The sequence below is a fragment of the Lethenteron reissneri genome, chromosome 9, assembly GCF_015708825.2.
Source record: "Lethenteron reissneri isolate LAM-NWPU_2019-01 chromosome 9, ASM1570882v1, whole genome shotgun sequence".
NCBI classification, from domain to species: domain Eukaryota; kingdom Metazoa; phylum Chordata; class Hyperoartia; order Petromyzontiformes; family Petromyzontidae; genus Lethenteron; species Lethenteron reissneri.
The window spans coordinates 6,412,046-6,529,905 of record NC_083787.1 but is presented as its reverse complement, the minus strand read 5'-3'; the positions used below and the strand labels follow the sequence as shown (position 1 = coordinate 6,529,905).

At 46.7% G+C, this 117,860-nt stretch overlaps 4 protein-coding genes across 9 annotated transcripts; 2 read left to right on the top strand and 2 right to left on the bottom strand.

Moving 5' to 3' along the window:
* Positions 1-7,877: 7,877 nt before the first annotated feature.
* On the bottom strand, positions 7,878-25,802 carry LOC133340498 (protein bunched, class 2/F/G isoform-like). 2 transcript variants are annotated; one of them, XM_061548796.1, is made up of 9 exons: positions 25,644-25,802; positions 22,971-23,038; positions 21,095-21,112; positions 19,735-20,739; positions 19,580-19,635; positions 19,046-19,160; positions 17,805-18,004; positions 16,735-17,214; positions 7,878-13,975 (listed from the first exon to the last, which is right to left on the bottom strand). In XM_061548796.1, exons 2-9 carry the CDS (start codon positions 23,003-23,005, stop codon positions 12,984-12,986), a joined length of 2,901 nt encoding a protein of 966 aa, XP_061404780.1. In that variant the 5' UTR covers positions 23,006-23,038; positions 25,644-25,802; the 3' UTR covers positions 7,878-12,983. The 2 variants fall into 2 exon arrangements, with proteins under 2 accessions (XP_061404780.1, XP_061404781.1); XM_061548797.1 differs by having other exon boundaries at positions 22,971-23,020.
* Positions 25,803-26,028: 226 nt separating this feature from the next.
* On the top strand, positions 26,029-44,860 carry LOC133340497 (homocysteine-responsive endoplasmic reticulum-resident ubiquitin-like domain member 2 protein). Of its 5 annotated transcripts, none has more exons than XM_061548793.1 (9): positions 26,029-26,292; positions 35,679-35,828; positions 37,071-37,148; positions 37,985-38,074; positions 39,976-40,133; positions 40,291-40,398; positions 41,291-41,746; positions 42,321-42,423; positions 42,968-44,860. In XM_061548793.1, exons 2-9 carry the CDS (start codon positions 35,685-35,687, stop codon positions 43,130-43,132), a joined length of 1,302 nt encoding a protein of 433 aa, XP_061404777.1. In that variant the 5' UTR covers positions 26,029-26,292; positions 35,679-35,684; the 3' UTR covers positions 43,133-44,860. The 5 variants fall into 5 exon arrangements, with proteins under 5 accessions (XP_061404777.1, XP_061404774.1, XP_061404775.1 ...); XM_061548790.1 differs by lacking the exon at positions 26,029-26,292 and adding an exon at positions 31,211-31,345; XM_061548791.1 differs by lacking the exon at positions 26,029-26,292 and adding an exon at positions 31,867-31,996.
* Positions 44,861-47,606: 2,746 nt separating this feature from the next.
* LOC133340494 (cholesteryl ester transfer protein-like) lies at positions 47,607-72,950 on the top strand. Its single transcript, XM_061548788.1, has 17 exons — positions 47,607-47,872; positions 51,041-51,155; positions 53,932-54,063; positions 54,932-55,008; positions 55,796-55,883; positions 56,985-57,048; positions 57,768-57,828; positions 58,676-58,767; positions 60,875-61,057; positions 62,447-62,500; positions 63,718-63,885; positions 64,970-65,037; positions 66,981-67,023; positions 68,234-68,303; positions 69,231-69,316; positions 69,852-69,973; positions 71,981-72,950. The coding sequence occupies exons 1-16, from the start codon at positions 47,725-47,727 to the stop codon at positions 69,930-69,932; spliced, it is 1,530 nt and encodes a 509-aa protein (XP_061404772.1). The 5' UTR covers positions 47,607-47,724; the 3' UTR covers positions 69,933-69,973; positions 71,981-72,950.
* A 113-nt stretch (positions 72,951-73,063) lies between these two features.
* LOC133340496 (T-box transcription factor TBX20-like) lies at positions 73,064-111,110 on the bottom strand. Its single transcript, XM_061548789.1, is given in 11 exon segments — positions 73,064-79,657; positions 80,705-80,865; positions 86,597-86,673; positions 87,493-87,651; positions 91,165-91,273; positions 91,847-92,011; positions 92,767-93,073; positions 108,436-108,591; positions 110,809-110,841; positions 110,844-110,928; positions 110,930-111,110. Coding segments are annotated over 11 exon segments (1,689 nt in total). The 5' UTR covers positions 110,954-111,110; the 3' UTR covers positions 73,064-79,244.
* Between the last annotated feature and the right edge of the window lie 6,750 nt (positions 111,111-117,860).

Here is a 117,860-nt window from a genome sequence, read left to right as displayed (position 1 = left end):
TGAATCCCTGCAGTCACGAAAGCTTTAAATCGAAATTTAATGCATGGTCAGTTCATCACTGGGTCAATTCTTTTTTGTTTGTTCAGATAACTGCTGTTTATTCCACTTAAAATGGACTAAGCAACGTGGTTTAAAAGTTACCACACTCGACGATTGCTGTATTCTAATCGCCTTATTTCCTCAGAAAGGACGAAAAAATATTCCCATAAGTTGAGTCATTTCTCACACTTCTAAACGCACACGCAGCGGCAGACGCAGGTTTGACAATGCTGGTTTATTTTTTTTCTCAAGGCGGTGTAACAATACAGGGTGCTTCAACATTGTTTTTAACACTTATATGGGACTATCGTTTTTCATGAAAAAATCAAGGATAATACACTCTAACATGATAACAAATGTATGTCAATGGCTTCAAAAAGTCAAAGAGTCTTCACTTTCACTATGGGAACCTCATTTGCCAGTAAAAATATAATTGGTTTTTAACCCTTCTATCTGGCAACAAAACTGACACCTTTTTACAAGGAGTCATGTTTGCATAGACCGCAATACCTGCAGTCATAATACAAACAAAAGAACATAACTCTGATAATGTGCACTGTCCTTGAAGTTGATTGGTCCACACCCGAGACAGTTTTCCTTAGAGCCTAGTCTCACATGGGTTGGACCAGATGACGCCATCATTGTCAACACAACGCCTGGAATCTTCTCCAGGTGGTCTCCAGAGCCCGTATGCGCATTTCTTGTGGAATTGTTGCAAATTAACCGAAGTAATAACATGTCTTAGACGCGACCTGTATCTCGACTCAATGCCCCATTTTCCCGAAGCTTTCCTTGATCTTTCCGCTTTCCCTCCAGCCAATCATCGTCCCACTTTCTCTAACGGATCCAAAACGACCTCCCCGTCAATCGTCCCGCGTTTCCCACCCTCTCCACTTTGTACTTCGACCTTCAATGTCCCTGCCTCTAACCAAACCCCTTTCGGGCCCGTTAACTTACCAATCCAGAGGGGCTTGTTTTTAAATCCTTTGGTTCTTTCGGTAAAGTCACGTAGAAGGGAAGTAATAAAATAATAAAAATAATAAAACATAATAAAATAATATAATATAATAAAATAATAATTATAAAATAATTATTATTTTATTATGTTTTATTTTTATTATTTTATTACTTCCCTTCTACGTGACTTTACCGAAAGAACCAAGAAGACCTTTATATTAAGTTCACTTGCTTGCTTGCTTAGGACCGTGCAAATCTTTTGGTCGTTTTTTAACCCACTTCCCGTGATCCAATCGAGCTGACATTTTCCACACAGACTCGTTGTGCGTGACAATTAATGTTCGTGAAATTTTTTTTCCAAAATGTTACACTTTTTTGAACAAAAATATTATATTTAATTACCAATTGCTTAATGCTGCCATGCAATCATCTGACCCATAGGTGGCAGCCATCTCAAGCCAGAGAACGAGAGGACTCTAGCCGCCACGCAAATAATGTACGTGTTAAAATGTATTTATAGTGAAAAACTTTGTTTTTACGGGTTATACTTGTTACTTCCCGATTATCCGTGTCACCCGATGTCCACCGCGTCAGGTGAGTATCGTTGGTAGTGATACAATCTCTACAAATGTAAGTGGGCTTGGACAGGCCGCACAGATGTACTTCTGCGGCCGTCTGGAATGCTCTTCCTTTAGATATTCGGAAGCCACTGGGGCTATGCGCTTCTCCATCTAGATTGAAAACTCATTTCTTTAGAACTGCTTTTTGTGTTTAGTTTGTTGTCCTTCCCCCGCACCTCCAGTCATCACGGTCGGTTACGTACGGTGCGAAAGAAGTTCAACATATTATTGGAGTGGTAGCGAAAGGGTACAACACCAAAGAGGATGACCACTGTGGTGATATAGCAATGAGATCAACTCATACGATAACATCAGCTCGTGTGTAGAAACTCGATGGGGGTGTAGAATCACGGGACCACGAGGGATGATGACGAATTGGGGAGGCCTTTTCCAGCAATAAATAGACGCCGGTTGATGATGACACAGAGGTATTTGTACCCGATGCAGCTTCCATTTGAGAATTGTGCTGTCCAAAATAGTCAGAAATGAAACCTAGGTCGCCAGATATTTTTCATTAAAATATATATATTAAATGGCAGTTATTATTTAGTCAGAAAAGCCAGGCAAAGCCACTTTGCATTGAAACACGGGTTCACTTCCAGCTCGCCGTTCGGGATAACACTCAAGAGCTCCACACAGATAGATCATCTCCATGCACTATGCACATGCGAGTACATGTTCGAGCCTTGTGAACGTCTCGAGTCTCTGCAAACCGCAATGGGTGAATGGAGGAAGTGGTACAATAACACAAATGCGAAGATCGTCCCTTTACAACAGGCGTCAACGCGCTTCTGTTATTGCCAACTACAATGGAATGAGCTATTACTCCAATGTAAAGGACCGTATGGAGTAGTGGTTCAGACTGGTGTTGCGGATCGCAGGATAGCAGTTGGTGGTGTGTCGAGCGGTGTTCTTCATTGCAAGGCCCACGGGCCTCCGACAGCCCCTGGTGGCCTTGAGTGCGGCCCGGGACGTGCGGCCCCCGATAATACACCAAAAGTGAAATCGACCTCCCATCATCATTGTGCTGTCCAACCGCCAATGGTTTCAAATGTGTGGCGGCCCTCACACTGATGACGTCTTATCGACGAAAGTGCCCCTCCCCCCCCCCCCCCTGTGAAAATTAGTGAAGAATATCGGTGTAGAGAGAATATATCACGCGAATTTTTTCAAGAAATATATCAACGGGCAGGTTTTGCAACCGGTCGTCAGGGATTTAAATGTCCATTGATGTGGGTTTGCTCAATTAAAAGTTGTGTTGGCTGGGACGGTTGACATGCCAAATGAGATTGAGATAATGGAGGAGCCTGCACTTGGCTTCGTTCCGTCACCACAGGATCCAGAGGCGTGTGGATAAACAGTTGAGCCAGGAACAAAAGACAGCAGATATTTTGCTGGAGAAGGCAGTCATGTTTTGACAAATAAACCGGGACAGGACCGATCTAACGAATTTTAAGATTGTGCTGAAGGACGTCACTCCTGTAAAACAGATACCCAATCCCGTTACATTAGCAGTAAAATAGCTGATTGAAAATGAATGCAATGCTCTGAGAAAGATGGGAGTGATTGAACACCAAGTTGCTCAGCCATGCCACCGCCCCCCACTTTGACCAATCATCTACTTCATTTACTCAGAAAGTTTCGATCTCAAAGCGTTTTTCAGTAGGGTCCAAAAATTGTTGTAAATTGTGTATTTTTGTTTCAGATTGACTTCACACTTGAGTGTTTTTAAAAAAATGTAATTTTATTTTTATTAATTTTAATTTCATTTTTTACCTACGTGACTTTACCGAAAAAACTAAGAGTATGAATCCTTGCAGTCACGAAAGCTTCAAATCTAGAATTATTTTTTTCAAGTTAATACGTAGTGGATGATGCATTCCCGGGCACAATGTGGATGTAATGGAAACTACGAATGTTTTAAGAGCATACATGATTTGGGCACTTGAGGAAAACAGATCCGCAATACATCCAAAACTAAATAATTAAACAATAAATGTGGCAGCCCTCTGTAGAAAAATACACACGGCCTTCTGGGAATGCATCATTTCAGCAGCATCGGTTCAACACAACCACAATTTGGACGTTTTTTTGACATGGGGGGAGGAAAATGCGAGGTATATCGTTCGCTTTTTTGTTATATTCCCACATGGCGCTCATGATAATACTGTATTCTCTATTTTGTGGTTTTGCGTTGAACTAGGGCTATTTTGTGGTTTTGCGTTGAACTAGGACCCATATCAGAGTCCTTGCCTCTAAACATCTGGTCCATTCAAGCCTGCCTCTTCTGATGAGACACCGATAATCAAAGCCAGTGCATTTTTCTTGTGTTGAACCAATGAGGCTGAAATTATGAACTTCCAGAAGGCCGTGTGGCTGATGGAATATGAAAATACTTATTTTGTGTGTAGATTATTTCTTACTCCACGACGCGAATGATGTTATACCAAGGAAGGAATACGGACACTCTGCTTGGCATTGAAAATGATCCTGTCCACATATGACGAAAATGATCAAAGCCGAACTGTTAAATATAAAAAAAACATTCCTGCTAGAGAGTTCTTAAATTAATGCTGTTATCGCACAATGATTATTTGCTAAAAAGGATGCTGTAGAAGTGTGGTCTGATGGGGTAAAGTTTTGAGTGTATAATCGTATCCACTCGCTTCCGAATAAGCTTTTAGTTAAAATAAGTGCTGCCAGTAAAATTAAAGTGTTTGAAACACTTTAAATATATAATATAAAACACTTAAGAAACATATAATTCCGTAAACTATCCCACGTATATTTAACATTTCTTGATTTGATGTCAATTGCATTTGACTGAGACCCCCCCCCCCCCCCCCCGTCACAAGCGGAGTCATTTCTCTTGATTCTCTTAGAAACACAGCGCATGGTGTTCAAAACAAAAGCTGTGCTGTGCAAACCAAAGCTGACTTATCACCTACCCACCGTCAATGCTTATGGCTTTATGGTTCTAAATTCAACAGCAGTGCTCTCGCGTGCACTTATTGGCAATTTGCGTGCTGGTGCATTTGGGCCCCCACTCCAAAGTGCCCTCTCAGAGAGGGGACAACCACGCATTGCTGATGTGGTTCTGCGTGTGTGTGTGTGAGCCCAGGGTTGGGTGTGTTGGGAATCGACGCGGATGAACCCCCCACCCTCCCCCTATTTGCATTTGTATCCAAGCCGCGTACGTCCTTAAATGTAGTCGCCAAACGGTCTCAAGGAGCCACCCTCACAGCTGATTAGGATTCAACAAGCGGCACCTGATCCGAGACGCCACAGGCTACTCAAGCCACGCGCGTATGTTTTTTTTCTTCGAAAGATAAAGCATGCGTAATTGTTGCTGGCTTGAATGTGAACGCACACAATGACGGTTGAGTATAAATACTGCGTAGAGGGAATGGTATTACAAAAAAGGGATGTTTCAGCCGACTGACATCCATCAAAAAAGATGTATTATTTGGACTGAACCCTGCATATATTGGAGTGAGTGGTGTTTTAATAAAGTAATATCTATGCTAATGGTGAGGTGCTTGTGTGGTTTAGAGAGCGAGTGCAGGCAGTTTGGGTAGATATGTTAAGTGTAATTAATCTTCTGTCGCGTGAATGCGGACACGTTACAGATAGACAAGTAAAAGTGACGTTTATTAAAACCACGTGCATAATCGCCGAGAGGCCATATCTATGGGACTTTTTTGCCAGCCTCAAAATGGGAAAAAATAGATATTCTTGGTTCTTTCGGTAAAGTCACATAGAGGGGAAAAAATACGAGATTTTACCGAAAGAACCAAGAATATTAATCGGGAAAATGTCAAAACTGGGTGGTTTTTAACTTTTGCCGACAAAACTGGATCCCAAATGTCAAAACTGGGTGCACCCTGGGTGGCCAAAAAATTGAGTTTTGGACACTCAGGGTGCACCCAGTTTAGACATTTGTCAAATACACTTGGGATCCAGTTTTGTCGGCAAAAGTTAAAAACCACCCAGTTTTGACATTTTCCCGTGTCGGCACTACATTCGTGCCCTCATGGCGTTTGGGCGGATGCCCGAGCTCTACGACGCATGTGCGGTGTGTTACCAAGTCTCTGCCATCAACACGACATGGACCTCGGTTGCCGGTATCGAGCTGCCCATTGCCGAGGAGCTGCAACGCGACAACACCATGATGCCACCTCCTCGCCAGAAGAAGGCTGGCCGCCCGAAGAAGCGTCGGATTCGCAACGTGGCGAAGGTGGCCCATTGGGCCTCACGCGGTGCTCCTTCTGTCGCGCCAAGGGCCACAACAAGCGCTCTTGCCCGTCGAAGTAGTTATATATATGTAACAAACATGTTTTGTTCTAAGTGTGCAGCACCATACTTCTCGACGCAAACACTATCTACCGTTGTTCTACTGTAGTAGGTGTAGCATGCAAGCTGGCACACTGTACCAGTATACAAATGGCAAGTTCGTGTATGTTCGCGAGCTGAAAGTGTTACTGTAGTTGCAAGCTGGCACACTGTGCCAGTATACATATGGCAAGTAAGTGTTACTGTAGTAGCGAGCTGGCACACTGTGCCAGTATACAAACGGCAAGTAAGCGAGCTGGCACACTGTGCCAGTATGCAAACGGGAAGTTTGTGGTGCAAGGTATGGAACATGAGCCACAAGAAACATCATTTGGAACGCTCTAAATCTGTGGCGACATATGGATGAATAACGCAAGGACCTAAACGTGTACAAAATTATACATTAAATCGTACACCTTCTTCACCCAGTTTTGACATTTGTCCACATTGAACATCACCCAGTTTTGTCGTATCAAAAAGCACCACCCTGTTTTGCCTGTCGTTTTCCAAGACCACCCAGTTTTGACATTTGGGATCCAGTTTTGTCGGCTAAAGTTAAAAACCACCCAGTTTTGACATTTTCCCAATATTAATCCCCTGCAGTCACGAAAGATTTAAATTTTTAACAAAAATAGACGTTTACCCTTTCTGGCAATAATAGTGTTAAAACACCAGATACCGATTTCAAGTAATCACTTCTGCATTAGCCACATATACTTGTGGCCGAAAGGCCGATTAGACTAAACATTTTTTTTGCAGGAACATACCCGAGTCATGCTCGTATATGAAAAACAAATAGTAACGTATCAATGTGACATCTTTGTATTTTCACGTATGAGTACAAGTCATCCGATATCTATTTAATGTTTATATGTGTTGTCATTGTTCAACGAGTATAAAAAAGCCGACTTGCGCTCCGGGGAATATATTTAACACGTTTGCACAACATTGTTAACTTCTTATGAGTTGTTTTTATCTTAACTTTCCTTTTAACTGTTGAGCACTTTATGTGATTTGCTAGTCGTTTTGACGACCCGGTAAGTGTTGCAAATGAAACTATCCTTGTCTCTTTCAGTTCTCACCTTGTAAAACAATGATTCAGAATCTGTATTTAGATTGGAGAAATCCGATGAACTATGAAAATTTTGTTTTCACGGATGTGAAGTATAGGCGGGTCAGCAAATATCTGTTGTCTCATGGATCATAAAAAATGTTTGAATAAAATGGAAGGCTGAAAAGGGCATGTACATGCCCGGGCCAGAGAAACACGTGCATTGGATACACAAATCAGACATCGTATTGCCCTAAAGCAGGCTTGTGCAGGGCATGTCGCTGGCAGGGATGGCTGGTGGTCGACACCGACAGCCGAAGGATGACACCAGAGAGAATGTCCACCGCGGAGACGGAGCGATGAATCAGCTTGCATGCAGTTGCTATGCTTCAGAAGATTGTGACGGATTAAGAAAGGCTTCGTCCAGGAGACCAATGATCACAGCTGATGACGAACAATTTGAAAACAAATGACTGCAACATTGGAAAGTTTAGTTGGAAATTAACCTTCTGCCACCAAGGATGTGTGCTGCAATTCCGACTTCCTGAAACTTTCTTATTTGGGCCTATTAAACTCTGAAACATGTTTTTAATATAACCATCACCAGTTGTGCCAATGATTGCCCCCCACCGATCATTACGGTTACAAATGCGAATAAAGTTCACGGAAACACAATAGCAAACCGACGACTTTCGTGTGCAGAAACTTTAATTGAAGGCTACACTTGTTTGATAGGTGCTCGGGAAATTGCTTCGATTCTCCAGTTGTAAATTAGTTGATGTTTTATAAACTTTTGGTGCAGGAGGGGGGGGAGAAAACGTAAATGTATCTTGACGAGCTAAGTAGTTCCTGCAACCAAAGCAGCAAATGTCCAGATGATGACTCCACGTGGCTTGTTTAGTCAAACATGTACAGAAGACGAGGGGGGAAAAAGCAAAGACAACCTAAAAACGTTGCCCATCGCGGTGGGGATTACGTTCGTGAAAAGTTGCAATCGGCAAATGCGTGATCCACAAACTCGTAGAGGTAAAATGTGGTTTGGTTCACGGTTTGTAATACAATCCGCCTCCTTTTGTTTTGTTAACCTACGTTAACCCAAACATGAAACAGGAAGTATGTTGAATATAAAGTATGATTAATATGTTAGTATTCTTGGTTCTTTCGGTAAAGTCACGTAGAAGGGAAATAATACAAATATAAAACAATAAAAATTCTCACGTTTCGACTGCAACACAAGCAATCATCATCAGGTGTGAAACTCTTGGGCTACATACAAATTTTCTTGCTGTGGATTTCACACCTGATGATGATTGCTTATGTTGCAGTCGAAACATCGTGAGAATTGTTGTTATATATTTTTTTTTATTTCCCTTCTACGTGACTACAGAAAAAAACAATAATATGAATCCCTTCAGTCACGAAAGCTTTAAATCAAAATATATTTTAGTGTTCAATATACGTTGTACAGTATATTGTTTAAATAAAATGTATACAGTACTCTAAGAAAACCACCGCAACGGTGGCTGTGTTAGTGAGACATTTAGCCTGTTAAAAAACGAGAGCCACCGCCACATCGAGGGAAAGGAGCCACGGTGGCTGTTACATTGACATGCTTTTCTCTCACAATACAATGGCCACCTCCACAGCTTCGGTGGTGCCAGATTTTCTTACATTGACATGCTAATCTTACATTAACAAATTGACATGCTAATCCCTCACAATACAATGGCCACCTCCACAGCTTCGTAGTCGTGTAGGTATATCAGCTCTCCGATCTTACATTTACACGCAAATTCCATCTCTAGCCCCGCCCACTTACCCTTGGGCTACACCCATCTCAAACCGAAATAACACCTGAAGACGGAGGCTTGTGTTGCCTCCGAAACGTCGTGGTTTATATTTTACTTTTATTAATTTAAAATGTTTACCTACGTGACTTTACCGAAAAAACCTAAGAATATGAATCCTTGCAGTCACGAAAGCTTCAAATCTAGAACGAAATAACATCCTGCTTTAGCAGCTCTCCCGCTAGTTTTTTTCCTGCCTCATCAGCCTCTCCCGCTACATTTTTTCACCTGATGACGATTGCTTTATTGCGATCTAAACGTCGTGATATTTTTTATTATTTTTCTATCTACGTGGCTTTACCGAAAGACAAAGAATATAACTCAAACGACGTTTACTTACTCTGGGAGACAAGATGCTGCGTGTATTAATCCACGTATGCACCATCGCGAGCAGGGCAGTTAAAGAGTACGGTACTTGACGATGTACACAGGAATCTCGCGGCCAGCCGTAGATGGTCAAGAAACAGAGGGCACGATGAGCGCACTATGCGTTAATAAATATTCCGCTTGTGGTTAAATGCGCGGTGGGAAAAGTTTCCGTGTCGTTTCAACTGTGCACTGTCAGAACAAAGGTTGTTCCACCACTGTAGATATGAATATGGAAAACAAAAAGTGCAATCTTAATAAAAAAAACATGTCAAATGGGTATGTATGCAGAAAATATGCCGACCGGTGAACTACTGTATTTCGTCAGAATAGTTGGTTTAGAATTCTAATTCTAATGAAAATGTATAGTCATGTTTTCTATTGGAGGACCTTCACACCAGTCTCAAGAGTGATGTAAAGTCACACTTTGGATGAAACCATCCAAAGTTGCTCTATTTGACCTATGGATAAAAACACCTTTTGGAGTTCCATGTCCTTCACCTTGTTTTAACTCAGCATTGATCCATATTGTGAATTGCCAAAACACTCCATTCAATTACAATTGACTCCACAGATGTTTTTTCTAAACAATCCTTTTTAAAAAATCGTAATTTGGCACCTGCATATGTTGTAGAGTACTTGGATCAAAATAAAGAACCACGACCAATGTTGTGTTGCACCTTGTGAAGTCTTCCATCTTTCTTTAAAAGCTCTGAACTTATGCCAACCTCTATGTAAGCAGCACGATACGATATTGAAGGGGTGGGCCAGTGGCACCACAGTACTTCAATGCACTCCGGTGACCCAAGTTCGAATCCGAATGCCCAATTCAGTTCACTCCAGAAGCAATATTTCAACTGATCATGCCCCACCCTCTTCACACACCCACTTAACATCGTGGCAAAGTTTGGCCAAATGTCAAGTAACCCCCATGATTACGTGGCATGCTTTAGCCTTCATCTAGCAGTGGATTGAGGCTGACATTTTAAGAAACGATTCTGTATTATTACAGAACAAGTGTTGTAATAAGCACGAATCGTAAAACTATTCAGGAATTAAAATTATGTTCACATCACTGGCGGAGCCAATGGGGGGGGGGGGGGGTGGCACGTTCCCACCCAATGATCCCATCGAAATCCCTAATTTCGATCGGATCATTGAGGTTTATTAGTAATAAATCGGCATTTTGCGACCCCCACTGCCACTGGTGTAGCATATTATTACTTGCACGGGACTCTATGAGATGATAGGACAATAGTCAGTGTCCATAATTGGCAATAAGTAACGGTAAAACAGTTATAAGTAACTCAGAATTGTGCACAGTTGCTTATACAGTATCCCACTTCCCTGAAGGCATTCACCTTCAGCGAGCGCGATGCCGATCACACGCGGTTCGAAATCGACCCTCAATCGATGGCTGCGCCATCGCCGCACACGCGTCGGATAAAAAGCATGGGACAAGTCCTAACTATAATTTTTCATTGGAGGGATTGCCCCCCCATACCTGAAAATCTTGGCTCCGCCATTGGATCACATTACATGCACTGAATTGCACATTCAATGCATAGACATGTTCTATTTTTCAATGTATGCAAATTATTTGCTAGTAATTAACGTAGTGTACAATTCACCACGCAGGTCTCAATGTGTAACCTCCATAAATACACTTAAGTGTTGAATATATGTAATAAACCAGTCGTATACGTTACGAGAGAGAAAAAAAATCGCTGTTGAATACCAAAAATACTCAAAAATTAAGAGTATAAAACGGGGTACATATATGGGTGAACTGTAATCTAAATTGTTGGATTTGACAAAAATATGAAATTACTGGAAACCCCCAAAACATTTTCAATCTAGCTTTTTATCAGTTCCATGGACAAGCAGCACACCAGTTCCATGTGGCTTTTAGAGAGAAGCATTTTTTTTTTATGCGATGGGTAACATGCCCGTGGAATATAGAAAAACGTAATCAGCTCCTCATGTAGTCTGGGCATACGGGGTGCATAGTGGAGGACAGAGATTTTGGGACAACGGCATGCACGATCTTATAGGTAAGATTACCTTAAAATTAAAGTCGGTTAAGACGAGAACAAATTTATTTCCCACGTGATCAAATCTACAATTAGTCGTGTGGAACAATTAATACATATCATGGGAGAACATACTAATTTAGACAGCAAAAGTTTACAAATAAATCGTCAATTTGAATAACGCAAAAAGACTGCGACGACTCAATGATTTATGAGCCTATTAAGCAACGTACACAATGCTCTTCAGCGAATTGAACTTCAATTTCATTTAGACAAAACTACACCAACATTTTTAAAATCAACATTCAATTGATCAATATTAAACCAGTTTAAATCCAAGATAATTTACACAATCCAAGCATGAGGTTATAAAAAACCGTTAGAGAAATAGGATAGCATAAGGATAATATAAATTAGGATATATGACCAAGCACTGTAATAAAATCTGCTATAAGGACTCATGAAAACATACTTTTTGCATTGGGATTTTTTTATCTGGACATAATTTGTAAGGAAGAATACGTCAATGAATACAGTAGCAAATTAATAAAAAAATAACATCAATACATCGAGGGCCTGATGATGAATATTTTTGAGTAAAAGCCTCCTGTCCCTCCAGTTATTGGCCGGAGCACTTGTTCAAGATCCAACCTCGTTTACACAATGGAAATGAGTGTATAACGAAAACATTAAAAAAGGAAAACTTGAGATAACCTAAACTACTGCATGTAAAAGTCACATGAATGAAGCAGGTTTTAACTTTGCTGCAGTACAAATGGCAGATATACATGCACACGTTTAGCACTAAAGTAAAATCACCATTGCAATTTATCTTAGTACCAAGACAACTGGAAAATGTTCACGAATGTAATGTGACGTCCATTGAATGTTTTATTTACTGTATTCTAAAGAAAAGAAATACAAATTTGAAAATAGGTTTTGCTAATTTCCCAAACAAATATTCTATCACATTTTGCAGCAGGCTACAATTGAGCATAAAAAGGGGCAAAAATACTGCCTCATTTCCAAAGTTATGGTCTTGTGAACGCATGTGAATTGCCCAATTTTCTTCCCCCTCCATTGAATTTTGCAACAGGGCAGCAGGGTTAACACATTTAAACGCCAAAGCATCGGCAAAAAAGAGACTCAGAAATCTTGGTCTCCACCACAAACCTAAGCCACAGCAAGCTCCTTCCTTACATGATGTGCCAACATTTCCAAAGACACGGAACAAAAACTATCCTTAACTATCCGTAATATATAATTATTACGTGTACCATTCTTAAATTATCAGGAAATAATTTACGAGTCGCTTGATTCAACCACACCGACACTGCCTGCACACCAGCACACCTCCAACCATTAGGATGCTCCCTGCATCAGTGGAAAACTGCCAGCCTCAATTTCTTGCAGTGCACCACAGCTCAATTGTAGACCCTGCTGCTCCGGGAACACGCTTCACTCGCTCCGTTGAAAAACATTACACCAGCTGCCTGATACACGCACTTACCATTCTCTCTCCCAGTGCCAACTCCACAGCAAGGGGTACACGATACAATGCTTTTCTCTAGGTGTTTGTGTGCAGCTTTGCGCCCATTACATGATTGTGTGTGGCCGGAGGAACAGCAAGCCTTCTACCCTACTATTCATAAAGCAATGCATCGTGTACCCCTGACCTCTCAATACACCTAAAGTAGGGTTGCCCAGACTTCTCAAAACGTGGTTCCATATTCATGCTTCAGTAGCGCTGCTGGTACTGTTCATCCCAGCGGGCCTGCTGTTGGAACTGCGGGTGCTGCTGCCGGAAGGCTGGCTGCTGCTGTCTGGCCCAACCTTTCTCCTCTCCATAGCCCTGCGAGCCCATGCCGTGGGTCGGCTGCGAGGGCATTTGTTGCTGCTGCATCAGTGGCCGCTGTTGCTGCTGTTGCTGTTGTTGTTGCGGTGGCGACCGAAACATGGGTGCTTGCGGCTCCACCAAAGCCGCCGACTGCCCCTTCTGCGACACGGCAGCCGATGCCTGCTTAACGAGCTGCGATATCGCCGGACCGCTCTGCATGAGCATGTCAAGCGCCTTGCGCACGTTGGGGTTATCCAGGTCGATAGACGACGGGTTTACAGTGGTGGGACCGACTGCCGTGCTGGTCGCTCCCCCAGAGGTGACGCGCTCCTGCTGTTGCGGAGTCACCAGTTGCTGCTGCTGCGACGGCATTCGCACGCCTTGGTCCGAGAAATCCCTGCCCATGTTGCCGTAGTTGCCGTAACCACCGACCTGACCCTGAGCTCCCTGCGCAGAGGTGGTGGCGCGCGGCTGCAGCGCATCCTCCATGGGTGCGTGGCTCAACTCGGACTGCGCACCTACCGACGGCGTTCCTGGCAGCCAGCGTGAGTTGCGTCGCAGCGGGGAGAGAGGACGAGACGCCGCCACTTGCCCCATGTTGTTCGCCTGCTGTCTGCCCGCCATGTGGCCCGATGGGGGCAAGCTCCCCTGCCTCCCCATCCCCGCCGCCATTGCACCTCCACCGCCGCCACCGTTGTTGTTACCGCTGTTAAAAGCAGCGCCGGGCGCGTCGGCCGCCGCTCTGTTACCGTACGCACCTACGGCTTTGCTTGCCATGTTGGGCAGTTGTTGGTCAAGTCTCTGGTGAGCCTGTGGTGTGTTCTGTTGAAGATGGTGCATTCCAATCCCTCCCTCAGCCAAGCGTGGCGGGGCGGCTGGCTGATTACGCATTCCTGGCACACAATTGAAATCAAAATATGTGACGTGTTAAAGAGGCTACATTGAGTATTTTTTTTCTAGAAATGTGTTCTCTTGGTAGAGGAAAGCTGCTAGATGTGAAAAGGTGTAACGCCTTACCAAGTTTAGTTTCTGTACTGCAGTAATAAAATGGTTAAATTCTAAAATCACCCTTGCTGAAGGACATAAGAAATTACAAATTGAAAAATGGGAATTATCAAAAAAAACTCTAAAATAATATTCACATACCCTGAGCCAAAATGAATGCAATGCCAGAAAAAAATTACACTGAAAAACAGACCGTATGAAAACATCTTAAATTGAGCCTCTCCAACAAATTTGCTTTCCTATTTACAAACTGAATATTAAGATTAGGGCTTTAGGCAGGTAATACAACAGCTTATGTAAACACTGCAAAAATAATTTCTTCAAGGCAGAATTCAGAATTTTAGCTGAAGGAAAAAAAAACCTAGTGAGATGGGACATCTCGCTTACTCAGGTGTCCATTTAAAATGTTGATTTTGCACAATCGTTAAATGTTGCGAATGATATTCACAGGGTCTTTAACTGCAACATTACAGCATTAGGCAAAGACTGACAATGATCTACAAGAATGACTGGGTGAAAACAATTATCAAAACTCGCAACTTCGTGTAAACCAATTGTGGTTAAGTGATGCAACAATCCATCGAGCTCCTGCATGCAAGCTCATTCCATTGCTCCATCTCGGGTTTGTGTCCTCCTTTAGCTGCCACCCAATCGTTGGCCTTGACCATAAGTCATCGCCTCTTCTCCTGTTCTCTACAACCTCACTTTTCTTAAAACTGTCTCTGTGTAGACACTTATTTGTAGAGCAACAGCAGTTTTTTAATCACTGCTTGGCCAAATATTCACCTAACACGCAGTTAATATTCCAAACCCTTGGCTTGTATTTCTAGGCAGTGATTGCAAATTTCTTTGCAGGTTCTCTAATCATTTGGTCTCATCAAAAGAACCCATACACACATCAACCAACTAGTGCTGCAATGAATCATAAATTCAATTAATCAATGACAAAAAATATATATATTTGAAGTTAATTAACTGTCTGCCATTTTAAAATGGTATTTTTAAAATGCCATTTTAAAATGGCAGATGCTAGAAAGCTGGGGCCCGAGTACCAAATGGCTTATGCAATTAAAAACATTGCGTGGGCCACTTTTTCAATTTTCTCATTCCCCGCGGCATTTACGCACAGAGATTGCGTAAATATCCACGACAATGTACATTTGATATCGAGCAACCATAAGTCTGCAAATACTCTGATAGCTGCACGGAAGGAAGAGATCAGTATTTTTACTTGTGCTTGAGCAGTTGCGTCTTCTTTGTGGCTGTTGGCATTGTTGACTTTGTTAAGTTTTGTTTTTGTGCGTTGTGCTGTATGTGGTTTGAGTGTAGAGTTCGAACTGTTGTTGTGGAGTATGGTTGTGGTGGTGGGCTTTGTGATGTATGATTGTAATTATTTCAGCAGCTGGTGTGTTTGGCTGTGTTGTGAGCACTTGTAGTGAGTGTATAGTTTTTAGTTGAGGTTGAACAGTTGTAGCTGCAACAGTTGCGCTATATGGTTGTGGTTGCTTCAGCGGTTGATGTGTATGATTGTGGTTGAGTGGTTAACATATTTTTCGATCAATGCAATACATACCAACATTTATCACTTTTCTAACATGGTTAACTATTGACGAGATAATAAACTGTAACATGAGCAACACTGCTGTGCTTACCTCTGCCACGCACGCACCTTTATTGCGCAGCTCCCGCTAAATTGTGGGTTAATTTCATGGAAACGGGACACCCGGATTACCAAGTGTCCACCTCAAATGTGAAGTTCACTCCTCTCCCAAGAAGAGAAGCGGAGCTGATGCTGCTGCTGCTGCAGCAGAAGCAGCGTCCATGGGAAGTGGTGCCAAAATCCCCGTTGCAGCCGACCGGCGGGTGGAGTGGGAGTGATGACGTGATCCATAGTGAAAGCCAACGTGCCATCCACGTCTGTAAACTTCGCTTTTCTCACTACGAACTTTTCATTGCGTACACCGATCCGCGTCCTGCTTAGATTTACGCAATGTTTCTGTGCCCAGGCCCCTGGCCTCCATAACAAGAGAAACTCACCTTTGATGTGGTAATGACGATGACTTCAAGATTTCTTGCCCTCCTCAATCTTGGTAGGCTTATTGTTTGGTTTATAGATGTAATGTTATTATACTAATAACTTACAGCCCTTTGTAAATAACTACACTGTTTCGGTGATTATAATAATCAACTTGTAAAGTGTTCAAGTTATACTTTGAGTGTAAGGTTAAGTTTTTGTTTGTTACTATATGAATGGAGTGGTGCTCTTATTCATATAGTAGTTATACATGAAAATTGAAAGTTATTCTAGAGGTGGAATTCAACTTATGAGGTATTGTTAGTCTTATTTAATTGGTTTAAACTCATCATAGTATGAGCGTATGTGCAGTGTTCATATTATATAGTGTAGTTTCATAGTACATATGCTATTCTCAATAGTTTCCTCGAGTGTTCCAGTAGTGCCGGAATTAAAGTCAAGTTTCATGGCTTCAGTCACGGTTAACCCAAAATATATTTTACAATCTTCCCGGATAATGCCTTAACAATGCCTACGAGACATCACCAATGCCTACCACTTATCTGCAGCAACCCCAAGACACAAAGCACCAGAAAGAGTGCCCCTAGAGTCCCCCGCACGCTGCCACCGTACCTCTTTCGTTGAGCGCCTTTTCACGCAGAAAGCGCACTTGCTCCGAGATGCGATCCAGCTCTTCCAGGGACATGTCCTTCCCCTCGCTCAGAGCGCTGCGTAGCGACGACAGCGAGTTGGCATGCTGCGAGTAGGCCGCTGGCGCTGCCGCCTGCTCACTCGGGTACCCGGACGTGTTGCCGCGCGCGGGACCGGGCCGGTAAGGTGAATCTGTGGGCGACGCTCGCGCTTGTAGGGGTGGGGCCAGGGTGTCCGGAGCTGGTGGGGCGCGCGCGGGGGCCTGTGTCGAAAAGCTGGTTCGGAATTCCGGCACTTCCGAGAAACGGTTCGGCCGCTGCTGGCGCCGCAAGACGCTGTCGGCGCGCTCGGCTGCTTGTCTGGCGATCTCACTCCGCCGCCGCTCGCGTAGGTTGCCCATGTAAGACTCAAACTCGCGACCCACGAGCTCCATGGCCATGGGCAGAGGCGTGTCGTGGTGCTCTGGTGGAAAACGCGATGTTTATGGCGCCACATCAAAGCTACCTGGATAAAGTCAAACACTACAAACGCCACCTTCAGTGGCATCAAAACAGAGATTTTTTTTTTCTGTAAGCCCAACATAGGTTTATTCAATCTTTGTTTCCATTTATTTGAAAGGAACACAAAGGGGAAAACGATATTGCATTGCAAAAAAATACTGTCACACATTGCACCTATGGATGTATGCAAAATTATATTTTGCCAATCGATAATTACGTATAATTTGAAATTAAAACACGAACAATGCACGTGGAACAAAAAATTCAACTTCCCTATTGGGTGAAAAACATTTTCCATCATGGCTGGTGACACCAAACGCAAGTTAACATTTTGCTGTGAAAAAAAAATTAGGTTTGCACAACTTTTACAAGACCAGCGTTCATCATCAGGCCTACAGAAAGCCTTCACCAATTTCAACGATTCTCCCATGGCGGCGTGTGATTCCCTTCGCACTTTTTCCGACTTTATGGAGCAGCAAGCTAGCCGGCCACATCCACAAATGAAGCTTGCCTTTCGGTTGCCACGATGCATAAGGGGGTCGGAGGGCTTACGTTGCTTGTTCCCCTGAAGGACGTGGACGGAGCAACAGTTGTGCGTCACGTGTTGGGGCATCACGGCGATGGCGAAGGCGGAGCCTCCATTCCTTACATCGTTCAGGGCCTGGCCCAGGAGGTTCTGCGAGCTCAGCATGATGAGATCCACAGTGAGGCCCATATTCCGAGCTTGCCTTCCTATATTCTCTGCATAGTCCCTGCAACACCACAGGACCAATAAGTCAGGAATGGAGCAATAAAAATTGTGTCACATACTTAAATGAGTATTTGGTAGCAGTCATCGTCATAGGCAGTTTCTGAGTCAGTCTCTCTTCCGAACATCCACCACCGAATTCCCAAAAACTGATACTAATTTTACAGAACGCAGATGTCGTATGGGCTGAGTCTCTTTCTGACTGGGCTATCAGTTCGCAAACGTTTGATTGCAATGCGAGCAGACTTTACAAGATGCCCTCCCATCTAAATAAGAAAAAGGTATAACAAATTCATGACAATATAGATTTGAGGAGGCTCTAAGGGTTAACGTATGTGTTTATATCAAATCACCAACAATGATGTTACAGTGGGCCTTAATTCCAAACTCTCACCAAAAATGTACCTTCAATTATAGTAAGTTTTCCAATTTCAGCTGAGTTGATAATTAGAAGGAAGCATCCATCGTTAAAGTTTGGTTTTGCAATTCTGCAAAATATGATTTCTACTGACAAGTGGTTGACTACGTCAGATACTCAAAGTTCCGACCTGGACTGAGATCAAGCCAGTAAGAGGAGAATGGTGCACGGAGATGATAATTTTTAGTAATTCAAAATTCGCGATTTTTTTCAGTGTTGAAACTCCAGTCAAATAATGGTACTTAATTATTTTCCAGCAGGAATAGCTAATCCATTGCTATTTTCATATATAAACGTTCAAAAGTATCAACCATGACTTGAGTTATACTTCGTTTACGTGTGTAATTCATTTTCAGTTACGGAATGTAAAATTCTACATTTCCGGATGACAATTCCTCCAGCCTAAAGTCTCCACCTAGTGTCAATACAGCATCACTGTAAGAATATCCGTTTCCCATTACATGGGAATTGTAGCCAAATATGACGTAATCACTTACTTAATGGCAGGGTAAATAAAATCTTGATTTAAAGCTTTTGTGACTGCAGGGATTGATATTCTTTTTTCCCTTCTGCAGTCAGTATGGAGCAGATGCTAGTGGCAGATCCACACGAAATGTCACCACTCACTTTTGCTGCCGCGAAGCCACAATGACAACACAGTCCACAGGTCTCTCACTGTCGTACTGTTTTTGAATTTCATCATAGAACTTTAGGTAGAGCTCTTCACGCTTGATTTCATCTCCTGACCAAAATATAGTTAAAAGCATTTAGCGCAAGACAACTGTACATAGTTAGAATATTACAATTTTCCTCAAATTTCTAATGCTGTCTGAAGCAAGCTGCAATAATAAAAAAAAATCCTTCATCACATTTGATTACATATCTAATGCACCCTAAATGTTAATAACTGTAACATACTTGATAAATGTCATCTTAATAAGTGACAAGTTAGAACTGCAGAGTTTGTAGGGCAGAATTATAGATGGCACCAGCAAATAAAACATTAAAAACTGAACCTACTAAGTTTGTGTGTGCACGAGAAAAAAGCTAAGCACATTACATAATGCACTGTAGTCCCTTCATCTATATATATATTTTTTGAAAACTTTTTGAATAGAATTTATATCTAGATCACACACATGAAATAATAAGCTGACAGACCTGATGAAGGCATGTCTCTGGCTGGTCGCTGGTCTTCATCATCGTATGATGGCCCTCTATAAAATTAAATAAAAAAAACACCATTACACCATTTCTCACAATCCAAAACATAGCTCAAAATACCAATCGTGCTCTGTAATGAATACTCCAGTTACCTGAAAGGCGGCTCGTTCTGGTCCTCTTCACCCCACAGCGAAGTGTTGGGTCCGTTATTTCCATAGCCACCCCTGCCAGGCATGCCTCCCCTGCCGGACATGCCCCCCCTGCCGGACATGCCCCCCCGACCGGGCATGCCCCCTCTTTCGTGCATGCCCCCTCTTTCGTGCATGCCCCCTCTTTCGTGCATGCCCCCTCTTTCGTGCATGCCCCCTCTTTCGTGCATGCCCCCTCTTTCGTGCATGCCCCCTCTTTCGTGCATGCCCCCTCTTTCGTGCATGCCCCCTCTTTCGTGCATGCCCCCTCTTTCGTGCATGTCCCCTCTTTCGTGCATGCCCCCTCTTTCTCGCATGCCCCCTCTTCCGTAATTGTCCCGTCTTTCGTGCATGCCTCCTCTATCAATCATACCTCCTCTGCCAGCCATGCCCTCCCTATCGAACATGCTGCCTCTACCACCCATGCCCTCCCTATCGTACATGCCGTCTCTTCCACCCATGCCCTCCCTATCGTGCATGCCCCCTCGGTCGTGCATGCCCCCTCGGTCGTGCATGCCCCCTCTGTCGTGCATGCCCCCCCTGTCGTGCATGCCCCCTCGGTCGTGCATGCCCCCTCGGTCGTGCATGCCCCCCATGCCACCCCTATTGGGCATCCCCCCTCTGCAAGGCATTCCACCCCGGCCAGGCATGCTGCCCATCAGTGGTTTGCTGTTCATTATGTAATGGGGACCGCCATGGAACACAGGCCGCTCATTCCGCGAGGCCATCCTGTCCCGGGATGGGAAAAGCCGTGGCACCCTCCTGTCATCCCTCTCCCGCGAGGTCCTCCGCTCACGTGACCCCTCCTTTGAACGCCTGCGGTCGTCACGACGCTCCCGGCTGGCACGCTTTTCTCTGCCACTCCTTGCTGATGAGTCGCGGTGGCCATCGCGAGACGAGGGTGACCGGGACTTATCACGGGTCGAGCGGTGCCTCGAGTCTTGGCCCGATGACCGCTCAGGAGACCGCCTGAGGAGAAAGCTTCCATGCATTACCGTGCGTGCAGACGCCACCTGAAAATAAGACTTGCAAACATTGGCCTAACTTTTGCAAAACACAGGTGCTGAGCTACTGGAATTAATACATACCTGAGCATAAAGGCAAATTATTTATTTTAATGAGAAATAAGACATGCAAGGATAACTATAAAACCATTATATATTTTTAGGGACATTCTATAAAAAATTGCCATCTTTTTTAACGGTGCATGTTTTTGACATTGACTTAACTCAGGTGCTCAAAAATGCATTTAACAATCAAACAATGGTCACTAGATATATCATTCAGCTTGCTATAAAAAAACAGCAAAAAAACAAATACTGACCTCTTTGAATCATCATTTCTGTAGAAATAACAATTATAACAATGTTAAATAATATAAAAACAATTAAACATGAATCTTACCATCAGCCAAGGGAGGTGTATTCACAACACTCAATAGTAAAATTACCAAAGTGTGCATCTCACTCTTAAAATGGTGTGAAATTATGAGAATTTCCATTAAAACCTAATGGATATACACAAATGTCATCAAAACAAGTGGTGTATGAAGTGATACATATATACTGAACTATTAAACACACTTGATGCAAAAACTATTTAATGAGTGGTTTATACACAGCACTTCAAATTAAAATGGGCATTTTCAGTTAATCTTGAATGTCTTTTCTAAGGCTATCCAAAAGGGTGTCCTTCTGAAATAATATACCCAGACAATTCCACTGCAGATTTTATGCATCCGTGTAAAAATGTATTAAAGTCTGAAGTGTAATTATGTGCTCCATTAAGTAAACTGTATGTCAGAGGGGCAGAAAGGCCACTTGTGATTTGCCGACACGAATGAAGATGCTTTGTGACTCGAACACAATCAATAACTGTCTTGCAACTACACATGCAAATTTCATGTGAAAATAGTTTAACATCAGCAATGCCAGAAAGCTGTTTTAAAGATTAAAAACATTTTACAAAGATGGCTAAACCACGGATTTTTGCTTGTGATTCAATGTTTACAAAATTTAGTTTAAATGTTGAACATTGTAAATAAAATTTGACTTAAAGCTTTCGTGACTGCAGGGATTCATATATTCTTGGTTCTTTCGGTAAAATCACGTAGAAGGGAAATAATAAAATAATATAAATATAAAACAATAAAAAATTATCACGACGTTTCGACTGCAACACAAGCAATCATCAATAGTCAACGTTTTTGGGTTTAGATCGCGTTATTTATAAATGTGTCGTAACCCTCCACCACCCGACACGGCCAATCAGTAAAAAAAAGTGTCACGTTGACAAGACAAATAGTTCACTGCTTTAGCCCACCGGTGTGTTGAAGCGTGAAACAACAACATTTACAAATTTTGAGTACGACGTTTCGCTGGTAATTGCATCCAGCATCATCGGGCAATTCGCCAGAATGGTCGCGAAAGCCTACGTGTTAAAATCATCATCAGGTGTGAAATCCACAGCTATTTATATTATTTTATTATTTCCCTTCTACGTGACTTTACCGAAAGAACCAAGAATATTGTAAATAAACTAAATGTATGCCAAATTCAGATTCTTTGGGTCTTTCGGTACAGTCACATAGATAGGTTCAAAGTCACGTAGATAGGTTCAAAGAAACTATCTACGTGACTTTACCAAAAGACCCAAAGAATATGAATTCCTGCAGTCACGAAAGCTTTAAGTCAAGATTCATGCCAAATTAAATTTCATATCTTTAGGAACCTGCATAAAAATATCACATTGATAAATGGTGAGGCTCTTCTGTAGAATAATTATGTAACTTTCAGAGAAACCACTTACACATATATGAATAAGATTCTTGACAGCAAGCAACAACAAAAAAATATTAGAACAAGTTTTTCAGCAAAAAAATGAATAACATCATTTAGTAAAATTTCCAAATCACTATAGAAAGTGTGACAAGCTCCAAAGTGAAATGTGTTTCCATTGTTTGACAATATGGTAGCTAAAATTGTTAGAATGGTTTTAGTTACATGAATGTATACTTGAGGACAACACAAAAAGGCTTTCATAATTAAAAGTGAATCTCGACAAGTTATGACAGGCAAACAAGTGGTTAAATATGTACAGATGGCATAGAAACAAAAATACTTTTCAACCCTTTAAAACACATGCGTGCACACCATTCGTAGAAATGTTGGTGTTTGGGGCTGAGGACTGATTTCTTTTACCTTTTGTCACTTTTTGGTGGACTGACTTTAGGCATTGGTCTCTTTCGACTCTGAAACCACACAAATCTCTGCAATAAAATAGTGATGACAGATATTAAATAAGACTGCATGTCAACACAACAGGTAAAAAACTGAAAAAAGCAAAGTCAAATGTGGTGCAGTGGTCATAAATCACAAATACTAAGCCTGTATGATTTAAGAATTGAATGTTATAACGTGGGATGAATGCTTGTCTTAATTGGCTTACCAATGATGTTGCATGCATAACAAATTCTAAATATGTACTGTAATTTAACAAAATATATGCACTCGTTGGATTATAAATGATGGAACCTTCAGCGAAATCCATGTAATTTGGCATCAAAAATTGTCTTGAAATGAACCATCTGCACGTAACCATACCCCGCCAGTGTTTGGTAATGCAGGGTGGACATTACTCATGAAATTATCAGAGGCACTAATGAATACTTTTTTTTATGTCCTGCAACGCATTATGTACAAGAAGATACAGTGCAGTATAGCTTCTTTTTTGCTAAATATATTTTAACCATGACAATCTCTCCAAGCTTTTGTGTCAGCTGAAAAGTGGAAACAGCAAAGTATAATGTCCATAGTGCACCACACTTTGTAAAAGCACTGAATATTGCTACGTTTCACATTTTAAGAAATGACATGAAGGTATGTGGAGTGTTACCATAGTAATGGAACATAGCTGCGCATTAGCCAAAGCGATATACGGCACTCACAACTCATTTAAAAGAGGGAAAATTCTTACCAGACTCAATTCGGCAACCTCAGTCAACATTTGCAAATCATACACACAGGGTAACATTTAGAAGGTAATTAGCTGTTATTTTAGTTCATAAGTAACGGAATAATTCAATGGTTTGGCTTATACGAAACTGAAAAGCACCTTTCTTGGGTGTACAAAAGTTCGTCTGAGTCGGCTTTACATGGCATTATGAGGCGTTATAATAATCGCTTATATTTCCGTTTAATTAACCCTAATTGGTTCCAAGTCCACTTAGCGACCGATGTTGGAGTTGAGTCAAGTTCAACAGCAGTTTCCCCGACCACCATATAATAAAACGTAGCAGTGAGATGTACACAATACTAAGGTAACGTTCGTATTGCGTTTTAGCAAATCGGGGAACAACACGTGACAGCATTAAAGTGCAGTACTGCACAATTACTTTAGCTGCACCACTGCCGACACCTACTAAGGGCCATCCATTTAGTACATCCGCAAAAATCTGTCAAAACTTTAACCCCCTCCCTGCACGCATGCGTACTTTTTAACCCACCAACCCCGAATCCTATAGAACGGCCGATATTTAAACCACACAAAAACGATCAATTATTAATAGTTCTAACGTGTTTAAGCAGATAGTCCACCGCCGGACTATCTAACTCATTTGAAAGCCAATGTAGACAAATTATTATCGAGGACTTCAACCCCCCTCCCCCGTTTCCTATGCGTACGTAGATTGCCAATAGACCCCCCCCCCCCCATACGCAAGCGGTACGCATTTGGGTTAACCCCCCTCCATGCGTCCGTACTAAATGCATGGCCCCCTACCCCCTAGTCGCTCAGTTGCTGAGGATCTGACGAGATCGGAGTTGCTTTCCGACTGATTTGGTCATTGTCCGCCTTCAAGTGCCCAAGCAACAACGTTCGACAACGCAATGTCTGGAAATCGCAATTGCCCGCTGATCAAATGACTGTTGTCCTTTGGAGATGTCTTGACCGTGCATTGGTCACACACGGGATGGCTGTAACGTGCATGATGAGGAGATTTCTCTAATTTAATTATTTTTCGTTTAGAATGGGCATTTATAACGACCTTTATTATTGTATGACATGCACAAGCCCAACCTGCGTTGCCTGAATTTGCGAATGGAGTTTGTATGCGACGGATGTTTTGACGCTTCTAAGTATGTACGCAGTACTGTCAAAGCTTTAATTCTCTTATGTTTTTTCGGTAAAGTCACGTAGTAAAAAAAATATATAAATAATAGTATATTATTATTTATATTATTATTTTTAACCCAAATAGAAATATTTCTATTATACATGTTTTACCCTAATTGAAATATATATTATTTCTATTATTTTTAAATCCTAATTAAAATATATATTATTACTTATATTATATATTTTTACCTACGTGACTTCACCGAAAAAACCTAGAGTATGAATCCTTGCAGTCACGAAAGCTTCAAATCTAGAAAGCTTTCATTGTCCACTACCGTCTTTACTCAACCTATAAAACAATGCACTGCTGCACACGTTATTCCAACTGGACGAGTAGCCCAACAAAGCCCTTCCAAATACAATTTTACAAGTTACAATCAATCCAATGCTCAAAATCCGTACGTAGCAAGGTAAAAACCCTCTGAACGTGGCGTCAACGAACCGAAACCGCATCTGTGCATCGCAACAGTAGGTTATTACACATTTCCACCCGATACACCTCCTTGCATATTGATCATTGCGTGCGATTCAAACCCTTCTCGCTGCCAAAGGAAAGTTTATGTTTGCAACATTTATCGCGAAGAAGCGAGAAGACGCGAGGCGATGCGACAGGGACAGGCTGCAACGTCCGCACGAAGGCCGCGCTCGCCACCTCGGGGGGCGTTCCGATTAGCCCGCGCAGTTTGCTTTCTGCTCACCTTGATTGTCAACCGGGTCCCAACACCGTCCTCGCACAATGACAACGCGATCGCTGCACTTTTAAATTGAAATGGAATTGTTTTATTTCCACCTCAAAGGCGCTGCCGAGGCCAACGCGGTCAAGCGCTAAGATGGCGGGGGGGGTGGAGGATGTAAGAAGGGCGGGAAACCGCGGGGTTCACTTCCGGAGCGGAGTCGATTCGACTTTAGAATCGATGCATTCGATTCATTAACTCAGCCGTACTTACACTGCGGAATCGATTATACTGCGCGGGTTAAATCGGTACGGTCGATTATTTAGCCCTCGCGTTCTTCAACAGGCGGAGTCGATTCGAATTCGCGGTCCGAATCGATGAATTCGATGAATTCACTCTGCCGTACTTCCGCAACGGAGTCGATTCGACTTCGCCCTCGGTTTGATCGAATAATTAACGCTAGCGTATAGTTAGTTAATTAACATTTAACGTTTTTATTGATAATCCCGTTGGCGCAACACACTCGTCAATAACAATGCCTTAAACCAGTGGATCTTCTTAGCCTGGAGTGCACGCACCCCCTGAGTGTGCGAGATGCCCTTTCCGGGGGTGCGAGGCATGGCCAGATTTGTTTAGAAGTTAAATCATCTAAATACTAATTAAGCGCGGACACGTAAGTACAACTCACTTTGTTTCATCAAACCCTATGTATTAACATTGTACTCTTTTTAAAACGATTGAGAACCAAAGGAGTGCAATGCTGCAGTAAAGGTTTAGAACTACTGCCTTAAAAGAAAAAAAAAACGGCGACGTTCCAGGCAATAGCCCTTCATCATGTAGCAATATTTTTCGATTTAAAGCTTTCGTGACTGCAGGGATTCATCTTCTTGGTTCTTTCGGTAAAGTCATCACGTAGAAGGGAAGTAATAAAATAATAAAAATAAACCAACAAAATAATTCTCACGACGTTTCGGCCACAACCCAAGCAGCCGTCCTCAGGTGAAAAACAGGTCTTCAAGAACAGGATCTTCAAGACCTGTTCTTCACCTGAGGACGGCTGCTTGCATTGTGGCCGAAACGTCGTGAGAATTTTATTATGTTTTGTTATTTTATTACTTCCCTTCTACGTGACTTTATCGACAGAACCAAGAACATGTAGCAATAATTGCACGTTATAATATATCATATACGTATTCTATACAGTATTATGCTTTTCTTAAGTTTTGCTGGCTGGCTGGCGCGCGGACACGTGTGCGGTGGTGACGTCACCCGCACCCCCACAGCGTTGAGCCGGGTTCGTGCGTGCTGGAGGAATCCGATGAGCTTTAAAGCTTTATTTCACAGTCGTCCAGTCGGGGTGGGTCAGATCGTTACAACAACAATACAAAAACACGATATGAGTACAAAGTATAGAACACGTAAACAAGTCACTTTAAATATATATGAATAAAACTAAACGTTTGTTTTTATCTTACCAGGTAAATCCAACTGAGGTATTGGCTTATTTTTCAGAAGCTACCTTCTGACGAGCCAGGGTTATGGCACGTTGACACCCATGGGAAGCGAGTTTCACAACATTTGTGTGATTTTCACTTGCCCAAAGGCAATCATGATCTCTGTAACCTTCAACATCGTCATCAGTCAACGTTAAAAAAAATACATATAACTGGTATAGATCAGAAGTATTCCAATGGGGAAAATTAACTCTATATCATCATCATGGGACCTCCATATCACTCAGCTTTAATTTAAGAAAATCATTACAAGACTACACGTACCAACAACTCCACCTACTGCGAAAACTTTGCAGGACCCTTTTGGAAGAGTTATGACTTGAGTCTTTCCTGGTTCAGCAAGCAGAATGCCACATGTCATGCAAAGCATGCTGGAAGGACCACGTTTTTACTCACAATAGCACATGTTACTGTTTGATGTGTTTTCATCATTTACAGAAAGTGTTAGAATTGGGTCAATTTATTTCAAAGCACGCTGCTCACGATACACAGAAGCTATCATTCACTCACTATCACCACTCCTCCGGGCATGCTCCAATAATTGCCAGCAGATGGCATCCTCGGCCAGATAATTTTCACGCATTTGTAACCACGAATTCTGCGAGATTTGTCGCGTTAAGAAGCCTGGGACCCAAATCCATAATCCTGTACAAAGCCGTTGAGCCGACTACCAGCCACCAACCCAGTATAATGAAGATACACGAAGCAATGTTTTACTAGTCAGTTCGGTCTCGTCAGATCTTAGAAGCTAAGCAGCGTTGAAGCAGGATAATACTTGAATGGGAGACTGGCTCGGAAAACCAGGTGGTTGTTGGCTTGGGCTACAAGGTGGCTCGGAAATGGCAGGACAGTATACAATGAATATTACAATCTGTACAAACCTTTGAGTATTATCCCATCGATATGCCAGAGTTTCTCCGGGTTATCTGGGTTCATCTCACTCCAAACACTCATAAATGAATTGGCCATATACTGTATCTAAATGAAGGACCCTCAGGGTTTTCCGGGTAAAGTGCATTATTAGTGTGCGCAAACATAAATTAACCCACTGACGGATGAAAGCCTCCCTAAGATATTCTTAGTTTTTTTCGGTAAATTCACGTCGGTAAAACATCAAAATTTATGGAAATAAATTAAAATAAAACAAAAAATCACGACGTTTCGGAGGCAACACAAGTCTCCGTCATCAGGTGGGACCGTCACAGCCGAATTAGCTGCATCAAGTGAGGCAATGATTCAAGATGTAATCCCTTATAAGCAAGTTGAAGGGGGGAGGAGAGGGGGGGGGGGAGCTCATCAGAATGTTAGTACAACTCATCGGGAGGGGGAGGGGGGGCCAAAAAATTGAACGAAGGCTTGGACGCGGTTGCTGCTGCACACGCCAACACAATGGACAGAGGGGGAGGGGAGGTCTGATACACATGATAGACAAAAGAACGAAATTGCCCATGTTTATACCAATGCTGGCTGAACAATGAAGAGGGTACTGTTAAAAAACAATACATTGCCATATATCACGGTCCTCCGGTGTAACTTATGAAGCGTGGTTATTGTACACTAATCACTTTTAGAACACATGAAATTCTGCCATTCAGAGGCGGAGACTGACTCGGGTTGCCGCAATACCTAACAAATGTGGTCGACGATCATATCGTTCGTTTTACAACAATATCGTTGCAAACAGTTCTCGTTGAAACCTTCTGCAGCCAGACCACCAAGATTGTACGGCTTGCCAAAGATACATAAAGAAGATACACCTCTTCGTCCCATTGTCTCTACTATCAACTCCCCCACTTACAAACTGGCTCGTTTTTTGTCCGAAATCCTACGGCCTTTCACTGGAAAAACCACCTCTGCAGTACTAAACTCTACTGACCTGGTATCGACAATCAAGGGGATTGCCCTGTCCCCAGACGACCTGCTTGTCAGTTTTGATGTGGTTTCCTTGTTCACCAAGGTACCTGTGCCTGACACCATCGCAATCATTGAAGACTTGGTTCATCAAGGACTGAATGCTGGGGTACCCCCCCTGGTGAGACACTGCTTAACCAATACATACTTCACCTGGAATGGAACCTTCTACAAGCAAATTGAGGGCACCCCAATGGGCTCCCCCCTATCTCCGGTTGTAGCCAACATCTTCATGGAGAAATTTGAGACGGACGCCATCCAGACTGCCACTCTACGCCCGACCTTATGGAAGAGGTACGTAGACGACACTTTTGTCATCTGGCCACATGGCCGGCCTGCTCTAGACCAATTTCTCGACCACATCAATTCCATACACCCAGCCATCAGATTCACCATGGAAGTCGAAAATGATGGCAAGCTACCCTTTTTGGATGTCCTAATCAAAAGGAGACTTGATGGTTCAATGAGCCACTCTGTCTACAGGAAAGCCACCCACACGGATGCTTATCTAAAACCGGATTCCCACCACCATCCATCTCAGAAGAATTCCCTCATCAAGACTCTATATCATAGAGCCCAATGCATCTCCGACCATGAACACATTTCCAGTGAACTCAAACACGTACGCCAAGCTCTTAAGGCAAATGGTTACTCCGACTATACAATCCGCAAAGCCATCACTCCAACCATCAAGAAGGATCCTGTTGAGGAGCCTTTCAAGACCATCACCTTACCCTACATTGCTGGGGTCACAAAAAAGATCTCCAAAATCCTGATTAAACACAAGATCCAGGTCCGATTCAACACAGTACATAAAATCCGTGATCTGGTACCGTCTGTAAAAGATGTGGTTCCAGACATACAGTACCCTGGCGTCTACAAACTAAGTTGCCTCTGTGGTAGCAGTTACATTGGGGAAACCAAACGACATGTCTCGGACCGCATCCGTGAACATAAAGCTGACCTGAAACACGGTAGGACTAACACCTCAGCCGTGGCAGATCACTGTTACAACTCAGTGGGCTCACATGATATTGACTTCTCCAAGACAGAGGTTCTCTGCAAGCCATCTGGCTATCATGAGAGATTCGTTCATGAGGCGATCCACATATACAAACACAGAGACAACTTTAACCGAGAAGATGGATTCTGGCTCAGCAATCATTGGAAGGACGTAATAAACCATTTCGATACACATTAGGGTGTGTAGAATAATACATAGTGTGATATTAAATGTATAAGATATAGGTTGGTTTACAGCAATACAGTATATAATTTAATGTTGGGTTTATCTATGGCAGTATATAGTACGGTATATGCTCGTGTGATGTAAGAGAATAAGGTTTAGATGGAAGCATATTATAGAATTTTTACGAGGTAAAATTGTAATGTATTACTTGCTGTTAGTAACTCAGCTTATTATAGAGTATAGTAAGTATACTGATGGTGCGATGCAGTTTATACTTTAGTTTTTTATGTAGTTTATACTTTAGTTTTCTACGTGGTTGTTGAGTAACTGCAGCTACATATCATTAACATTCCTTTCCTTTGTTACTGCTAATCCCTGCACCCCCCTTGGTTGCTGCTGATCCTGCATAATGCATGGGCATAATATGACTTTGACACCCCCCCGCCCAACGCCTACGCATTTTCCATGAATATGCTAAATCCCTCTTCACATGCACATTCTTTTTGTTAAGGCGCTCTTCAACCCCCAATGCAGCTTATATATAAGCTCCTAGTTTGGTAGTGTCTCATTCTTCACCTGAAGACGGCTGCTTGCGTTGTAGCCGAAACGTCGTGAGAATTGTTTTATTATGTTTTATTTTTTTTATTATTTTATTACTTCCCTTCTACGTGACTTTACCGAAAGAAACAAGAAGATGAATTCCATTATTCTAAAACATTTCGATTCAACGATTTAAAAGAAAATGCTTATTGCTTGCAGCAAATCACCCGTTAAAAGAAATGCGCAATTCGATTGCAACAACGTACGCGGCGATAATCGCATATCGTTAAAGTCACGACGGCGTCGTGCAACGCGCCACGTGACCGCGCTGTAAAAGACGTCACCCGCCCCTTGTAAACAAAGATCACGTGGGGGGGGGGGGGCAAGCGGTGTGACGTCACGTGGGGGGGCAAGCGGTGTGACGTCACGTGGGGGGGGGGCTTGCGGTGTGACGTCACCGCCCGGGCACCATCTTGCGCGGCTAGGCCGTATCGGAGTCGGAGGCGTCGCGCGCGATGGAATTACCCGCCTAGCTCCCACCTCTAACCCTCCACTCGCGTCTTCCTCTCGCAGTAAGAGCGCCTTTCGTTTCGTCCACCCTTCACGGCTCGCTCGCGTCGGTTTTAACGCCCGCCTCGAACATCTCCCGCCAGAGTTTCGTAACGGCGGCGGGCTGCGGCCTAGTCAGTTGAGCGCGATTCGATTTGATACAGCGCATAGGGAGGGGGTGGGGGCAAGGGGCGTCGCGATTGGCGGAGAGTCGCGATTGGCGGAGAGTCGCGTCGCGATTGGTCGAGCTCGGGGTTGGCCGACCAATGGGTGACGGGGCGCCGGCCGAACCGCTCTGGGAAATGCATTTGGGTGGATCTTGTGGCACCTTTCCTGAGTGAGTGAGGACGACGCGAGGAAGAGAGAGAGAGGCCGTTTTAGGGGACATTGGGAGAGAGATGGGTTGAGGGGACATGCAGTCAGGGCCTCGTGTGTGGCATCTGTCCTGAGTGAGTAAAGACGACGCGAGGAAGAGAGAGAGAGGCCGTTTTAGGGGGCATTGGGGGAGAGATGGGTTGAGAAGACATGCAGTCAGGGGTTCAGTGTGTGGCATCTGTCCTGAGTGAGTAAAGACGACGCGAGGAAGAGAGAGAGAGGCCGTTTTAGGGGACATTGGGAGAGAGATGGGTTGAGGGGACATGCAGTCAGGGCCTCGTGTGTGGCATCTGTCCTGAGTGAGTAAAGACGACGCGAGGAAGAGAGAGAGAGGCCGTTTTAGGGGGCATTGGGGGAGAGATGGGTTGAGAAGACATGCAGTCAGGGGTTCAGTGTGTGGCATCTGTCCTGAGTGAGTAAAGACGACGCGAGGAAGGGAGAGAGGCCGTTTTAGGGGACATTTGGGAGAGAGATGGGTTGAGGGGACATGCAGTCAGGGCCTCGTATGTGGCATCTGTCCTGAGTGAGTAAAGACGACGCGAGGAAGAGAGAGAGGCCGTTTTAGGGGACATTTGGGAGAGAGATGGGTTGAGGGGACATGCAGTCAGGGCCTCGTATGTGGCATCTGTCCTGAGTGAGTAAAGACGACGCGAGGAAGAGAGAGAGAGGCCGTTTTAGGGGACATTGGGAGAGAGATGGGTTGAGGGGGCATGCAATTGGGGGTTCGTGTGTGGCATCTGTCCTGAGTGAAAACGACGCGAGGAAGAGGGAGAGAGGCCTTTTTTGGGCCCATTGTGAGAGAGAGAGAGAAAGGTGGCGAGGGGAAATTAAATCGTGGCACTAAACGGCGTTTCACTCGGTTGAAACTGCCGGTGAGGCGGGGGCCCGCAGCGTTGTGGGTGTGGACCGTTGTCGGAAATCCGCGTTGTTGTTGTTGTTGTTTGCTTTACGTGGTTTGCCGGGCCGTGCGATTGTTGTTGTTAATGTGCAGGTCGTGACTACGCGCTGCCCGGTAGGAACTTTGTCGGCTCATGAGCGAGCGCCCCACCCTGTGTGTCTATATCCGCTGTTGTTAAACAGAGAACGAAATACGTGACCCCCTCCCCCCCCACCCTCTTACCTAAACCCCAGCGTCTAGTGCAGACGGGTAACACACCACTCCGGACATCCCCGGGGCTGTCTTCCCACGTTACTTCAATTTTCGTTCATGTTAAAAAAACAAAGCAATACTTTTTGAGTAACGCGAACGCACTTCCGTTGTGACCCACTTAAGGTCGTGGTGCAAGGTGCGCTCATCCAGTACAGGGATGTCCACCACAAGGGAACACAACAGGTGTCGTGGGTCTGGCAAAGATACGGTTCGGGAGTCGTTAAGTTCACAGGATGCGTGGTGCCAGTTGCTAGTTTGCTACATTTGCGTTATAGGAATAGCTAGTACTAGTAGTAGTGGCTGATTGGAAATGTCTTCGTGTCGAACTATTTGGCCTTCTGGTGAGAGTTAGGAGTAGAACTACGAGTGACTGGCTAGTTCGGGTTCATGTGAGTTGGGCTTGCTTGTGTTTGGTGGGCTGGTGAACTCTGCCTTGAAACTGCTGGCTCTTCTATTGTTAAGCTCTACAGTGCGATTTTTCTACAAAACGATACTGCAAGCCACAGCATATTTTGTTACCTGCTGGGAATTTCCCGTAGGCCTTACCAAACATGAATTGTCTGGAATGTAGTTTGGGTATTGTCATAGGATACTTCTACTGTCCTGTGATAATGTGTTGTAACGTCTGAATGAGCCGATTCAGTCTATCACTCCTCAGATATAGAATACATTAGTGCCATTTTGCATACAGTCTAAAGCTTTGGAGAAGCTGGCCTTCTCATCTGAATGTGGAATTTGCATCGTTCGTTCACGGCACCCACTGAATATGGACACCCCCCCTCCCATGCTTGAGCATAAATATTCTCTTCAACTAATAAATATCAGTGTGTACTGTAATGTACCGTGCAATGTGCGAGTGGCTTGCACCCAACTCAAACAACAACTCCTTGGCTTCCACAGACTCATCAGTTTGTTTAGTGCTGTTGTATGAGCACTTACATTTGGAATGTGAGTTCAGATGTCTATCGGGAGGTGCAACTAAGCCCATCATATCTTGAAATGAAAACCACTTAACAAGTTGACAGTGGCCATCCGATATTGAGACTAGCCTCTGCCAAAGAAATGTGGAATTTCCACTGTCAAGCTCAGGGCACCACCCCATAGCAAGCATTGCTCCTTTGAGTTGGGGGGGGCTTGTTGATTTGACTTTTTGTTCCTGGCTATTTTTGCCCGTAAGACTAACAGCGTGTACAAAAGTTAAACAAAACTTAAAAAGGATATTCTAGGCTGGATCATCCAAAAGTGGAAAAATATTATTATACCTTGTTTACTTTGGACTCGTATACCTGCAACATCTCTGGTCAGAGTAGTTGTGCTTTAAAGAGATGAAAAGTAGAAAATATTTTTGTCTTTTCATAATTGAATGCTCCCTTTTTATATCAGTTTTAACCCTTTAGAGGTTAATTCTGCTTAATAATAAGAGACCTTGTGTGAATTGTATTTCCTCCCGTGGTGTCAAGGGGTCCACTCTTGTGTTTTTGCTTTGCACAAGGATCCATAAATGCGAATCATGTGCTGAATGCAGGACTTAGGAGGCTAAAAACCTGCAGCAGATGTTACGCTGGCAGCTTTCCACATGTTTGAGTCAGCAAATCACACTTTTGGAAGAGTAACGCAATCCTGTCCTCCTTTTATACAAACGCAGCTGAGAGATATAACATGTGCTAACTGATCAAATACAATAATCATGATTCGGTCATGTCATAAATCAGTATTGGAGTGGCTCTCCTCCATTGGCGAGGGGATGAAAATTCCAGATTCCTTTGGTTCAAGACATTCTGTCTCTTTGGACTTTAACTTTTGACTTCCATGGTGTAGTGCTCCTTTATTCCGGAGGGATGGCGGGTTGAGTCATCCCTTGACTGAAGTGTACATTTGTAAATTAAGTAATCTATCCACAACCCTACCGGGCCAATATCCCTATTGTTGATGATTTCTACCACTAAGAACGTTTGGTAAACATTTAGCTGTGGTTAGTGTCATGCAAGCATTCTGCATTGCTTTATACATCTCTTTGGGGAATATTGCTCAACATGACATGACATGCAGGTACTGCAGGGAAGGTTAATCAGTCAACACACTGTCATGCCTCGAATCCAACATCACGGCTGGGATGCGATGATTATTTATTTTTGATAGAGCGCCCTTTGTACCAGGGCGTCGGAGCACTTAATACACGATAAATGACTTGCATCACATCTCAACTGAAACATGAAAGAGCACCCCCAGTGGCAGCTGTTCACGTGTGGCACAAGGTTATTTGGCACCTGGCTCGAAGTTGGCATTAGTCTGCCAGTCAGGAGCGACGATTGGTATCTGTAATCCCAACTGAGTAATCTGTGGTTAATTGTTAGAATTTGGACCATGATCCCAGCACACCGTTGTCTAATTTCGAATTCTGTGGGGATCTTCAATGTCCACTGTGAAGTGGACGGAGCGTGGTATTTTATGGTTAATACATATCAGGGTGGCCTGCTGGAATCAAACCGCGAACATCTGCAACAAGTGGCGAACATGCTCCCTCTGGGCCGTGTCACTATTGATAAGTTGAAGGATCCTTGTCCCAGGGCCTATCTGGCGTGTTGTTTGGTCCTGAACAGGGCCGTTGGAGTGGATTGTGCTGTCGCTCTAGAAGACCGAGAGATCGATGATCGATATTAGGTCGCCACGTTAATGGCATTCATCGTGATTTCTCACTTTACAGAGTGGTCCGTGCAAAGGCTGCCATCTTCCACTCCTGAATGTGAAATTGTAGTTGTTGCGCTGCATCTGCATCAGCCACACGAAAGAAGAACTACTGATCACACTTATGGGAATGCGTGTTTCCCCAGGCAGCCATGGAGACGTCGGCCGGCTCACTGGTGACACTGGTCATCAAGGCACCCAACCAAAAATATGATGACCAGACCCTGGAGTGTAACCTGGACTGGACTGTACACAGGCTCAAGTCCCACATCAGCGACGTGTACCCTGGCCATCCGGTACACAACACATGCCCTCGCGCATACTGTGTGCCTTATAAGTGTGGGTCTTCGGTTGATGCAGCGGCTTAAGTCGTCCCGCACCTCCGATTAGCACAGTTGGCTACGTATTGTGCAGAAAAAGTTTAAGATACTTACATACACGTCCCATTTCCAGGTTATCTGATTCAAGGTAACCCTGTGTATTAAAGTCTATCGCCAAATCACCCGGAATGTTCTCAAATTCTTGTTAGATATTGGAGGTGAAGTGTGGTGGAGCCTTTATAATGCTGGATGGCTGACCACCATGCACCATAGTTTGGCATAGGTGACTTTGGGACTGTGCTTTGTGGTGGTCAGCAGAGGGTTGTAAAGAAAAATAAATTGTTGTGCTGTGCATCTGTGCTCCCCACGATCACCATCCTGCACTGACCACCATGGTGAAGCATGGTCAAGTCACCCACAACCCATAGAACACGCGGAAGCTGTCATCCAACACTGGATTGATGAACGAGCTGTATTGGTACATGTTTGTCAAAAGTATCTGCCAACGAGTGGGGCTGTTGGTCCAGCATTTAAAATTTATATTCATAAGTTCAGAGTCCACTGAGGAAGCAAATTAGCCTGTCATATTTCCATGATTGATATATAGCCAGGCGTGATTGTAGTTTTTAGAGGCTGTCTACCACCGTGGAAATGTGAAACTTGCACTGCTGGCTCAAGTGCCTCCAATGGACATAAGTACCACTCAAAATAGACTTTTTTTTACTTTGTTGTATCCAACGTTTAGAACATATTTTTTTAGATGTTTCAATAAACAAATCTGAATATTGCATCTTTAAGCCATCATTTGCAAAGTACACGTTACATCTCTGTGCCATATTTTTGCATGATTTGTACAGTCTACACTTATAGTCTGTTGGTTTAGCCAGTGAGTTTCGCTGATTAAATCACGTGATTTTTCTTTTGTCCTTTAGTAACCCACTGTCGATTTTTACTGAAAACCCCTGTGTTGGATCATGACAGTGGCTCCCTTGATCTCGTAGAAGCTGGATTGTTTGTACCAACTTGATAGCGATGAACTGCTCGTAATTCATTACAAACTCTTTGCCGTCAGAGCAAAGGCTGACAGAGCAAATTGTTTGAACAAGCTAAAATTTCGTGTGCTTGCCGTGTCCAGTCTAGATAAACCCAGCTGCATGCCATCATACAGTATCTCTAAACATTACAGACTGACTTTTGGATGATTTCACATGTCTTCAGGGCATCAAGGATCAGCGACTCATCTACTCTGGGAAGCTGCTGTTGGATAACCTGATGCTTAAGGATGTTCTGAGGAAGGTAATGCTGGACAGGGGTTGGTATCTGTAATGTTATTTTTTTCAGTTATGTTTTCTAGTTTTAGCCTTGTTGTACTCTTGCTGGCACACAGCACGAAGCATCTGCATAATTTCATCATCCCAAACAGAACAGAAAAATTGTGAAAGCTTTTCACAATTTGCAATGACAATTGTCTGACGTATTGTTATATATAATACACTAAAAACTATTTTTATTTTAACCAGGTAAGGCCCACTGAGCTATATAGCTCTTTTTCAGGCGGGACCTGGCAACAAATAATAGCTCAACAAAGTGGCTTATCAAGTGGAAAAATCCACGCGACCACGGGGAGAACATGAAACTCCACCTATGCAGGCGTCAGGGTCGGAATCGAACCCACGACCTCCTGCATACCAGGCGAGGTAGTTAACATCTCACCACCATGGTGCCCATCTATTGAATAGATAGCCATTTAATTATGTAGTTAATATTAATGGGGTCTAACCTATTTTAGAAATGTATACAAAGTAATTTACTGTGCTTGATGAGAATAGAGATATTTTAATTATACTCGAGAGTCTTATGATACATTTTCTTGGAGAACACCTCCAGATGTCTCAAACCCCAGTCCTTCCTACAGTTTGCCAATATTCGGGTGCAGAAGGCTTAAAATTGGTTAATTTGCATTTTGATGGAGAAGATTGGTAACCCTGAAAAATAACACTGTGTTAGGTGACAAATACTGGAGATTGAGAAGAAATACTTAGCATATGAATTGTGATGAAGAAATTGATGGTTACAATGAATGCACAATCGTTTTCCAGGCCAATATTTCTCCTGTCCTCCACATGTTTTAGTATGACGAGTTCCACACGGTACATCTGGTGTGCCCTTCATCGAGCCCCCCAGCCTCACCACGGCCCTCCAACCAGCCCGGCTTTGCACAGGTGAAGCTGCTTACGTTTAATAATGAACACGTATTTTCATTTTGGACACTCGGCGCCATCTCATAACTGCATTTGCATCTGGAAGCTTGTTCCCCTGCTGTGCAGCATTGAAGCGACGGCAGCAAGGTGCAGGACACATGAGTCTTGGTGGGATGAAAATACATAATGGAGAAGTTTATTCAAGGGCAGAAGCAATGGGAATGCTTCCTGACCAAAATTCATACCTAGTTTCTAAACCTCTGGTCTATAAAAAAAAAGCCATTCGTGATATAGCTACTTGAGAGTACCCAAAGTGCAAGTGTCGTCACTGCATTGTCAAGTATACAGGTTATTATATGGATGTTTTACAATCGTACTACTATGAAAACTACATGCCTTGAGTTTCCTGGCTGGCTTGTGGCTGGCCTCCACCACCCCCACACAAACTCTATTGCTACTGGCACTGAAGAGCTGGGAGTCACAAATACAGAGAATTGAAAACGGTTAATTTAAAACGTTTCACTTTGTGCACCTATTAATGTAATTCTTTCACCAGAATATTCTTGAAATCATAGAGAATATAAAAAAACACTCTAAATACATATCATGGTACAGGATTGTGGGAACAATCTAAAATGACAGCTGTTTATTATTTCCATCGCAGAGTAACAGGTTCTCTACAAGTATATTTGAAAAGCAACAGTTGGCCGTAGAACTACTGCTGGTAACACATTATTTGCTCTGGCATTTAGACAAATTAATGGTAACTTTAATAACACTCATGTCAAAGGAGTCTTAACACTACTTTATAGCAGAGTTCGGCATTGGGATGCTGAACCAGTTAAATTTTAAGGAAGGATTCATATGTGGGAGGAAACTGGAGTACTGGTTGAAAACCTTTGCAAATGAGAGGATACAACTCGAAGCTCCAGACAGGCTCACAAACCACACGTGTATTTGTTAGTCTGTTTCTAAACAGTTGGAAATATGTAAATATATTACATCAACTCATCTCCACAATATCAACCAAACTCACATTTGCAAGTTTAGTGGGTAAAGGTTCGTTGTTTCAAATGTGCACCTGATATGGGTAGGGTTGTTTTCGTGGCCACAGTTTGTGGGTGTTGTTGAAGGGTAATGGTTTGTTTTCAAGCTATTGGGTGCCTACTGAAACCACTTGGCAAGATTTGCCCAATAGTAACCCCACGACTCTAGAAATAAAGCAGTGGGAACAGAGCCATTTCCTACGCTGTGTTTATTTAGTGTCCTGACAATTATTTAATTTCATGATGAGCTAAACCCCTTTTCCCAGTAGTAAATTTTGCCTGTTGGGGTGAATGCCCTTAAAACACAAATACTTGGATGCCAGTATTGACATTTTAAATGGATTGTTGGAGTGATGGTATTTAGAAACAACAGTGTAGTTCTGCGTGTTAGACTGACTGTAAAAAAACTTGGCCCTGGTTACTTTCCCTATTTTGAACGACTACCAAATCGTGTTGTGCCCTTTGGTTATGTAATACCGGCCACAGTTGTTTATTTAAGATAGATAAGATTTTTTCAGTTGCGGTCACAAAGCCCAGAGCTTTATTTGCACGTGTTGATGCTGAGCTAGTTTTCACATAGTCTATGGTTTGATTCCCGTACTAATCTAGGGATTTTCCAAAGCATGCCAGCTTCTGCATGGTGGACATCAAAGGTCTTGTGATGTAATTTTTGAGAGTAGGGTTGTGTGGTGTCACATAGCCAGGTTTCTAAAGTAATCAATCGCCCACAAGTGCCATAACATTGGTGTACAGTTTACTGTCATGAGGATCAACCATCCATCTCTGCTTCAGAAATAATTTCAACTGTTGAGTTTGATCAAGTGGCTGTCTGATTGTAACTGTCATCGTTGCTCATTTTTCTTGGGACTTTGGAAGCTGTCGGAGACGATACGCAGTGGAGCGGCATCGGCCTCTGTCCCCACCCGGCCGAACGTCACCACCATGCCCTCCTCCCAGAGTGTGGGTGCCGACGGGTTAAGGCAGCGACACGTGGTCATGCCATCGGCCTACCCACCTCCCGTCTACGGTGTACGGTGAGCCAGTGTTATACTCACTGCTGGGGATGCTACGTAATCCGATGGTCATTGTGCTTGCTATTTTTTTGCAGAGTGTGCTTTTCTCATATTGCTGAAGCTGTCTTTTCCAGCAACCTTTTTAACATGTACCCCGACTCCACCTTTGTGTTTGCAGGGACATGGGTCAGCCTGCCGTACCAGTGTTGCCTGCCTATCCCACATACAGCCCCCACTACATCATGTGGTTGCAGCAAATATATGCTCAGCACTACTACACGCACTAGTAAGTAACTGCTTGCTGCGATTCATTGTAAAACAAGTCTCATTATTCAAATTAATAGTTGACACTGCTCAGTAATATTGGTGGTCTTCAGAAAGCGGTCAATACCACATTTCTATGGTAGAGATAACAGAACTGTCCACATAAAGTGTTTCAATATTCATCACTCTTGAATTACACCATATTGCAAAATGCCAACTATTTGTACAAAAACAGGTAGTTATTTATCCAGAAAAGCCTCAGAGTCTCAAGACTCGTTTTCAGGAGAGTCATGCATTTATATGTTTGGCCGGTTTTATTCAGCCTATTTCATGTATGACTGTTTGGTATATAGGAGGAAATTTGGTGACTGCATTGGCATGTTTTGCCAATGCTATTCCATTCACATAAAGGCGAGATACCATTCAATGGTTCACACAGAAGGATTCACAAATCTTCTTTCTGTACTTTCATCACCTGACCAACTTGCAGTTCAACTGCTTTTGGGGAATCTTGTATATCTACTTAATCCGCCAACACTTGATTGAAAGTGCTTTATAACCGACATGAACCGCCAAACCTGGCTGCTTTATTGACAATATGTACAGCCCTTTTTATCAATACAGTACTGATTGATGTTCTCCCCATGCCGTTGGGGCTATTTGACCCTACTTCACCCTGGTCAGTGAAGTTTAGTGAAAGTGGGGTGCAAATAATCTTGGAACATAGTACAGTACAACAATAGATATTGCTGCATTGCCCTCGGCTGACAGCATGCCATCGCAGCAGCCTACAACGCCTCTTTTGCAACTACATGCAGGTCACCCTGTCAAGTACTGTCCAGGCTTAACTGTACTCGGTGTCCTAGATCTCACTATAGGGGTGTTTTCTGCCTCCGTTGTTTACCCACGTTCAGCCAAGCTGCAGTGAGCGCCGCTGCCGGAACGGCGCTCAATCCTGGCGTCATGCCGGCAGTTGGCGGTGCAACCCCCGGCCTTCCAAACCCGCTGGGCGCGGGCAGCCTCCCCAACCCGCTGGGGGCCGCGGCAGCTGCTGGCGGCGGCGGCGCAGGTGGCGTTGGTCGAGGCGGAGGGGGCGGAGGTGTGGACGGGGCGCCCGTCCCGGCCAACAGGGACATCGGCGTGGCGGCGGTGGCGGCCCGCAACGAGGGCGCCAGGCCAGCCAATCAGAATGCAGTGCTGATGAACGCGCAGGGGGGTGCCGGGCCGGAGGAGGAAGAGGAGATGAACCGCGACTGGCTCGACTGGCTGTTCACAGCGACACGCACCGCCGTGCTGCTTGGAATCTTCTACTTCTACTCGTCGCTCGGCCGGTTCCTCATGGTGTCCGGGGCGCTGCTGCTGCTCTACTTGTAAGATTTCAGGCTGCTTTTCACTCTTCAGTTTCTTCGTTCCATGTGGTGGACGGTACAGCTGTACTCGAATTGTGACGTTGGACGGGCCTCGCTGTTTTGTCATGATTTTTTCGTGCAATTGTAATGTCACGTACATTTTAGTTCGATGATGTTGATGTTACATCACTATAGCAGTATATAAATGCACCCTACTAAAAAAAGTATATTTTTTTCATTAATGAAGCCTCAGATGTATGTCAGACAGCTGAGGATGCACAGCCGAGGTGTGTATTTGCATGACAAGAGTAACTTGTTTGGTTTCACTCTTCCATTAAGCCATCGAAGGCCATAACCTGGTATTGCATGATGGCCGGATGGATTGGAGATTTTAAAGTTACTGACATTACCGCGCTCCAACTAAAGCAGCACAAGAATGTTGTTAGCGGATAATTGCAGATTAAGAAACTCGCCAGAATGCTTACCATGAGTAATGAGTTGAGTAATGCATATTGAACAAATACATATTCATAAAAACGAATGAGTGGCTGGGCGTGGTACTGAAGCGATTTCCTCTGCTCGCTGGTCCCCACAGGTACCAGACGGGCGTCTTCCCATTCCAGCGCGGTCCGGGTCAGGCACCTGATCAACTCGGTGGGGATGGTGAGGAAGACCTGGCCCAAGAGCTACAGGAAATGGTGAGTGAGAGAGCTTGGAGGTGTTGGGGAATGACGTGATGAGATAAAGCCTCCCACAGGCCAAAGGGGTTGCCGGTAGGTTTATGAATGCCTATTTTTGTGACGTTTGTGTGCTATCTCAAAAGTTGTGCGGGTCTTCTCTGGGGTCTGGATTCTGCCTACGATGCTATAAAATACATCAACGTTTATGGGCCTAATATTAAAGCAGGAACCTTATGTAAAATAATATTGAAACGCGGTGGTTACAGGGTAAACACGTCGTGATGTCGCCTTGCCAGGTTACCTACTGTTTTTGTTTACCTTTTCCAGTTCATATAAATATGTGCCTCTTTGAATAAGTATTTGTTTGCTTTACATTTCCACATGATAAGCCACTTATTTGAGCTATCATTTCTGGCCAGGTCGCTTCTGACAAAGAGCTCTAGGTCAGTGGGCCTTACCTGGTAAAATAAAAATAGTTTATAGTTTCTGATGTGTCCTCTCGGGTATATAGACCTCTGTCTCTTTGAGAACACTCTCACACCAATGTGTTGTTCGTACACAGGAGCGCCGCATGGACGAGGGGATGGACCTGGGGGACACGGAGAGCTCAGATGACGACAGTGCCTTGGAGGCAGACGAGCCCAGCTTCACCACTTCTGCCTGGACCTTTGTCACGACCTTCTTCACGTCCCTCGTGCCGGAAGGCGCAGCCGCCGTGCCCAACTGAGACTGAATGGCTGCCATTCATCCCTCCTGCTTCGTCATGAACGTTTTTTCTCAAGTGGTGGTTTTTTGGTTGTGGAAACTTCAACGCCCGCTGCATTGTTAAGCTGGCACCATCCCCTCCTGCCATTGCATCTTACTGAATCGAGCTGATTTTTTTCTTTTCTTCAAGTTGTTTGTGTTTTTTTTTATTAGCAGTGCAATTTATTCAACAAATCATCTCCTGCTGTGATGGACTGACAGCCGTTTCTGCTGCTAATGCTTGTTTTAAAAGAAACTCTGATGTTCCCAACTCGTCTGCCGAAGGGAGCTTTCAGTCTGTGATGGAGACGGGCGTGCATTCACTGGTCTTGCACCACAGTGGGAGAATGAATTTACCGGATGCCACTTCTTAAGAGTTCTGTTCACACAGATATAGCGCACTTTGGACTTTACTGGAGCACCGCTGGGTTTTTGTTGCTTTCGTGATGTTTAGATGAGGTCATTTTTTTTCTCCTCCGCCCCCCCCCCCCCCCCTGTGATCCACGAAGAAAGCGTGGGAAAATGACTCCCTCGCTGAAAGTGGTGCTATCAATAGAGGGCTGAAGAACCGTTATTTCAACAGGAACACCACAGCCCCTGTTAATGTAGTTATGTAGTTATACAGATACTTTCATATGCCAGACACCAGCAAGTGTGGTTAAAGGTTAAGGGTGACCGTTTTATTTGTAACGACATTTGTGCTGCTGCAGCATTCTGTCTTGTTCCATACATAAGAAGATCCAGCCTCTGCCAAGTTTCATCTCACGAACCCAGTTTTGCTATTGAAAGCGAGACCGGTGAATGTAAGATCGATAACGTTACATTCCCCAGAGCAACTGCACATGAGCATTATTGATTTGTGCCAACCAAAGTTGGTCTCATACCAGAATAGAACAGCCCATATAATCTAACTACAAAACTTTAAACTCTTTCACCAACACTTATTGTAGCAGTTTCTACTTGCCTTCCAACTTTGCTCTGGTGGAATCCAAATTTGTGAAAATAGTTTCTTGTCTATGGTTTAAGTATATTTGTGGGGCTTTGATGCTGGGCAGAACACACGGATTCCTGGCAAGCCTTGTTGCACATCATATAATGGTCTTTTTCCCCATACTTAACCAACCTTTGCTCAAAAACCGGGATCAAACCCAGCAGTTCTGGTCACGGGGCTCTCGTGATCTCACTGACCAATCGTACGAATCGCGCACGAGTTGTGACATCTCCTGACGTTAAAGCAAACACGGAACGAGGTCAGCCACGGCATGGCTGCTGCACAAGGACAAATGGGAGCGGTGGTTGCACACGAACGACCGATTAAAGAAGGCACTTGTAATTGTTTCCATGTATCTACAGGTTACCAGCAGCACTGTGTATGGAGCAGATGAGCAAAGGGACAGTACTGTATCAGTGACGTTTCAATGCACTCTACAATGACGGAGGACCGTTGCGCTGCAAAGAGCGAAAGGTTGCTGGGGTGGTTGTTTGGTTTTTGCGTTCAGCGAGCCATTACACAAAGGCACAAAAGAACTGAAAAAGGCAGCGACGAAAGACAAGCAAGTTCTCCGATCTTCAACAAAGGACTTATGATATTGATTATATACTGTACGCATCTTATACATGTACCCGAATATATGTGTACCATCACAATTATTTTCTTGTCTAAATAGCTTTATAATGTAAAAATGTCTTTAATTAAAACAAATACTTCCTTGCACTTTGTCGAGTAATGTCTGCGGCAGAGCTATATTTTGCAGTTATTACCGAACGCGTGAGCATTGTATCTTGTATCGGCCCAAAACACACCACTTATTTCTTAACGAGGCTGGAAAGTTCGTGTGAAGGAGCAAGCTGCTCGCTTTTGTTGGTTGTGAAGTACAGTAGTACTTTAGCAAACATTACTGGGTAAGACAACATTTTTCCCCCACGAGTGGGAATTCCCGTGGCTAACCACACCATGGCGAGGCATTTCGTTCATTGGTAACTGGGTTGAGGCAACTTGGATTTACATTGTAGCACCTGGTTCTTTGCATATGCCGACAGCGTGTCAATAAGCTACCAGTAAAGCAACCGGTACTTAAATATGATGTATGGGTGCAACTCCTGTTGGTTCATATGAGCAGCATAGACCAGGTGTGTTCAGGTAGCCGTATATGTTGCCTCGTGGTCCCAGTGACTGGAACAGTCGTTTTGTGTGTTGCTGAGCCAATTCAGGAGACACGTCGCCATGTAGCCAGTTTGAAAGTGGCCAACACGTCGGCTTTGAGCAATAAAGTTTTATTTCCAACGTATTCTTGTCAATGTCAACCGTGAATGCTTTGGTTTGTGATCCCGCTCGAGCTTGGCTGTGCCTGTCGAGGAGTACGTTATACTATTCACTCGTATTGTAACAGTTGGTCCAAATGTGCATTGGCGCTTAATATTGCTTCGGTCAGGGGTTTTTTCTCGTAAAGTTTCTGTGGGCCGCAATTGAATTGACGTGTGGTGGTGGGCCAGATTACATTATTTGTCACCTGATTAGCACGGTTGGATACCTACGGTGCAAAACGTGTTATACATACGGGACTTAATATCCGTCAATGTGACCACAAATGTGTACCTTGTATTTCCAGGTTTCTCATCTCGCATTCATCTCGTAATTCTCTCTCTCATGTTTATCTCGTATACAGCTGTCATGTTTATCTTGTTTGTCTCTGTTTTATCTCACTCGTCGGTATATTTGTCTTGTCAGCCCATATCTCGCAGTGCACCGAGTGGCTTGCAATTCTAAGGTTGCTGGTTAAAGAATCCTGCCTTTGATCATTTAATTCCAAACTCTATACTAATGTCAGCCCTGCGTTCGTCATGTAGGTCTATGACAATTCCATGTTCCAGTGCAGTTTGCGTTACTTTACATTCCCTGCACAGAGTGTTTATCGAATGTTACTGAAAATATGTAGTTATCGGCTAGTATACTTAATCCAACTTAAGTAAAAAAAAAACTAACAAGAGTGGTTGTGTTTTCGTGCACTCATTAGTAACTGGGTTGAGCAAACTTTGTTCCACTTCAAAACTCAATTCAATCGCGTGGCTGCCCGGATTCGAATCAAGAACATCGGGGGTGCAGGACTCCGTGCTGTAACCCCCACGCTTCTGGCCCTGCTTGAAATAATTGTGTTTTAAGTAGGAATTCATAACCGAGTTGAGACTGTAATGTTGCTGCACCACATGGGAACTCAGTTTAATCTTGGTTGAGTGAATATGAAAACCAGCATAGTTGTGTTGTGAACACAATCCGTTACTGTCTTTGCAAAGTGTATTTAATTAATATTCCCTGCAGGAGAGACATGTGCTTTGCACTAGCATTATTAGTAGCCCATGGCTTACATGCATTTCTGAGTAAAGCTTGTGCTCATGTCTTTTGCAATCGTATTTTTGAACTGAGCGATAACCTAGCACTTGAACCCAGAACTCAATGTGCCTCTGCTTTGTCCCTCAAATGACCCGTGGTGTTTGCTGTTTTGCCTGACAGTGACCCAATAGAAAGCATTGCCCAGTCACTCCCAATAGCCCACCCCTTTCCTTCCCCCAGTCCCCACTTGATTGTAATCGCTTTGCCACATCCACAATTGCCGTCGTATAAAATCAAATGTAACGTATCCCAACCGAATCGAACAATGGGTTGTCGCTCGTCTTCATTGGTGACTGCTAGTAGGATAAATTCCACGTTCTTCTGGTGGGGGGAGATATATCTATAGTCTATGACCATACCACTAAGGATGTAACTGATTCTGTCAGATCTCAGAAGCTAAACAATGTTGAGCGTGTTTAGTGCTTGGATGGGCAACCAGCAGTCACGAACAAGTTGCCAAGAGGGCTTGTGAGATGACGCTGTGGGCAGTGCACAAACATGAATCGGGCAATGTTTTCGCGTATTTTCCACGCTTTCGCCAACCTGCATTGACCACGTTGAAGTATAGTCAGATAACACACGACTCTCAGGCGTGGGGGAAGTCCTCATCCAGCAGTGGATTGCCAATAAGGGATGTACACGTGGGGTATAATTCATCCATATAACCACCGCCGTTGGCTTTCCGCAAATAAGTCTTCACGAAAAAACGTAATTGTATACAGCGCCATTCACACAAGCCCACGCTAAGCACTTTATATTGTTGCATTTAATCTCAAAGCGATTGCGCCCTGCACACTACCCCACAGCACTGCGCTAACAAACCGTTTTGTCATCCATGCGACCACATATTCCTCAAAATGTTGCATACGTTTTGTTCATAAATATGTAATCCCTAATTGTGGCGTACATATCGTCCGTTGGAAATGACTAAACTTTGCGTTGCTCCCATATGTAATCTTTTATTTTGGCACTCACCCCATGAGTGGTCGCAGCACGTGACGTCTAGAAATATCAATCCCATGCTTCTCCCTTGCTGTAACCTCCCCCCCCCCACACACACAACTAAAACCGCCCAGCCCTCTGGCCAGCACATACAAATCGCCCTCCAGCTCACAGCCGACTCATCTTGTCTCTTTGTCTCCCGGCTTGCTGGCTGCCGTCCCGTATCCCTCCTGCAAAAAAGCCAAATGGGTTTCTCCAGGCTCTGTGTCGTGCTCGCTGCGGTCTCCCTCTGCTGCTGCGCCGTGCCCTCGTTTGCATCATGCAAGAACGAGACGCGTCAAGACGAGTCGCCTGGCTTCGTGTTTAGAATGACGAAAGCCGCCACCAATTTCCGTGAGTTGTCTGCGTGTGCGCGCGTGTCGGGGGAGCGGTGGTGGAGCGGCGAGCGCGCTGCCCCACGAACCTGGCCACCCGAGTTTGACTCCCGCTCACGGCGCAAAAACAGGATTATCTGAGCCGGTCGTGGGCCTCCACTAGGTCGACTCGGCCTCAAACGAGTTCCTGGTGTGAAGTGTAAACATCGCCGCTAGGGAGACAAAGGCGGCCGGGCGTGGTGCTGGCCACGCCACCCACTCGTGTGGCCGTGCCGGTATTCATAGGTGCTCGCTAACAGCACTTGCCCCGACAGTTCGTTAAGGCTGTACGGGGCATCTCTGTCTTTGTAGGTGTGCGTTGTCTCACGCGCTGTGCATGTGCGGGTGTAACAACTTCGCCGCGTTCGTTAAAGGAATGTTAAGACTGGGAAAATCAAAACTCAAGTAAATTTGCGCTTTATTTTTTTGTTGTACGTGCAGAGACAAACTCTTGGCCTCAATAGATATGCAACGGCTGCACTGCGCACGAATTAGCTCTGCATGGCAAGGGTTCTGCTGTTCTCCGTTATAATGTTTGCGGTGATGTAAGCGGCAGAATTGTTCATCCGGGTTGATGAGAGTCCCGCTAAATTACAACCTTCATGAATTGAGAGAGGATGAAGTCAACAGATATCTATGAAGAGTCGCGATGGTTTCATCGAGTAAAGTTTTTAATATATATGTGCAGTTTGACACGTAGGCTTTCGCGACCAAAATCATCCACAACATGGGTTTTTTTGGGTTAGATCGCGTAAATATAAATGTGTCGTTAAACCCGCCACCACCACCCGACACAGCCAATTAATTGTAATTATTGGCAAAACGTCGGACTCGGATTGTAAATGTTGTGGATTTACTCTCCAACACACCGGTGTGCTGTACTAGTAACGAATTGGCCACGTTCTGTTAACGTGACAACCCTTACTAGTTGGCTGTGTCGGGTGGTGGCGGGTTTAACGACACATTTATATATTTACGCGATCTAATAAAAAAACTATATTATGGATATATGTACACATGTAAATAATGTTTTTTTTTTATTACAGTCTACTAATAAACAGTTAACAGCTGACTCTCAAATGGGAAGTGCATATGTAATGAGGAAACAGAATTGGACATAATCAACGTTTTTGGGTTTAGATCGCGTTATTTATAAATGTGTCGTAACCCTCCACCACCCGACACGGCCAATCAGTAAAAAAGTGTCACGTTGACAAAAGACAAATAGTTCACTGCTTTAGCCCACTGGTGTGTTGAAGCGTGAAACCACAACATTTACAACCTACGTGTTAAACTGAGAATTGGACAATTAGTATTGCGAATGTTATCAGCTGAGGGTGCATTCAATTCACTAAACCGCTTCTCTGGTTACATTTAGTCGGGGAATAAAATATGTTTGAGTGATTGATGCTGCGTTGGCAGCGGTGCACAAGCTCAACTTGGAAAAAAAAACTCTTCAAGAACACTGTATCCTGAAAAGGAAAATATGCAGGGTGCTTAAAAATGTTTTAACACTTCTGAGATTTTGCAACAATAGACTCTTTGACTTATTGAAGCTATTAACATACATTTGTTATCATATTACAGTGTATTGTCCGTTCTTTTTCCATTAAAAACGATAGTCCCATGTAAGTGTTAAAAATATTTTTGGAACAACAACAACCGCCATTTGCCACTAAGTGGCGGTGACGTCACCACGACGCTTGTGCCAGGCTATGTGCACGTTGAGGCCACGTGAAGTGTCGAAACGCCCGCTGGCACGAGGTCACGGGGCAGACCCAGATGCCAAGGGTCGACTGACTGGAAGGATGCACCACCTGTGCCCTCTACTGTGCCAAATTGTTGTGCTTTAGCCACCTGGCGCTCCGCTCGTTATTGTGAGCGTCGCTCCTCCGCCCTCCGTTGTTGTTGGAGGGCGACTGCCCAGTAGCGTCCTTCACGGGTCTCCTCCACAGAGGCCGATCTTGACACCACTGGTACCAGTCATCGGCAAGTCCACTCAGCTCCACATCCTCCTGTACCACATCACTCCGTCTCTTCTTTAGCCCGTGCCGCATCTTTCAGCCTCCCATTGTATCTGTACCAAATGGAAATTCCTCCGGTACAACTATTGAAGAATTCACGAACTACGTGGTCTAAATAGATTTTAAATAATGTGGGAGCCAGAGGACATCCCTGTCGCACCCCAAGGTGTACAGGGAGTGGCTCCGACTCCCAGCCACATAGTTTTACCCGGGCCCGCTCACCATCATGAAGGTCCTTAATGATCGTGAGCAGAGTGTCAGGGACTCCGAAAGCACGAAGAGCAACCTAGAGCCCAGGCCTACTGATGGTATCATAGGCCTTGACCAGGTCAATCAAGCAGAGATGTAGGCATTGGAATTTCCTACATTTCTGCTGTGGCAGACAGACAGAAAATATGGCATCTGTGCAGGACCGCCCTTTCCTGAAACCGCATTGGGGCACCGCAAGCCTCTCCTCAGAGTGCCTAGCAAGGTGATGTTGAATAATCCTTGCCAGGACCTTTCCCGGCACACTGAGGAGTGAGATGCCCCTGTAGTTGTTACAGTCTGTGTGGTCCCCACTTCTTGAAGAGAGAGACCACCAGGGCATCCTTCCATTACAAGATTAACATGAACGTTGGTAAGTTTTTCAATACACACCCTTTTATTTTCACTCAAAAGTAGAAAATACATTATTTTGACATCAATACAAATTTGATGGGCTGAATATAAGTAGATGTTTTCCATGCAATACGTTTAATTTTCTTCATGCATGTCATCCACTTTTATTGAGCACATCAAATTTGATTAATTCTGGGGTCAAAATAATGTATTTCCCACTTTTGAGTGCAAATGAAAGTGTGTGCATTGAAAAACTTTCTTTTTTACCCTAATATTTTTGTTTTCCTTCAAGGCCGTGTTATTGGCGAACGTGCTTGAGTGTTTATGGCACAGTTCAAGACAACCAGACAGCTTAAAACTTTTTTTTTTTGCAATCGCCTTCGGCAAACTTTCACCGTGACAGCAGCACTCTTAATAACGACGCCAGATTGGGTCATCTAATGATCGACGTTCTGCCACTCGACGATTCCCCTTATTGAGGAAAGCCCCGTCGTGGGCTCTTCTCTCTTTGCTCCTCCGCACAGTGAATGAGGAGATCATCGAGGTGATCCAAGTGGTCCTCAAGAACACCACGTTCCCCAGCGTGCAAGACAACTCTCCCATCCCCTTCATCGGCACCGTCTACTACTCCCTCACCGAGTGAGTGTGCCCGCCCTCCGGAACAACCGGCGTGGAGAGAGGCGTTTTTGTTGTTCTTCTTCTTCTTGGTTCTTTCGGTAAAGTCACGTAGAAGGGAAGTAATAAAATAATAAAAATAAAACATAATAAACTAATTCTCACGACGTTTCGGCCACAACGCAAGCAGCCGTCCTCAGGTGAAAACCAGGTCCGTCGAGGCGACAGAGTCTGAATGAAACAGCATACGACTTTACCGAAAGAACCAAGAAGATGAATCCCTGCAGTCACGAAAGCTTTAAATCGAAATTGTTGTTATTTGCATCGGTTTCATTTTTGCTTGATACCTCGCAGAGAACGCGTCCCAAATGGACAATAACAGACGGCTGGCATTTTTCGAATTAGAGACAGCTGTCATTTCCTGCCCTGCTCCCCCCCCCACCCCCGCCTCGTATGATCCATGTCTTCCTACGCTGCTCTTCGCCATCGTTCAAATCACTCTCCTTCTCGAATCACCTGTGGATTGGTTTGCCCGTGCCCAGCTCAGTCCAACGCTACTCCATTAAATATTAACCTTTGGCTTGTTCTAACCCTGCTCCTCCGCGTATGGCACCACCTCATCCCTTCCTGCGTTGCACTTCCACTCGTTGAGCTGCTGCGCAGCAACACTTCAGTTATTTTAAACTCTTTATCTGCCCTTGGCATCATCATCATCGTCCTTTATACCACATCAACCATGCAAGTACACCTTGAGTCGCCAGAGCGAAGCGATGTCTGTAAAACCACGACACAGGAAAGGGACTGAACACCAAATGCAGTCTTCCCAAGTAGTACAATATTGACTTCCCACCGGTGTTATCCAACTTTTTTTTCCCTCTGGCGACCCCCCCCCCCCATTCCCTGTGCCCCCCGCCCCCCAAGCACACCTCGCCCTGCTCTCCCCACCCAGGTTACCCAGGCCAAAATACACAGAGAGGTCACATTACCCACGCCTCCGGTCAACGCGGTGTCCGTAAGGCGTTCGTACCGTGCCGTCTTCAACCATGCTTCGTTTTGTCACCGCCACGTTGCGCCGACGTTCCCTGCGGCAAATTCGAAATTTATCCTGCACGGTATCCATGCCGCAGCCTGCGCCCCCCCCCACCTTCCCCCCTGAGTGGGTGCGACCCACGTGTTGAGAAGCTCTGCAATATACACGGCGCACGAGAGAGCAAGATTTGAAAAATAGAAATAGTGTGTTCTCATAGACAGCCACGACCAAGCAAATGAAAACGTGAACAAAAAACCAAGCGAAATTAAAAAAAAACGATTAAACCAAATAAGAAATGGCTCAAACAACAAATGAGTCCATTAGGTCTGCACATGTCAGACCACAGTCGCGACTTGCCAACCAAGCCAAGAGATTCATCTTCTTGGTTCTTTCGGTAAAGTCACGTAGAAAGGAAGTAATAAAATAATAAAAATAAAACATAATAAAATAATATTTTATGTTTAATTTTGATTATTTTATTATGTTTTATTTTTATTATTTTATTACTTCCCTTCTACGTGACTTTACCGAAAGAACCAAGAAGATGAATCCCTGCAGTCACGAAAGCTTTAAATCGAAATTCAAGCCAGGAAACCTTCACAGGAGGCAGCGGTGGAGTGCCAAAAAGTTACCACTCATTCATATCAATCGGTCCCACGTGCCCATGGGTCGGCATGACTTTCAAAGGAGGAGAAGAGCCATTTCCTTTGTTTTTGTCTTTCACCCAAATAGTTTCAAGTGCCGCATCACGCGCAGAGCTACTTGAACACACAGACACAGCAGCAGCAGGTACTACAGCAGGTTAAAAACACATTGTCACTTAAATACACAAAATAGGTGATGAAATGAATTGCTTCTAGATTTGAAGCTTTCGTGACTGCAAGGATTCATATTCTTAGGTTTTTTCGGTAAAGTCACGTAGGTAAAACATCAAAATTAATAAAAATAAAATAAAATAAAGATCACGACGTTTCGGAGGCAACACAAGTCTCCGTCATCAGGTGGGACCGTCACAGCCAGGTTAGCTGCATCAAGTGAGGCAATGATTCAAGATGTAATCCCTTATAAGCGAGTTGAGGGGGGAGGAGAAGGGGGGGGGAGCTCATCAGAATGTGGTACGTTCCATTCATTGGCTACCACATTCTGATGAGCTCCCCCCCCCCCCCTCTACGTTAACTTATACTGGTAGGAACCTCCTGGTTACACCAGCCCACAGGGGATTATTGTGTCCGTCGTGCAGGGAGGGGCTGGGTGGGGAGGGAGGGGCTGGGTGGGGAGGGTGGGGCTGGGTGGGGAAGGTAGGGTTGGGTTGGGCGGGGAGGGTGTGGAGGAGCTGGGTGGGGAGGGAGGGGCTGGGTGGGGAGGGTGGGGAGGGGCTGGGTGGGGAGGGTGGGGCTGGGTGGGGAGAGGCTGGTCACCCCGTGGTGCCCTTATAAAACTCAACGTTTAACCTACTCACGCCGGCTTGTGCCCACCCTCACAGTCGGGCATATTTGCGGAATACACCACGCCGCCGTTGACCCTGGCCATTGACCGAGCAACCCAACGTTCCTACCAGCTCCCTCCGCAGGAATGTGTTATTAAAGTTTTAAGTTTTTTGTTTTGTTTTGAACAGCTGCCCGCAATGGGGGGTTAGCCAAAGAGCCGCAAGGGGAAACCCAAAGAGCCGCCAGGTTGTTCCGGAGCCGCAGGTTGCCAACCCCTGAACGTGACCAGGGTGGGACTCTCTCCGTGCCCCCCCCCCCCCTCTCCTCTCCCTTGTGCTTGCAGTCTCCGCATCACCAACACCGCGGTGGCGCAGAGCGAGATCGTGCTGCTGGAAGGCTACGGGTTGTCGTTCTACGGCAAGGACATCGAGATCGTGGTGCAGGGGAAAGTCTCCTACGAGTACCGCTCCTGGCTGTGAGTGCATTTTGTGATCTCGCGAAATTTTTCAAGGGTTGCTCATTGGTGACATTCTAAGTGATACGCATGCCGTGTCAACCCATACGCTTTACCCGTATTCTTGTACAGGGAAATTGAGATTTCAGGTCGATACGGCGTACGGCCGTTTGAATACGGGTAAAAAAAATTGTCTATTTTTTTGTGTTTCTCCTTTGTGATGGGACTTTGTAGGATGAACGTTGAGATGTATAAGGGGCACGGGGTGACCACTAAGGTCTGAACTGGTCCGTAATAAGGTAGGGCACTGATAAGGGGTTGACAGGTATGCAGTTGTAGCTCGTCAGATACCTCCAGTCTAAATGAAGAGTCTGAATGTTTAGTTTAACTTCAGCCACACCAGGAAGGGAGGATCCTATTGAGGGTCTCGTACCTCCGATTAGCAAGGTTGGCTACGTACGGTGAGAAAGACGTTGAACACACACATTTTACAAACAACGTCTCTTTTCGATTTAAAGCTTTCGTGACTGCAGGGATTCATCTTCTTGGTTCTTTCGGTAAAGTCACGTAGAAGGAAAGTAATAAAATAATAAAAATAAAACATAATAAAATAATTCTCACGACGTTTCGGCCACAACGCAAGCAGCCGTCCTCAGGTGAAGACCAGGTCTGTCTCCCCGACAGACCAGGTCTGGACGGGTGCTTGCGTTGTGGCCGAAACGTCGTGAGAATTATTTTATTATGTTTATTTTTTATTATTTTATTACTTCCCTTCTACGTGACTTTACCTAAAGAACCAAGAAGAAGAAAACAACGTCTCTTTTTGCGAGGCAGGTATGGTTATGCCTCGACCGATAACGACGGCTGCATATGCTGTGTGTTGTTTCAGAACTTCGTACGTGTCGAACAGGACCATACTGTTCACCGTCTATACCAAAACATCGCTCAACATCACCTCCCGCATCTGTGAGTACTTGAAGGCCTGCGGTATTTCAAACAACATGCAAGAAAAAAAAACGTCTTTTCTCAGCACTCGGCCTCTGTATACAGGGTGTTTCAAAAGATGGACCCAATTTCAAAGCAGTATATTTCACGATGCCAACATGTTACAATTACAGAAAAAGTTACAAACTGTTTAATGATTTATCAAGTTTTACTAGCCATTTTATAAATGCTCTATGTGCCCTCCACCTGCTGTACAGACAACATCGAGACGATAGTTGAATTCGTCCCAAACGCCTCTCAAAGTGTCTTCTTACACTGAAGTCACCGCTGCTGTGATTCTGTTTTTGAGGTCATCCAGATTAGTCGCTAATGGTGGCACAGAAACACAGTCTTTGACGTATCCCCACAACAAAAAGTCGCAGGGTGTGATGATGTCTGGGGATCTTGGGGGCCAAGAGTGTAGCGCCAAGTCTTGGGGTCCCGTGCGACCTATCCAACGTTGAGGCAGTGTGTCTTTTGCGAATGACTGAGGCTAGGGGCTGTTTGTGCGCTGGCAGAGGCATCTAACGGTAATCACTCTATGCCCCGCCCTGTCAAGTGGTAAGAGTTTCATTCATGGGCGGGTGGTGGTGGGTTTAGTGACACGTTTATTTATTTACGCGATCTAACACTAAAACAGCTGTACTGTATTATGAAAGCTAATAATGTTACGTCAACGCTCTTTAATGCTCGCCGACTCTTGCCCGATTTGCCCGCTCATCAACGGGAATGGTTTTCACTCTTGCCCCTCACTCCCCCTCCCCCCCAGCTTCCCCCAATGGGACGTTCTTGATCGAACCGCCCTCGTGCCATCTGCACATCGACGATCTGCAGTTACGCCTCGCCAAAAACGAAAAGTGAGTGGGCTCCCCGTGGCACGCCAGAGATTCCCACCATCCGTAGCTACTACGTTGCCCTTTTCTACTTTTTGATTTTTTTTTTATTAACCCGTAAAAACAAAGTTTTTCACTATAAATCCTTTATATGCGTGGCGGCGAGAGTCCTCTCGTCCTCTGGCTTGAGATGGCTGCCATCTATGGGTCAGATGATTGCATGGCAGCATTAGGCAATTGGTAATTAAATATAATATTTTTGTCCTAAAAAGTGTAAAATTTTGGGAAAAAATGTCACGAACATTAATTGTCACGCACAACGAGTATGTGTGGAAAATGTCAGCTCGATTGGATCACGGGAAGTGGGTTAAAAAACGACCTTAAGATTTGCACGGTCGTAAGCAAGCAAGCAAGTGAACTTAATATAAAGGATTTTAAAATGTTTCCAGGTGTAAGGCCCACTGAGCAACAAGTGATAGCTCAACGAATTGGCCTAAATTTTGATTTAAAGCTTTCGCGACTGCAGGGATTGATATTCTTGGTTCTTTCGGTAAAGTCACATAGAAGGGAAATAATAAAACAATATAAATATGAAACAATAAAAATTCTCACGACGTTTCGACTGCATTTCACACCTGACGATGATTGCTTGTGTTGCAGTCGAAACGTCGTGAGAATTTTTATTGTTTTATATTTATATTATTTTATTATTTCCCTTCTACGTGACTTTAACGAAAGAACCAAGAATATGAATTGGCTTAACACGTGGAAACGTATTGCAGCCAAATACTCGAACCTCACGTTTCTACATGTGGAGGTAAAAACCGGAGGACCCGGAGAAAAGTACACGCGACTACTGGGAGAGACACGCAAACACCAAATATACAGCAGGCGTCAGGGTCTGGATCGAACCCACGACCTCATGCATACCAGGCGAGGTAGTTAACATCTCATCGCACGGCATGGGGGTGCCTTCCCCGGGGAGGTGGGTTATCAAAGGGCGGCAGGGCTACGGTGACATTACTGGATCTGGCGGTGATGCTGGGACGCTGCCGAAGTTGGTCCCCTGCCGTCTCGCCGTGGCGGGCGACGCTCACGTTGTCCGTTGTTGCCATGTCCCTGCAGCCTCGGCATCCAGTTCCTGGGAGACATGTTGACCATTCCCATCCGCCAGCTGCTCCGCATTCAGGTGATTCTTGCACTCACCTTTCATCGTCTTCATCATCATCATTGTCATCAGCGTGACCATATCATCAAAGTCATTGTCATCATCAGCATTATAATCGTCGTCGTCGTCATCATCATTGTCATTTTCATCGTCATGATGATGACAATATTGTCATCACCATGAGCATGATTATCCTGACAGTAAGTATCCTCATTGTCATCATCAGCAATATCATCAACAGTAGTGAGAGCAGAAGTGGCATTCTGATTATCATAATCGGCAACAGTGGCATTATCATTGTCATCTACAAGAAATCATATCTTATATTTATATATCACGCCTTTATCCAAGCTGCTTTACAAGCGTTATGAGTGGTACAGTGAGGGTAGATAAAGGTGATATGTGAATAGCGATGGGTATGGGGAGGTAGGTTCGTGGGTACGGGAATTACGGGGGTACCCAGGGATGGTGGGAAGGATGGGCCAGGGAGAAGAGGTGGGTGTCTTGAGAGGGGGGGGGGGGGCAGAAACTCGACAGGGAGGAGGGTGCTTGCTTAGTGTGGAGGGGAAAAAGAGTGGACATGGGATTGTGCACAAGGAGAGGGGGTGGAACGGTTAGGAGTAGGAGAGACCAGCAACACTTTTCGTGCACACGTGGTCACGCAAGTATGACATACACCGCAATGACAATCTAACTTTGTCATCCGTTTAATGTCTGTGGACATTTTTTTGTTTTACTAGGTTTGCAGTGAACTTCGAAACGTCGGCAAAGAGCTCTCTTTTCGGTTGCAAGCGCAAACAGGTAAAAAAAAGGAAATTGTTACAGTGGCAGAAAACACTACATTTGGAACTGCACAACCCTATTTGTAAACCCACTGCTGGATAAGGGCCTCCCCAGCGGTGTTTTGACCATGTACCGAGCCATAGAGTCTGTTAAGGACTTATCAAAAACAACATCTGGCCGAGTGGCGATGTGCATAGAATGTCCATGCAGGGGCCAACTCAGCCCATCATCTCTACAGGTTTAATAAAAATAATGCCACGATGAAAAGTCAATAGAGGACTTCCTATGAGAAAGAAATAACTGGTCCTTGACATGGTAATAAGTAATTTCCAGCACTGGTAATAATACCGCACCCAGTACACCACATCCGGGCACCGCGGTGGCAAGATGTTAACTACCTCGCCTAGTATGCAGGATGTCGTGGGTTCGATCCCAACACTAACGCCTGCTGTATATTTCGAGTTTGCATATTTTCCCATGGTCGCGTGGATTTTTCTCCGGGTCCTCCGGTTTTTCCCTTCACATTCAGAATCAACATGCGTTTAGAGTATTTGGCTTCTATAAATGTCCACGCGATAAGCCACTTCGTTGAGCTATCATTTTTGATAGCCAGGTTGCTTCTGAAAAAAAATGGGCCTTACCTGGTAAAAAAAAAAATTAAGTTCATAGTTTTTTTTTTACCCAGTATACATTTCACTATGCCTGTGGGCACTAATCACGTTGCCTACTCCAATCTGCCAGTGAACCTGGGCAGTATTCAAGTGAGAATTCGAGCCCTGCCCACAGCAATGAATCTGGTTTTGTGGCACGAACAAAAACTCTTCGGGGAACCGTTTGCACCACCCCCCGTTGTCTCGCGTCGCAGACAAACTGACCCTGGACGACAGGAACGAGCTGGACGTATCGCTGTTATCGTGTCCCCTCATCACGAGGGACTACATGGAGACGCGGCACAAGGTACAGGGGAGGCCGACCGCCGACCGGTGGCGTTGCCGCTGACCGCAGCGGTGACCGGCCGTTAAAGGCGCTGGCCCGAGCGGTGCCTTGCACTGCCGTTGCCAACCGTTCTAATGAGGAATTGGCTGCGTCTCTTCTGCTAGTTTCACGCGGCACTGTGGGAAGTGATTTGCGTGGATTCCATATCGTCTCGTCTCTGCTGCCCACATCGAGAATGGTGCCACCTTATCAGGGCATATTCCAACTACGGAACAAAAAGGACATCTTTCTCACCACCATCGTCCATACAACTGCCTTAACGGAAGCACAAACAACAGGCCTGTGTCCTATTCAGAGCAGATACGTAGAACACTCAGAAATGCTGTGATTAATGCTTAGGTGCTGGAAGTTTGTTCTCAATGTGGTGCCTTGAAAACACTGAGATACGTGTAGATAGTTGGCACCATTGCACATGATCTGACTGGGCTCTGCTGTGGTTGGAATGCTTGATACGTGATTGTGAAGATTGCAAATCAGCTTGTCAGCTGACTGTGTCCACTATCTCTTCAGGGGTGATAAGATGAGCACCACTTTTTGAAAAATCAACATTTGGTCAAATTGACCTTCACCATAGCAATGTGGAATTTACACCATTTATCTAGGGCTGCCCTGTTATTTGTTTTTGTTAACTTTCACTTTGTTGATGATGATGATGATGGTGAAGATGATGATAATACGAATTATTACATAACCCTTAAACAAACTGCTGGACAAAGGACTTCTTGTGGCACGCGGGTCTCGGGGGTAGTTTGACGACACTTCACTACTCTGGCCATTGCTGACGTGGTCAGGAGTGAATCGAAACCACCTCGCAACCTCTCCCTCCTCCGCCCGCTGGCATTGCAATGCGACCATCGGTTCATCCGATCTCCCACACGCAGCAGGCCCTATCTCCATCCGTTCTTCCACATGCAGCAGGCCCTATCTCCATCAGATCCTCCACATGCAGCAGGCCCTATCTCCATCAGATCCTCCACATGCAGCAGGCCCTATCTCCATCTGATCCTCCACACGCAGCAGGCCCTATCTCCATCTGATCCTCCACATGCAGCAGGCCCTATCTCCATCAGATCCTCCACATGCAGCAGGCCCTATCTCCATCCGATCCTACACACGAAGCAAGCCCTATCTCCATCCGATCCTACACACGCAGCAGACCCTATCTCCATCCGATCCTCCACACGAAGCAAGCCCTATCTCCATCTGATCTTCCACACGCAGCAGGCCCTATCTCCATCTGATCCTCCACATGCAGCAGGCCCTATCTCCATCAGATCCTCTACACGCAGCAGGCCCTATCTCCATCTGATCCTCCACATGCAGCAGGCCCTATCTCCATCTGATCCTCCACACGCAGCATGCCCTATCTCCATCCGATCCTCCACATGCAGCAGGCCCTATCTCCATCTGATCCTCCACATGCAGCAGGCCCTATCTCCATCTGATCCTCCACATGCAGCAGGCCCTATCTCCATCTGATCCTCCACACGCAGCAGGCCCTATCTCCATCCGATCCTCCACATGCAGCATGCCCTATCTCCATCCGATCCTCCACACGAAGCAGGCCCTATCTCCATCCGATCCTCCACACGCAGCAGGCCCTATCTCCATCCGATCCTCCACACGAAGCAGGCCCTATCTCCATCCGATCCTCCACACGCAGCAGGCCCTATCTCCATCCGATCCTCCACACGCAGCATGCCCTATCTCCATCCGATCCTCCACACGAAGCAGGCCCTATCTCCATCCGATCCTCCACACGAAGCAGGCCCTATCTCCATCCGATCCTCCACACGAAGCAGGCCCTATCTCCATCCGATCCTCCACACGCAGCATGCCCTATCTCCATCCGATCCTCCACACGAAGCATGCCCTATCTCCATCCGATCCTCCACACGAAGCAGGCCCTATCTCCATCCGATCCTCCACACGAAGCAGGCCCTATCTCCTTCAAATCCTCTATACGCAGCAGGCCCTATCTCCACAGCGCTTCATCATGGAGTTTTGACAAAGGCCGGTGGTTCTCTGACGGTGGTGGCACCGCTGGTGCCGTGCGTTACGCGCGCAGGGCTGGATGATCCACAGGGGCGAGGTTCTGGGGCGGAACGGCAGCAGCCTCTGGCCGCCGCTCGACTCGGTGCCCACGGAGCGCATGATGGGCATGCGCATCGCCGAGAGCGTCCTCGAGTCCCTGGCTCACGCGTTCTTCCAGGAGAACCTCCTCAAGAACTTCACCTGGGACGACGTGGAGGTGCGCGTGTGCTGTGTGCGCATGCTGTGGTACGTGTCTGGGAAGTTGGGTGAGGCTGAGGACCACAGCCAGGCCCGGACTGGCCATAGGGCAAATGCCTGGCGGGCCGGTCCATTCCGAGAGCCGGAGGGCCGGTCTGTGTGGGGAAATCGCAAATGTGATCAGAGTAAAAAAATATGTATCTATTTTATCACCTCAAATGTGTACGCTTCATTTCTCATTTACGCTCTCAGTTGCCATGACGTCCCCATATTCCGCAGCTCCAAAAGATTCTTCCTCACCGGCCCATTTGTTTTTTGGACCCAACCCAAATGGGTCCAATGGGCCACTGTGTGTCTACAAATGCCTGGGCCGATGTTTTGTCCCAGTCCGTTACTGACTACAGCTGCTACCGACCGCGTGACAGAGAGTGTTGTGGCGAGAGTTTCTGCTCCACACACCTGATCACCTGGGTTTGGTTCCCAGTCGCGGGTTATATCAGCGGCGGTGAATATCTGAAGCGGTTTTGGGCCACCGCTAGGTTCACTTGGCCTTCGATGAGTACCTGATAGAGTGCGTAAACATCATCGTTCGGGAGACGAAGGCGAAAGGGCCTGGTGTGCCTGCTAACAGCACCTTTCCACAACAGTATGTTAAAGGCTGTACGGGGGATCTTTGTCTTTGCGACATGACCCCAGCGACCCAGGTTCTATTCCTGGCCATGAAACACATCATCAGTGGCATGTGGTATCTGACCTTGTCCTGGGCCTCTACTAGGTTGACTCAGCCATAAATAATTAACTGGTGTGGTGTGTGTGTGAACACAGGCCCCACCGTGTAATCTGCTGTGCTGGCCTAAATAGGTGCTCGCTAACAGTGCTCGCTAGGCGTTCGTCGAGAGTTTGGTATCCGATGGGTCAATCCATCTGCACGGGGATATTACTGGGGGTGGCTTTGTCACGGTAAACTATATTTAAATTCAGACTTAATTAAAGCGTTAACTGTAAGTGGATTTGTGTAGATTTGCGTGTGATTGCTTGCTTAGGCAAATATCAGTAAGGATGCGAATGCGTGTTTATTTATGGTTGCAATTGTTTATTTCCATGATATATTAAATATGTCAATGTATAAATGTCAGTACAGTGTAACTAAATAAAAACCTACGGTGTAACTGCCATTGGCCAAGCATCCGAATGTTGAAAATTAAAGAACTCAATTGGGATTTACACACAGCAGCAAAATCGGTTCCTTACTGCGAAAAACTTAACAGGTCCCTCCTGAAATTAGAGTTGAGACTCAGTGAGACTTCCCCGGGTAAACAGGCGTAGTGATAAAAATAATACTGTATCCTTATTATATGCCAAGATGTCAAATTTCACGAACACAACTGTAATTTTTTATTTATTGCAGGAGGTCTTTGGTTCAACATCAGATACGACTGGATTTTTGGAGTTCTGCAAAAAGGTAATGTGTTACGTAACAAATAATTAAGTATACTCTGCGTGTATGTATGTACGTGTAAGGGATGCATGCATGTATGTGTTTGGAGCGCTAGTGTAGCGTTGAGCGCAACGGTTATCACGCTGAGCTACGAACCCGGTGATCCGAGTTCGACTCCTGCTCACGGCCACCAACACCAGTGACGATTATCTGAACCGGTCCTGGGCCTCCCCTAGGTCGATTCAGCCTCAAATGAGTACTTGGTGTAGTGTGCAAATCATTGCCACTTGAAAGACAAAGGCGGGTGGATGTGGTGCTGGGCACCCACCCCCTCGTGTGGCGTGTCAGCCTTCATAGGTGCTCGCCAACAGCACTTGCCCCAAGAGTCTGTTCAGGCGAGAGGCAACCCCAATTAGGAAATAAATAAACACTCCCCAGGTCTAATGGCTCGTGAGTTCGAATGGCATGCCCGGCTCTCATTGGCATTGTCACAGCAGCAAACATACTGCGCGATGAACCCGGTGACCCGCGCTTTATTGCTGGCCACGAATAACATCAGCGGCGACTGATTTCCTACATGGTCCTGGATCTTTGTTTATTGCTGTTTGTGCAATATAACCACCCCAGCCATTCTACAATCATGAGCGAATGACCATCACCTTTGGTGCCTGTGACCAAATCACCCATAATATGCACTATCTCATCAGACATTGAAGGCTAAGCAGGTTCGAGCCTGGACAGCGCTTTGATAGGTAGCCACCGTATATACTCTTAGTTCTTTCGGTAAAATCACGTAGGTAAAAAAATGAAAATAAAATTAATAAAAATAAAATAAAATTATATATATTTTTTTTATTAATTTTAATTTCATTTTTTACCTACGTGACTTTACCGAAAGAATTAAGAGTATGAATCCTTGCAGTCACGAAAGCTTCAAATCTAGAGCCACCGTATACGTGTTAAAATAAAATCGGTGTACTGGGCTGCCGCAAGGTTACGTTGTGGGCAACAGAGGGCAGTGCAGCAGGACCCATTGTCGTACTGCTCTATTCTCCCACGCCAATACTCCCCCGTCTTCAACTCAACCCCCTGAGCAGCGTGGCGATGTCTGGCGAAACAACCCACGCGAATCGGACGCTCGTGTGTGGAGGCTCTCATCCAGCAGTGGATTTACGAAGCACGGCACGCACGTGTAGCCATTCTCTCCATGTGGTGACTTTGGCTCGGTCTGCCTGGGGCAGGTGCTGGTCCGCACAGGAGGCAAGGACAGTCTGGAGCAGACCCTGCTCACTGTGAGTAGCCCCCGGCCGCCCAAGCTGTCGTGCGAGCCGGCGGGCATCCACCTGTCCAGCACCATCAAGGTGGACGTCACCCAGGACGGGGGGCCCGTCCTGTTCAGCATACAGCTGGTGAGGAGGGTGCTGCGGTGGCAAGATGTTGACCGCCTCGCCTGGTATGCAGAAGGCCGTGGGGTTCGATCCCGACCCTGACGACGCCTGCTGCATATTTGGAGTTTGCATGTCTCTCTCTCCCCGTGGTCGCGTGGATTTTTCTCCGGGTCCTTCGGTTTTTCTCCTCCACATTTAGAATCAAGGTACGCTTAAGGGTATTTGGCTACTAAAGGTATGTATGTGTATGTACTTTGAACTTCTATAGCACCGTGCATAGACAACCGTGCTGATCGAAGGTGCAGCTCGTGCCGGGGGAAGAGGAATCCGGCGCGTCACTCGTGGGCAGGGCTCTGTGTGGCTCGACCGGGACACGTGTTGATCTGACGGACAGGAGTCGCTGAGAGAGAAAGAGAGAGGAGATCGACACTTGGTCACCTCCGATTAGCACGGTTGGCTATGGTGTGAAAAAGGTTCAGCGTGCATACGTACGTGCATGATCGATGGTGGTGAATTTGGTGATGAGAACAATTGACCGGCGTGGTTCAGTTTGGTTAAAGAACCAACCGTGACCGACAAGGCATGGAGACATCTTCATGTAGCAGTGGCTGTAGAAAGACAATGATAATGATAACAGTGATAACGGATGATAACTGATGATAATGGTGATAATGAGAATGATGATGAGTAAGATGATGATGCTGATAATGGGGATGATGTTGAAAATGAAAAAAAATTACGATGGTAATGGTATCAATAACGATGCTCATCATATAGTATACTTTATCTTGCCATCAAGTCTCTTATGCAAGGGTGACCTTTTACAAAGATAATGATGATGGTGGTGATGGCAGAGATTGTAACGGATGGTGACATCGATGGATGGATAGCAATGTTGATAATAATCATGAATTATAATTGGAGTGGTGACATTGACGATGATAGCATTGGGATGATGCCAATGATTATGTTAATGACAGTTACTTTCTTAGTGTTGTTCCATTCATCGCAACGTATGAATCCAGCGTTTTCTGCGAGCTCGGCAGGACACCCGGCGATTGCTCGCGAGTTCCCTCCGTCGACGGTTAATTTTTCTCCGTCCTAGTTCATCAAGACGATCTCCTTCGCGCACGCCATCACCGACGGCAGGAGGATCAACGGAACCGTGGACACGTAGGTGGCGCACCGACGCTCTCCCCCCCCACCTCCTCCTGCCAGCTGACCACACGGTCGCTGCACGTGTGGCTGGTCCCCTACCAGCTCGCCGTCGTGCGCTCGAGACGTACCAAATTACACGCACACGCACGTGGCCTGTCTGCATTGAACACGCACAGACACCAACCGTCGGCATTTCCCGAAGACGTGCATTGCGGCCCTCTTGGTCTTAGATCAACGTTTGAGCACTTTGTGAGCGACCGACTGCAGCAGTGGTGGTGAGCACTACGTCGGCACCACAATGCACTTCTTTGGCAAATGCTGATGGGTATTTTTTTTTCTCTTGCACAATGCGCACAGGCAGCGTGCTTTTTAAGACAGTTTTGCGTCTTGTTTGAACCTTGCGCGGCTTTACAGCCGGCACTGTTAAATTGTTACGCTGTTTTTTTTTTTGTTGAACCCAACACAGTCGTCAATAACACTGTGCGTGGCCTTTTAAATGAAAAGTATAATCATCGTAAAAGTATATCATCGGCAACGTTTCGGGCACTGGTCCTTCTCCACAGCGCATCGAAAGGGCCGATGTTTCCCGCGGCCAATAGGGAAGTCCAGCAGATGGCGTGGGGGATTCACGCTCTCCCCGGCCTCCGCCGCGTGTCTTGGATGAGCACTCTTCCCTCGAGCGTTTAAGTGTCAGTGTACTCAAAACGCGTCTGACGCAACATGCAGCGTCCGCTTGCAATTGCGATGATGACGATTAATGTGAGATGCAAGTTGAAATCTTACCATACGCACACGACCGCACGCGCATGCACGCACCTGCACGCGTGTGGTCGTGCGGTCACGTGAACGTATTGGCTGCACGTGTGATGAGCCACGTACGGCAACATTGCATGCCCGTCACCAATTGGATTTGGAAGTGGGGTCGTCGGATCACATATCTGAAGCCGCATTCATAACAGAATCAGTCAGGGAGAGTACGGTTGTTAAACGATAATCGGTAGCTAGTTTGAGAATAGATTACAGATTCAGAAAGTCAGGAGTTCGTGAGTTCTATCCCGGACCCTGTTGATTCTCTCTTCAACACACCAGTGGGCTAAAGAAGTGCATTATTTTGTCCTTTGAAAAACGTGACACATTTTTTACTCATAATCAACGTTTTTGGGTTTAGATCGCGTTATTTATAAATGTGTCGTAACCCTCCACCACCCGACACGGCCAATCAGTAAAAATGTGTCACGTTGACAAAGACAAATAGTTCACTGCTTTAGCCCACCGGTGTGTTGAAGCCACAACATTTACAACTTGAGTACGACGTTTCGCTGGTAATTGCATCCAGCATCATCGGGCAATTCGCCATTCTGGGCAATTCGCCATTCTGGCGAATTGCCCGATGATGCTGGATGAATTTACCTGCGAAACGTCGTACTCAAATTGTAAATGTTGTGGCTTCAACACACCGGTGGGCTAAAGCAGTGAACTATTTGTCTTTGTCAACGTGACACATTTTTACTGATTGGCCTTGTCGGGTGGTGGAGGGTTACGACACATTTAGAAATAACGCGATCCGACCCAAAAACCTATATTATGAAGTATAATTGGAGTCCACGTGATATCTCTCTCCCCATGGTGGTCGCGGGGATTTTTCTTTCGGGTGTTCCGGTTTTGCCCCGCTCCACATGATTAAAAAAAACACGAATTTAGATTATTTGTCTGCTACTACAAATTCCCACAGGCCGATAATCATATAAGCCACGATGACGAGCTAGCTTGTGGCCGGGTCGCCTCTGAAGAATAGCCCATATCTCAGTGGGCTCTACCTGGTAAACGAAATAGTTCAGTTTCGTTAACGCTGCACGCGTGCCGTATTACGCGGAAGCAGATATCGTGTTTTATTTTTCCAAGCGGCGGACGCTAATCCACAGTGACGGCGCGTGCTGCGTGTGTCCTTCTTTCTGCAGGTTCCGGGTCAAGAGCATCGACACGAGCATCCTGACGCCCGAGGTGCGCCAATGAGATCCCTCTGCCCAATTTGACCTCTTAAGAACCATATTCTTGGGTTTTTTCGGTAAAGTCACGTAGGTAAAAAATTTAAATTTAAATTAATAAAAGTAAAATAAAAAAATAAAAATCACGACGTTTCGGAGGCAACACAAGCTTCCGTCAATCGTGCTGTGACGGTTCCACCTGAAGACGGAAGCTTGTGTTGCCTCCGAAACGTCGTGATTCATATTTTTTTATTTTACTTTTATGAAGTTTTATTTTTTACCTACGTGACTTTACCGAAAAAACCTAAGAATATGAATCCTTACAGTCACGAAAGCTTCAAATCTTCTCTTAAGAACCCGCGGGGCATTCCAGAGCACCGCTTGAGACAGCCACCGATTTTAGCACGAAACCCGGCAAGCGACGATGGGTGTCGCACCATCATTAGACCTCCTTTGCCAGTACCAAAATATAATAATAGGGTTTTTCCCCTTTTTTCTGGCAACAAAACTGAAATCTTTTTACGAGGATTTATGTCTGCATTAACCACAATACTTGCAGTCCGCGTCCCGCTGCGCTGTACAAATACGGGGGAGACATGCAGGTCGAGAGAGAGGGTGCAGAAGATTTGTTTGAGTTGTTTGAGCTGGGAAGCGAAGGAGTAGAAGAGTCTTTAGGTCGGAGAGAGAGAGGAAGTCGAGATGACGTCATGGTTGAAGTGTAAGTGAAGACACTGCATAGGTTAGAGACGATCACAGTCATAAGCGGATATTAGTGGATTTACCAGGTAAGTGTTGTTGATTGTTGAATCTAGACAGATCAAGACATGAATCAATCACTGACCGGGATTTTCCCATTGCGAGTGGCACACACTAACCCCAGCCCAACCCGGCTGGATTATTGATTCATAACAACGGTAGCCTGTTATGCATTCAGTACTGTTATGAGACGGCGTTGATGATGCATTTGGTGATGATGATTATTATTATTTGCGCTTGTGTACCGCTGCCAACGCAGTTCGTTAATATTTTCGCAATTTTTTTTTTTATAATAATCTAATGTCACCGGTTGTCGTTGACCATCATTGAAAGCGAGGAGAAACAACGGGAGCATTTCTCTCTTTGCTGAGAAATCCATAAGTTTTTACAAAAAGATATCGGTGGTTGTGTCGAAAACCCGCGCCTCGGTTCCGTACATGATGGAACGCTGTTCTCGTGTCTGAGCGCAGGAGCTGGCCACTTTTCCAAAACTTTTGAGGAATTACGTGAAGACCGTAGCGCAGGAGGTCGTGTTGGAGCGTACGTCGTGCCGCCACCACCATGGCCACCACTATCAGCACCATCATCGTCATCATCATTGTCATCGTCGTCGTCATCATTTTCATCGTCCTCGTCATCATTTTCATCGTCGTCATCGTCATCATCATTTTCATCGTCATCATCATCGTCGTCATCATCGTCATCATCGTTGTCATCACCATTGTCATAATCCACAACAACACCATGGCTACCAAAAGGGTTTGAAAGTATTGGAGCAAAATTCCAAATGAGGCCTCCCTCTGAGGCCCCCTCAGCCCTTAATGAGGCCCCATGCTGCCCCCCCCCCAACTGCCCCCCACTCTATGGTCCTGAGCTACACAGCATACATGCTAATTATCACCACCATCTTTTTGGTTCTTTCAGTAAAGTCACGTCGAATGGAAATAATAAAATAATAAAAATAAAACATTATAAAATAATTATTGTTTTATTTTTATAAAAAAAACATAATAATTATTTTATTATGTTTTATTTTTATTAAAAAAACACAATAATTATTTTATTATGTTTTATTTTTATTTTTTTTTATTTTTTCCATTCTACGTCACTTTACCGAAAGAACCAAGAAGATGAATCCCTGCAGTCACGAAAGCTTTAAATCGAAATATCACCACCATATTTATCGATGGCATCATCATCATTGCCATTGCACGATCACCCACATCAACAGCAGAGCGTGCACACTATTTGCCTTTCACCACCACTCTCAAGACGACCACCGTCGTCAACACCACCACGGTGTCAGCGTGAACAAGCGCGTCTCTACACAAGCGCTGCATCACCAGCGGCGGTGGTGTTGGAACTCTTCGTGCGAACACGACACCGCGATTCCGTTGCGCTATCGGCTCTGTGCGAAGCGTCGCCGTTATTATCGTTACCGACCTCTCGTGACGCCCTCTTGTCTAGGTTTTGAACGGGAGGTTTTAGACTCCATAAACCACAACGGCATGGACGGCATATTGCTCGTCGACCCGGTCTTCAACACTCAGCACGTACGTGAACCCTCAACCGTGACGCTCTCGTTGCCATCACTATCATCACGCATGCATACCGTTAAGCATTTGAGAGAAGGATTATATTCTTAGGTTTTTTCGGTAAAGTCACGTAGGTAAAACCTGAAGACGGAAGCTTGTGTTGCCTCCGAAACGTCGTGATTTTTATTATATTTTTTATTTTACTTTTATTAATTTTATTTTTTTTACCTAGGTGACTTTACCGAAAAAACCTAAGAATATGAATCCTTGCAATCACGCTTCAAGCTTCAAATCTAGAAAGAAGGATTATAATCTAGCGGGTATATGACAAGCTAGCCCCCTTGAAGGGTATAATTTTAATACCACATATATGACTTTCAATACTATCTGTCATCCTCACTATAATGAGAGAGATTATATTTTCGTGCTTGGAAACTGACAATACACTAATGCGACGCGACCGCTGTGAATGCACAATGAATATTTATTCCACGAGGCTGTGAAAGGTTTCACGATGTCCGTGACTTACCGGCTGGCTTCTGGTGTCTCACAGGGTTACCTGCAGCTGGAGACGAACATCTCCATTGAGGATCACTTCTTTGCGAGGATCATCAAACAGAAGATTTACGGCTGAGCCTGTCGGAGGTCACGTGTTGATATCCCAGGCGGCATAAGGTGGGGGCGTCGCTCAACGTGTTAGAAAATCAGTCGCGGTCAATAGCCCCGTTGATCTGCCTCGCAAAAAGAGAGACGTTCGTATATTTGTGTGTTCAACTTCTTTCACACCGTACGTAGCCAACCTTGCTAATCGGAGGTGCGGGAACCTCAATCGGTTCCTCCCTCCCCATTGTGGCTGAAGTTGAACTAAACACTCAGACTCTTTATTTCGACTGGAGGTATCCGACGAGCTACAACTGCATACCTGTCAACAGCCTTATCAGTGCCCTACCTTATTACAGACCAATTCAGACCTTATTGGTCACCCCGTGCCGCTTATAAATCTCAACGTTCATCCTGTAAAGTCACATAAGGTAGAAACACAAACAAAGCGGCACATTTTTTTCCCTGCACAGGAATACGGGTAAATCGTATGGGTTGACAGGTATGCAACCAATGCCATTGATCACTCATCCTGTACTGCGTTGAACTCGTGATGCCATGACTGGCCCACAGGGGCGTCCAGGTGAATGCAAGTGGCTCCCTTGTGCACTTTCTTTGCCCTCCACATTTAGAATCAGCATGCGCTTGAGACTATTTGGCCCCTATAACTTTGCACGTGATAAGCCACTTTCGTTGAGCTATCGCTTGCGGTCAGGTCGCTTCTGAAAAAAAGATCTGTAATAGCTCAGTGGACCTTACTTGGTAAAATAAAAAAAATAGTTTAGTTCAAGTTCATCCAAGTTCATTTATTAGGTATAGCCCTGTGAGCCATTCGGATCTTGAATCGGGTGCAACCGCAACAAACAAAAAACAAAAACACGAACAAAAAACATCTTAAAGTGAATATGTGACTAAGTGCAAACAGAAATTCAAAGAAAAGACAGCTAAATATTGCAGAAAAAAATCACCGTACACCAACGCTGTGTGCAAAAATCCCAGTGGGATGCATTGAGTGAGAAAGCAGGCCCAGGGGGCAAGCCTCCTTGCTGCCGCGTTAGCCGAACGAGGCTGTGGTAGGGACCTGGGCCCATTGAATGGGGCCGGTGCCAATGAGGTCTCTTTTGCAAAGCAGACAACGGTTCATCTTCTTGGTTCTTTCGGTAAAGTCACGTAGAATGGAAATAATAAAATAATACAAATAAAACATAATAAAAATAATTCTCACGACGTTTCGGCCACAACGCAAGCAACCGTCCTCAGGTGAAGACCAAGTCTGTCGGGGAGACACCTGAGGACGGCTGCTTGCGTTGTGGCCGAAACGTCGTGAGAATTATTTTATTATGTTTTATTTTTTTTTTTTTTTTCCATTCTACGTGACTTTACCGAAAAAACCAAGAAGATGGATCCCTGCAGTCACGAAAGAAGCTTTAAATCGATATACAGGCAACAGTTGTTGACGTTTCCATCATGGGGTACGTTACGACCCCGCGAGTTACTCAAGCGCAATATTCATGGCAATCATCGCCCCCTGCTGTGACAATTTGGCAAGAGCCACAGGACATAGACTTTCCTGGATTAACGAGCGTAATAATAATGATGATGAAGCTTTTATAAAATGTATTGTTGTATTGTTATATAATAACAATACAACAATACATTATAAAGCAATAACAATGTATTGTTATTGCTTGTATTTAGAACATTCACCGTATATGTGATTATTTTTTATATATTTTATTTATGTTTTGTGATACGATATCCATCGAGGCAGGCTACAAGTTGTCACCGCTGCGAGCTATTCCACATTCCTATGGCGGGGCCAGTGCATTCTTCAACGAACTACCACCGATTTCCCACCACGTGTGGTGCAGTCTCACCAAATTGTGTTTAATTTACCTGACCTCAAAAGATAATGATGATGAGTTAACTATCACCAAGAATACGCCCAAGACTGTTTCGTGTGCTGTATAATGATTAAGTACCCTACTTGTTAGAAAACATATACACAGTAGCATCATTATCGTTATGTATACACCAATATGCCTTTAACCAAATCACTCTGTGCATGTATGATATTTTCAGATCTCAGAAGCTAAGCGGGGGGTTGATACTTGGATGGGAGACTGCCTGGCCAATACCAGGCATTGTAGCCGCTGGCTGCAAGGTTGCCAGGAGGTGGCAGTACAGCAATTTTATTATCGAATCTTTGATTGTTACCCCCCCTGGAGCACTCGTGCTTTCTCCAGGCACTCCGATGATGTTGGCGCACACAACGCAAAACACTCGTTCGTGGCGTGTGCCAAACAAACCCAACGCGAATCTCTCTTGAGACTCGTTTGGGGCCCTCCCTGGTGAATCGACGCCTGACACACACACACACGCACATCACGTGACTGTGCACAAGTGTAATTTCCTCTTAAAATAAGTCGTTGACAGCGTAGTGTCTTTCAACATAATCGTTTATTATAATTCAACCCTCTGTGTATTTTTCAGTGTACATATATATGACAACAGGTTAAAGTGATATAAGAATATATATATCACTGGTACAGTTATAAAACGCATTAAATATAGTATAACAGATATGCCATTGCGCTCGGGTTAGTTGCAAAAGCATGCAGGATCAGATTCGTATGAGCTTTAAATATCACTACGGTAATTATCAACACTTAACAAAGCACAAAAAACAATATTTAACATGCAACGGACATTCCCTTTTTTATGACAATAACTTATATTGCACCTCAATCCAGTATGAGTCCATTTAAAGTTCCAGTGTAGGCAGCTTTTGGAGGCTGCTCCCTCCCTATGGTCCGGTGGCCCAGAGTTGGGTTTTTGGGGGGGTCAACCACGGCACCCTGAGCAAGGCCACGTAGAAGAAGCCAAGCTGCAGTCACCGGCCACTTTGGTTCCGAGTCGTTCCGCTCAAACTTCGCCGCGCGATTCTCAATTTCGACGTCACTTTCGCTCGCAGTTTGTTCTCCGTTGTACGTTGTAAAATTGTCATTCACGTGCCAAGATATGCGATTAAATAATTGTGACCCCCCCCCCCCCGTCTCCGCCCGTGCTCGCGACTGGTTCCCGTGGCGTGGCCGTGCCCCGCTGGGGAGACGCGCGACACCTGCGAGCGCTGGTAACCGGCTTCCACCTCCGAGGCGAGCGGGGGATGTCGCATCGCTCGAGTCGACAACGTTTGAGTCGGCGACAAAGAGAAACGCATTTAGATTTTCACAGCAGTGGTTTTTTTGTTGTTGTTATTTTGTCTTCTTTATTTAAATGGCATTTCCGATTGAAGTTCGGTTTAAATTCGCGTTGCCAATCGGTAAATTAAGGTGGCAATTATGCTCGTGGTGGCAAACACACCAGTTTTGTTTTCAGTCAGCTTCGTCAAAATACGTAGAGGTTTTTTTTTGGGGGGGGGGGGCGGGGGGAATTTATCACCAATTATATTGCAACTGTGCTGTTGGAATGTAGCCACGGGGGCAAATCAACATTGTAAGGGGAAAAACTCTTTCAGTCAGCAGAGCCTCGCTCCTGCCGGGGACTGGCTCGCTGCAAAAGATCACGCCATGGATGGATTTCTCAAGCCACTTCAATTCGAGGCCCGCACCCCTTTGCGATCTGTTAAGAACGGTCCAATGAATGCCATTCATTGGATGGCACGGTATTTACAATGTGTCGTCCCCGCGGCGGGGTGAGAGAGAACCTCATTTTATCCCACGGTATTAATTTTTTGGGTGCAGTCATCGCGGTGCCCTCAGCCGAGACCATCAACTCGATGTACGCTGGAATCCTCCGGCTTATTCAAAGGTGGCTGCGACTGCCCGCATTTAAAGCCAGGGAAGACCTCGGCAGTTTTACGTCAGTTCTCCGACACAGCCCAGCCGTCGTTACGAGGCCTGTGAGCCACCTGGCCATCGTTCAGAGTGCTGTTTTGCGCGAGTGTGATATAGGTACACACAACATACCGACTCCTGTGTTCAAACACCATGGGGGGAGGGGGGTGGTGGCCACCCGGTGGTTTGAGCACCACGCTATGAACCCAGAGACCTGAGATCAATTCCCAGCCGCGGTGAGTGCCGCGTGGTCTGGCTCTGGGAACCCACGCACACTGGTGAGCGCGGTGAAGTATGGTCAAACAACGGTCACGGCCCGCCAGGGCGAGACCTTCACGACGCAACATTGGAGCGACATAGGCCAGTAAGTAAAAAAAAATTGTAAACGCCACAGCGAGAGGGATGTTTGACAATAGAAGAGTCAAAGCGGGGGACATTTTTACGTGAAACGATGCTCAAATATTTACGGTTAAACTTTTTTTTTTATGTTACCAGGTAAGGTCCACTGGGTTATGTAGCTCTTTTTCAGAGGCGACCTGGTGACAAGTGATAGCTCAACCAGTCGGCACATCTTGTGGAAATCTATAGCAGCCAAATACCCGGAGAAAAATCCACAAGACCACAGGGAGAACATGCAAACTCCAAATGTACAGGCGTCGGTGTCAGGATCGAACCCACAAACGCCTGCATACCGGACGAGTTGGTTAACATCTCGGCACCGGTGCCACCTCCGTTTTCTCTCATGCCATCTCGGAGACTCGACAATTCAAATGCACCCACTTAGCGCGATGCCAGCCACACGCATGGTGCGTTTCATCATTTGGTAGCACTCACTGAACACGGCTGCACACAGATAGCCCCGGGGTGTTCCGCGCACGTACGAGGCACTGGCACTTAATATATCGCCGTCCGGATATAAATACATCCGGATCGAGAGCGTCGGTGTGTCGTGCATACCGCTGTCATAGGCCACTGCCCAGTCACTGCGCCCAGACGAACATCAGAATGCGATGGAACAAAAACATATAATTAAAAAAAATAGGACGGTTATATTTCCTGTCACTGAGACGATAAGAAAATCTTGACATTTCTGCCATCTGGTGTTTCTCTGACAAAAAAATGGGGAAAATAAGAGTTTGAGCCTCGTCGATGCGTTTAAACAAAATCAGGAATGTGCCGATGCGGTAACATTTGAACGAATCATCAGTTACCCTGTGATTATTAGGCTGTGGGAAAAGGAAGCCACTGTTCTGGAGTATTAAGGCTTGAATTGTCCACGATATCAGGAGAATGTTTTTCAGGCCACATTTAGAAATCAGAGGAAGTTCTTTTGCAGTGACTCACCGAGATTTATCAGAATAGGCTATTGCATCCAGTGGACGGGATGGTAGGCGTCTCAAAGACGCGTCGGCGAACAGACGCAAGTGGAGAGGCACTTGCAAGGAGATATCATCGGTGTAGGAAGAGGCCATGCCAGCGCAATAGGCCCAGGGACCAGAAGAAATGTGTCCAGGGTTTGATCACAGATCTATTGTTGGAACAAGTAAAAGTAAACCATTTTTTTTGGCACGTGCGATGCTGAGAAATGTAGCCTCGGATATGTTTTCTTGTAAAAAAAATAGTACAATGACTGTAGTTTGTGTGAATGAATGTGGAATGTACTTCCATAAAACTGCTAAGCAAAACAACGTTTACGAGTCACACCAACCAGGGTGATGCTCATTTCCATTTATGGCTTTGAGCCAGTGGTGGAAATTCCACATTCCTATGTCAGGGTTTTCTCCACAGAACCACGACTGATTCACCACGAAGTGGTATTCATTTCCTTGACCTTGCGGGTAGTGAATGGTCGAGTCAAAACTTTACTGGGAATTTAACTCAAGTTTCCAACATTTCAATCGCACGCCCAAAACACACCACCGTGCAGCCAGATGCGCTCTCATTGTTCGGCAGAAACGTGAAAGAAATTTGTCAAACTTTTGTCCCTTTCAAACCGATTCGAATTATTCCGAACGTCTCGCAACGGCAACAAATTTGGAACCCGACCGTCTCTCGTCACCAATACTTCACGCCGACAGTGACATCTGCTGCGTTTCCCGCAGCTTTTACCGTCGAGCGCAAACGGCGCTCGCTGGGGGTCTCTCTCGTCGTTGAGCCGATGTTTGTCGCTACGTCGTCAAACCTCGACTAAAAAACTCGTTTCTTTAGAACTCTTTGTGTACACGTTGTTGCCCTTGCCCCGGCACCCATGATTAGCATGGTTGGCTATGTACGGTGCGAAAGAAGTTCAACACACACACACGCGTGCACAATCGCTTAAGCTCAACTATAAACGTCTACTTGCATGTACGTGTGTTCAACTTCTTTCGCACCGTACCTAGCCAACCGTGCCACTTGTAACCAATGTCCTGCCCCGGTACAGCCACTCACTGCACAATGACTTGCACGGTACTGATGCGGACCGAACACATATTTGCCGTACGAATGTAGCCCTCTCCGTCGCCGCCGCCGCCGCTGCTTGTAAATAGTTTTGAGTGGGAGCTACGCAAGATTCCCTGCCGAGGTCGTCTGGTGTTCATCACTCTCCTCCGCCTTATCACCGTCGCCCGGGGGGGGGGGGGCGGGGAGAAAAAAAAACTACGTGGCACATATCACAATCCCGAGAACGCGATGCGCCTTGTAACAGACGCGGCCGTCCACCCCACACGCAGCCCCGACGCCCCTCCTGAGACGGTGACATCACTACGCCGTGTGCGGAACACTTGCTCAGCATTTCACTCTGCCCTGTAGTACGACAACAGAGCTGCACTGCAAGTTTGTAGACATGGGGCGGTGTATGCAAGTCACACGGGGGGGGGGGCTACTCTGTGTGCAGCAGAGGGCAGTGAAGCAAAATCCATTGTTGTTGTACTGCACTATGCTCCCACATATATGCTCCCTGCCATCATCACCAATCCACACCGACCAGCATGATGAAGCACGGTCAATTAACCTCCATGACCTGCATATGGGGAGGCCCTCATTCCCAGTTATGATTCAATGAACTGGCATGATTTGGGGTTAGGAATCACTTCTGTTTGGTCTCATATGTAGAGTAACATTGGTAGCCTCGTGCAAATGTCTCGTATGTTCTGCCCAGTTTGTTGTCTCTCGACGATTCCATGAGGCTACAGGCAAATCGTTGTATAATTTGTGTGCATTATAAACGATCGATTATAATACGCGCAACGCAATGGCAGCATCACGGGCGTGCGAAATGTATGTTAATCGATGTGTGTTGTCGATGACGGGTTGCATCGACCTCCAACCGGAATTTGAACTCCCGGCACCCGAGGCAATCGAGCGTCGCGCTTGGGGCAAGTTTTCCGCCTCCGAGTCTTGAAGAACGGTACAGCATTTAAGAGTCGCCGCGGCTCGTGATCGCGAAATCAGCGACAAGAGAGGGGAGCTGAGCGTGCACTGAAACAAGCCACGCTATACACACGGCGTTAGAGACAAGGCTACGTACTAATAGGGGTTTTCCCCTTTTTTCTGGCAACAAAAACTGACACCTTTTGCAAGGAATCATGCTTACATTAACCACAATACTTGCAGTTAAATGCAAACAAAAAACAATACTCTGATAATTTATGCATTGTCTTTGAAACTGATTGGTCCACACCAGAGACAGCTTTCTTTTAGAGCCTAGTCGCATATGGTGTTCGACCAGATGACGCCAAAAGGCACACAGTTCAAAGACAACGCACTACCAGAGTAATGAAAAGGGGAAAAACCCTATTAGTATATTTTGGTACTGGCAAAGGAGGTCCCATGATGAAGGCAACGAACGGTTATCCTTGCGGCCGTCTGGAACGCTCCTCCTTCCGATATTAGAAAGGCCACTGGAGTTGTGCACTTTTACATCGCCCAGTTTGAAAACACATTTCTTTAGAACAGCTTGTTGTGTTTAGTTTGTTGTCCTTCCCCCGCACCTCCGATTAGCGCGGTTGGCTACGTACGGTGCGAAAGAAGTTCAACATACGGACGGACAACCACACCGGCAGTCGCTTCCACACATCGCAACGGGCCTGCAGCGTTTTCTATAGCGCAGTCGGTGACACATTTTCCCAGCGGTGGCGTTTTAATGAACGTCGTTTTATTTCTCATCGGTTTGAGTGATGCAATCTCCTTTCGACTCCATTTGACCGAATTTTGTCATCACATTTTTACAACATTCTCAACCCTGCCGAGCCATGTCAAGCCATCGAGCCATGGCCAGGCAGTGTAGACACTCTTTCGATATCTAATTTAAACTTAATAACAATGAAATCAGCTTATACATAGTTATCTGTCTCTCTCTATATATATTTACTTTATAAGGATCTCGGCTCAATAGATCCGGGATTTAGTGAGTGTGAACAGAGGTTGGGAGTGGAGTGTTTTGAGTACCAGGTTCTATAAACGGACACCAGCGCGCACACACACACTCATGCATCAAGGGAACAGGGAGGATTATTAAGTAAACATATTTCAACCTATGTTTAAAGTGGGGTTTTTTTCTGCTTCTATTCATGAGTGTAATTATCACAGCCAGTTATAGGCGTCTGCCAAGATGTTTGAGTCTGAGCTTTGTAATGTTAGAATGTGTTTGCTGGGCTTCTTTTGCACGTGAGAATCAGAAATGTATTTATACTGGAGGAATCCGATGAGCTATTAAGCTCTTTTTCACATATGTCCAATAATAAAATTATAATAAAATACAATTGTATTTTATTAAATACAATTGTATTTATAATGTTTTATTTTTATTATTTCCCTTCTACGTGACTTTACCAAAAGAACCAAGAAGATGAATCCCTGCAGTCACGAAAGCTTTAAATCGAAAAATAAAATTATGATTTCTCAAGATCGAGGATGGACTTTTGGACATTGCGTATTTTAAAAGGGGCTTTACAATTAAACCTGACGATGATGATGACGATGATGACTGATCATTTTAACCGAAACCATGGTGATGAGGATAATTTCTGATTTAGGCTGTCACAGCTCTACCGATCAACTACAGTATATATTCGGGTTAGCTGTATTAAATATACTATTATATACTAGAGCTAACCCGAATATACTATTGGGATAATGTTAATGTCAATGCAAATTCTTATTTACATGTTGACGGTAATGATATTTAATTACATTACGATGAATAGAGTGCCAATTATGAGAGAGATTATGACCGTAATTATTGAAATGATGATGACGATCACGATGACAGCAGTTATGATGGAAATTATATTATAACAATCGTTATAAAACGATCACGCTGACAACGACGATGGATAACAAGGCAGTAGCAACGCCAACGATCAGCGGCAGTGCCAACGACGGTGGCCCGATACGACAACGGTGACGACAACAACAACAGCAGCGCCGGTGACAAGCGGACTTCCCAGTACCGTCACCGGCTGCAGTAAAAACAACAACAACAACAGCAACAACCCCAAAACAAACACACGGCGGCGCGCGATCGGCACTCATACGAAGTGCGTCATCACGGCCGAGTGGTGCCGCATGCCCTGCATGGCGGCGGCGTACGGTCCCTGCTGGAAGTAGTGGTGGTAGCGCTGCAGGTGGAAGGCCGAGAGGGCCGGGCCGTGCACGCCGGCACCGTGCGCCTGGAGGCCGCCGAGCCGCGCGTAGGCGTGCGCCGCCGCCGCCGCAGCGTGCACCGAGGAGGCGGACGGGGAGATGGAGGAGGAGGTGGAGCAGGCGGAGGAGGACGAGGACGACGACGAGGAGGAGGAAGAGGAGGAGGAGGCGCACGACGGAGAGACGCGGTCCGGGCGGCCGGGCAGGGGCGCCGCGATGGGCGCGCCGGACGGAGAGAAGGCGTGGGACACCCACGCCCCACCCAGCGCCAGCCCCGCCGTGGAGGTGAAGGCCGAGCCTGGAATCGCACGCGCGAAGCCGGGGGAGTTAGCGCACGGGGAGTTGGCGCAGGGGGTGTCGGCGTAGGGGTGCAAGTGTAGGGGAGTGAGCGCAGGGCTGTGATACACAGGTGAGCACAGGTGTACGACATACAGGTGTGCGATACACAAATGTGAGTGCAGGTAAGTGTTAAACAGGTTGTGAGTGCAAGTGTGCGATACACAGCCCCAGTAATAACCGAGGCGGCCTGCCGGATTCAAACCGCGGACCTCTGTAACAAGTGGCGGGCGCCCTACCACCGGGCCGTGTCAGGCGAGTGAGCGGCCAGGTGCCTGAGCGAGTGAGCGAGCGAGCAAGTAAGTGGGACGGGTGAGTGAGTGAGTGAGCAGGGGGTTTATTGAGCGAGCGAGTCAGCGAGCGAGGAAGCAAGCAGTTGGGACGGGTGAGTGAGTGAGTAAGTGAGCAGGGGGTTCATAAAGTGAGTGTGTAAGCAGGTGGGACGGGTGAGTGAGTGAGTGAGCAGGGGATTCATAAAGTGAGTGTGTAAGCAGGTGGGACGGGTGAGTGAGTGAGTGAGCAGGGGATTCATAAAGTGAGTGTGTAAGCAGGTGGGACGGGTGAGTGAGTGAGTGAGCAGGGGATTTATTGAGCGAGCGAGTCAGTGAGCGAGCAAGCAAGCAGGTGGGACGGGTGAGTGAGTGAGTGAGTGAGCAGGGGATTCATAAAGTGAGTGTGTAAGCAGGTGGGACGGGTGATGAGTGAGTGAGCAGGGGATTTATTGAGCGAGCGAGTCATGAGCGAGCAAGCAAGCAGGTGGGACGGGTGAGTGAGTGAGTGAGCAGGGGATTCATAAAGTGAGTGTGTAAGCAGTGGGACGGGTGAGTGAGTGAGTGAGCAGGGGATTTATTGAGCGAGCGAGTCAGTGAGCGAGCAAGCAAGCAGTTGGGACGGGTGAGTGAGTGAGTGAGCAGGGGATTCATAAAGTGAGTGTGTAAGCAGGTGGGACGGGTGAGTGAGTAAGTGAGCAGGGGGTTTATTGAGCGAGCGAGCGGGCGGGCACACGAACCGCGTGGAGGTGCGCCGCACTGCGCGTCGTCCAGGTCGTCGTCGCCGCCGCTGGTGGAGTAGGGGCGCACGGGCGAGCGTGCGTACGTGTGCTTCTGGATGAGGCTGTCGACACTCTCGCGGCCCGGACCTCCCGCACACGCGCGCTCCAGGTACACGCTGCTAGCACACGCGCACAAAGACGAAGATCCCCCACCCCGTGTTTTCCTTAACGAACCGTCGGAGCAATGTTTGCACCTAACACCGGGTGCTAAATTGAGGCCGGGTCGACCTAGGGGAGGCCCAGAACTGGTTCAGATCATCGTGACTGGTGTTGGCCGTGAGCGGGTATCGAACTCGGGTGGCCAGGTTCGAAGCGCACTCCGCTAACTGCTGCGCTCCACGCACGCACAGACACAAACACACGTGTAGCCTGCACAAACTATTGGGGCAAATGCTGTTCGCGAGCACCGACCAAGACTTGTACGGCACACGAGGGGGCAAGTCGGCAGCACCCTACCCGGCCGTCTTTGTTTCCCCATTGCCGATGTTTTTAGGGACCCACACCAGGTAATCATTTGATGCTCAGTCTACCTTCGGGACGCTCAGGACTGGTTCAATTATGCGTCACCGATGTTGTCTGTGAGCGTGAGCTGCTCTCCCATACACAGACACACACGCGCTCATGCCTACACACACGCGCGCAAACACACACACGTCAATCAGTAATCTTTACGACCAAGTGAGAGTCAACTGAGACCACACGTCTCTTTTTTAAAAAAAGCAGACATAGAAAAAAACGTTCAATGGCTGCCATAAAACTTCAAATGCCAGAAATAAACGCTGACATTTTACGAGACAGTAGTTTGATATTCATGGTGAATTTGTTTTACACTAAAGTAATACACAAACTTACACAAATATGCATATGCATGCATCTACACATGATAAGGACAAAGATCCCCCGTATTGCCTTAACAGACTGTTGGGGCTCTTAGTGAGCACCTATGAAGGCCGACACTTCAAACGGCAGGGTGGGTGGCCAGCACCACACCCGGCCGCCTTTGTCTCCCTAGTAGTGCTATTTACAGATCGTACCGGGTACTCATTTGAGGCTGAGTCGACCTAAGAGAGGCCCAGGACCAGTTCCGATAATCGTCACTGGTGTTGGCTGCGAACTTGCTCTCGTCATAGGAATGTGGAATTGTGACCAATTGCGCCTACCACAGGAATGTAAAATAATTATTTCAACGGCAGCCGCTTTCACGATTTGATCGAAACGCGCAAATGAACGCATCGCAGATAAAAGAATCAACGAACGACTCTTTTTTTACAGACCTTTGCAAATCCACCGCCGGACGAAGGCCTCCCTCCCTGTTGCCACGTCAATCATTGGGGATCGTTTTGCCGTACTTCACTACGCCGGCCGCACTAGTGTGCCTTGGTGAACTGGTCCCACCCGGTGAGCCGTCGCGTGGAATCGAACTCGGGGTTCCCGGGCTCGGAGTGCAGCGTGCCCAACCACTGCACCCATCCCGTCCCCGCTGCTCACTAACGTACGCACCACCCCTCGTCAGGACTGGATCCGTACGCCGGCGCTCATGACATTTACCCCCAACTCTCGTTGGTTGGCCCACAAGCGAGAGACAACAAATAAATTCGCGTCTTCCTTAAGGACAGATGCAGATGCGCCGTCATAGCGCAGTCATCAAATTATCATTTATCTTCCCACCGGCTAAATTAGGGGGTAAACACTGGTCTTTGTGTGTGGCAGAAAGCTCGACTAATAGCATTGCGTCTGTAAATGTGCCCCCAGAGACCGCGGCTCTGAATTGCTTTCTGGAACTAAAAACAAGCTCTGCTCCCCTAATGCAATCGCGGCCCGACATCCGACTCCACAATAATCGCGTTTGCATTCTAATGGCCATCAAATTGACTTACTCCAAAGCCATTAGTGCCTCGGACAAATCTGTAAGCAAAAATAACATTTAAGAGCTTCCGTTATCGTTTCCCTCTTTTTCTCGGTTTAGTGTTTTTTTTTTTCTCCCCCCGAGCGCGTGCGTGCGTGCAAGCGTGCGTGCGTGCGTGCCAATTGGAGACGCGCAAGGCGTGCGTATTGATCGCGAGTGTCGTACGCGAGGCGAGATTAACAGAAAGAGTTGACATTTCAAGGCGCTCTCTGCCTTCCTCGGGAATATCGCTCAACAGCAGCAAAAACTTAATTCAATTTCATTTTCAAGTAAAGGTCAAAGTGCTCCGGTAAGTGTCGTATGTGCGCGTGTGTGTGCTGAACTTCTCTCGCACCGTACATAGACAACCGTGCCAATCGGAGGTGCGGGGGAAAGACAACAAACTAAACACAAAAAGCAGTAAGAAAGAAATGCGTTTTCAATCTAGATGATTTAAAAGTGCATAGCTCCAGTGGCTTCCTATTATTGGAAGAGCGTTCCAGACGGCCGCAGAAGCATATCTGAAAGCGCCTTGCGATGTCGTGACCGTCTTTGTACGATGGTTAGCCAAAAGCGAGGATGACCGGAGTTCGCGTGATAGTTTATGCTCCTTGATGAGATCGGCAAGATCTTGTGGATTATTTGTGGCAAGAACTTTGTGCGTAATAAAGAGTTTGGCGGCAGTCATCTTCATTGTTGGTCCTGACTCACAGCGATGGCAATTCCATATTTTTATGACAGGGACCAGTCCATTTTTTATTAAAAACAGCAGCCAACGTTGGCTTTGTTACACCAAGTGAAGCTGTTTCACAAGGTGGTATATCTTTTACACACCCTGGACGGATTATGATGATGACGATGTGGGGTTACCCTCATCGGAAAATGAATTAATTGACCATAAATGTAATTAATTAAACCCAACCAAAAACTTAATGTTACAACCGCGCTTATCTCAGCTATAAATTTGGCAACAATTCATTTTTCAACTGTAAATGTTTCATGATCCGTGACAGACGGCCACAGCTGGGGGAGGATTTCATCCAGTGGTGGATTGATCACCGCTGATGATAATGACGATTATACATTTTCCTACTGATATAAACATTCTAGATTTGAAGCTTTCGTGACTGCAAGGATTCATATTCTTAGGTTTTTTCGGTAAAGTCACGAAGGTAAAAAATTTAAATTAATAAAAGTAAAATAAAAATATTATATAAAATAATATATATATTTTTTATTTTACTTTTATTAATTTTAAGTTTTTACCTACGTGACTTTACCGAAAAAACCTAAGAATATGATATAAACATGGCCCTTCCATAGCAATGTAGAGCTCCCATCCCACCTTTGACTCGAGACTCAACAGAGTTGAGCGTTACCCTCAACCTGTTTGAGCAGGGAGACCCTCTTACTTTAATCCCTACAAGTATACAGTACACACACTTTAGCTGCAGGCCAGGCGTAAGTTTGAGTCATTATCCAATAATTCACGCTGTGGATAAGATCAAAGGGTAACGAACTCAGGCTCGTCATACAAATAATTTCAATCGTTTCATCAATCAAATAATGTCCAGCCAACAGAATAGCACTTACTCTGTTGAACTAAATAATGGTTTCCAGCTCTCTGTGAAATCCACGACTGGAAGAAGGCCTCCCAACTCATTGCTGGTCTGACTATACTTCACCATGTCAGTCAGCGTGTGTTTCTGAAGGAGGCCCAGACCCTCACGGATATCACTCGCCACTGTCAGCCTTGGCTGGGAATCGAACCCCAGGTCGCAAGTGCACTCACCGCCATGCCACCGTTCCAAGTTTGTAAACATATCGTTGCTTTGCATTACATGTAATTCCTCAATGTCAGTTTGGAATGATGGCTCATGCGTCCGCCCGTACGTACATATTCTATCTGAAGGAGTGGATTTATGTCTGCGACAGAGTGCCTGTTTATGTTGCTAAAGTGTTTTAATTGGACGTTTCAGAGCACCGGGCATATGATCTTTGTTCCCGGTATGGATCTCCGTATCAAACACGAGCGATGCCTCGTGAGCAGCTATTCAATTTCGCTGACGGTGGCTCATGAATAATGAAAAAAAAAACGTGCATTTTATTTGGATTTTTTTGTCCAAACGGTCAATATCGCGGAGCATTGTTTGCCCCTAGTCCATTGTGGCTCCTGCGTGCCGCGCCGCGCCGGGCCGCCGAGAGACGCGCGCATCTGCCGCACGCGAACGACGGGGAGGGACACGTAAAACCATTACGAGAGTAGCCGGTGCGAGTCTGGCTGGAGCCGCCGTGACCTCTCCACAATGGGCAGCCCCAGACTCCTCCGGGTGTGTGCGGGGGTGGTGGGGGGTTGCCGGGCGCTGCATTCGCGCGCCCTCTCGGCTCTGCGCGCCGAGAGGGCCGCAGAGTGTCGGCCCCAACGCTGGCGATCGCGCACGGCCTGGAGCTGGCCACGTGGCTGGCTTGGGATGGGGGGGTGTGGTTCATAATGGCCGTGTCTGAGACTAAAAGCACTAAAACTGAGCTGTGTAGCTATTCTTCACAAGCGACCTGGCTATCGCAAATGATCGCCCAACAAAGTGGGGCTTATCGTGTGGAAATTTACAGCGGCCAAATACTCTGCAATCGTAACTTTGATTCTCAATGTGGAGAGGAAAACCAGAGGACCCGGACGAAAAATCCACTCGACCACGGGGAGAGAGACACGCAAACTCCAAACACACAGGCGTCAGGGTCGGGATCGGGATCGAACCCATGACCTCCTGTGTACGGGGCGAGGAGGTTAACATCTCGCCACAGCAACACCAAGCTGGCATCGGAAAAATGGTGAATTTGAATCCTAGACAGAGTGTCTCTGTGTCCTTCTCACTCTCAGGGGGCTCATGATGGTCGTGTCTGAAACACTGAGCCCGGCATCGTGAAGACGACGGGTTTGAGTCCTGGGCTTGGTGTCTCTCTGGCATGCTCTCTCTGCAAACTCGTGATGGCCGTATCTGACACATTGAGCTGGCACCACTACGAGACTAGATTTACGCACTCTCTCTTCGTGGGCTCATGGCCACCTATTTTAACAATCAACACACCCCACAATTGTCAAAGTATTTGTCAACTCACCATATTCCCATTGGTTGCAATGAATCAGCAGTGGACTTTCTTTGCTTTGGCAGGAGTGAGTAGGACAACCGCTGTCAACCCCCCAAAGTGGTACTCATTTTATATACCACATAAGCATCGTTGGCTAAGACGACCCTTGACCGGGAATTGCCGGGGTCATGGGTTTGAGCCCTGGGGCTGGGTGCCTCTGTCCATCACTCATCATGAGAGGACTCATAATGGCCGTGTTCAAGAAAGAGTCAACGCTTCTGGGATCTCGAGTGGCAGAGCACAGGGCTGGGTCTCCACCGCTGGATGAAGAACTCACCACGTGGGAGTTGTTTGACCATATTTTACTTTTATTAATTTTAATTTTTTACCTACGTGACTTTACCGAAAAAACCTAAGAATATGATTTACTGCTGCCCGAAAACCCAACTCAGGTCACGGGGTTCAGGGTGCATTGCGCTAAGCGCTGAACCACCACTCCACCACTCCGCAGATATATTCATTTGGTAACGAGTGTGATTGTGGACATTCCAACACCATCAACAATATGCTTACCAGGGATGTAACGCAATGCGTTGATCTGTCGATCGGAATGTCTCCTTACAACTCACCCATGCATGCATCGGACCGTGCGTGCAAGAAGCAGTTATTTTATATTCGTATATGTTGGATGTTATGAGTTCTCATAAGCCCTGCAAGTGCCACTGTAATAGCTTGCCACGTTACGGCGCTATACAAGTCGTCACTATAATTATTATTGCGACAGATGCTGTACTGCACCACAACGTTAAATGAAAAAATGTATACATTTATCGAATAGCCAGGCGGGGTCAAGTGGTGTTACCGGCCCAAAGACTCACCTTTCCAGGTCGCTGAGACGTGAGGAGTCACGAAATCCCTTGGCGAATGGGTTGCTGTCGATTTTGAGTTTCGTGATCTGTGGGGACACGCCCAGTACTAGGTTAAGGCCTAGTCAATCCTCGGAGAGGCAATCTATATCAGGTGGACGTCATTCACTAATGATGTGTGACGTGATAAGAATTGGATGCTGGTAATTATCACACCACTCACAGCGCCCTTTGAAACGTCTGTAGGTCTTTTTTTGAACGCATGCACATGCGTACACAAAGACAAACTTCCCCCCTGTAGCCTTAACACACTTTTGGGGCAAGTACTGTGAGCGAGCATCTCTGAAGGCCGGCACGGCACACGAGGGGGTGGGTGGCCAGCACCACGCCCGGGTTGCCTTTGTCTCCCAAGTGGCGATGTTTACACACCGCACCAGGTAATAATTTGAGGTTGAGTCGACCTGAGGGAGACCCAGGACCGGTTCAGATAATCGTCATCGGTGTTGGCCGTGAGCGGGAATCGAACTCGGGTCGCCGGTTTCGTAGTGCACCAACAGCTGCACCACTGCTCCCCACACACGCACACACACACACACGCGCTCACACACGCGCACACACACGCTCACACACGCACACACACACACACGCGCTCACACACGCACATACACGCACGCGCTCACACACACGCTCACACACGCACACACACACACGCACGCACACACACACGCACACACACGCACACATACACACACGCGCTCACACACGCGCACACACGCACACACACACGGACACACACACGCTCACACACACACACGCACACACACACGCACACACACACACACGCTCACACACACACACGCTCACACACACACACGCACACACACACGCGCACACACACGCGCACACACCAGCTGATTCTGGTAGGCGGTGACGGCCGTGAAGACAGTTTCTGGAAACACGAATGTGCGGAACTCCTCCGACTTGAGGTTGACGAGGGACGAGGTGTGGTCCATCTTCTTGATGATGTGCACGCGCGGTTGGTACTTGTGCATGGAGTTGAGGATTATCTGGAGACGAGCAACGGAGGAGAGTCACACAAATGGCGGAGGCAGCAGAAGCATCAGCAGCAGCTACAGAAGCAGCAGCAGTAGCAGCAACAGGGGCAGCACCCGCAGAAGCACCAGTAGCTGCAGAAGCCGCAGCAGCAGCAAAAGCAGTAGCACCAGCAGAGGCAGCAGCAGCTACAGAAGCAGCAGCAGTAGCAGCAACAGGGGGAGCACCAACAGAAGAACCAGTAGCTGCAGAAGCATCAGCAGTAGCTGCAGAAGCAGTAGCACCAGCAGAGGCAGCAGCAGCTACAGAAGCAGCAGCAGTAGCAGAAACAGGGGCAGCACCAGCAGAAGAACCAGTAGCTGCAGAAGCATCAGCAGTAGCTGCAGAAGCAGCAGCACCAGCAGAAGCACTGGCAGGATCAGAGTAGCAGCAGGAGCAGCAGTGACAGGGTTAAAGGGTGGTCTCAGTAACAGTGCTCACTCAGCAACACTCCGGGGTGAAAGGTCCTGCCTGTTTAGAGAAACATTACCCGATTCTAATATATGCTGGTCACACACGTCTGGTTCACAGCACAATGCACTCACCACAAATACAACTACAAAATCACGCACACACGCACACAGACGCACGTACACTCCCGCCCACACACATATTTACGATAAAAAATAATAAGTAACTTAGAGCTTTTTGTCAATCCACTGCTCTGCTGTTTTGCGGAGATTGCTTGGAGATACTTTAACATGAAGACCAGAGTGGGTAGGTGAACGGAGTGGTCAGGACCAGTTCAAATATCATGGCCACTTGGAATTGAACTCAGGTCGCCATGTCCAGTGCGCAATGTGTGGAAACCAACGCAGCACCAGCTGCGAAAATCGAATCCAAACATATGAGCACCATTGTTATTTGGAGTTCCCTCTTTGGCCAAACTGCCACTTATGCCAATAAAAAAGTTGGCATAAGTTGCAAAATGAAACACTTTAATAACTCATTGTAACATTTCACATCAACCGGACAATACGTGGCATTACGTAATGTGGGGGCGGGGCGGGGGGTGAGCTGGGGGGGGTGAGCTGGGGGGGTGAGCTGGGGGGTGAGCTGGGGGGTGAGCTGGGAGGGTGAGCTGGGTGGGTGAGCTGGGGGGGGTGAGCTGGGAGGGTGAGCTGGGAGGGGGTGAGCTGGGGGGGTGAGCTGGGAGGGGGTGAGCTGGGGGGGTGAGCTGGGGGGGTGAGCTGGGGGGGGTGAGCTGGGGGGTGAGCTGGGGGGTGATCTGGGGGGTAAGCTGGGGAGTGAGCTGGGGGGGTGAGCTGGGGGGTGAGCTCTCTGCACAGGATATTGTACACAGCACAACACAACGTGCCGTGTACCACGTATCCAGATTTATCGTGCGTCAGTAAATTGCTCGTGACATCGGCTCACAATGCCTCGGCCTTGTGGGATCCGCAGTGTCCTCAAGCGAGCAGATGCCATTTCTTTGATCCCATTTCCCCGGCGCGTTATCGGATGATACGGGACTGGACGCGCCTGCTCTTGATCCAGCTCAGGAATAATCCCGCTAAAGGATGCCCCCTCCCCCCCGGCCGCTATCCAGGCGCGCAAGGCGGCGCCTAATGGGAAACGTAAATATTCCTGCAGAGACGCGCGCGCGCGCTCACAATCGTGATCTCATTACAGCCTGAGACAGCGGGGAGGGGGGGGTCAGTGGATGGGTGAGGGTTAAAATCCGCGCAAACGTCAAGCGCCGTGATTGAAATGCTGTTCATTTGTTACCGCCCGTCAAGTCTCCGCGGGCAGGTTTTACGTTTCTGTAATCGCGCACGGAGCCGTAATTTATTGCCGCGTTTTAATTCTGGCGGCGCTCGGCGGGAGATATTTTTTTCCCGAGTGCTCGTGGATGAATGTCAGTGGTAAGTGAGCCTGATTAAGGACCCACGTCCCAATTGGTAAACCGCCCGTGCTAATGTTGCTTATGAAGTGTGCGTCGTCAGATTAACTTAGCACTCGCATTGCTCACAGGAGTTCGAATACAAATGACCATCGGCACCGTTATTGGTTACGTTTAAAGTGAGCAACGTGTTATTGTGGAGCTATAGAGTCTACGGACTTTGACAAGGACACTTTCATCATCGGTCAGAATCCACCAACGGTGATGTGATACAGCAGGTAGGTTTCTGGGATAACTGTGCGGAGTTTGATTTTTCCTCCCGTCAGCCGAAATGAGCACCGGCCCATGCTCGTTTCAGCAAAGGGGACGCACTAAACATTCGTTTGGTCTTTATTAATTGAAGTATATTCCAGTTGTGACTTTCATAATCACGTCACGGCAATTAATATATTTCCATTTGGGACACTACCAAAATGCAGTGTGTGTCAGACAGCCGGCCTCTGGAAAGCGACTTCACAGATCAACTCAATTGCTTCCAATCCACACTTGGTGTATCTATGTAAGGGGCGCCGCGGTGGAGAGATGTTAACTCCCTCGCCTGATATGCAGGAAGTTGTGGGTTAGATCCCGATCTTGACGACTGTATATTTGGAGTTTGCATGTTCTCTCTCTCTCTGTGGTCGCGGGGATTTTTCTCCGGGTCTTCCGGTTTTTCCCTCCATATTTATAAACATGCAAACACAGTGTTTGGCTGCTATAAATTTGGCTGTTATAAATTTACACGCGATTAGCCACTTTGTTGAGTCAGCTACTATTCGTGGCCAGGTCGTATCTAAAAAAAGAGCTATACAGCTCAGTGGACCTTACCTAGTAAAATAAAATAAAAAAAAGATTTCATAGTTTTATGCATGCTGAACTTCTTTTGTATCGTACGTAGCCAACCGTGCTCACCGCTGGCGCTGCACCCGCTCACGTGCCACCCTGCTAGAGCGGCGTTAATCACGGGGCTAGCGAACCAATGCTCTTGTAAACCTCAAAGCTGGCAGAATGGCAAATTAAGTGAAAGCAAAATATGTTAAAAACAGGTCTTTTGTTCGAGTCCAGCTCCATTGGTAGCTGGACTGAGACCATCAGCTTCTTGTGCGTGAGAACCCGGTTTATTAACTGGTGGCTGCCCAGATTGAAATCCACAAATTAAAATTGCTACCAGCTCGGTGCTCTGACATGTATCATCTCTAACCCCTTGCCGACTACATTTTTTTATATCTAGATTGAAAACTAATTTCTTTGGAATTTATTTTTGTTTTTAGTTTGTTGTCCTTCCCCCGCACCTCCGATTAACATGGTTGGCTACGTACGGTGTGAAAGAAGTTCAACATACAAATATACACTCACCACTCCCCTCCATCGCACCCCTTGCCTCCACCCATGCCTTTCATGCACCCCCCCCACCCCCCAGCCACCACCTCCCAATGACATTAAACTCAAGCTTTGGAAAAACATATTTTTCCAGAGCTCAGCCTCGGACAGCTCCCGGCTGAAATGAATACCCTGGCCAAACACGGTTGCCGATGAGCCGGAGAGTTCTACCGCGTGGCGAGGGCAGCGGCACGCCCTGGGAAGTCGGAGGGCGGGCGGCACTCACGTGTCCGTGCTGGTCCAGCTCGTTGTTGGTGAGCTTGAGCTTCTCGAAGGAGACCATCTGCTTGTGCAGCTGCTCGCCGGCGAACGGCGAGTCCGGGTGCACGTACAGCCTGCACGCACGCACCATGCGCCACGCGCACACAGACAGAGGTCCCACACCGTACAGCCTACGCAAGACCGTTCGGGGGCCGGTGGTGGCGTTAGCGAGCGCCTATTAAGGTGTATGAATGGCCAAGTCGTTGAGCGGTAGTTTGTGATGTTCTGTCTCTCGGTCCTCTTTATCCCCACAACAAGCTAAACACAAAAAGCAGTTCCAAAGAAATGAGTTTGCAATTTAGGTGATTTAAAAGTGCATAGCTCCAGTGACTTCCTAATATCGGAAGAGCGTTCCAGACGGTCGCGGAAGCGCATCTGAAATCGCCGCGCGATGCGGTGACCGTCTGTGTTCGATGGCTCGCCAAAAGCCGCCGCGAGGATGACCGGAGTCCACGTGTTGGTTTATGCTCCACACGTCTTAGCCTTTTTTGCAACTCTTCTCACGAGGGCCTCTGCTCTCCCGAACGTTGCTGGCTCATCTCGAGGTAGCGCAATGAAGCAGCGTGAATGGGTGTCCCCTGCACGGGCGGCACAGTGGGGCGGCGGGAGGTGGTGCGGGCAGTGTCGAGCGAGCGCGCGTGTTGCACCTCGCGGGTAGCGGAGGGTCGGCCTTGCCCGCCACGAGCCAGGAGGAGCGGTGGTACGCGTAGCGGTAGCGCTTGTTGTCCACGGGCACGATGTCCATGAGCACGATGTACTTCGCGTCGGGCTCCACTCCTCCGAAGGACACGCGGATCGTGGGGAACATGCGCCTGTGCACAAAAAACAAAGGTCCCCCAGCGTAGCGTCAACAGACCGTTGGTAGGGCAAGTGCAGTCAGCGAGCGCCTATGAAGGCCGGCAATGCTGGCGCACGAGGGGGTGGGTGGCCGACACCGCGCACGTGACGCCTTTGTCTCCCGAGTGGCGACGTTTACACACCGCACCAGGTACTGGTTTGAGGTTGAGTCGACCTGGCGGAGACCCAGGACCTGCTCGGATAATCGTGACTGGTTTCAACCGTGAGCGGGAATTGAACGTAGCGCAGTGTGCTAACCACTACACTACCGATCCACACTCCAGCACACACACACACGTACGTGCATAGCTTTATTACATAGTTCAGATCTAACAGATGTGGGGGGGGGGGGATCGTGATCTCGAAGTGGGGGGGAGGGGGGCATTTGAGTTTCCCCAGTAATTTATTCCCATTTATAGCATTGGATGAAACCCCGAAAACCCATCGACCCGTCGGACAGCTGTAACAGCGTGAGCTCGAAAAACCCACGCGGTCGAATTTCTCAACGAACATTTCCCGGGTCGCTGGTAGCCTCCAGTCGGTAGCAGCCCACGAGTCGCAACAGTCACAGCAGGGGGGAATACTTGGTGTGGTGTGTCAGGGTTGGTGGGAGTGATGGGAGTGGTGGGGGTGGTGGGGGTGGTCGGAGTGGTGGGGGTGGTGGGGGGGGTGGGGGGTAGGACCTGTACCGACACGGCCGGGCCGAGCCGAGCCGAGGCGCTGCTCGTACCGGCCGGATTTGGTGATGATCATTTCGGTGCCGAGCTCGTGGAACTTCTCCCACAGCTCCTTGGTCTCCAGGGCGCAGGTGACGCTCGCCAGCTCCGCGCTGCTGGGAGCCGGCGACCCCCCCGGGGGGATCAGAGCCTCCATCCCCGGCGCCGCCGCCGCCGCCGTCGCCACCACCACCGCCGGGCCGCCCCTGCTCCTCGTCGGGACATCCGCTGCCCCCGCCGGGTCAGCCACGGACGACGTGACGCCGTCGTCGCCCTCCTCGTCCTCCTCGTCCCGCCTCGGCGAAGCCTCCACGAACTTCTCTGCAGAGAGTTGCCGTGGGGGGGGGGGGGGGGGGGGTGTGGGAGGTCAGGGTCGGTGGCGTTGTTGCTCGGCCCCAGGTGGTGGTGTGCGGGGCACTACCGAGCGTGCAGGCGGTGGAACTGCACCGGGGACCGCGGGCCAGAGAGGACTCAAGTGCCGGTAGGGCCCCTGCACCCCCGGCACACCTTCAGACTAGACCGGAAGTATTACTACCGACACCGTGACGTCGAATCGAAGGATTCCTCCAGTCCTTGATAATGATTCTGAAGCACGGGGGATGGGGGGGGGGGCAAAGTAGGGGGCCCAGGGCGGTCGCCCCGATTTGCCGTGTACCCTCAGGACGACTCTGGGTGCCGGGCTACAAAGAAGGGGGAACGCTGGAGAGGGAGGGTACCCCCCCTCCTCCTCCCGGTTTTATTTGCTGCACCAGGGCCTATGCCAACCCCACTATGCCACTGCGTCGTATAGTCTCGTAAACATTTTGGCTTTTCTCACGGAGAGATTATTCATGTTGTGAGCATGTCACTTCATATTGATGCTGTTTGACTTTGCATGGGTGGAGCGGTGGCACAGTGGTTAGCACACTGCACGATCTACCCAGTGGCCCGACTTCAATTGCCGGCATCAGCGGCCACGATTCCTGGCCCCCGGCCCCGTCATCTATCCGCACTGCCCAGCGTGGTGAAGTATGGTCAAACAAACATGGCAAAAGGGCGGCCACGTACCGTTAGAACTGGTCCGGTGGTGTTGCTTTATTCGTGACGTGGTATTTCATCGCATTGTTGGGTTTTTATGACCGTAAATGTCGTGTTGGTGTTTTCCTATTGTGGCAATTACCTTTTTCGGTGCAAGCGTTATTCCTGTTGTGGCGCCCGGTGAGACTGTCGTTAGAGCGCTGGTGCCCATCATGGGAGTGGAACTTACACCACCTGAGTCATGAATGAAATTGCGCGTCTGCCCGTTGGTAACTTGCGGAATGAAAAACACTGAGGATTCCGATGTTTGTTTACTGCCATGAACACAGATTGATATATGCTATCTTTTCATGCCGGCTTAGAGAATTTATGTTGAAGAATTCATACATTCCCCTTAAATGTAACCAGTGAAATATCACTGAATCTAAAGACTAATTTTCAGGTGGACCCCACATTTGGATATATGGCCAATTTCACGAATGTGTGTAGGACGTCACATGGGTTATATGTCCACACCTCTTAATGTAATACTACGGTAGTGATGTAACCTACACGCTATGTTGACAGCCTGAATGTCACCTGAAAGTACATTTTTCTCACGGATCTGCAAACCCGTGTCGAATAACCATGATTATGGGAACATTTCTGCGAAAAAGAGAGCTCTATCTGTTTTGGTTGCTTCTTCATGAACCTGAGCTGAGTGAGATTTCGTGGCACAATTAGCGGCAACAAATAATTAAATAAAACGCACAGCTAAACGTCCGTCTCACTCCGTATGATTAACACCGCAGTCCACAAACCCGCAGCCCTTCCAAAAAGCGTGCTTTACAGCAGCATTTGTTAATTAAGAAACACACCCCTGAACGAGTTTGACCCCGACAAGTCTAATCAGTAAGGCCGTGTCCAATTACACGAATGCCACTGGGTTTCTAGGTGGTATCAGAGGCAGAAGCCCTCGAGGAAACCCGATGGGACCCAATCGGTGAAGTACAACACAGATGGCACCACCACTTGTACACACAGCAGCGTAGCGTGGCTTGCGTGAAGCCTACTACGTGGTATGATATCTCCCCTCGTCGTAGCCCAGCGCCCGGGGTCCCTTTCCTTCTGCCCGTGGGCCCTCGATGCATTTCCACCGCTTCAAGGAAGTCAGCGGCATTGCACGTCTCGGTGTCGACTGGCGAAGGTCGCTTGCTCGCACGCGCCGTTAGCGGCCACTCCACGACACCAACCTTCACCATGGCCAATCCTGCGGGCGATTGAACCGCGGTTTCAATCGGAGGTGGCAAAACGCGAACAGCCTCAACTCGGGAGCCTGCGAAAACCGCGAACGTGTTCCGTTGTCTCTAAGCCAGCGTGTCGGAGTTGGGGTTGGCAGACCACACGCAGGACACGGTGGGTTGTGGAAACCTGTACAGTTTCCACAACGCGGTGGGCCAGTGGGCGACAGTACAGCAAGTAGGTACTTGAGCAATCTGCAGGTGCCTTTGAGGGCCATCATCTCGGCATGCGCGGGGATCTTCTTCGAGCGCTACGGTTTTCCTCCCGCACTCTCCTGGACATCTGTGATAAAGAGCTTTATAGCTCATTGGATTCCTCCAATATCTCTTCTTGGTTCTTTCGGTAAAGTGACGTAGAAGGGAAGTAATAAAATAATAAAAATAAAACATAATAAAATAATTCTCACGACGTTTCGGCCACAACACAAGCAGCCGTCCTCAGGTGAAGACCAGGTCTGTCGAGGCGACAGCGTCTAAATGACACTAAATGACGCTTAGACGCTAAATGACGCTTAGACACTGTCACCTCGACAGACCTGGTCTTCACCTGAGGACGGCTGCTTGTTTTGTGGCCGAAACGTCGTGAGAATTATTTTATTATGTTTTATTTGTATTATTTTATTACTTCCCTTCTACGTGACTTTACCGAAAGAACCAAGAAGATGAATCCCTGCAGTCACGAAAGCTTTAAATCGAAATCCTCCAATATAAATAAATATTTTGATTCTGTAACCAAGCTGGGAAACGGCCAAATGTGAAAAGCAGGACTCTCCTGAAAATTAGTCTCGAGACTAAATGAGTGTTCGCTGGATCGTTTAATATCTACAAAGGCACAGGGGAGGCTGCAATGGCGAAATAAAGGATTAGTGATAACGGAGGGCACCTTGGGAGCAAATCAACGGAACGTGCCCGACCTCACCAGATATGGGAAGCTAAGCGGCGCGGAGTCTGGACTGCGCTTGGATGGGTGGCCACCGCGCGCGAATGTGTTGTGGACATGGTACGCCAACGTGTACACTCCACCACCTTCACCGACCTGCACCGACCAGCGTGGTTAAGTGTGGCAAGAATAACGCCCACGATCTGCACGGTATGGAGGAGGCCCTCATCCAGTTGTGGATTTACAAAAGGGCCGTAAGCCTGACAATACTTAAACATCAATACGTGCCTTACATCGCGCACCCATGATGTAACTATTTCTCTGTAAAATTTTGATTCAAAGCTTTCGTGACTGCAGCGATTCATATTCTTGGTTCTTTCGGTAAAGTCACGTAGAAGGGAAATAATAAAATAATAATAATATAAAACAATAAAAATTCTCACGACGTTTCGACTGCAACACAAGCAATCATCATCAGGTGTGAAATCCACAGCAAAAAAAAATGCAGTCAAAACGTCGTGAGAATTTTTATTGTTTTATATTTATATTATTTCCCTTCTACGTGACTTTACTGAAAGAACCAAGAATATATTTCTCTGTAGTGCAATCTTTTGGTCTCGGGGACCCCCTAAAGGCGTTTGTCCCTCTGAAGCTTGCCAGAATTGAACCTGCATAGTGCTTGGATAGGTGACTAGGGTACCGCAGGCAGGATTGATGGATCACGTATAGATCACAGTGCGTTGTGGACAGCCATACAGGGCAGCGAGGTGGTGAACGGTGGGTGTGAGTAGAGCAAGCGGGCTCTTAATCGGTGCGGAGACGTTTAACAATGGGTTGTGAAGGTTCGTTTTTACATTAATTAACGCGAGGCCACGTGTCGTCAAGACGTTCGAAATTGTATATTGCCGTGTGTCTTCGCCCGAATTTAATATGATCTGGCTGCCGCCATGACTCGGTGTGGAGCGGTAAAGGTCACACAAACACACAGGCCGTGTTACACCACCCCCTGTCAGTGACTCACTAATCCCACAGCACGCACGTGGTCGCAGACGCGGTTACACGCACGGCCCGTTTGTCAATCCGCTGCTGGATGAGAGCCTTCCCATCGCCCCTAACGGCTCCACCTGCCCAGATTTCTTCACCGCGCCGGCGGCAGCCCGAGGTCGATTTCTGCCGATGATTATCTGGGCCCGGTCCTGGGCCTCCCTTAGGTCGACTCAGCCTCAAATGAGTAGCCGGTGTGGTGCGTGAACGTCGCCACTAGGGAGATAAAGGTGTGGTGCTGGCCACCAACCCTCTCGTTTGCCGTGCCGGCTTTCATAGGTCCTCTCTAAGAGCACTTGCCCCAACAGCCTGTTAAGGCCATACGGGGGACCTTCATCTTCGTGAAGAATGAGGAGCATGCATGTACAGCACAACAGTGATTTGTATTGAGACACTGCCTCTCTCTGCTGACCACCCCGTTTGCAAATCCCGCAGCTGCCTGTGACAACGTGGCATGCAAGGCCGTCACCCATCACAGCGATATTCAGGCTCAGACCTGCTTAGCTTGAGAGATTGGGCACAGTTGAGGACACGCTATCTTTAGGTGCCGTTGCGTGCGTGTGATACATTTTACATTTTAAAGACAAGGTAAGAGAAAACAATAAATATTAAACATATATTGTAAAACGTATATTAAAAACAGATGTGTAATTATATTACGCGAATAGGTTGCCTCTGCCATGAAAGTCAACACCACAGTGTCTTGACAACAACAGCACGCATCGCATTTACAGGCATTATTACGAATACCGATGAATTTTAACCTTCTAGTTTCACGTTGACATTCTATACATTCATGGGCAATGCACTTGTACAAAGAGCCAGGTATGATAGCAGTACCATTCACTTACCCAGGTCGTAGCCGAGTCTCAAGACTTGTTCATCAGGGCCTGCAGCGGCGTGGATTTGGTCGTGACTTTTTATTTTATTTTGCGAGTGTTTGACTATGATTTCCCAAGGCATCTTTGAGATTCTGAAGCATTGATTGTTAATGCCCGAGCTTCGGTGAGGCAGACCAAGCCACCTTGAGTGTTATTATGCTTCAGTGTTGATGCCCAAGGCTGGCAGATTCTTTCTTTGAGAGCAACAGGAGCAGCATTGTCTTCAACGCAAGAGTGTCCGACTCCCAATCTGAAGGTTTCAAGTTCAACTCTCAGGTCGGGTGCGTTGACTCGGCTGAACGTTACCCTCTCGTGGAAAGTCAACGATGGCCTTTCTGTAGATGGACCGGGCCCTGCCATAGAAATGTGGAATTTACAGCACTGGCTCAAGGACCTCGACAGAGATGGTCACCCATAATGTCTCAATTGAGCACTGACGTTGGAATAGACTGCGTAGTGGGGAGCATTTACATAACTATGCAGCGTGGCTGTATGAAGCAATAAATGGGCGACGTCTTACCGGTGACTTGTTGAGTATGCATGGATTACGCAACAGCTGATCGTCGCCAAGTAAGAGATGTTCATTCTAACGGTGTTCTCTATAGCGGCTGTAATGCTGAAATCAGACACAACTGATGAAAAATATAAGAATAGACATTCGCCTTTCTGGCAATAAAACGACAGGTGTTAAGATGTTCAAACACCAAATCGATACCTATTCCAAGGCATCGAGTTTGCATTAACCACACGTACTTGTGGCAAAACATGAAAACAAACGGGCTCTGATAATTACATATGATGAATTGGCTTTGAAAACTGATTGGCCTACACCAGAGTCAGCCTTCTTTATGGCCTAGTCTCACCACCGGTGTTAGACAAGCGAACGCCAAAAGGCGAACAGCACAAAGGAAATGCAAGCATCAAAGTATGAATATCTCGGGTCGAGCAGCAATATTTACGGGACCTTTTTGCCAGCATCAAAATGTCGAGGAAAAAAAAAAGAGACAACTACAGTCGAGCATATTCTCATAACCGGAATCATTCGAAAAAATGAAATTCTCCGACGTTTCCAACACCCCCGACCCAAAAAAATATGACCCCTTAAAATGTCCGGGAATCAATTTGGAAATGGCGTGGTGGCGCAGCGAATAGCGAACGGCGCTTTGAATTCGGGACGCCGAGTTCGATTCCCGACCACGGCTAACACCCGCGGCAAGAGATAACTGAACCGATTTCTCGACCCCCATTCTTGCCTAACCCACACTGACCGGCACGGTGAAGTATGATCAAAGGGTCAAACAACTCCCCTCGCGAACCATCCAGCCATCATCCAGCAGTGGACTGTCGAAGGCGGTGTTACGTCTTCACTTCTACGTCTACATTTTTTGACACTGCTATAATGATGCCGCTCAACGGACGGAGTGCATTAATATTCCCCTTGCATGCTGAGCAAAGCTGGCAATGTACCCAATAATACACTTAGAGCACGTCTTAGGTGATAGGGCCTCGGCTACAATGGCCTCATAGAGTTTTATCAAAAATGTCCCCATCGATTTCCAGATGCACGTTGACACTAACGCGTTAGATATCAGCGTGGGTGGCACGGTCGTTACTCATGCGATAGTTTATCACCAACAGCAGCAGTATCATCAGTAGCATCACCAACGGATGTGGCAGTCGCAGCAATAGCAGAATCAGTATCGTCGTCATTATCAATAGAAACGATGGTAGCAAAATCCTCAGCAACAGCACCATAAGTACTAACAGCAAGAGCAGTGCAATCATCATCATCAGGAACATCAACATCATCATCTCATCCATAATAGAGGTTTTTGTTGGGTTAGATTGCGTGATGTGTCGTTAAACCCACCACCACCCGACACAGCCAATTAGTAAGGTTTGTCACGTAAACAGAACGTGCCAATTCGTTACTAGTCCGGCACACCGGTGTGTTGGAGAGCAAATCCACAACATTTACAATACGAGTACGACGTTTCGCCAGCAATTACAACTAGCTTCATCAGGCGACAGCCAGATTAACATGTACGCAATCTAACGCAAAAAAAACTCTATTACGGATGATATTGGTCACGAAAGCCTACTACGTGTTAAACCATCATCTCATAATGACTCAAGTGTCGTTCTGCTGTCGGATGGACTCAATGACGTAGTTCATGCACTGCGCTATCCACCCCGCCTGCCCGAGTTCGATTCCCAGCCACGGCTACCATCAGTGGCTCGTGATATCTGAAGTGGTTCTGACAATACCCCCGCCCCCCTTCACCAACCCCCACTGACCAGCGTGGTGAAGTATGACCGACACCGTGTCGTGGACCCTTACATCCAGCTGTGGATTGACAAAGGGCTGTTTATACCGACTATAATCACCCAGCAATGTCTGTCCTTAATGCTCGTGACGTCACTCCACGTCGACCAGCCCCCCTCATTAATATTCATGAGCGGATAACGTCCTCCAAATGGACACCCCCCCCCCCCCCCCATTATTATTACCTACTATAATGAGCCAAGAATGTCTGTGTGCAACGCTCGTGACGTCACTCCACGTCGACCAACCCCCTTCATTAATAATCATGAGCAGGTGACGTCACTCCACATGGGGGGGGCGAGGCGCCTCCTCCCCCCTCCACGGCGTCAACTTACAACCTTCACGACAAAGGCAGAAACCCTCACGTCATCACGTGATCTCCGTAACGCTGTTGAGACATCAAAGTAAAAAGGACGTCACGATGAACTGGGGATTATAACCTTCAAATGAAATAGGTCTGTGTCACCGCGGCCTTTCAAATTGCACACGAATTGATGCAATGAATATCCTGGTCTGCTTTTCGCTTGCAAGTTTCAGATTTACTGCAATTCACCCGTCCTTGGATGGGCAAAAGGCGAGTTTTATATATTAGTACTGTACACGTATGGCTGTCTCGCTCTGCATTTCAATTAACGATGTGGTGCGCATATCATATTTGCATAGATTATAGTATATTAGTGTAATGTCAATGTACCTACCAGAATATGTATTTATACTGGAAGAATCCGATGAGCTATTAAGCTCTTTTTCACAGATGTCCAGTAGGGGCAGTTCAGAACATCACAACAAACGATGCAAAAACACGATAGGAGTGCAAAGTGTCGTTAAAATAAGCAAATCACTTTTAAAAACAGAGACACCACTATACTATGATTTATCTTACCAGGCAAAGTCCATTGTAATGTAGCCATACTTTAGTCATGAAGAAAATATGTAAACTCTATTGCGTTGTAGCTTAGGCGTGCTTATACATCGATGTACACGGACACACACACACACACTCGTCAACCCCTTATCAGTGTCTTATTGGTCACTCCGTGCCCTTACAAATCTCCACGTTCATCCTACAAAGTCCCATTACAAGGGAGAAACACAAACAAATAGGACTTGTTTTTCCCGCATTGAAACGGCTGTACGCAGTATGGACTTGAAAACTCAATTTCCCTAGTCAAGAATACGGGTAAACTGTATGGGTTGACAGCTGTGCACATACACTTACGTGGACGCGCATGAAACACTGAAGACATGCACCACATTACACGTGTTCCACGTGTGCAAGTAGCGGTGGCAGCGATTACTCACGAGCATTTGTGAGACAAGGGTTCTGTATGGGATGAGATGCGGGTTCTGTATGGGATGAGAGTTCTGTATGGGATGAGAGTTCTGTATGGGATGAGACGAGAGTTCTGTATGGGATGAGACGAGGTTCTGTATGGGATGAGGGTTCTGTATGGGATGAGACGAGAGTTATGTATGGGATGCGACGAGGGTTCTGTATGGGATGCGACGAGGGTGCTGTATGGGATGAGACGAGGTTCTGTATGAGATGAGATGAGAGTTCTGTATGGGATGAGGGTTCTGTATGGGATGAGATGAGAGTTCTGTATGGGATGAGACGAGGGTTCTGTATGGGATGAGATGATGGTTCTGTATGGGATGAGATGAGAGTTCTGTATGGGATGAGGGTTCTGTATGGGATGAGATGAGAGTTCTGTATGGGATGAGGGTTCTGTATGGGATGAGACAAGGGTTCTGTATGGGATGAGACGAGGGTTCTGTATGGGATGAGACGAGGTTCTGTATGGGATGAGACGATGGTTCTGTATGGGATGAGGGTTCTGTATGGGATGAGACGAGGGTTCTGTATGGGATGAGATGAGGGTTCTGTATGGGATGAGATGAGGGTTCTGTATGGGATGAGACGAGGGTTCTGTATGGGATGAGACGAGGGTTCTGTATGGGATCAAGGTTCTGTATGGGATGTATCGATAATTAAGATTGATGTATCGAGGGTTCAGCGTCGCATGAGCCAATTGCTTCAATACTAAAACTTTACGACGTCTTCACGTGGTGCATCAACCAATTGTTTCAATACTAAAACTTCACGTCTTCACGTGGTACATCAACCAAGGCAAACAGAAAGGCGCATTCTGCAGCGCGCGTTCGAAGTGAGTTTCGAATGCGCCTGCGTCTATTCTGTGTGCATCATGCATCCAGTGCATGATGCACACAGGACGGACGCAACGCGCACGGACGCGTTGTCATCGCGTTCACAGCTCGAGTGACGATCGTGTCGGTGCGGAGAGAAATGAACGACACTCGTCAGGAGCGTAACGAGCGTAGGGGATGCCTTGACCCAGTGGCGTAGCGAGGATATTTTGCGCCCGGGGACGCCACTCATAATGTGTTACTATGCCAATGATAATGCAAGTTCACTACGCCAATGATAATGTGAGTTTACTACGCCAATGATAATGTAAGTTTACTACGCCACTCATAATGTGTTACTATGCCACTGATAATGCAAGTTCACTACGCCAATGATAATGTGAGTTTACTACGCCAATGATAATGTAAGTTTACTACGCCACTCATAATGTGTTACTATGCCACTGATAATGCAAGTTCACTACGCCAATGATAATGTGAGTTTACTACGCCAATCACAATGTGTTACTATGCCACTGATAATATAAGTTCACTACGCCAATGATAATCTAAGTTAACCACCCGACTGATATATAATATGCTTACTATGCCACTGATAATATAATGTAAGTTTAACACGCCACTGATAATTATCATTATAATTTATGTAAGTTTACTATACCACTGATAACAACAACAACAAACACAAGTTACACGTGGTACCTAATGTGTGTCGTGTTTTTATTTCACGCTGATAACTTCTTACGTCTCTCCCGTGTCACTTTCTATTGAACAGAACTCCTCGCGTTAATCACCCCACGTGACTCCGTCGCAACTCTCCCACTTGCGCTGCTAGCCTGCTTCGCTCCGATCTCTCTCCTAGCCTCTCTACTGCTAGCCTGTTCTCTCACTCACTCTCCTAGCCTCTCTACTGCTAGCCTGTTCTCTCTCTCACCCTCCTGGCCTCTCCACTGCTCGCCTGTTCTCTCTCCTGGCCTCTCCACTGCTCGCCTGTTCTTTCTCTCACCCTCCTGGCCTCTCTACTGCTAGCCTGTTCTCTCTCTTTGGCCTCTCCACTGCTAGCATGTTCTCTCTCACTCTCCTAGCCTCTCCACTGCTAGCCTGTTCTCTCTCCTGGCCTCTCTGCTGCTAGCCTGTTCTCTCTCACTCTCCTAGCCTCTCCACTGCTAGCCTGTTCTCTCTCCTGGCCTCTCTACTGCTCGCCTGTTCTCTCTCACTCTCCTAGCCTCTCCACTGCTAGCCTGTTCTCTCTCACTCTCCTAGCCTCTCCACTGCTAGCCTGTTCTCTCTCCTGGCCTCTCTACTGCTAGCCTGTTCTCTCTCTCACTCTCCTAGCCTCTCCACTGCTAGCCTGTTCTCTCTCCTAGCCTCTCCACTGCTCGCCTGTTCTCTCTCACTCTCCTAGCCTCTCTTCTAGCCTGCCTGCCACGCTCCGCTCGCTTTGCTCTCTCCGCTGCTGGCCTACCACTAAACACTCTCGTAGCTTCCCACCGTATGCTCTGCTAGCCTCTCCACTGCTAGCCTTCCGCTATATACTCTGCTAGCTTCTCTACTGCTAGCTTCGCACACTCACACTTAGGATTCCGCTAGCTTCTCTACTGCTAGCTTCTCTACTGCTAGCCTTTCTACTGCTAGCTTCTCTACCGCTAGCTTCTCTACTGCTAGCTTCTCTACTGCTAGCTTCTCTACTGCTAGCTTCTCTACCGCTAGCTTCTCTACTGCTAGCTTCTCTACTGCTAGCTTCGCACACTCACACTTAGGATTCCGCTAGCTTCTCTACTGCTAGCTTCTCTACTGCTAGCCTTTCTACTGCTAGCTTCTCTACCGCTAGCTTCTCTACTGCTAGCTTCTCTACTGCTAGCCTTTCTACTGCTAGCTTCTCTACTGCTAGCTTCTCTACTGCTAGCTTCTCTACCGCTAGCTTCTCTACTGCTAGCTTCTCTACTGCTAGCTTCTCCACTGCTAGCTTCTCTACTGCTAGCTTCTCTACTGCTAGCTTCTCTACTGCTAGCTTCTCTACTGCTAGCTTCTCTACTGCTAGCTTCTCTACTGCTAGCTTATCTACCGCTAGCTTCTCTACCCTCGCCTCTCCAACCTCGTCCTTGCCTCCAGTGGGGGCTCAGCCATCACCGCTGGAGAGGGCAAAGTGTGGCGAGCGGGGCCTTCGACTTCTCTCGTCTTCCCTCTTGTCTTCACTCCGACCAACTCAACTCTCTCCTCACACGCTCCCGTATGTATCCTCGTCCTCCTCAGTAACTCCTCTCTAATTCAGCCGGCGACCTCCCCGTCCTCTCACGCCCCGTGGCTTCTGCCGCTATCGCCTCAATCTCCCGTCAGCCTGGCGCCTGTTTCGCCGCCTGCATTTGCAGCCAGTCAATCACCGCTCTGCATCTTCATTGGCCGTCTCCTTGCCGTCGCTTTCTCTCTCTCTCTCCGCACCTGTTCGTCCCTGATGCTACCTCGCTGTTCGTAACTCGCACGTGCGTGCAAACACCGTTCGCAAACCCCCGCGTTACTCCACTCCACGTGTACACCGGTCTCTCTAACAGGCTTGCAACTCGATTAAACACCGCACCGTGTCGACAATAACAGAAGGCGATATTTTACTTTTTTTCGAAATTCGCATTCGTATTTCCTTTGAACCAATGCGCTTGGTGACTTAAATCTGTTGTCCTCTTGTTCGTGACTTTTGCAAGAATGCATTATTTAAAAGTATAAAGCGTGTACCGCGGTAGGTGTGTGAGCAACAATTAGCGTTCTCAGCAGTGATTCCGGGCCACGTTAAATGTATAACCAGTTGTTTCATCCCATACAGATATTGGCTACTCATAGTCCCAAGTGCAACGCACACGATGGGGTGGAGCGCTTTCAGAATGGTTGTGCCCTGCGCTATGAACCCAACCACCCGCGTTCGACTCCCGGTCACGGCTAACGTCAGTCGAGAGGAGTATTTCAGAATCAGAATATTTATTTATACCGGAGGAATCCGATGAGCTATGAAGTGACGTTTCACAGATGTTCCAGTAGGAGCAGGTCAGTACGTTACAATACATACAAAAATAAACTATATGAGTGCAAAGTATAGGAGAGGCAAAATCTTGACTTATTTATTATTTTATTTATATCTACGTGACTTTACCGAAAGACCCAAAGAATATGAATATAGGACAGGTAAACAAATCACTTTATATTAAATATATATAAATAAAACTACCAACTAACATTTCGATATATATTTCGATATATATACAAATAACAATTCCCCCTTACATCCTCACCAACCCTCTAGGCACAATGATGAGTATGCTGGGGGGTCACCCAGCCTCGCTGAACCTTCCACAACTACCCTCGCCTGGTATGCAGGAGGTCGTGGGTTCTATCCATATTTAGAAACATGCGTTTAGAGTATTTGGCTGCTATAAATGTCCACACGATGAGCCATTTCGTTGAGCTATCATTTGTGGCCAGGTCTCTTCTGAACAAGAGCTATTATGGCTCAGTGGGCTTTTACCTGGCATAAAAAACACATTGTTTCACATTCTTGGTTCTTTCGGTAAAGTCACGTAGAAAGGAAATAATGAAATAATAAAGATATAAAACAATACAAATTCTCACGACGTTTCGACTGCAACACAAGCAATCATCATCAGGTGTAAAATCCACAGCAAGAAATTGTTTTTCAAAAAAAATTCAAATTTTATTGCTGTGGATTTCACACCTGATGATGATTGCTTGTGTTGCTGTCGAAACGTCGTGAGAATTTTTATTTTTTATATATTTTTTTATTTTCTTATTTACCTTCTACGTGACTTTACCGAATGAACCAAGAATATGAATCCCTGCAGTCACGAAAGCTTTAAATCAAAACATTGCTTCACAGTTTAGTTTAAAACAGATATTTTATATCTTACATCACCCGACCTGGATTGTACCCGACCTGGACCCTACCCGAACCAGTACCGATTCACCCCGAACAAAAAATTATTGTACACACACGGTGAACACACAGTGAACACGTGGAGCCGACTGTACACACGGTGAACACACTCAGTGAACACGTGGATCCGACTGTATACACAGTGAACACGTGGATCCGACTGTACGCCCAGTGAACGTGTATTTGATTGTTCTGACACGAATATTATCGAACGGTTACGCGAGTTCATCCGTCATAATGTTTTACAACAATTGTTTTATTATTATATTATTTAGGACTGTACAATATATCGAAACGAAATACGTTGGCGTTTAACTCAGCGTGCTTTGCAAAGTACTGTGTTTGTCAAGGGGAAATGTTCTCTCTACGCGATGTAAATAAAATCGTTCTGATTTAGTTTTACATGCGCAGCGAACGTCAATTTCGGGTGGAGCGGCGAGGCAGCGGTTTGATCCGTCCATTGCCTCTCGTGAAGTCTACACGTTGCTATGACGGGAGAAGTTTACCCACAGAGAAAACACCGTAGGGGAGGGTCGGTTCCCCCCACGAAATTGCACACATCTCAATTGACCAAGGAAGGCGTGAAGTGTCGAGCCTACTACCCCTTGGACGAAGCATTTAAAATAAAACAAAAGTCACCTACGTGACTTTACCGAAATAATCAAAGAGTATGGATTCCTGCAGTCACGAAAGTTTCAAATCAAGATTGAAGCATTTAAACATGCATATTTAAATCTGTGAGCGAGGCGCTTTGCTACTGCATCACACTACTGTAAAAAAATATATAGCATCATATAAACAACAAAAACAATCGTAAATAACACTGGCCTTAAAAAGGACAGCAAAAATATATATTGTGTCATAAAGCAATGTAACGCTGCCCTATATCCGTCAAAGAAAACGTCAACACCTAAAACGAATTGTTTAAATGACTCGGATTTTGTTCCGAATATAACGTTGTTGTTGTTGTTGTTGTTTACTTATGTCACGAGAATCTTTATTCAGTAGGGGGGCTGGGGTCCCTGCCTCACTGCGATGTCTGCAGCGATTTCTTGGAACGAAATGTGTCACCCGCTCACACGGAAACGCTCACACGGAAACGCTCACACGCATTGCGAGGGCGAGGGGGTGTGGGCTGGTGTAACGACTACCAAAGGAACTCCGCACAGATGGATTCAACGATCCCGTCGCTCTCCTACCATCTTCGCAGACGAAACGGATGCGCGTGTGCGCTGGGTCTTCGCGCGCGGTGTTTGCCCAAGAAGTCTCTCGTCCGAGTACTAAACCGGACACGACTCTGCTCAGCCTCTAAAGTTCTGACGGCGACTTTGATCTTAGGAAGAAGACGCAATGAGCCGAAGATAATATTGTATGTGTATATACATAGGCGAACATTGTCAACTATGGTCAGTGGTTGTCGCATTTTCATCGTCAATTCCCCCAATCCACGTGGCTTCATTTTGAGGGTCGCGAGTTCAACTCCAGCTCGGAGTTCGACTCAAGGCCATCACCCCCCCGCTGGTCGGTAAAATACAGTACCGCCTTGTTGGCAAATCCAACATTGGCCGCTGTGCGATTGCCTAAGAGCCACGCAGTACAGGGTGGTCCGGATGTATTGTGACCCCCCCCCCATTTAATTTTCAAAAACTTAAAAAAAAATCAAGGAAGTTTCATTTTAAACAGAAATGCATTTGCAAAGGAAAACAAAAGTTCGGGGTCGATTAATTTAGGGGGCCACAAGACATCTGGAACACCCTGCACATCACAGTAAAAGGGTGCAATTTCTACCACCGGCTGGTCCAATCGTCGACCAGGGAACGACGACGAACCATGGTGAACGCGCTCGCGTTGTGAGCGATGGTGAACCTTCTACGGTGTGGGCGATGGTGAACGCGCTCGCGTTGTGAGCGATGGTGAATCTTCTACGGTGTGGGCGATGGTGAACGCGCTCGCGTTGTGAGCGATGGTGAACCTTCTACGGTGTGGGCGATGGTGAACGCGCTCGCGTTGTGAGCGATGGTGAACCTTCTACGGTGTGGGCGATGGTGAACGCGCTCGCGTTGTGAGCGATGGTGAACCCTCTCCGGTGCGGGCGATGGTGAACGTTCTCGCGTTGCGAGCGCGCTCGCCACGGGTGTCCAACGCTCACCGTGGGCTGCGATGGTGCCGCGCGTGGCCCCGTCGCGGCCGCCTCTGCTGCCCGCCGGACTCCTGGCCATGAGCGCCGCGATGGAGAATGCGCTGGCCCTGGGCGACAGCTGAGTGGCCTTGGCGCTGCCCTGTTGCGGGCTTCCACACGCCATGGCTGTACGGGCCGTGAGCAGCAGCAGCAGCCACAGCAGCAGCACGCAACGGGAACACCAACAGCAGCCACAGCCACAGCAGCAGCAACAGCAGCAGCACGCAACGGGAACACCAACAGCAGCCACAGCCACAGCAGCAGCAACAGCAGCAGCAGACAACGGGAACACCAACAGCAGCAGCAGCAGCCGCAGCAGCAGCAACAGCAGCAGCACGCAACGGGAACACCAACAGCAGCCACAGCCACAGCAGCAGCAACAGCAGCAGCACGCAACGGGAACACCAACAGCAGCCACAGCCACAGCAGCAGCAACAGCAGCAGCAGCAACAGCAGCAGCAGCAGACAACGGGAACAGCACCACCACCAGCAGAGATGGATTAAATACCAACGCAGCCAGCAACAGCACACAGGGCAAACAGCAGCAGTCGCAGTGACAGCAGCAGCAGCAGCGGCGGCAACAGCCGGGATTGAAATACAGCGGAGCCAGCAGCAGCAGCAGCACAAGAACGAAATACAAAGGGGTCACCAACAACAGCAGTAACAACAGCATGGACAGCAGGCATGAAACACATCACCAGGCAGCAGCAGAACCGCTGCCATCGGAAGCAGTAGCGAGCGCTGCGCTGTCGCCCACCGTCACACCCTCGTCTCGTCACCCGAACATCGGCAACTAACGCCGGCATGAACGGCACTCACCATAACTAACAGCAACAACAGCGGCAGCTATTAAAACAATGCGACCAACCGGTAGTATTAGCAACAGCAGCAGTGACAACAGCAGCAGCAGCAGCGAAAGCGCTGACACTTGCAACAGCGGTGACAGCAGAGCGGCAGTGGTTCAGAAGCTTGAGCTTGCTGACACCCTCGGACATGGGAACATTGGCACCCGTGGGGCATCGTCGGTCACTAACGCCAGCAGCAGCAATAACATCGACGCCAGCGGTGCTAACGCGCGCAAACGGCAGCGCAGGAAGGGAGCCCTGGTTTGCTGCGCCATCGCACACGATGCTCACGCCCAGGATGTAAACTGCAACATCGACTATCTCGGCAGCGGCGGTAAGGGCACCAACAGCGCCGGCAAAGCAGCAACATCGCCAGCACTGGACACTCGCCTTCACCCGGCGCCGATAGCATCGCCGAGCAGCACGGGTACTCGCACAAACACTGCGCCTTCACCCAGCCACCATCTCACGAACACCATCAACACCATCAACACCATCATCAACACCAACACCATCAACACCAACACCATCAACACCAACACCATCAACAACACCACCACCACCACCAAAGCTAGCGGCAAGAGTCTTCCACCCCACTGAGTTCATAGCTGTCAACCCCATATGGTTTACCCTATTCTTGTGTAGGGGAATGGAGTTTAAAAATATGTTTTGGCTTGTTTGTGTTTCTTCCTTGTGACGTCGGATGAACGTTGATATTCATAAGAGCACGGTGTGACCAATAAGGTATGTAATAAGGTCGGCACTGATAAGGGGTTGACAGGTATGTAACTTGTCCATCACGAGAACGATCGGAAACAACGTGAACACCATCACAACCAGCATTTACGTCGTTAACACCAGCAGCAGCAGGAGCAACACAATCATCGCAATCACCGCCAGGGAGTGTTGACAACACTTGCACTACACCGGGCAGGTGCGGATACCTGATGCACAAATGGGAAATTGAAAACTCTCCAGACAGCGTGCGACTGTGGTCATCCAGAACGGGCCGTACAGCGCGTTAACGACGCATTGCCCCGATCCACAAACACGAGGGAGAGACATCACAGCGGTACACTCCGGTGATCTGGCTTCACCACCTGCACATGACACTGGAGTTGTTGCTCTGCCATCCACACCAGCAGCAGTCATACGAAAGAAGCACCAACGTCGACACCATCAGCAGCACCAACGACATCATCACCACCACCAAGAACAATGGCATCAACGCAATGAGAAGCAACTTCATCAATGTGGGTACCATCAATAAAAACCAACACCGAAGCGCCACCACCACCATCATCACCTCCAAAAACCTCCAGCGACAAGCGCGCTGACACCACCACCACCACCATCATCGGCATGAAGTGCAGGATGATCAAACACCCACCACCGACCGTGAGCGGCCACCAACAGCGGCGAAGGCTTAAACTTTTTTTTTTGCCCCAAAAAGCAACGAATACCGATTAATGGACGAAAATTTGCACGCTGCTGCAACTTGCCGAGTGATGGCGAGACGGCTTGAGAAGACCCCTTGCACGCCAGCGGAATTCTCTCGACGACCCCCTTTCGGAGTGTTGTTGACGCGTGCCGCTGTGCGTGTGTTCCTCTGCGTGTAAGATGTGCGCACACGACCTGTGCATGAATGTGCGTGCGCGCGCGTGTTTTTTCCGTGTGCGTTTGATGCGTTTAAGTCGGCACTCCGTGTAACCCGGCCACTTATCACCGCGCGCGGATGGCAGGACTGCAGCTACACACGCACACACACAAGGCACCGGCCCGCCTTAATGTTGTGCCAGAGAACGGTCCTTCAAGTGGTTAGCATGGGGGTTGGGGAGGAGCAGGAGAGAGGGAAGGAAGGGAGGGAGGGGAGACGGGCTGAGGAGGGAGGTTATGCCAGCCGGGTAGGGAGGGGGGTGGTTATTGTGGAGGCTAAAGAGAATGAGGCTGTTAAGGGCCAATCAAGCGACCCAACGTCAGCGGACCCACGCACTGCTGAGTAAGCTAACACGACTACCCCCATCGTCTGCCAGCCAGCCTGCCAGACAGGCAAACCAGCCACTTAGCCAGTCGGCCAAGCCACCCAAACTCTTGTCAGAGCGCCAGTAGAGTCAGCTAGCTGCAACCAAGCCACGAGCGAGTGACTTAGCCACACGAGTCAGACAAATGAGTCACTCAGCCAGCTGACCACATGGCCCTGTCACCCGCGTGTGTTCAGTGTCACCCCCAACAGCATTCACCTCGTCCCTGACTCTCCCCCCTTCTCCCCCCGTCAATAATACCACCGACTCCTGCCTATCGATTGCTAAGGCTGTGACTGACTCGATTGCAATGTCACCATCGTGTGTGTGTGTGGTGGTGGCGGCTAGCGTGTGCCTGGAAGTATGTACAGGATAATCATTGCACGGTGTGTATGGTACTGTGTGGTACTGTTTTGGTATTCTGTTAATATACGTTGTGGTACTGTGTTTTTATACGGTGTGGTTACTGTGTGTTGTACGTACTGTTATAGTATGGTGTTACATATATTTGTAATTGTATGTGTAGAGTGTGTGGGTATGCGCTGCGTGTATCTATGGTACTGAATGTAATTTATAATGTAAGTATATACTGTGTATGAACTATACCTTTTGTACTGTACTATATATTGCCCATGAGTGATTTACAATAATTCGTTTCGAAATACCTTAGCAATTCACACTATAGAGCACAGCTTGTATAAATGATTATATTACTTCTAGATTTGAAGCTTTCGTGACTGCAATGATTCATACTCTTAGTAGGTTTTTTCGGTAAAGTCACGTAGGTAAAAAATAAAAATAATAATAGAAATAAAATAATAATAATAAATTGATTTATTTTCATTTATTATTATTTTATTTCTATTATTATGTTTTACCTACGTGAGTATAGTACTGTTCAACTCAGGGAATTGGTAATTCGATGTTTTAAAAACGTTGACACGTTAAACAGTAAACATCAAATCAACGTATTTTATTGAATGGGGGCACGACATTTTTTTGCGAATGATCAACTGCGGATAGTCTTCAAATATACGGCGGACAACCGGCGGTATGGTTGTTGTTGTTGTTATTATTGTATTTAATTAATGACCTAATTGCGAACAGGGTTCCTGAGTGCCTCGAGTAGAGAAGAGCCCATTTCAATCGGTTCATCGCCGCGTTCAGTGTCGGAGAAAGACCCTCTGGTTAACAGGGCAGAAGTTAAATCATCGACGCCAATAGCGTTCATATATTTTATATATATGTGTGCGTGTGTACAGATTGTAGTGTATTTTTTGTAAACATTAACTTATATTCTATCGTCTATGTATGTAAACTATACTATCCTTTACAGTATGATTGATATACAGTATAGATATGACTATATATATACAGTCCCCTTCTCTATCGCGTGTTTTTCACATTATGTACTTTTTTTATTAATTGACGGGTGAATGTGGATTTTATGAGAGCTATGATTTAAATGTTGTAAAAAACCATCATGTATTCTGTTACGTTAACCGTGTATGATCATTTAATGTGACGTTCTGCAGGATGAGAACATGTACATGTGTGTGTGTATATATAATCTAGCTGTGTTTATTAATGCATAAACACGTGCATTATATACTGCATACGTTGTAAATGCGAAATGTATATTTGAAGTCTTAACAATCAAAGTAGCACTTATAAAATTGCTATATTGTGCGGGATTAATTATTTTCACACGCAGAGAGTTTAAATTACGAAAACAACAACTTTAAACGACGTATTGCGTTGAAATATAAAGTTGTTCCGTTCACCCTTCACGTGTACCACGTGTGAGACCGCGTGCCTTATTAGCCTATGGAGATGCGCGTGTGCTGGTGAAGAATTCATACCGTCTCACCCGCACGCTCAAAGTGTTGAAATGACACTTCCATTACACACTCCAAAGACGCGTTGATTTCTAACGCTGTACATTCGAACGTTGTTGGGAATTAATGAAATGGTCAGTTTATCCCTCGATGTGCGTTACTGCGGCAATAATGACAGCGTGGGGCAATGTGTTGATTTAACGATGCATCGTCACCGCGTGTATCCATACACTGTTGTGATATCCACGTTGTATATGGAGCGGGTGCTCAATGTTGCACATAGGGCGGACATAATTTTTCTCACGGAATGATGCCAAATAATGCGCAGACTATAAATCAGTATCGTTCGATTTAAAGCTTCCGTGACTGCAGGGATTCATCTTCTTGGTTCTTTCGGTAAAGTCAAGTAGAAGATAAATAATAAAATAATACAAATAAACCAATAAAATAATTCTTATTTTTATTATTTTATTATTTCCCTTCTACGTGACTTTACCGAAAGAACCAAGAAGATGAATCAGTATCTTACTAATTGTAAGCGCATAAATAAAGGAAATATTACCATTATTGTTTAAATATCCATGTACCTACGCTGTTGGCGATGCTCTGCGCTTTTGTGTGTATTTACGTGTCAGTACTCAATGTGTATCTACGTTTAAGTGTGTATCGTCTGTGTAAGTACTCTATGTGTGTATCCACTGAAACAAGCAGGGCACCTATGTAGGCCGGAACGGTACACAAGGGCGGTGGATGGCCAGCACCACACCCGACCGCCTTTGGCTCCCCACGTAGCGATGCTTACACATCGCACCAGGTATTCATTTGAGGCTGAGTCGACCTAGGGGGGGGGGCAGGCCCAGGACCGGTTCAGATAATCGTCGCTGTTGCTCATCGTCAACCGGGTTTGTAGCGTAGCGCGCTAACCACTGCGTCCCCTGCTCCGCTAATCAATGACACACGCTTACACGGCCAAACAACTTCAGTATATCCCCGTCATCGAAGCGAGCCGGGTGCGTACCTGTGTGTACGTGCCGCTCATTTGCGTGAAAGTTCTGCGCGTGTATTGGGGTGCTGATGGGAAAGCGGTGGTTAATGCCACTGCCCGAAGGACCCGGGCTTTTTTTGTTAACCCAGGTTCAATTCCGGACCAGGGTTCACATCCGTGGCGAGTGTTAAATATATATGAGCAGATCGTGGTTGTTCTCACATAGGTTGACTCCGCCGTAAATGAGCGACAGTGCGATGTGCAAAATCGACAGCACTGGCGAGACAAAGGCGGTCGAAACGATCCCTGTGTCCGTCGTGTCGGCCTTCATTGGTGCTCGCAGACGCAGCACCTCCCCAGAGTCTACGCAGCGCTACACGGGAGAAACCGCCTTTTGAACCAACATGAGCATAGGCAATATACATATATATATACATTGTTTGTGTTAATGTCTGTGTGTGGGGAGCGGTAGTGTAGCGGTTAGCGCGCTGCGCTATGAATCCGGCGACACGGGTTCGATTCCCGCTCACGGCCAACACCAGTGACGATTATCTGAACCGGTCCTGGGCCTCCCCTAGGTCGACTCAGCCTAAAATGAGTACCTGGTGCAATGTGTAAACATTGCCACTAGGGAGACAAAGGCGGTCGGGCGTGGTGCTGGTCATCCACCACCCTTGTGTACCGTTCCGGCCTTCATAGGTGCTCGCTAACAGCAGTTGCCCCTACAGTCTATTAAGGCTATATGGGGGATCTTTGTCTTGTGTGTATAATAATACATGATCTTATTTGCATGTTCATGGCGCTTGGTTAAATTTATTTTTAAAATTGCATCACGTGACATCTCTCAAACTGGCTACCGGACATCTGTGACCAAGAGCTTCATAGATCATCGGATTCCTCCACCGTAAATGCATATTGTGATGTCAGAAACAATTCGAAAGGCACCCCTAGTGGCAGCTGTCCCTATGCGACCTGCAAGTGGGTATTCGTCTTGCCAGTAGGAGGGTGGGTTGATTGCTGCTGCTGCGTGATATCCCAAATGGATTACTTCTCTCGAATTTTGGCAACATTTGTACCGTGGCGTCGGCACGCAATGCGCCTAACTCGTTTCTAATGTGGGTATTTAAAGTATACTGTGAAGGAAACCGTGCGTATCGATTGTGAATACACTCCACAGTAATAACCGGGGCGGCCTCGTGGAATCGAACCGGGAATCCCTAGTAACAAGCAGGGAACGTGCTACCGCAAGGCCATGTCACTGTGTCTTATCTCTATATATGTACCTATGACAATATCTTAATTTTAGAACTTTCGTGACTGCAGGAATTATTAATTGGTTCTTTCGGTTAAGTCACGTCTAAAGATAAAATAATAAATTAAATTAAATAATAGCATACGACGTTTTGCAATCGAAACGTCGTATGCTATTATTTAATTTAATTTATTATTTTATCTTTAGACGTGACTTAACCGAAAGAACCAAATAACTATGACAATATGTTTGTGCCTTACCGTGTGCGCGAATGTGTTTCTATCCATGGCACTGTGTGTATATTTTACGTGTTGTATACCGCTCAATGTACATTTGTGTGTATTTATGTACGGAATTTGCATGACAATGTGTGTGCATGAGTTTGTATATGTATATCTACGTCTGTATGCGTATATGTTTGTCCATATACATGTGGGTGCGTCCTTGTGTGTAAATTGATATGACTGCGTATAGATCTATATATGTATTGTGTGCGCATGTCCTGGATTATGTAGTGTATACTAAATACAGTATACAGATTATACTGAATGTGTGTATGTATATAATTGATATTTACAATATTATAATAAAATTATAATATCCTAATTTCTCTAATCCCGCTGTAAAGCGTTAATATACGTCTCAGTGTGTGTATGTATATATGTGTACATGCCTACGTCTGTGTATCTTGTCTCGAAACATGTCTGTATATACACATGGGCAATTATGTATATGTGTAGAGTTATGTGTCTGTTTTGTCAATACATGCAGTCTAATAATATATGTAAAATAACAGTGCATGTGTAATGTGTCTGTATGCATGTCTTTGTGTACATGCGTGTCTCTGTGTGTAGATCTTTTTCACTGCCATTCTTTACATATCGTATGTGTCTAGGTACATATAGGACATTCAAGACAATTATCTGCCCTATCGCCTTAAACGTTGGGGCAAGTGCTGCGCTAGCGAAGTGGGTGGCCAACACCACGCCCGGCCGCCTTTGTCTCCCCAGTGGCAACGTTTACACACACCGCACCAGGTACTCATTTGAGGCTGAGTCGACCTAGGAGAGGCCCAAGACCGTTTCAGATAATCGTCACCGGTGTGTTGGCCGTGAGCGGGAATCGAACGCGGGTTGTCGGGTTCGTAACGCAGCGCGATAACCCCGCTACACCACCACTTCCCCCACAATATACACACAGACACACATACAGACCAAGACAAACACATATACATACACACATATACATACACACATACAGACCAAGACAAACACCTGTACATACACACACAGACACATATACAGACCAAGACATATACATACACACACATATACAGACCAAGACACACACATATACATACACACAGACATACAGACCAAGACAAACACCTATATATACACACACATACAGACCAAGACACACACCTGTGCATGCACACAGACACATATACAGACCAAGACACACACCTACACATGCACACACACAGACACATATACAGACCAAGACAAACACATATACATGCACACACACATATACAGACCAAGACACACACCTGTACATACACACACACAGACACATATAAAGACCAAGACAAACACCTACACATGCACGCACACAGACACATATACAGACCAAGACACACACACACACACAGACCAAGACACACGTACACATGCACACACACATACAGACCAAGACAAACACCTATATACACACATACAGACACCTATACAGACCAAGACACACACCTATACATACACACACACAGACACATATACAGACCAAGACACACACCTACACATGCACACGCACCACACACGCGCGCGTGCCTGCAAGACCGTGCGCGCGCGCGCGTGGGTGCGCGTGCGCGCGCAGTGCCCCTTCTGTTTGTGTGTGAACGGCAACAGGGGGGGGGGGTGGTGGTGGTGCTGAGCGCTCGCACACAAAGGCGGCGGCTGCGAGGCGCCGGGCAGACTGAGCCTTGTTAGGAGCGGCGTGTGGCCAGCGGTGAGCTCCCCTCCCTACCCCCGGCTCTCCGCAAAGACAAAGAACCCCTCTCCCAAACCCCCCACCACTTCGCCACCGTCGCGTAAGCCTTGGCGGACACTGCTGGGGCAAGGTGCCGTGAGCGAGTCAAAAGCGGAGGAGAAGGAGGGCATATCGAGGGGTTTGTGGGTGGCCGGCACCTTCACGCTCGGCCGCATGTCTCCCCCACCCCCCCCCCCTTGTGGCGATGTTGTACACACCGCGCGGGGCCAGGGCAACTCTGTTTGTAGGCTGAGTCGACCCGAACTCGGTCGGCCCGGTTCGTAGCCGTAGCGCTCCAAACCACTGCGCTACCGCTCCCCCACAACACTGCACCTCCCCCCCCCCAAAGACAAAGATGACCCGTGTAGCCTTAGCAGACTGTTGGGACAAGTGCTATTAGCGAGCACCTGTGAAGGCCGGAGCGGC

Coding starts and splice junctions, on each gene's coding strand:
- LOC133340494 (XM_061548788.1), top strand. CDS start 47,725: ATGGGTTTCTCCAGGCTCTGTGTCGTGCTCGCTGCGGTCTCCCTCTGC. Junction 57,049..57,767: donor GCCAGCTGCTCCGCATTCAG/GTGATTCTTGCA, acceptor TTGTTTTACTAG/GTTTGCAGTGAACTTCGAAA. Junction 61,058..62,446: donor TCACCTGGGACGACGTGGAG/GTGCGCGTGTGC, acceptor TATTTATTGCAG/GAGGTCTTTGGTTCAACATC.
- LOC133340498 (XM_061548796.1), bottom strand. CDS start 23,005: ATGCCTAAAGTCAGTCCACCAAAAAGTGACAAAAG. Junction 19,636..19,734: donor CAGAACGAGCCGCCTTTCAG/GTAACTGGAGTA, acceptor TTAATTTTATAG/AGGGCCATCATACGATGATG. Junction 19,161..19,579: donor CAGAGACATGCCTTCATCAG/GTCTGTCAGCTT, acceptor TATTTTGGTCAG/GAGATGAAATCAAGCGTGAA.
- LOC133340497 (XM_061548793.1), top strand. CDS start 35,685: ATGGAGACGTCGGCCGGCTCACTGGTGACACTGGTCATCAAGGCACCC. Junction 37,149..37,984: donor TTAAGGATGTTCTGAGGAAG/GTAATGCTGGAC, acceptor CACATGTTTTAG/TATGACGAGTTCCACACGGT. Junction 38,075..39,975: donor ACCAGCCCGGCTTTGCACAG/GTGAAGCTGCTT, acceptor GGACTTTGGAAG/CTGTCGGAGACGATACGCAG.